At 47.2% G+C, this 113,885-nt stretch overlaps 1 protein-coding gene and 1 pseudogene across 1 annotated transcript; one reads left to right on the forward strand and one right to left on the reverse strand.

Moving 5' to 3' along the window:
* Nucleotides 1-5,547: 5,547 nt before the first annotated feature.
* LOC128400280 (transmembrane protease serine 11A-like) lies at nt 5,548-79,136 on the reverse strand. Its single transcript, XM_053362439.1, has 13 exons — nt 78,756-79,136; nt 53,756-53,975; nt 43,564-43,715; nt 40,168-40,289; nt 38,496-38,614; nt 37,556-37,623; nt 33,796-33,959; nt 28,794-28,832; nt 20,661-20,684; nt 12,254-12,422; nt 11,040-11,305; nt 8,010-8,152; nt 5,548-6,082 (listed from the first exon to the last, which is right to left on the reverse strand). The coding sequence occupies exons 4-13, from the start codon at nt 40,286-40,288 to the stop codon at nt 5,921-5,923; spliced, it is 1,275 nt and encodes a 424-aa protein (XP_053218414.1). The 5' UTR covers nt 40,289; nt 43,564-43,715; nt 53,756-53,975; nt 78,756-79,136; the 3' UTR covers nt 5,548-5,920.
* A 6,491-nt stretch (nt 79,137-85,627) lies between these two features.
* Nucleotides 85,628-85,746, forward strand: LOC128401068 (uncharacterized; annotated as a pseudogene).
* Nucleotides 85,747-113,885: the final 28,139 nt, after the last annotated feature.

Raw genomic sequence — 113,885 nt, forward strand, 5'->3', positions numbered from 1 at the left:
CCGGCCTCTTGAGTGAGATGGGCGCACAACCCTAGAGTCTGGCAAGACTGGCCCGCATGGGCAGGGGTACCTTTACCTTTACCTTTTACTTGGACGTGCTTTCGAACTGCTAGGTTGGCAGGAGCAGGGACCGAGCAACGGGAGCTCACCCCGTCGTGGGGATTCGAACCGCCGACCTTCTGATCAGCAAGCCCTAGGCTCTGTGGTTTAGACCACAGCACCACCTGCGTCCCCAACATGCAACCGGAGACTGTGCCTGCATACAGTCAACCTCTCCTCCACTCTTTTCATGTCTTTTCTGGGGCACAAGGGAGGGCGGGGAGCTTGTCGCAGCTAGAGAGGGAGACGAACATAATGTAATGTAATTTTATACAAAACTAACATAATATAAACATCAAACCATAAATTTACATACCGTTACATTACATTATGTCACACATTAAAAACTTACCTGAGCAGGACTGCCTTCAGATGTCTTCTAAATGTCAGGTAGTTGTTTATCTCTTTGACATCTGATGGGAGGGCGTTCCACAGGGTGAGCGCTACTACCGAGAAGGCCCTCTACCTGGTTCCCTGTAACTTGGCTTCTCGCAGTAAGGGAACCACCAGAAGGCCCTCGGTGCTGGACCTCAGTGTCCGGGCTGAATGATGGGGGTGGAGACGCTCCTTCAGGTATGCTGGACCGAGGCTGTTTAGGGCTTTAAAGGTCAGCACCAACACTTTGAATTGCTCTCAGAAACGTACTGGGAGCCAATGTAGGTCTTTCAAGACTGGTGTTATGTGGTCTCAGCGGCCGCTCCCAGTCACCAGTCTAGCTGCCGCATTCTGTATTAGTTGTAGTTTCCAGGTCACCTTCAAAGGTAGCCCCACATAGAGCACATTGCAGTAGTCCAAGTGGGAGATAACTAGAGCATGCACCACTCTGGCCAGACAGTCTGCGGGCAGGTAGGGTCTCAGCCTGCGTACCAGGTGGAGCTGGTAAACAGCTGCCCTGGACACAGACTTGGCCTGCGCCTCCATGGACAGCTGTGAGTTCAAAACGACTCCTAGGCTGCACACCTGGTCCTTCATAGTTTTCGTTTTCGTTTCAAGTGCAGGAGAAGGTTTTGGCATAGCACAAGTGTGAATAATTTTCTTGCCTGCTAGCCACTCCCCTCCAGGAACTGGCAATGACCAGAGGGATGAGTTACGTTCCTGGCTACTGGGCTTACTGTGTCGTTCTGGAAGACTGGGAACGGATCTACACAGATATTTAAGAAAACACTGTGAAACTGCTTTTGTTAAAAATGTAAAATATATATGGAATTTGCCATTAGCTCATCACCGCCATCTAGTGTCACGTTTGTATAATGCACTTAAAACACACTTAAAACGCTATAGCTGCAACCATATAGCAGTGCCCTCTAGTGGATTGTCAGTGCAATGGGTGTTGGCATCTGTAGGGAAGAATCTGCTGGCCTGGACACTTGTTTATGCATAGTTTGATCCATAATCAGATTAGCTGGGCTGCAGGATGATGTGCCATTCTCTTATTCCTATAGAATAAACTAAAAAATGCAGCGGAACAGCAGGTCCTGATTCTTTATTTGAATCTGCGGTGGGTAATTTGTAGCTAGAAAGCAAACCTATGATTTCAGAGAAGCAAGAAGTAAACACGTATCTGTTTTTCCTTCATTTCCGCTACAGGAGAACCCCTGCAGGAGTCCATAAGCGACACAAGGCTGTATCATCCATCATAGCTGTCAACTGTCCCTTATTTGGCGGGAAAGCCCCTTATCCCAGCTCTGTGTCCTGCTGCTGTCCCTTATTGATGATGTCCCTTAAATTTCCCGGGTTTCAAAGGAAGCAGCTCCTCTCCCTCCCTCCCTCCCTGCCGGCCAGGGAGGAGGGAGGCTCCAACTGTGTTGCTTAGCTGCGTTGCTCACCCAATAAGGAGTCTAAGAACGACTGAGGGTGGAGCTTGCATGCCTTGTGCCAATCAAATCGGCCGCGTTGCCTGGGGACTCGCCTTTGCTCAGCGCTTCCCAGCGGAGAGGTGACGGTGGTTTTCCTTGCTGCAAACCCTTTGCTGGGTTGCTGCGCTGTGGGAACCACTGCTTAAGGCTTCGTTTGGCTGCTGGCTGGGCTTTCTGCCTTTGGCTCGGAGGGGCTCAGAAGTTGAACATACCTGTGCTTGGAAAAATCCTTATTTTGGCTGCTGATCCCTTATTTTCGAGGCTGCTGGTCCCTTATTTTCAAATCTGTAAGTTGACAGCTATGTCATCCATCCATATCTGACAAGCAGGGCCTCTTGCAGTAATCCAGGTCATGAAGGATGATGAGCTGTCAGGTGTGAGGAGAGACTATGGGGATGAAGGAATAATACTGGGGTTTGGGCTGGAATGTCTGCATTCATAGACTCATAGTATTGTAGAGATGGAAGGGCGTCATCAACCCCCTCCAATGCAGGAATCTTTTGCCCAGCGTGGGGCCCGGACCCACAACCCTGAGATCGAGTCTCATGCTCTACCAACTGAGCTATCCCAACGATTAATTAGCCAGCAGGGCAGCATTATTGATTAATTCTTACTCTAACCGCAGACTATTATATTCTTGCTTGCTGGCGAATGACATTTATTGCATTTTCCAAACACAAGGCATAGTTTAAAGGAGGTGGGAAGGAAAACACCATGGACGAGCTATTTAAAAAAAAGAAGAGAGTTAAGCTTGGCTGCTCCCACCTTAATTCTGTTGCATCACGCAAGGATCTCAACATGCGACTTGAATCTTGCGTCAGATTTGCAGAGGAGGTGGCAAGCAAACAACTTAGGTCTCAGGTACACTCTCAGCAAATGACTGCCCATCGAAGGAAGTTAGAATGGGAGCGCAAGGCTTACATTTGCCTTTAAGCCAGGTGTTCTCCTATTTATGTGAACATTGCAGTCGTTGCTATTGCTGAAGAGATGAATTAAAATGCAGATAAACATTGGCTAACAAAACAACAAAGGCAGCCATGTTGGTCCGTAAGAAAAATACTTTGAAATGCATATTTGGGAATATTAGTGTTATGAGTTTGGGGGCAGTAGGCTGTATGTCTGAGCCCACTTCTAATTCCTGGATTCAGCACTGATTCAATTCATTGTTGTTGCTTAGTTGTTTAGTCGTGTCCGACTCTTCGTGACCCCATGGACCAGAGCACACCAGGCACTCCTGTCTTCCACTGCCTCCCTGACAGCTATGATTCAATTCATAGCTGTCAACTTTTCCCTTTTCTTGCGAGGAATCCTATTCGGAATAAGGGAATTTCCCTTTAAAAAAGGGAACAGTTGATAGCCACAATTCAATTTCTGGAAAAGCCAGGCTAGCTTCCTGGTGAGGCAATGGCTCTCTGTGTCCAGGGCAGCTGTTTACCAGCTCCATCTGGTACGTAGGCTGAGACCCTACCTGCCTGCAGACTGTCTCGCCAGAGTGGTGCATGCTCTGGTTATCTCCCGCTTGGACTACTGCAATGCGCTTTACGTGGGGCTACCTTTGAAGGTGATTCGAAACTACAAATAATCCAGAATGCGGCAGCTAGACTGGTGACTGGGGGCGGCCGCCGAGACCATATAACACCGGTCTTGAAAGACCTACATTGGCTCCCAGTACATTTCCAAGCACAATTCAAAGTGTTGGTGCTGACCTTTAAAGCCCTAAATGGCCTCGGTCCAGTATACCTGAAGGAGCGTCTCCACCCCCATCATTCTGCCCGGACGCTGAGGTCCAGTGCTGAGGGCCTTCTGGCGGTTCCCTCATTGCGAGAAGCAAAGCTACAGGGAACCAGGCAGAGGGCCTTCTCGGTAGTGGCACCCGCCCTGTGGAACGCCCTTCCAGCAGATGTCAAAGCGATAAACAACTACCTGACATTCAGAAGACATCTTAAGGCAGCCCTGTTCAGGGAAGTTTTTAACGTGTGATATTTTACTGTATTTTTGGTTTCTATGGAAGCCGCCCAGAGTGGCTGGGGAGGCCCAGCCAGATGGGTGGGGTATAAATAATAAATTATTATTATTATATTATTATCTCTAAGTATGGGCCAGTCAGGTAACAAAGGAAGTGGCTGTGTGCCAGACAGAAAATTGGGGGGTGGGAGCCCTCCACCAACTCTCGTGTAGTTAGAAAGACAAAGGCCAGAGTGGGGAGTCTGAGTTTTGTGAGCTGGAAGCAAGGCTGCAGAACCACGCCTGGTTTTTGCTGGAATCCAAGGCTGTGGCTATTGGAGAAGCAAGTCCCTCTTGGGATGTTAATGCTGCGAGCCCTCTGTGGGGCACCTTGTCAAGGCCCTGATGATGGCAGCAAGAAGTCCAGCAAGCCCCCTCAGGTGCACAGGAAGCAGAGCAAAAACACGATGCTGGTTTGATGCTTGCAGGCGCACCACGCATTGTGAAATACAATGCGCTCATAGAACCTTTTGTTACACTCTTGTGTGTCAGGACAACGGATCTGAGGGGAAACTTGACATCAGGGCAGGGCCGTCTTAAGCATATCTGGTACCCTGGTGCAAAGATCCCTCCGGCACCCCCTCCCTTTCTCAGAATTTAGAACTCGGGGCCCAGCCCGCGGACCACCTCCTAGCCCCAGGAGCCGCTGCCCACAGAAGACGCTGTCAATGTGGTGGATGCGGTGCGGCTGGCCAGACCGCCAGAACCCCATGCTCGCTTGCGGGGCTCCAGGGTGCCTCCTCCTCCTCCGCTGCCTGACAACGACAGCCTGCTGCCAGCGCGCTCTCTGCTGCCCAAGGGCCCAAGGAGCAGGAGGCAGTTGCCACACCGCTGCCTGTGCCCCGGGGAGTGGTGGTGGTGGGGCAGTGGGCACCGGTGACACGGAGGAGGCCCCTGGGGAGCCACTCCCACCACTGCCGCTCCTGCCGCTTCCTCAGACGAAGACAACAGCGGCTGAGGGGATTCCCAAGGCTGAGGAGGAGGCTGAGGAGGAGGAGGCCCGTCCTCAGCCACCGCCTCAGAGTTGAGGAGCGGCTCCTTGTCCACTGCTGCCCATGTGGCCGCCACAGAGCTTTTGTGGGAGTAGCACAAGCAGCAGCACCAGCGCCAATGCGCCTGCCCCCAGAGGGAGGTGGGCCGAGGAGGGTAGGAAGGAAAGATGGTTGGCGGGGCACAGCTGGCAGCGTGCAGGGAAAGGGGAGGCTGCCGGCAAAGCCGCGCAGCTCCCCCACTCTCTGGGGCGCCCCTGAGTGGCCGGTGCCCTGGCGCAACGAGCCACTAAGTCCTATGGGAAAGACGGCTCTGCATCAGGGTACACTCGAGGTAACAGAATACCACAGTGGGCTCTCTGTGCTTTCTCGATCTTCCTGCCTCACCCCTCTCCACCATTCCTGAGTTAAGGAGATCACAGACAGCCTCTTGCCCAAGGACCCGCCTCCCCCAAGATACTGGCTGGGATATCTGCGACTGGGGTATTTAGACTTGAAAGAGGGAGGAAACAAATTGGGCTGTTCCTAGTCCCTATGCGTAGTCATTTCCTTGAGCAAAACAGGATGTGAACCCTTTAAAAAAGCACTGTCAGCCAGGATATCAAAAAAGATATGGCAGTAAGAGATCCACTGTATTAAAACAGTACAACTGTTTCACGGATTGGCGACGTAAAGAACCACACACAAAACATTTCTTGCTGGTTGCAACTGTATTCCTCACTCTATTGCTCTCCTTGTAAAAAAAACAAAAAACAAAACAAAACCAAGAACGTGAAATAAAATGAGGCTGGTGGGCATGGCGTAATTTGGCAAGGAATTGTGTTGGTGCTTCCAGTAAAGGCACCAGGCCTGCTCTGAAACCAGAACGGACCAAAACAATGGAGCTATATGCATCATATGTATATATCTGTATAGTCCAAATGTCTTGGGCTTCCAGGCTCTGACATTGCCTGCGAATCCTCCTTTGCAGCTTCATATCCCAGTGCGGGCAGCAATCCATTCCCGATAGTAAGTTACTCGCGTGTAGACTCCAGGCTTGTTTGGCTTCGCACATTCTTCACCCCAGCTCACTATGCCAACCAGGTACCATATTCCTCTAGAATCAGGAGTAACCAGAGGACCACCGGAGTCGCCCTAGAAGAGGAAACAAGACCATTTTTGATATGCATAATATTTGGTGCAAAGGGGTTTAGAGCAGGGCTCAGCAAACCTTTTGGGGAGGGGGCCGGTTCACACACCCCCGACCTTGTGGAGGGTCGGACCACGTGTGTGCACCAGAGGGGGCTTCTCTCTCCCCCACAGCCCCTGCCTACCTGTCATGGTATTGCCGGAGAACGCAGGGGAGGAGGAGAGACAAGCAGAGGAAGGGGGGCAGGAAGTGCCAGTGCAGGAAAGGAGGGGAAGTCAGGAGGAGGGAAGGCTCTCAGATGCTGGAGCAGAGCCTCAACTCCGCACAGAAAGCTCTGGCACTGACGGCGATGCAGTGCCGGTTCCATCTGCTCAGGAAAGGAGAGGGTTAAAGCGGAGGGGGCAGAGACATCAATTGAGAATGCCTCGCCTCTTCTGCTGGAAAAGGGGCGGACGTAAGTCACTCCGGGAATCTGACTCACAGGATTCGGACGCATAATTATGTGTGCTGCTTGTACATATGTAAAATAGAGACTGTATCTATGTATCTCTGAGTGAGCAGAAGCTTTTCTTGCGGAGAGTATTCCCAAGCCATCACAGCACCTATGCTGCTAATGTCGGCGCTGCGCTCTCCCAACCGCGGCTCCTGTGCCTGCAGTGGTTACCGTATTTTTTGCTCTATAAGACTCACTTTTCCCCTCCTAAAAAGTAAGGGGAAATGTGTGTGTGTGTTATGGAGCGAATGCAGGCTGCGCAGCTATCCCAGAAGCCAGAACAGCAAGAGGGATTGCTGCTTTCGCTGCACAGCAATCCCTCTTGCTGTTCTGGCTTCTGAGATTCAGAATATTTTTTTTTCTTTTTCCTCCTCCAAAAACTAGGTGCGTCTTATAGAGCGAAAAATACGGTACATAACTTTATGACCACTGCTCCATAGCAATTGGTGTTATACAATTCCATTTACCATATAGATGGGGTATGTACTTTTGGTTTCATTTCATATTGAATTGACATTATAGTTCATGCATACAGTTTATAATAATCTGAGTTACCATGCATATGCAGGTCATTGTTTCAATAATTAATTTGCAGTTTATGAAGCATTTCCGTATCCTTCTGCTGTGCAGAAGAAGAATTCCACGAAACAGTGGGTATATCTGGAATCACTGTTCACTACGTCTGTTTGTGGACCACTTCGGCAGTGTTGGACATCATAAAACAAAGCTTTATGGCTTGTTTTCCCCAGATAAGAATCTGACCCATTGCTTCTTTCAGAGACTTGCATAGTCTGCAAAGACTTTCAGAGACTTATAAGACTTATGTTTATTTGGTTCTATGTTTTCAAGAGAATCCATTAGAGTGCACATTTTGTGACTTTCAGAGATTTATAAGATTTATGTTTATTTGGTTTTGCAGAGGGTGCGTATTTCGTATATTTCATATTGTTCAATGTTCTGTATAGATTGTAGAAAGAGTTTATATTGACGTCACATTGTTGTACTTGGTCATCGTGTTGCCTTGGATATTACCGATGATTGTTTGCAACACAGGGGTTTGATTGTTTGGTTACAAAATGGCGCTCAGTCCAGCCCCCTTCCTCCACTACGCAGGGCGGGGAGAAGCCAGGAGGAGGGAGGGTGGAGGCGCCGTGGTGTGTGAGAGGGAGGGGGGAAATGGCACCCCCCCAAAAAATGGTGGCGCCAAAAAAAATATGGAAAAAATTAACAAACAGCATCGCTGATCCACGGAACATCCACGGGCTGGATCCTTAGGGCAATTGGGCCAAATCCAGCCCACGGGCCATAGTTTGCCAACCCCTGGTTTAGAGCCACATGCTGGCTTTGGAGCTGCAAATTACGTAGGTACATTGCATTAAAATGCAAGCTGCATGGATTTCTCTCCCTGCCTCCCTCTACTTTTAAGCTATTGGACTTACTTGGCAGGCATCACTCCCTCCTTCCAGGTACCCAGCACAAAGCATCCCTGCCGAAATGGCACCATTGTACACGTTCCATCTGTTGCAAATCTCATTGCCTATGATTTTCACTTCTGTTTGGCGAAGTTCACCGACACTGGGACCTAGTTCCAAAATAATATGGGTGGCGTGAAATTTCGTAGGAAGGCTGCGGTGTAACACACACAGAAGCACCACATAACCCCACACCCCATGCGACACAGGACCACAGAGTCACCGTTCAGTTACAGAAGCATTGCTACCAATGCACTCTCAGCACTTCACCTCCATTGCAGATGGGGGAATTGTTAAGAGATGCCAAATCTGAAGCAAGGATCTAAGGTCAGATGCTTAGACTTTGCCTGGTGAGTTCCTTAGGCAGTGCGTGCTCAGCCCTGAGAGCCCTAACAAAGCAGGGAGTTTGCAACATGACCCTCTAGGATTGGCAATATGAAACCTCTGGTTCGGCCAGACTTGATACAGATACTCAACCTCTACCTCTCTTTCAAAACAGAACCAGTGAAGGCGGTGAAGATCCTGTGCAAGTGCCTGGAGGCGGTTGGAGGATGGATGGCGGCTAATGGATTGAGGTTGAATCCTGACAAGACAAAAGTACTGTTTTTGGGGGACAGGGGGCGGGCTGGTGTGGAAGACTCCCTGGTCCTGAATGGGGTAACTGTGCCCCTGAAGGACCAGGTGCGGTGCACAGCCTGGGAGTCATTTTGGACTCACAGCTGTCCATGGAGGCGCAGGTCAATTCTGTGTCCAGGGCAGCTGTCTACAAGCTCCATCTGGTACGCAGGCTGAGACCCTATCTGCCCGCGGACTGTCTCACCAGAGTGGTGCATGTTCTAGTTATCTCCCGCTTGGACTACTGCAATGTGCTCTATGTGGGGCTACCTTTGAAGGTGACCTGGAAACTACAACTAACCCAGAATGCGGCAGCTAGACTGGTGACTGGGAGTGGCCACCGGGACCACATAACACCGGTCTTGAAAGACACTGGCTCCCAGTACGTTTCTGAGCGCAATTCAAAGTGTTGGTGTTGACCTTTAAAGCCCTAAACGGCCTCGGTCCAGTATACCTGAAGGAGCGTCTCCACCCCCATCGTTCTGCCTGGACACTGAGGTCCAGCGCTGAAGGCCTTCTGGCAGTTCCCTCACTGGGAGAAGCAAAGCTACAGGGAACCAGGCAGAGGGCCTTCTCGGTAGTGGCGCCCGCTCTGTGGAATGCCCTCCCATCAGATGTCAAAGAGATAAACAACTACCTGACATTTAGAAGACATCTGAAGGCAGCCCTGCTCAGGTAAGTTTTTAATGTGTGACATAATGTAATGTAACGGTATGTAAATTTATGGTTTGATGTTAATGTTATGTTAGTTTTGTATAAAATTACATTACATTATGTTTGTTTATATAATCCAGAGTATGCAAGTTTGAGCAAGCCCGGTTGGGCGAAACAAGGAATTATCCTGGAATCCTTGTCTTATTTTCTGCATGTGCCATTCTTCCAAGTTTTTCATCTGATATCTACTTACAAGGATCTCTAGAATTCTCAAAAGCATCCACACATGGAACACTACAAGAGTGATATAAGTATTCCACATTGTGGTTATTGCTAATATAAGAACTGAATAGATTGTATCTCCTGAGCAATCAGCTGGACTTTAATCTCTCAGAATATGTTCTGCTCATATGATAATTTGGTCTATGGAATTACATATTATGACATGATATGTTGAATTGTTTTTTGAAACAGAAGTTACACTGTTACATACAGCCTGTTACGTCGCGTGTGTCCTTACCAGTGTGTCCTTCTTAGGCTTTGAGATCTCCAGCAAACCTCTCCTACTCATCCCAATCCACAGAGTACATTTGCAACTATTTTATTTTTGTAAGGACACATGTTCCATTCAAAACAATAACAAGTAGACACCTTCCTTTGCTTACAAGGGATGTAGTGGATTGACAGGTAAGTCTTTAATACAAGTTGCACAGCTGGACTCAGGGCCAGAGTTATGGCATTGGCAAGGTAAAAGGTAAAGGTAAAGGACCTCTGGACAGTTAAGTCGAGTCAAAGGCAACTATGGGGTTGCTCATCTCGCTTTCAGGCTGAGGGAGCCAGCATTTGTCCACAGACAGCTTTCCAGGTCATGGGGCTAGCATGACTAAACCGCTTCCGGTGCAGCGGGACACCATGACGGAAACCAGAGCGCACAGAAATGCCGTTTACCTTCCCGCCGGAGTGGTACCTATTTATCTACTTGCACTGGTGTGATTTCGAACTGCTAGGTTGGCAGGAGCTAGGACAGAGCAATGGGAGCTCACCCTGTCATGGGGATTTGAACCGCCGACCTTCTGACTGGCAAGCCCAATAGGCTCAGTGGTTTAGACCGCAGCGCCACCTGCGTCCCCTTTATGGCTTTGGCACCTCAGGACGGTCCACAAAACCCAACTCAGGACGGTCCACAAAACCCACTTCCATGAAGTGAGAGAGGGGGTCCTCTGGAAGGTTTGGGCCCATGCAGGTCTTGTTCCACATACCCCTGTTTCATGCCACTGCTTGTAGTGGCAGGAGCAACACCTTCCCTGTACTCATATCTTTGCTCTCTTTGGATAACTTGGAGAGCCAGTGTGGTGTAGTGGTTAAGAGCAGTGGACTTGTAATCTGGTGAACTGGGTTCGATTCCCTGCTCCTCCACATGCAGCTGCTGGGTGACCTTGGGCCAGTCACACTTCTCTGAAGTCTCTCAGCCTCACCTCACAGAGTGCTTGTTGTGGGGGAGGAAGGGAAAGGAGAATGTTAGCCGCTTTGAGACTCCTTAGGGTAGTGATAAAGCGGGGTATCAAATCCAAACTCTTCTTCTTCTCTAACTGGTGGTTTGGGATTGGACCTGCTATGGGAGAGCCCAGCAGGGGGAATGTCACTCTGTGACTTGGAACTGGCCTTGCCACAGCGACTGCACCTTGAAAGTCAACGTCTGTGTTTAAGCTGAACAGATAGTTTACTGACCTTCATCTCTCAGGGCACCATATCCCGTGACGAAGCAGGTGATGTTTTCTGGAAAGATATACGATGCCTCCGGGAGACAGATGCGGTGCACGGCTGCCGTAAACTGAACTGGGTACGCGAGCTGCACGACAGCAATGTCAAACTCATGTCTCATGACGCTCTCGGCGTATTGCTCATGGACGATGATCTGGCGAAGGTTCCTTCTCAGTAGTGGAGGGTTTAAGCGGGCCCCAAAACTAGCTGTCCAGCTACGGAGATCTCTCACTCTAAAACACATTTGAGAGCGATACAGTAATAATCCATTCTACTCAACATGCATATAGAGTTTTATTGCTCTCTAGCCTTTCTTAACAAGAAGTTAATATTAAGGCAAAAGAGGGGATTGTGTAGGGCAGAATTCTCCCCTTGCCTACTGATTTGGCCCCACAGTTCTCCCCCCCTGAGGTCTCCCTGGCCAGAAATAAGTCCAACTTGGAAGAAAGAAAGCCAGGATGGGAGAACCATGAGCGGGGGCAAAATAACTACAGTAGTTTTTGCTCTATAAGATGCACCGGACCATAGGACGCACCTTGTTTTAGAGGGGGAGAACAAGAAGAAAAAACATCTCCCCCTCTCTGCTCAGCGCCCTTTCAGCGAAGCGACAGGAGAAACAGAGCCCCTTCCATTTTTCCTCCCCCTTGGCTGAAGGGGCGCTGCGCAGCTCTCCCTCTCTGCTGACGCCAGGAGAGTCTTGCTCTCCCGGCTTCAGCAAAAGGAACCCGAAGCCTGCGGAGCGCAGCAGGAACTCGCACTGCACTCCGAAGGCTTCAGGCAGCTATCCCTGAAGCCTCGAGAGCGAGAGGAGTCGGTGCGCACTGACCCCTCTCGCTCTCCAGGATTCAGCGAAAGCAACGTGAAGCCTCCAGAGCGCAGAGGGAGCGCTCCCTCTGCGCTTCGGAGGCTTCGCGTTGCTATCGCTGAAGCCAAGGAGCCTGCATTCGCTCCATAGGATGCACACACATTTCCCCTTAATTTTTGGAGGGGAAAAAGTGTGTCCTATAGAGCGAAAAATACGGTAAGCATCAATTTCATATGTTTTGAACAAATATATAGCTGGGGTAGAGGTTGAACGTGATGTGATAGCTTTTTAAAGATTCTGATTACTCATGTAATGTTGGTGCAGAACCCAGAAACAGTTTTAGCAAGGCTGGGAGATGGGGGAGAGATCTTCTCACCCTCTAAAGCAGTGAGCTGCAGTTAAAAGCCATATATCACCGATCAGTGTTGCGCCACAGCGATGGATGCCGTTCAGCTGAAGACTTGCTTGCCACGGCCACTCCCCTTCCACAGCAATGTTTCCTCCATAGATTCTCTCCACAGATCTTTCCACTCGTGTTCCACAACCTGCCAAAGAACATCTTCTTAGCCCAGTTTCTTTCCCAATAACAAGACTTTTGTCATGATCTGGACATTACATATTCTGAAGAAGTACAGTCATACCTTGTGTTGCGTTAGGTTCATTTTTGCGTCTTTTTGGCTTGCGAACGCGGCAAACCCGGAAGTGTATACAGTCATACCTCAACTTGAAGTTGCTTCAGGTTGAGCGTTTTCCGGTTGCGCTCCACGGTGACCCAGAAGTAACAGAATGCATTACTTCCGGGTTTTGCCGCTCGCGCATGCACAGTCAAAATGACGTCACGCACATGCGCAGAAGCGACAAATCACGACCCGCGCATGCACAGACGCGTGGTTGCATCCGCTTCAGGATGCGAATGGGGCTCCGGAACGGATCCCGTTCATATCCAGAGGTACCACTGTACTTCCGGGTTTCGCCGCACGTGTGTGCTCAGAAGCATTCTGCATGCTTCGCACATGCGCAGAAGAGTTCTGCACACTTCACACATGTGCAGAAGCAGCACTCTAGTTATGGACTTTTCGGGGTGCGAACGGCACCCCGGAATGGATCGAGTCCGTAACTAGAGGTACCACTGTGGAGAGGCTTTTTAAACTTAGAAATTTACTTGCCTTCTAGTTTTAGAAAGATAACATAAAGCAAAGAAATGACCCTGATTCCAACCCACTGCATTTAATATTTCTGCAAAACTCACTTTAGAGGCAGGGAGGAATGAATGGCAATCTAATGGGGGTCAGAAAAATTATCCAGCAACGCCCCCCCCCCAGATCACCAGGAGATCTCACCCCAGACTGTCTCCTTTTGCCATTTAGGAGGTGAAAGAGATAATTCTGCCAGCGATGCCTAAGAAAAAGCAGTTGTGGTGGATGGGGGTGGGGTCTGCTTCAGAACCTGATCCAAATTGGGGCCCCTTGTAATAATTATAATAATAATAATAATAATAATAATAATAATAATATATTATTATTATTATTTATACCCCGCCCATCTGGCTGGGTTTCCCCAGCCACTCTGGGCAGCTTCCAACAGAATATTAAAATACAATAGTCTGTTAAACATTAAAAGCTTCCCTAAACAGGGCTGCCTTCAGATGTCTTCTAAAAGTTTGGTAGTTGTTGTTCTCTTTGACATCTGGTGGGAGGGCGTTCCACAGGGCGGGCGCCACCACCAAGAAGGCCCTCTGCCTGGTTCCCTGTAACTTGGCTTCTCGCAGCGAGGGAACCGCCAGAAGGCCCTTGGAGCTGGACCTCAGAGTCCGGGCAGAACGATGGGGGTGGAGACGCTCCTTCAGGTATACTGGACTGAGTTTTCTGCCTCACCTTCACCCCTTTCCCGGCTGCACTTTGCTCCCAAAGGTGTAATTTGTAATAAAAAAACACCTTGGGGGAGCAATATTTAGCAAGGAAGAGATGTCGGGCCTCATTCTGACTTGGGAGCATTGTCCAGAATGGGATACTGAGACTGCCTTTTCTGCAAAATAAGAAAGCAGCCAGTTTTGGTGTGTGTTTTTTAAGTACAAATAAAAGCCTCAGCGCCTAGGGCTTGCCGATCGAAAGGTCGGCGGTTCGAATCCCTGCGGCGGGGTGCGCTCCCGTTGCTCGGTCTCAGCGCCTGCCAACCTAGCAGTTTGAAAGCACCCCTGGGTGCAAGTAGATAAATAGGGACCGCTTACTGGCGGGAAGGTAAACGGCGTTCCGTGTGCTGCGCTGGCTCGCCAGATGCAGCTTGTCACGCTGGCCACGTGACCCGGAAGTGTCTTCGGACAGCGCTGGCTCCCGGCCTATAGAGTGAGATGAGCGCACAACCCTAGAGTCTGTCAAGACTGGCCCGTACGGGCAGGGGTACCTTTACCTTTACTTAACAGTTAGTTGGGTCCTTACCTGCTTAAGACAAATTGGCTCTATTTAAACCATTATTTTGTTAGCTCTGTGCTTCATAGCAGAGGAGAGTTGAAAGTGGTTTGAGATGTTGTAAGCACACACGCCTGATTAGACATGATTTTGAAACAATATCAAAACCCTGTTTTCCATAAAAACCACGTCCAGCTCTTTGACAAAACTATTCCCTCGCCTCCAGTCTTGATGCAGATTGTACACATACAGCATGCGATAAGGAGGGACGGATCATTAATTAGGTGAACCCAACACTTTTTAAGGCTGCAATCCTACACATACCCAATGAACTAAATGGGACCAATGAAGGCCCAATGAACTAAATTAATTTAAATGGGATTTAATTCTGAGTAAAGCTGCTTAGGATCAGGGGTGGTAGTCAAGTAGGTTTTACACAGAGTAGACCCATTGAAATTGATGGACCCTAACTTAGTCATGCTTATTAATTTCAGCAGATCTGCTCATGCCGCTGGCTTGAACAGCCTCAAGGTCTGCCTTCTACTAGAGATTTAAACTGCTTTAATATCTGCTCCCTCTTCCTGTGCATCCTAGGAAACTACAGCTTTGTGTGGGGTCTACTAAACCCCACACAAATTCCCGGGATTCCTTTCGGGAAATTGGTATAAAAATCAACAGACATGCCTTTCTGTTGCCCTTTTGCAAATACAGGTCTTGACTGCACCAGAGTTTACTGTGTGGTGTTTGCATTCCCATTTAAACGGCACAGTTTGCATGGTATCACTCTCAAACAGCACCAGTTTTGGGGGAAAGCCTGAGAGAAAGCCACTTCCGACTTCGGAAGGAGGTGATGTTGCAGGCTTCACCCTCCCAACATGCGCACGGAGGCTGGCTTCAAGCCCCCGTACGATCTAGGGAATCCTCGGGCCGCGTCATCCCCTGGCCAGCCAATTGGCTGGCTCAGGGGGTGTGGCTTGCCTCACTTAAGGAAAGCACGGCCCCGGGATCTCCCTCTTTGGTCCACTCAGCTGCTGTTGTTTCCCATCCGCCCTCCCTTCAAAGTTCCCCTTCTGACCTTGTTATGGACCTCGGTTGGTCGCCATTAAGGAGCCTGATAGGAATTTTTCCACTTGGCAAATTGGCACCGGCCATTTGGTTTTTCGCCTACCTCGTAGCAAATCGTCACAACTTCTTTGGTTTTGGCCGTTAGGCATTGGTCGGGGTATTGTTATGCAGATGAATGGGGGGGAGGAGCGCCATCACCTCCCCCGGTTAGTCCGGTAAAGGATTCCGAAGCCTATGGAGGCCAGGGCCTAAAGCGCCCCCCCCCGAGCGGTGACCCCGGGGGAGTCCCTAGTTGATGTGCATTAGCAGGGCTCTCCCTGTTGGTGTTAACCCTTCCCGGTCTTCAAGCAAACAGGCTGAAGCCGGATAGTCGGATAGGACCAATGCCTAAGCCAATACCGCTCTTTAAAGGTAAAGGTAAAGGTAAAGGTAAAGGTACTCCTGCCCGTACGGGCCAGTCTTGACAGACTCTAGGGTTGTGCGCTCATCTCACTCTATAGGCCGGGAGCCAGCGCTGTCCGCAGACACTTCCGGGTCACGTGGCCAGCGTGACAAGCTGCATCTGGCGAGCCAGCGCAGCACACGGAACGCCGTTTACCTTCCTGCTGGTAAGCGGTCCCTATTTATCTACTTGCACCCGAAGGTGCTTTCGAACTGCTAGGTTGGCAGGCGCTGGGACCGAGCAACGGGAGCGCACCCTGCCGCGGGGATTCGAACTGCCGACCTTTCAATCGGCAAGTCCTAGGCGCTGAGGCTTTTACCCACAGCACCACCCGCATACCGCTCTTTACCTGTAACCAATAAAGTTGTGGCCAATTTTAGCCCATTAACCTAAAATAATTGTGTCATGTGTCTTTATTCCTACTGGTGGGAGGCGGGAACTCCCCACGCAAATCAGGCTCCAAGCCCCTCCAGCTTGGGTTGCAGATGATTTGCTTCAGTGGTTTGGGGTGGGTGACTGTCCAGCTAGATTTCTCTGAACACCTGGTTGCAGATGCAACAGATCCAGCTTCCGACCAAAGAAACCCTAACGATTGTAATGCAACCATCATGGAAAAGCTTTTCAAGAGAGACACAGCATCTTAAAATCCAGTTAAGTCTTCCCATCATTCCCCTGCCAGCAGTGGCAGCCCAATCAGGCTCCAGGAGGGAAGCAGAATCAGCCAATCAGAGGGGACTCATTGTGTAAATAAAGTACAGTGGTACCTCGGGTTGCATAAGCTTCAGGTTACATACGCTTCAGGTTACAGACTCCGCTAACCCAGAAATAGTACCTTGGGTTAAGAACTTTGCTTCAGGATGAGAACAGAAATCGTGCTCCGGCGGCGCAGCAGCAGCAGGAGGCCCCATTAGCTAAAGTGGTGCTTCAGGTTAAGAACAGTTTCAGGTTAAGAATGGACCTCCAGAATGAATTAAGTACTTAACCCGAGGTACCACTGTATATAAAAGCCTGAGGTTTAGGGGGGAATTCAATCACTGTTTTACAAGCTGCAATAAAGAGCATGAAATCACTGCAGGACTCCAAGTATATTTCACTTAGTTAAGGAGTTAATTGCCCCGATTATTTAATAAGTGGCTCCAGCCGATCTGCGATAATCTTCTATCTAATTGATATCGAGCAGCCAGCGACAGGCGTGGACTTCTGTTTGGCAGCTACATCGGAAAAATGGGCACAAGCCAGTGTTAAGCAACAGCCCATAATCTCCCCTGAACTATACACTACTAGCTGACTCACGTGTCAGGCTGCACTTTCTCAGCTGCAAAGCAGCACCAGGAGGGGACGGTTTGCAGGTGAAAAGCAGGAGCTACGGATTCCAGATCCAGACTATCAGGGCTGGCCCACCCATGGGGTGAGCTGAGGCAGCTGCCTTAGGCAGCAGAACCCCAAGAGGCGGCGCCCCCCGGCCACCCCAAAACCCCAGGAAAAGTGGTGGCTTCTGGCAAGACCAGATCTTGCCAGAACCTGCCATCGCTGCTTCCTGGGCACCACCATATTATCCAGGTAAGGGAGGCTTTGACAGCGGGGCAGAACCGCAAAACAGGACAGGAGGACCCTATAGATATAGACTGTGTAACAGTTCTGTGATTGAGGGTTTGGACAGGTAAACATGCAGGTAAAGGTAAAGGGACCCCTGACCATTAGGGCCAGTCGTGGCCGACTCTGGGGTTGCAGCGCTCATCTCGCTTTATTGGCCAAGGGAGCCAGCGTACAGCTTCCGGGTCATGTGGCCAGCATGACTAAGCCGCTTCTGGCGAATCAGAGCCGCACACGGAATCGCCGTTTACCTTCCCGCCGGAGCGGTACCTATTTATCTACTTGCACTTTGACGTGCTTTCGGACTGCTAGGTTGGCAGGAGCTGGGTCCGAGCAACGGGAGCTCACCCCGTCGCGGGGATTCGAACCGCCGACCTTCTGATCGGCAAGTCCTAGGCTCAGTGGTTTAACCCACAGCACCACCCGCGTCCCCAAACATGCATGACATTGGTTTAAATTCGTAGCATGAAGACATGCCCTCAAACTCCTTTATAGAGTGTGGAGAGAGCCCCCCCAATGGTTGTCAAATGATGTCTTTCTTGCCTGATAAAACTCCAAAAGTAGCATGTATAACTACAGTGGTACCTTGGTTCTCAAACGCCTTGATACTCAAACAACTTGGAACCCAAACGCTGCAAACCCGGAAGTAAGTGTTCTGGTTTGTGAACTTTTTTCAGAAGCCGAACATGCTCTGTTTTGAGTGTTACTCTTCCGTTTTGAGTGTTACTCTTCCGTTTTGAGTGTTACGCTTCCATTTTGAGTGTTACGCTGAGGTGTCTTTTTTTGCTATTTATTTTGCGTTTCTGTTTTTTTTTTGTGTGTGTGTGTGTGTGAATGTACGGAACCCAGTTCAGCTACTGATTAATTGATTGTGTGACTGCAGTACATTGTTTATTGATTTCAGTTTATGGATCAATGGTCTCGTTGGATAGTAAAATTCATGTTAAATTGCTGTTTTAGGGCTGGTTTTTAAAAGTCTGGAACAGATGAATCCATTTTGCATTACTTTCTATGGGAAAACGCACCTTGGTTTTGGAACGCTTTGGTTTTGGAATGGACTTCCGGAACGGATTAAGTTTGAGAACCAAGGTATCACTGTAGTGATGTGAGGTGAGAAGAGAATATTCTCGACAAACTAAATTCTGTGTCGTCTACACAGCTCCTTTAAATGTACACACCTCATTAATCGAGAATATTCTCCAAAAGATTATTCTCGAGAATTTAACATCACTATGTATAACCTCTCCCAAATAGGCTTTACAACAGGCTTTTGCACCGGCCCTGAGAAATAGGTTTGACTGAGAGAAAATGAACACACATAATCTCACGATATTTCGGCAAGGTCTTATGAGAACTCATCAGAGACCATTGTCATCGCCACTGCTTTGCAGGTAGCCCCACAAAGGTCATAGAATTATAGAATCATAGAATCATAGAGTTGGAATAGACCACAAGGGCCATCGAGTCCAACCACCTGCCAAGCAGGAAACACCATCAGAGCACTCCTGACGTATGGTTGTCAAGCCTCTGCTTAAAGACCTCCAAAGAAGGAGACTCCACCACACTCCTTGGCAGCAAATTCCACTGTCCAACAGCTCTTACTGTCAGGAAGTTCTTCCTAATGTTTAGGTGGAATCTTCTTTCTTGTAGTTTGGATCCATTGCTCCGTGTCCGCTTCTCTGGAGCAGCAGAAAACAACCTTTCTCCCTCCTCTATGTGACATCCTTTTATATATTTGAACATGGCTATCATATCACCCCTTAACCTCCTCTTCTCCAGGCTAAACATGCCCAGCTCCCTTAGCCGTTCCTCATAAGGCATCGTTTCCAGGTGATGGGCAGCAACAAGTTTCTGTTTCAGCCCTGGATATGCATAATACCCAGTGTTGTGACTGTGATCACATTCTGGTTCTGATCTCAGATCCACTTCTGCAGGGTCCCTCTTCTTCCAAACATCGCCAATCTGCAGCTAGATTTACCTGCCTCGGATAATATGCCATTTCAAGCAAGTTGGCATAGAAGGGCAACATTTGAAAACAATCACTCTCATTTTTTTTAAAAAAGGATATTTTAGCATGAATGCAGGTGAAACTCGGAAAATTAGAATATTGTGGAAAAGTTCATTTAGTTCAGTAATTCAACTTAAAAGGTGAGATTGCATGTTCACAGCTGTCTGTGAACAGGTTTAACCTCCATCTGAACAAAAACTATTTTCACCAGCATGCAAAGGAAACTATTTATTTCCATTAACTAGGCACAAATCAGATATAACAGAACAATTGCAAAAAGCAACAGATTCAAGCATTCATCGAGGGAATGAAATCAAGAGATATGCAGTTTTAAAATGAATGTATTTGCAAGTGCATTCACTCCAGCTGTACATTTAAATAGCCTGTGTGCATTTTGCCATGTATCCACCAGAGGGTACATGTTTATGAGAAAAAGATTGTGGTGGTTGATTTTATTTCCAGTACCTCCTATTCCCTAGGATTCACAGGCCTGGTTAATTGTGCACAGAAGATATGCAAGGAAATGTGCTCCTCATGGTACTTACCTGTTCTGAAATCTTACTTGGTTATGTTAGATTCTAATTTTTAGAATCTGACCAAAAGCAACACAGGATGGGAACCCCCACGGAATATTTTTAGAGCTGAGGAATAGCAAGTCAGAAGACACTCTTCTGAGAAAAATAAGACCACGTCACAGAAATTTCTCTGAATATTCTCCACCAAATGGTGGCCGCCATTTCCCCACCACCAGCACCACCTCCCCACACAATGCTCAGATGAAGTTCAGAGCATTGTGGGAAACGCAAAATGGCAGCTGGGCTGTCACAACATAGTTGCTGCTGTTGCTTCTTCTTCCAGAAGCAGCCAAAACTAAACAAACAACACTGTAGGAAAGAACGTTGGCTACTCACCGCTAATGGAAAGTCTTACAGCCCCCCCTCCCAACAAAATGTTGGGAAATTTCTCCTCCCCCTGGAGAAATTTGATGAAATGGCTCCTTCCATTTTTCTGCCCACAAAGAAGCGTAGAAAATTTCCAGAAGCCATTTGCATACATCTCTAACATTATTATTATTTTTTAAGGGTTTGTTCTGCTAAGTCGTAGCAAAAAATGTTGCTCCTCTTCAAAATGGCGGGACGGGAAGAGTGTTAGTTTAGGCTGGAGACATTCTGACCCCGATTCCCATGTGGTTTTAATGGAGACACAGCAGAGTAGCTGCAACTTGCATTAGGTTAAGTTAATATTGAAGAGTGATGAATTAGCTGCCTACCTTGAGTTGGAAAGTTTACTGTAGCTATTGGAAAGAAAGAGAAGAGGAAAGCGTAAGATGCATGTGAATAAGTTAGGCTACAATCCTATGCACACTTCCATGGCAGTAAGTCTCACAAAATTCAACGGGCTTAGCTCCGAGTAAGGGTGGAGGGTAGGATTTGATTCAATTTGCACTTTCAAAAGCAATATGAGAACCTTAATACAGCCATGCTTGGATAAACTCTCAGTTATCCAAACTTGACAATGTATTTGTCCAACCAAACATTGTTTACAAAAGGGCAAAATTAGGCAAAAGTGTGCATAAAATGAATATATTAGTGAAAGTAACCCACAAAAATACATCTTATGTACTTATTAGGAGAAGAATTTGCTGAATAATTTTCATGAGGATTTTTTTGGTAAATCATATACTGATGCAGAAATGCAGAGAACTGGATGTAAGAGTGGGGAAAATGAAAACAGAGAGAGCCAAAATGAACACATCCTTCCACCCCTACTTCTGAGTAGTCACATCATGCATGCTTAGAGGGGGAGCTTCAGCGGTGGCAAAACAGCCTGATTTCACAAGCACCCAGGAAACTTAAATACTTTTATAATGCTTCTCTTCCTAGAACCCTAATGAGTCACACATTAGGATTTCAGACACAAAATGCCCAACAGCAACTCCTACTGCACTCAGACAACCAGAGCACCCCATACCCACAAGCAAGGAAAGCAGGCAACTCTTGCATCAAAATCATAGAATTGTAGCGTTGGAAGGGACCCCAAGGATCATCTAGTCCAACCCCCCGCAATGTAGGAATCTCAACTAAAGCACCCATGACAGATGGCCGCCTAACCTCTGCTTAAAAACCTCCAACAAAGGGGAGTCCACTTTCTTCCAAGGGAGTCCGTTCCATTGTTGAACAGCTCGTATCATCATAACATTTCCCCTGGTGTTTAGTTAGATTCTCCTTTCTTGTAACCAGGGCCGTCTTAAGCACATTGGGTGCCCTGGTGCAAAGATCCCTCCGGCGCCCCCCCCCGGCAACTCCAAAACAAGGGAGGGGGCGGTGGAAAATGTCCTCTGCCTCTCCCACTGCCCCGATCGCAGGCATGGTGGCCGCGATCAAGCAGGAAAACGTGCTGGCGGACAAGCTCTCTGGTGTCAGGGCGCCCGAGAAGGCAGCCCAGGAAGGCTGCGCACCGCCTTTTGCCAAGAAGCAGGAGAAGGAAGACTGGGAGCAGGGCCGTCTTTAACAGATACAGAGCCTCTGCAGGGGCTTGGGAAGGAAGCTGCATGCCCACCAGCCATATCCCGTATTTTTCGCTCTATAGGATGCACTTTTTCCCCTCCAAAAATGAAGGGGAAATGTGTGTGCGTCCTATGGAGCGAAAAATACGGGATATGGCTTCAGCGATAGCAACGCGAAGCCTCCGAAGCGCAGAGGGAGCGCTCCCTCTGCGCTCTGGAGGCTTCATGTTGCTTTCGCTGAAGCCAGGAGAGCGAGAGGGGTCGGTGCGCACTGACCCCTCTCGCTCTCAAGGCTTCAGGGATAGCTGCCTGAAGCCTTCGGAGTGCAGCGCGAGTTCCCGCTGCGCTCCGCAGGCTTCGGGTTCCTTTTGCTGAAGCCGGGAGAGCAAGACTCTCCTGGCTTCAGCAGAGAGGGAGAGCTGCGCAGCGCCCCTTCAGCCAAGCGGGAGGAGAAATGGAAGGGGCTCCATTTCTCCTGCCGCTTCGCTGAAGGGGCACTGAGCAGAGAGGGGGAGATTTTTTTTTCTCTTGTTCTCCCCCTCTAAAACAAGGTGCGTCCTATGGTCTGGTGCGTCCTATAGAGCGAAAAATACGTTAGTTGGCAGGGAGCAGCTGGCAGGTGTGCAGGGAAAGGGGAGGCTGCCAGCAAAGCTCCCCCACTTGCTAGGGCGCCCCTGAGAGGCCGGCGCCCTGGCGCAACGAACCACTAACACCAATGGGAAAGACGGCTCTGCTTGTAACTTGAATCCATTAGTTTTAGTCCTACCCCCCCAGAGAAGAAGAAAACAAGCTTGTTCCATCTACCATGTCACAGCCCTTCAGATATTTTAAGACAGCTATCATATCATCTTTCAGTAGCCTCTTTTCCAGGCTAAATATACCCAACTCTCTTAACCACTCCTCATAAGCTTTGGTTTCCAGACCCTTGATCATCTTGGTTGCCCTTCTCTGCTTGTCAATATCTTTCTTCAATTGGGACGCCCAGAACTGGACACAGTATTCCAGGTGTGGTCTGACCAAGGCAGAATACAGCAGGACTATGACTTCCCTTGACCTGGACACAAGACTTCTTCTGTTGAGGTAGCCTGATTCTGTCTTCTGCGGCATTAGCTATCCCGCCCAGTTTGGTGCTGTTAGGTTGCGGGTGAACATATCAGACGACACAGCGATTCTCCAAACAGCTCTTGTTTATTCACAGGCCAGAACAGAACTGAACTGAAGGGTTCAGCCAGCCTGCTTATATAGAGCTCCACTACAACGCAACAGTAAACACTTTCTGTAACTATCCCATCACTGAACGTCACTTTCAATCCCTTATTTGCATATGTGGACCTGAGTGAAAACTATCTACAGTATCCCCCTGCTGGTGCCATCTGCAAATTTGATGAGCATCTCCTCAAGACCTCCATCCAAGTCATTTATGAGGATATCGAACAACAACAGGCCCTCGAAAAATCCCTGCGACACCTCCTTTTTCCAGGATGATGAGGAACCATTAATGAGCACTCTTTGGGTTTGGTCAGCCAACTAGCTACAAATCAATCTAAGTTACCTTGTCCAGCCCACATTTTATCAGCTTCTCCACAGGAATATCACGGGCAACTTTGTCAAAACCCTTACCAAAATCAAGATACATTGCGTCCACAGGATTCCCCTGTTCCACCAAAAAAGGAACTGAGATTCATCTGGCATGTCTTGCTTTTGAGAAATCCATGCTGGGTCTTAGTAATCACGGTATCCTTTTCTAAGTGTTCATAGACCAACTGTTTAATAACCTGGTCTAGGATCTTTCCTGGTATCAATGCCAAGCTTCCTGGTCGGTAGTTACCCGAATCTTCTTTTTCCTCCTTTTTGAAGATGAGGACAACATTTGCTCACCTCCAGTCTGCAGAGACCTTACCTGCTCTCTGCAAATTCTAAATGATTATAGACAGAGGCTCTGAGATTACACCCCAAGTTCCTTTAATATATGAATTCATTTAAAATACCTAGGTGTTCCCTTACCACGTCTTTTCCTGTCTCGGGCCGCAGCTCCCTCTTTTTATCATCCTATCTCTTGAGAGTCCCATGGACTGCAAGAAGATCCAACCTATCCATTCTGAAGGAAATCAGCCCTGAGTGCTCACTGGAAGGACAGATCCTGAAGCTGAGGCTCCAATACTTTGGCCACCTCATGAGAAGAGAAGACTCCCTGGAAAAGACCATGATGTTGGGAAAGATGGAGGGCACAAGGAGAAGGGGACGACAGAGGCGGAGATGGTTGGACAGTGTTCTCGAAGCTACCAGCATGAGTTTAACCAAACTGTGGGAGGCAGTGGAAGACAGGAGTGCCTGGTGTGCTCTGGTCCAGGGGGTCACGAAGAGTCGGACACAACTGAACGACTAAACAACAACAACACCTTTCTTTAACCCAAAAGTCCTTCCTACAGCTTCAAGGAGCCATTTTCCTGGAGACGATGATACTCCGTGGTGATGAGGGGCACCCTTGGGGAGGAAATTTGTCCGCCTTTGTACTATGAAATGTCAAGGTGACAAAGTTGTTCAGAACAGGATGTGGGAGTTCCCAAATACTTTCTGGCGGCTAAGCCCCAGGCACACAGCATTTGCAAGCGACAAGGCTTAGCATTGTGATACTTTCCCCCCCTCCTTTCTGTAATCTGCCTCTTACAACACACAAGAAAGGAATAATGGCCTCCTGAAAACCTGCATGGCGAGTCAGTCCTCACCCACAGCTTGAAGGGGCTTTCTTGCTTTCTTTCTCTAAACAGGACACTTCAAACAAAAGAGTGTGGGAGCTAACATAAATCACAGAAAAGAGTTGGCAGCAGTCCTTTGTGTGTGTATTACAGGCATTTAGATTCTAGCAGGCAGGCAGGCAGGCATTTGCAAAATTTCATACGAACAGTTTATAGCCATGCACAAAAGTGGTGCAGGCAACCATTTATCAGGTTTGTGGGCATGCTGTGATTCTGTGGAAGCAGCAAACAGAGCACAGATGCATATGAATGATACACAACTCCCTTGTCTATAAATCTCATAAAAGAAGCAAGTATTTCGCTCTAATGATTGTAAATATATGCTTGAAAATATCTGGTCAATGAGCTGTGATCTCAGAAGCTAACAGGATGACTGATTGCCAGTAGCTGGTTTTCAGGACCAATAATGCTGGCATTCAAACTTACATGTCTGTTCCAAATTTGCCAACGTTGTATAACCAAGTCTCCAAGTTATTTGGGAGAACTCTGGATGCAGCTTATATTTCCTAGCATATATCACCAATGGTTGAATGACAACTCTCTTGTACGTCGAAGCATGCAAATCCGTATTGTACTCGAGTCGCCAGGAATATATCATACTGGTTACACCCGCTGCCAAAAAGATCATAATCTTCTTTCACTGCAATTAAGGCTAATGATAAGAATATGCCCTGTTGCCATTCTTATCCTAATTCCTAAACTAGTGTCTGGAGGCGTTTCTGGGGTGCAGTAGGGTGAACAATCTGAGGCTGAATCCAGGCAAGACAGAGGTCCTTCGAGAAAGAAGATCACTTGCTCTGGAAGGTTGTTTTCAATGGGATTACACTCTCCCAATAGATCAAATATGTAGTTTGGGAATCTGCCTCATCAGCCACCAAAATTTCGTAGCTGGTGGTGGAGCCTGCTCGCCGTTAAATTTCGGCATAACCCCTATCTACCGCGCTCCGTCCTACTTAACTTCGCTTATGGCCGCGTCTCACCGATATGCCTTCATTAGAGCTAGGTTCAATGTCTTTCCAACAAACGTGCTGAGACATAGATTCACTAAGGGCCAAGTCCCATCTATGTGTGCTTGTGAAATGAAAACATCTGAATCTCTACATCATGTCATGTTTATTTGCCCTTTGTACAATTCAGTCCGTGCTAGTATACTAAACTCCATAATCCAGCCTATGGCTGACAAACCAGTAGACCTACAGCTTGCCTGGGTTCTTCAAGATGTGGATCCTTATATTACCCTACAGGTTGCTAAATTCCTAACAGCCGTCCTCTCGTACAAGAGACGGAATGGAATGTTAGCTGATTATTGATAGTTATAAGAATTTTCTATAATGACATCAGATATTGATTTTAGTGTAGTGCCTAAAATTTTTAATCTTAATCTTAAACTTTTTTTATGAACGGCTAATATCTGTCCTTGTGAGTTGTGAACTGTGTTATATTACTTGTGGTTTGTACGAGTCCGCTGTTTTATTTGATTTGTTTTGTTGTGTTGTGTTTCATGATGGGCGTAAAGCCGAATAAACATTTGATTGATTGCCTCATCAGCCTAGGTGGCGGCAGCGATGGCAGGATTATATTTTATCCCTTTAGGCTGATATGCCAACAGTGGCACTGTCTAGAGAGGTCAGATCTAGTTGCAGTTGTACATGTTCTGGTTAAGTCCACAACGGGTTACTGCAATGCACTCTGCATGAGGCTGCACTTAAAGATGGCTCAGAAAATTCGGGTGCTTCAGAATTTGGCCTACCATATCCTCAGAGCCGTCTTAAGCATATCCGGCACTGTGGTGCAAAGATCCCTCCAGCGCCCCACCACCTGTTTCCCAGAGTTGTTGACCTTTTCCCAAGGCTCTGCAGGGATCGCTCTCCTCCCACGAGGGCTTGGGAAGGAAGCTGCATGCCCCCCAGCCATATGGTTGATGGGGCGCAGCTGGCGAGCATGCAGAGAAAGGGGAGGCTGCCGGCGCCGGCAAAGCCGCGCAGCTCCCCCACTCGCTGGTGCACCCCTGAGAGGCCAGCGCCTTGGCGCAACGCACCAGTAAGCCCAATGGGAAAGACGGCTCTGCATATCCTGTTGAAAATCAGGCAGTCCAACTGCTTTTGCTGGCTTTCCCTTGAAAGGGCTTTATTTGTTGTGCTCATTTGTTGCTGTAGGTCTTGGTTATGTTTATACTTTGGTTCTGGGATGGATGTCTGTCTTATCATTGCTGGTTTATTAATTTTCTGAGTGGTAGATATTGTTGTTTTTATGGAATATACCTTAAGAGAGCTTGGACTCATAATGGTGGGGAAGAAATGTCTTAAATAGAAAACACTTTAACAATTAACGAAAGTATTGAATAGCAGAACAGGAGCTAGCAGCAACTAAAAATGGCATGCCCTGAAATCAGCTTACATTTGGGTCTTGGCAGAGAGGGAAGACTCACCATTATTCTGGCCTCTGTGCTATAGTTTTAGGGCCAGAAAGTGTAAAGGTAAAATTTGGAAGAATATTCTGTTTGCTAATGCTGCTATGGCAGGTCCACGGGAATCTCTTCTCTCTTTGTTTATCCCATATATGTTAAGCAAACTTGTAAAATAGTATCTATACATCCTAGGTTAGACCGAGAAAACTGGAAAACCAGGTCAGTACAGTCATACCTCAGGTTGAATGTGCTTCGGGATGAGCACGTTCGAGTTGTGCTCCGCAGCAACCCGGAAGTAACAGAGTGCGTTACTTCCGGCTTTCACCGCTTGTGCATGTGCACGCGCTCAAAATGACGTCATGCGCATGCGCAGAAGCGGCGAAAAGCGATGTGCGTGTGTGCAGATGTGCCATCGCTGGTTATGTTTGCTTCTAGATGCAAACGGGGCTCCGGAACGGATCCCGTTCACATCTAGAGGTACCACTGTAAAGATAGCAACTGAGTAGCAATCCAGAACCTAGAAATGTGGCCAGAGTTGTTGCTAGCTGTTGTTGCAAGCTTGGCTTACACGAACAGCTTTAAACGTATTTTGGATAGAAGGGGTGTCCAAGTTGGATTGGTGCTTTATGGTATTGCTGCTTTATATGATATTATATTTCCAATGCATTCATGTACCATGTGTTTGTGAGCCACCCAGAGCTACACTGTCCAAGTGCTCACAGTGCCATCTTCCCTGGTTCCAAGGGGTTCAAGAGAAAGGCTGAGGTTCATCATGGTTGTCCCTGAATACCTGCTTGGGCAGTTTAAAATCACTTCCGTTATAATGGCTGGTTGTACTTTCTAAACCAATTCTATGTGTGGATGTCAGGGAATTGGAGGCAGAGAAGGGGGAGAGAATGGGGACTTACAGAGATCAGGCTCCGTTAATTAGCAGCTGTTCTTCCTCGGACGAGGAAGGTGACGAAGGGCTGTCAGGAGGCAATGAATCTGAGAGGGGGGAGCCACTCTCGTAACAGAGGAAGGAAGGGGGTTGGGCTCAGGAAATGGATATGCTGGGGGAAACGGAAAGCCTCTTCAGTTGAGGCAACTGACTCACCATGATGGAGACGGACTTTTTGAACTCTTGTAAATAGCTTGAAGAAACCAATAAATCTTTGTAAATATGGCTGGATTCCCGGACTCTTATCTCTACTAGCACCCACCAATCATTCCTGACAGTGGACCACTGGCAATGTCTTTTCTGCTGGCCCTTGAGCCCTTTTTTTTTTTGAAGAGGGTTCCTAGTTCGTGCCAGCAGTCTAAATTAAAACACTTATTTTCAAGTTGACTTGCCTATCTAATTTTTCACTTTTTGACAGCTGCTGTGGGATGCACTATATTCACGTTTTACAGGGACTAGGGAACACTAAAGACTTTTTGCAGAGCTAAAATGCCATGGATACCCATTTAAAACTCAGCATACTTTGTAGTATCTTGACCGACAAATATCTTAGTGATGCACGGCCCTCAGTAACCTCCGTTCTCCAGCCCACGCACCCAGTACAGCTTCAGAGCTGCAGAGGGAATTGTTAAAGAGAGAGTCTTTAAAATGATGTCCTATCTGCCGCTCAGACTGCAAATACATGGCGGTCGACAAAGAGCCACCCAGAATGCAAGAAGATTCAAGCACAGTGCCGAAGCAATGCCATTTCTATCAACCCCCTTTTGGAACACCGCCCAGTTTTTAGTACTTACAATTGCTGATAAGATGTTCACCGTTGGCTTTATTGATCTCTGGAAAATAAGGCAAAAGAGGCAGTCATGTTAGCACTGTCACTTGGAGGTCTTTCCATGGATGGGAATGGGCTTTCAAGACTCTGCTTGCAAAAAATGAGCTTTTAGTTAAGAACTGGATCATAGCAATGGCTTATCTAGTCCAGGATCTCTCTCTCTCTCTCTTTTATTGATTTAAATTTGTATTTGTACATGCTCTTTTCTTATAATTTCTAACTAAACAAAAGTAAACCCAAGTAAAAAAATCCAATAAACTAAATTATATGAAAACAGACTTCCTGTCATTTCCTGATGTAAGTTACATTTACGACATCAAATGTACTGTATTTTTTGCTCTATAAGACTCACTTTTCCCCTCCTAAAAAGTAAGGGGAAATGTGTGTGCGTCTTATGGAGCGAATGCAGGCTGCGCAGCTATCCCAGAAGCCAGAACAGCAAGAGGGATCACTGCTTTCGCTGCGCAGCGATCCGTCTTGCTGTTCTGGCTTCTGAGATTCAGAATATTTTTTTTCTTGTTTTCCTCCTCCAAAAGCTAGGTGAGTCTTATGGTCTGGTGCGTCTTATAGAGCGAAAAATACGGTACTTATACTTCTTACCTTACTCTTACTATAGTTTCTAGTACTTACTTATAACATATCATACCGTTTTTCCTTGCTTAGCATTATTTAATTTACACAAGGGTCATTCAAACGCTGCCACAGATGTTATGTCGTTATATTTTTGTAGGCATTTCTTGCACATATCCCATTTTTGCGTAAATGATTGTTTTGTATTTCCCCTTAATCTATCTGTCAGTTGAGCCAATTCTGCATAGTCTAATAACTTATTCTGCCATTCCCTTACTGTTGGTACTTTCCCCCCTTTCCAGTTCGATGCAATTAATAACCGGGCAGCGGCTGTTGCATATAAAAACATTTCTCTTATAGTTTTTGGGATATCACTGCCTAAAATTCCAAGTAGAAATGTTTCTGGCTTCTTTGCAAATGTTAATTTAAAGGTCTTTTTCATCTAGTCCAGGATCTCAACTAAATACCTCTGGGAAACCCACAACCAGGACATGACAAAAACAGGTATTCATAGGCATTCTGACTGTATTAGTGGAAGTAAAATAGCCATCAAGACTAGTAGCAACTGATAGCCTCCATAAACTGATCTAATGCACCTTGTAAATTTGTCCAAGTTAGTGACCATCTTGTGGGGACAAATGCCATAGTTTAATGATTCAGCATTGTGAAGAAGCCTCTCATTTTATCTGCCCTGAATCCCACTGTTCAGCGTCCTGGGATAACCCTGGGTTCTGGTATAAGGATAGAGGGAGAAGGGAAAAAAATCTTCCTATCCACTTTTCCCACTGGTTGCCCAGGTGGCTTCTCAGGGGCATTGAGCCTTGCAGATCCCAGACCTGTTGCAACGTGAAACTCCTTGCAAACATTGGGGAACTTCCTCAGGCAAAACATTTAAGGTTATTTCAGCAGGAGCCAAAAGAGGTTGCAGAAGACTTGGTCTCATCTTCGGGGGCCAGAGCAGTAATAGTTTCACACATCCCTCATCCTCGCGTATATAATGCAACAACCACAAGTAGCCTGTGCCAATCATGGTGCGGAACTGTCACCTGCCAATCACGACTGCCTTTTCATTTGTAGGGATAAAGCTATAATCTATTATCGTATTATTCATTCCCAGTGCAGCAATTTGCATAGTGCAACTCATGCATTTTTTTAAAGATGGGCGATGTTTGTCATCGCACATATTTAAATCCAAATCATTTATTAATCAAAGACTCTTATGAAAAGACTATGTTATGGATATTAATAAGTCAACCAGAGTTAATTACCAAATGAATTAGCTAATTATTTGTTACAGAATGACTGGTTGCCGTGCAACTCTTACCTTTACTCTGCTCTTCCCAGGCACAGTCTTTTTTTTTTTTTTTTGCTCCAGAGCTTTCCCCGCAAAAACCAGAAGTGCCATTTGCTGTGCTACAGCTTTAAAGAGCAGTTTTTGCGTGGGGAAAGCTCTGGGGCAGGAAAAAGCGTACTCAGACAGGTGGGCCTGTGCCTCATAAGCGTGGGGCAAAAGTTAAGTGTGGATAAACCCTGACTCTTCCTTTCAAAATATGATTAAGATGTAGCCCAATAAGCACACACAGGAGGACCACCTCACTAATCACCACGCCACTGCTTTTCCATAGATGGGAGGAACTACGTAAGTGTTGAGCCCTGTTGGACTATTTGAGAGACAGGCAGATCTGACCCTCCTGCAGAAGCCCCATGGCAATGGGTGGGAGCAGAGGGCCTTCTTGGTAGCCGCACCCGCCCTGTGGAACGCCCTCCCATCAGATGTCAAGGAAATAAACAACTATCTGACTTTTACAAGACATCTGAAGGCAGCCCTGTTTAGGGAAGTTTTTAATGACTGATGTTTTAATGTATTTTTAATATTTTGTTGGAAGCTGTCCAGAGTGGCTGGGGAAACCCAATCAGATGGGTGGCATATAAATAATATGTTGTTGTTGTTGTTGTTGTTGTTGTTGTTGTTGTTGTTGTTGTTGTTGTTACAATTACTACTACTGCTATTGTGGAAGAGCATGGCCATGTTCTTGGCTATGGCCATGTTTGCAGCTATAACAAAGGCGGCATTTTTCCATCTCCGCCAAGCTAAGCAGTTGGCTCCTTACCTCTCTCGCCCTGACCTAGCCACTGTGATCCACGCGACGGTCACCTCCAGACTGGATTATTGTAACTCGCTCTACGTGGGGCTGCCCTTGAGACTGACCCAGAAACTCCAGGGGGTGCAGAATGCTGCAGCGAGACTCCTTACGGGGTCTTCGCTGCGAGATCACATTCATCCGGTGCTATATCAACTGCACTGGCTCCCGGTGGAGTACAGGATCAGGTTTAAAGTGCTGGTTTTAACCTTTAAAGCCCTATACGGCCTAGGACCCTCGTACCTACGGGACCGCCTCTCCTGGTATGCCCCACAGAGAAACTTACGGTCTTCAAATAAAAACATCTTGAAGGTCCCAGGCCACAGAGAAGTTAGGCTGGCCTCAACTAGAGCCAGGGCTTTCTCGGCTGTGGCTCCGACCTGGTGGAACGCTCTGTCACAAGAGACTAGGGCCCTGCGGGACTTGACATCTTTCCGCAGGGCCTGCAAGACAGAGCTGTTCCGCCAGGCCTTTGGCCAGGACACAGCCTGACTCCCTCCCTCGGCAATCTTCACGGTCCTCTGGCCCAATGGTGGCCAGTGGCTTGAATTTAATTAATTTTATAATGAATGATTTTAGAGTGTTGTTTGTGTTGTACTTTTGTATTGTTTTATTGTTGTTAGCCGCCCTGAGCCCGGCTTCGGCTGGGGAGGGCGGGATATAAATAAAAATTATTATTCTTCTTCTTATTATTATTATTATTATTATTATTAAACAGCTCCAGAGAATTTTGTGGTGGAACCACATGCCCTGTGGGTTAGACCTATCTGTCTCCCACACTGTGTCAGGAAGAAACAGATGGTTATACGTCCCATTAAACTTTATTGCCAAAATGCCTAGAAGGTCCATAAGCTCATTTGGTTAGAAGTATTAACTGCTGCTTGCATTTCTCCAGGATTGCTTTTCTAAGCAGGTCCTTGAAGGCATAGTGCAACCTCATCCATATTTCTGTCACTAGAGCTGGCTCTGAGACCATCTCAACCTCAATAATGGTGTTGCCCTCTATTATGGACCTGATGAGGTTGTGCCAGAAGCACCTTTTCAGCTCCATATTACTCATTTGGGGCATGAGTTAGCCGGACAACCCACTTTTTGATTGGCGGCATTATGCAAGGATCACAGAGGTCCTATAAAGTACCTACATAATCTAATCTATAGGGACGTGGGTGGCACTTTGGGTTAAACCACAGAGCCTAGGACTTGCCGATCAGAAGGTCGGCGGTTCAAATCCCCGTGACGGGGTGAGCTCCCGTTGCTGGGTCCCAGCTCCTGCCAACCTAGCAGTTCGAAAGAACATCAAAGTGCAAGTAGATAAATAGGTACTGCTGTGGCGGGAAGGTAAATGGCGTTTCCATGAGCTGCTCTGGTTCGCCAGAAGCGGCTTAGTCATGCTGGCCACATGACCTGGAAGCTGTATGCCAGCTCCCTCGGCCAATAAAGCAAGATGAGCGCCGCAACCCTAGAGTCGGCCACAACTGGACCTAATGGTCAGGGGTCCCTTTACTTTTACCTTTAATCTAATCTATCAGCTCTGTCTCTCAGTCAAAAATAGATATAATATGACCAAAATGCCCCGGTATGTAACCCCCTCATCCTGTAAGGTAAAGGTAAAGGGACCCCTGACCATTAGGTCCAGTTGTGACCGACTGGGGTTGCAGCGCTCATCTTGCTTTATTGGCCGAGGGAGCTGGCGTACAGCTTCCGGGTCATGTGGCCAGAATGACTAAGCTGCTTCTGACGAACCAGAGCAGCACACGGAAACGCTGTTTACCTTCCCACCACAGCGGTATCTATTTATCTACTTGCACTTTGACGTGCTTTTGAACTGCTAGGTTGGCAGGAGCAGGGACCAAGCAATGGGAGCTCACCCCGTCGCGGGGATTCTAACTGCCAACCTTCTGATCAGCAAGTCCTAGGCTCTGTGGTTTAACCCACAGCGACACCTGTGTCCCCCTCATCCTGTATGATTGTGTAATTCCTGAGCACAGCCAGCTGGGACAGCTGATGAAATACAAGGCATGAGCTGGAAGACAGGGGTAAACTTGGCAGCCTGGAAATTGTGGTTGGGGCAGAGCTTAGCAGATGGCTCCATAGCAAAATCAATGGGGGCAGTTTGTCCACGAGAAGCAAGGAAGGGGAGCAGGTAATAAATTTATGAGGCAACACCATATCCTTCAGGGCACAAAGCAGAGAAAGGAAAACTTGGTGGGAGGAATCCAGTCAAGATTTTCAAAGGTAATAATGTCTGACACTTGCCTCTGAGCTTGTAAGATGAAAGGTCAATTCTCAAGGGCCATGTTGGCAACCTCAGCCTCCTCAGCAAAAGATCGTTCACACTCATCCAGAGGGCCTCTTTCCTATCCGAGGCAATGAACCTAAACACCAGCACCACGTCTGCAAGAATGCCATTGTTGTCTTCACTGCAAAGAAAAACAAAGCCTCAGACAGGTGATCCCACAAGCCGGGGTATCGTCTACTAGAACTTTTCTGCACAGGCGAGGCTGGCCCTGGACATCTGGGCAACTGAGGTGGAAGAAAATGAAAGAGCAACTCCACCTCCTACTAATTGATATGGTACACAGTTTGCCGGGATGCAATGGAGGCTGTCACCCATTCGGACTGATAAGGCAGAAGGCAGGTGAAGCCCAGAGCCAGTAATTCAAGTTTGGTCTCATCCTTCTCCTTCCTGGGTTCCACAAAGGCAACATGTAGGGAATGAGGAGGAGGAGGCTGTATCGGCAGTGCCTAACACCTCCATCAGCCTGGTTGTAAGTAAGGAGGTAGAGGCTTGCTGAGGGCAAGCTAAGCTGGCTGGGGGAGTGCCCACTTGTCCCTAGTGGACTAGCCTCCACTGCCCAGATGTTCTCCCTCCTTGCATAACTCAAGAATGAACGGGGGCTGTGTAAGAAATATTGCTGAGCAATAGCTCTCAAGCACAGTGGTGTAGCATGGGTTGCCAGAGTCCGGGGCTGTGTAGAGGGTGGTGGGAGGGAAACGGATTCAACTGCCTAACGCATTTGACTGCCTAACGGCATCCACGTCACCCAGCAGATCACAGCCACAGAGATAAGAAAAGAAGAGGCGTTCCATTATCTGGAGAGGTCACTTCCTGGTTCTCAGGGAGAAGCCGTTTTCAACAGAGACCAGCAACGGGGGCACGCAGGGAGAACTGGGTGTTGAAATTTTGCACCCCCTGCTGTGGGTTAAACCACTGAGCCTAGGACTTGCCGATCAGAAGGTCGGCGGTTTGAATCCCCTCGACAGGGTGAGCTCCCGTTGCTCGGTCCCGGCTCCTGCCAACCTAGCAGTTCAAAAGCACGTCAAAGTGCAAGTAGATAAATAGGTACCGCTCCGGTGGGAAGGCAAACGATGTTTCCGTGCGCTGCTCTGGTTCGCCAGAAGCGGCTTAGTCATGCTGACCACATGACCCAGAAGCTGTACGCCGGCTCCCTTGGCCAGTAAAGCAAGATGAGCGCCGCAACCCCAGAGTCGTCCACGACTGGACCTAATGGTCAGGGGTCCCTTTACCTTTAACAATTTTGTGCCCAGGGCAACCACCCCATGCCCCCTCCCACTACACCGCTGCTCAAACAAGACGCTTTGGGGTACCCTTTGAAACTTGAGGGTGGGAGTCTCTGAAAAGTTCCTGGGGTCTTACTTTTGGAAGGTGCAGCATCTGTTTTTAGCTCCTCTGGGAGCAAAGCCTCTTTCCCTGGTTGCCAAAATGAGCTGCATTCTGAGAGGAGCTTTGAAAAAGTTGAAAAGGGGTGGGGAGAAAGGAGGGCAATTCAACCATTAAGTGTAAGCCCCACCTAACAATTTTAGCTCCCTGAAAAAGGACTAGAATGGGCCTCCCTTGTGATGAGGGCAGCAATCTGTTCTGAGGGGGGTGGGATTTCCAATCAGTCTACCACCCCAAAACTGTGTCCTTGCAAGCTTCCATTCATTTTAATAGGGCTTGTGCATGATGTATTCCTCAGATCATATCTGTCTCTCTCCCACTTGCTGTCCTTAGTGACACCTTGAACCTGAGAGACAGCCACCTCATCCATCCTATTAGTCATAGATCACATGACGCAGATGTAAAAGCCTGGCTCTGTGGAGCCCTGGCGGAACTGTTTGTGGCGTCTGCCTCTAGACTCCACCATTTCTCACCTTGGATATTGCCATTTTCATTCCCTCAGGTGCACACACACGCAAGCAAGAAGATGGAAATTTATTCCCATTTCTTGCAAGTCATCAGTTCCCAGCACAGCGAGTCAGGCACGGTTATCTTTATGAACATCTAAAAAGTTATTGAGCTACGGAACAATTAATGGTTTTTAAATCATCCCACCTACTTTTAAAATCCGGCAGCTGGATTTATAACTAAGAAGAGGGTGGTATTTGTATTTAAATACGCTGTTGGCAAAGCCCAAGGCAAGGCCATTAAAAAAAATCAGGCATCCAATTTCACTGGAGAGCAATTAAGTTTATGAGCCCGTAACCAACAACCAGTCCGAGGTGTGTGAGAGAAAAGCACAAGACCCATTTGTCCCAGTGCACAGATCATAATGAGCTCTTTGGAAGCAGTGTGGGGTGAAAGGAATAAAATTAATGCTGGCGAAAGTAAGCAGGTCTGGCCCTGTAAGTTGCTACCATGGGGTACTGCGTAGGAACTACCCGCAAGCTTCTCTGATTTTTTGGGTAAATAACAGCGTAAAAGTGGAATGCAGTAGCATATCTCATCATCATTTGAACAGCAGACTCAGAAATGGAATGAGTAATAAACAAAAGGGATGCATCGATATGCTGAGGAGAACATATACACTGTTCCCTGATGGAAGTGGAAATTGCCTCCTCCCCAGGGGCGTAGTGTCAGGAGTGCATACAGGAGCCAGGCCCTGGGACCAGTAGGACTTTGCAGGACTGGGGCCTTCCTAAGTTTGTTCTGGAGAGGCAAGGCGCGGCCACACAGGTGAGGCCGATTGGTAACTCACAGCACCTGCTGGCAAGAGCTGGGAAGGGATATAAGGTCAGCATTTTCCCTTCGGCTCTTTGCCACAGCAACATGTTCCCTGCCTTGCTGTGTTTGACTCCTTGCTCCTTGGACCCTTGACTTCGTGACTCTCATTTTTTGATCCTCAGACCTTTGACTTGATGACTCCTTGCTTCCTAACCCTCGGACCCTTGCCTTCTTGACTCCCGGCTCTCTGACCTATGGAGTCTTGGCTTCCGGACTCCTGGCTTCCGGACTCCTGTTCCTGCTCCCACCCTGCCATCTTGCCCCCGGTCCCGACGTCACCAGCCGGGACTTCGACCGCCTGTGAACCGGACCGTGACACATAGGAAGGGAGGGGTGGGGGGTGCAGTCCGCCCCGGGTGTCATCCCTGAGGGGGTGACAAAATGGCACACCACGGGTGGTGGCACTTACCATGGGGCTTGGCCTACAGCGCGCCTGAGCCACGCGTCTCCCCTGGGAGTGACGCAGTGGGTCGGGGCCCTGCGCTGCCAGAAACGGCACTGTGGGGCTTGCATCTGCCAGGCAGACTCCGTGAGCAACTCGCCACGCCACCCCCCTGGTCATCAGATCAATCTGAGCAGCGATGGGCATGGCCATGTCCACTCCTGGCATGCAAGTGCAGCCCCCAAGAGTGAATTCAGACCTTGGGCTAAAAGGAGAAATGTTCTCCATTGCTACTAGAAGGTAAGGCCAATTCAGTGTCTAAAGTCATCTTGGGCAAACTGATTTACATTTAACTTTACAGTGGTACCTCGGGTTAAGTACTTAATTCATTCTGGAGGTCCGTTCTTAACCTGAAACTGTTCTTAACCTGAAGCACCACTTTAGCTAATGGGGCCTCCTGCTGCCACTGCGCCGCCGCCGCACGATTTCTGTTCTCATCCTGAAGCAAAGTTCTTAACCCGAGGTACTATTTCTGGGTTAGTGGAGTCTGTAACCTGAAGTGTATGTAACCCGAGGTACCACTGTATTCCGAACTTCACTTTTGGCCATAAAACATTTGCTTTACATACCGTAGATTTACGACTTGCGATTTGATCTTCCTTTTCTTCAACGGAGTACCTTCAAATGCCTCATTAATCTGTTGAAAGGAAGAAAGGAAGGAAAATGATATTAGGCAAGTACATCCCAGAATGCCTCAGAGAAATTTCACACACATTTGAAAATCTCTGTGCCACAAAATTAATCAAAATAACTTGCAATCTCTGTAGACTTAGCTATTGTTTATCATCACCATGTGGTGTTTTCATGCTGTACTTCGCAATTTATGAAGAACATTTAGGGTTTGCGTTTGTTTTTTTAAGGATAGTAAACACATGGCTGGTAAATAAAATAAAACAGCCGACAGAAAAAGAATACTTCAGGTTCCCGCTAAAATTATGGCCAGGCTTACAAGAATAGCCCTTGATAACTTTGCTAGATTGCTGTGCCCAGGCTTTGTTGTTGTTGTTGTTTAGTAGTTTAGTCGTGTCCGACTCTTCGTGACCCCATGGACCAGAGCACGCGAGGCACTCCTGTCTTCCACTGCCTCCCACAGTTTGGTCAAACTCATGTTAGTAGCTTCCAGAACACTGTCCAACCATCTCGTCCTCTGTCGTCCCCTTCTCCTTGTGCCCTCCATCTTTCCCAACATCAGGGTCTTTTCCAGGGAGTCTTCTCTTCTCATGAAGTGGCCAAAGTATTGGAGCCTCAGCTTCAGGATCTGTCCTTCCAGTGAGCACTCAGGGCTGATTTCCTTAAGAATGGAGAGATTTGATCTTCTTGCAGTCCATGGGACTCTCAAGAGTCTCCTCCAGCACCATAATTCAAAAGCATCAATTCTTCGGCGATCAGCACAGGCAATCCGGTTTATTCCTCATGTCACCCCAGCTTTCGTCAGTTATTTTTCTTTTTGCACAAAAAGTGGCATTTAGAATGAGGGAGGGAGAAAGAAAGAAAACCATTTTCACTTACTATAGTCTCAATGGTGGAGCTCAGGTCTCTAAATTCTTTCGAGGTCTGTTTTTCCAAACTCGGTTGGTATGGCTCATTACTGATTCTAAAGGAAGCATTGTAAAAGAACAACTTCTGATCTGCAGCAAAGGAAGTGGAGGAAAGGAAGACGTTAAACAATGTTCATCTTCTCTTTACTTCGCCCCAATGTGGCTCAGGCTATCTACAAGATTGTGGCGCAGAGGTGAGCAGTCCCTGACAGAGGCGCTCCGTGTTTTTAACTCTGAAACAGAGCGCTTTCATATCTCTCTCTGCAGAGAAGGGAGAGTAGCAGGCTGCTCCCTGCCTTTCATTTGCCCAGGAATATGTACGGTGCCCCAGGCTGCATCCATACACCATAAATTTAAAGCATATTTATTTGTCCATAGAAATATTTGTTTACTGCTATTCGTAAAACGCTGGACGCGGGTGGCGCTGTGGGTTAAAGTCTCAGCGCCTAGGACTTGCCGATCGAAAGGTCGGTGGTTCGAATCCCCGCGGTGGGGTGCGCTCCCGTTGCTCGGTCCCAGCGCCTGCCAACCTAGCAGTTCGAAAGCACCCCCGGGTGCAAGTAGATAAATAGGGACCGCTTACCAGCGGGAAGGTAAACGGCGTTCCGTGTGCTGCGCTGGCTCGCCAGATGCAGCTTATAGAGTGAGATGGGCGCACAACCCTAGAGTCTGGCAAGACTGGCCCGTACGGGCAGGGGTACCTTTACCTTTACCTTATTCATAAAACGTATCACAGCCGTTTACAGTAATAACCCATACAACCACACAGTAAAAACATAGACAAAAAGTTAAAATCAGAAATCAGCTAACTATTGTGGGAAGTTTATTGCCTGCATATACCTGGTGGAATAAAAAAGTTTTCATCAGGCAATTAAAGTTGGCACAGAAGGCACCTACTTGAATCTCCACTGGCAGAATATTTCATAATATTGAGCTGATGACACTAAAGCACGGGTAGGCAAACTAAAGCCCGGGGGCCGGATCTGGCCCAATCACCTTCTAAATCCGGCCTGCGGGCAGTCCAGGAATCAGTGTGTTTTTACATGAGTAGAATGTGTGCTTTTATTTAAAATGCATCTGTGGGTTATTTGTGGGGCCTGCCTGGTGTTTTTACATGAGTAGAATATGTGCTTTTATTTAAAATGCATCTCTGGGTTATTTTATTTGTGGGGCATTAGTTCCAGCTGCACGTTAGTTAGGTATTATTTGTCATTGTCCTCTCTCCCCCCAAAAAAGCTCAGCAGCTTTGGGGCATCCCCCCCCGAAAAGCAAGACAACTTTTGCAACCCCCCCCAAAAAAAACCTCAACAAAAATCTCAACAACTCTGGGCACTTTGTGATAAGTAAGTGGGTTTTGTTTGCAGTTTGGGCACCCGGTCTCTAAAAGGTTCTCCACCACTGGCATATGGAGACACTGTGCTCCAAAACTCCTCATGTCCACTCCCAATGGCTTCATATGGATGAAAAACAGCACTGGGGAGACAGCTCCCTGCAGAACCTCAAAGCACAAGTTCCAGGGTGCATGCCCTGGGCTAGAGGTTGTCTTGATCACAAAGCCTGGTTGAGACCCTTTTAATGTTTGAAAAGCTTGAAAACAGAGAGCAGTTCAGGCCAGATGGATTGGTAACAATTGATGCACTCACCGTATACCAAAAAATAAACCAGCAGGCCGACAACAAGGGCTACGACTGCAAACACTGCTAGGACAATCAGCGCAATCATCCAAGGCTCCAGGTATCTCGTTCTTGTTTCCATCCTAGCCATTCTGAGAGAAGTGGGCAAAAATGAAAGAATTATAGGTGAAAACAGAGAGGGGAGATTGGCACCTCCCCATGATGAAGTAACCAGAGATTAATAGCATGAGTTTTCAATCACATTTTAAATGCCCACTAGGAAAGTGTGCTCTGTTTTCTTGCAAACCATTATCTTAGAATTCAGTAAGTACCGTATTTTTCGCACCATAGGGCGCACCGGACCATAGGGTGCACCCAGTTTTTAGGGGGGGAAATCAAGAAGAAAGAATTTTTCCCCTCCCAGCCCCAAAGAGCAGCGTACAGGCTGCGCACAACCTCTCCCTGCCGGAGGGGTTGCGCGCGGCTATGGCACAAGCCAAGGCAGCAAGCAGGATGGATCCCGCTCGCTGTTTTGGCTTCTCCTTTAGCCCCCTGCAGCCTCTCCTTGCCAGGAGATGCTGCGCAGGGCTTTCCTGGCTTTCCTGGGAGGTGGGGGGATTCCCTCACCTCTCCCAAAAGCCCGCAGAACCGCGCAACTCCTTTAAAGAGATCGCGGCTTCTCCTGGCTTTTCTGGGAGGTGGGAGAAGGGACTGATGCGGCTAGTCAGTCCCTTTTCCCTCCTGTGGAAAAGCCTGCAAGAGCGCACGGAGCTTGTTTGCAGCTCTTGGGGGCTTTTCCCGCCTGCCTCCCCCCTGCATTCGCTCCATAGGACGCACACACATTTTCCCTTGCTTTTTAGGAGGGGAAAAGTGCGTCCTATGGTGCGAAAAATACGGTACATTAATACATGCAATGAATTATCTGTCCATGAAAACTTAAGTGAAATGGATATCACTTTCACCTGGATCCTATGAGCTTCAAAGCCCTGTTTGGCCATTATCCCTTATGCAAGTCATGATCGCATGAGGCGGAGAGCAGGGTCTCGCCACACGTTGCTGGTCCCAGATATAAATCTTGTCCCTTTGCTGTCCATGGATTGGGGGACGGGAGCATGTACATGAAAGGGGGGCTGCCCTGCATTTCCTACTCAGAACCTCTGTGTTCAGGGTAGGGTCCATATGTTTGCAGAGTAGACTCCCCTCTATAGACATGTCCTCCCCCAGCTGTCAGGATGTGAAAGGCCAGCAGCTAAGCCATGGTATAGGACCAGCAGAGGCAGCCAGGCTCTCTCCCATACGTGACTGTGAATTGTCTGAGCAAACAGGACTCCGCTGTCTCTAGTTACCAGGACGGCCCCGTTGTTTTCTCGCTCTTTTGCCTTTGTGTGAATTTTTTGGGGTGCCTTAAAAATCGTATCTCCCCCACCAGATAGTATAACTAGTACGACGTCTACTGTGAGTTCAATTGTTAAGCATTCTTACATTAAAAGAAAAAGATTCAAATCTCTACTAGGAAACCAAGGATCAGTATAGAAATGCAAATGTGAATCACCGTATTTTTCGCTCCATAAGACGCACTTCTCCCCTCCTAAAAAGGAAGGGGAAATGTGTGTGCGTCTTACGGAGCAAATGCAGGCTGCAAAGCTATCGCTGAAGCCAGGAGAGCGAGAGGGATTGGTGCGCAGTGATCCCTCTCGCTCTCCGGGCTTCAGGGATAGCTGCATGAAGCCTCTTCAGGGCAATGGGAGGAATGCTCCCCCTGCCCTGAAGAGGCTTGGCGCGGCTATCCCAGAAGCCAGAACAGCAAGAAGGATCGCTGCTTTCGCTGCGCAGCAATCCCTCTTGCTCTTCTGACTTCGCTTCGCTGGAGAGGCGCTGCGCAGAGAGGGAGAGAATATTTTTTGTCTTGTTCTCCTCCTCTAAAACTAGGTGCGTCTTATGGTCGGGTGCACCTTCAAGAGTGAAAAATACGGTATGTGGGGTGGGGTTGACTTGGAATTCAAGTGAGTGAGAAGCCTAGTCCTGTGCTTGGTAGTGTGTTGGTGGTTGGAGATTAATCATGAATGGACTAACAAAGGAGAAAGGAGATCAGGCAGCTGTAGGCTGTGAACCCCTCTGGTCCTTCTCTGAGCTTGGGGCTCCCTGATTGCCCTATCAGTTATCCATCTTAGTAGTACTAGTGAATTAACATCAGATTAGTCAATGCTGGTAAACCATGTGACGCCAAGAATTCTGGATGAACATAGTGACCTGGCATGAGTGAGAGGTTTGTCTCGCTCAGTTGTTCCCAACAAGTATTGTGGTACAGTGTTAGCCAAGGCTCTAAGGGCTGAGAGAAGAGTTGTCACAGTCTACCACAATCCCATCTCCTTCACCAGATTTCTGCCCCAAAACCTCTCTGTAGCCAGTGCTGAGCTCTTGAGACAGGATAGACATTCTCTTCGGATGCCATCTGTTGCACTGAGAACAGTTTCTGTGTCTGAGCTGATGGAGAAGGTTTGAGGGTGCTGTTGGAGGAACCTAGACTGGTTGATTTGAGAGAACTTCAACATCTATGACAAGGCTCCCTCTGTCAGGATTTCATGGCCTCCATTGCAACCATGGGTCTGTCTCAGATCAGATCATCTGATCTCACACATTTGGCAGGTCACATCCTTGATTTGGTGCTTTATACCAAATGGGATGTGGGTGGCACTGTGAGTTAAACCACAGAGCCTAGGACTTGCCAATCAGAAGGTCAGCGGTTCGAAACCCCGCAACAGGGTGAGCTCCGGTTGTTCGATCCCAGCTCCTGCCAACCTAGCAGTTTGAAAGCACATCAGTGTGCAAGCAGATAAATAGGTACCGCTCCAGCTGGAAGGTAAACAGCATTCCCGTGCGCTGTTCTGGTTCGCCAGAAGCGGCTTAGTCATGCTGGCCACATGACCTGGAAGCAGTACACCGGCTCCCTCGGACTATAGAGCGAGATGAGCGCCGCAACCCCAGAGTTGGCCACGACTGGACCTAACGGTCAGAGGTCCCTTTACCTTTACCTTTACCTTACTGGATAGGAGGGAGGTGATCTGATATTTTGACTCAGGAACACAGATATGCTTCATTGCCATTTGGCGATGTGTAACCTCAAAGCATCCTCAAAATTCTGCCAGGGATAAGGGACCAATTTCAGTAGTCAACCCTTAGACTGATGGATCCAAATGGTTTTCAGATGACTCTGAGGGATATTTCTACTGGTGTGGTGTGCAGTTCAGCTGATGTCCTAGTTTGGCCACGATCATCCATACTGTAGCAACACCCAGATTGGATGACTATGATGTACCTTGAGAGTGGGAGTGTCTAAGAAAAGTGCTTGGAAATGTCTCTTGGTCCAGAATGCAGGCATCAACCAGAAAATTGAGTAAAACTAGGGCTATGGAGATATTACTTTACCTTCTACTCTTGAAGGGCTATCAGGGGACAGTTCTCTATGTGAAGTAGTCCTCTGTTTGAAGCACTTTCCAGTCTAAGTCTGGTTTAAAGATAAAGAGCTTGAAGACGAGAGAGCAGAAGGGGCCTTGAAATTGTGCATCATGAGTTGGAACCTGGACAACAAACAAAGGAGGTCATCTGGTCACAGTCTTCTCCACTATTATGGGATGCCTTTTACTTCTATTTAAATGACTGCAAGTGTTGTTGTTTTAATTTACATCTAATTTAATTAGCACATATACAATTAATGCAAATCCATGTCCTCTTTTCACCTCCTCTTTGTGACGCATCGCCTAATTTTTAGCTGCCCCACTAATACTGGATGGGCAGAAGAGAACCCAAGCAAGGCAGTGGCGCTAACTCCAAGAATATGCTGTCAGCAATTTCAGTGGTTAGGTCATTTCATTGTATTTGGGATATGAATCTGTAGTTAGGTGAAGAACATCAAGGAATCTGGGCTCTCAGCTTCAACTAGGAAAACAGCCAGGTAGCCTCTTCCCAGAGCACCCCTCATCAGATATTATTTTCCATGGCTTTATGTTCCCCCACCCATGAAACCTTGGTTCCTCCTGACAGTCTTTCTTCCACTTACGGAACCATCTTAATTCACTTCCTTGCTGGTCTGGGGAGAGCAACCAGCCAGGTAAAGTTTTGTACCTGCATGAAGGTGAACAAGCTGCCATCCTTACTTATTGGATTGTAGCCAATGTCACGTCATACTCATGAGCAGACCCCCTGAAATTACTATTACAACAGACAACGGACTCATGGAGGCTTACAGATAAAAGAAAAACAGCTAAAAGAAAAAACAATAATTAAAAAAACAATTAAATATTCTCTCCCAATATTTGGGAGATGAACTGTGAAATATTCTCAGAGTCCTGTAGTGATTTCATGCTCTTTATTGCAGCTTGTAAAACAGTGATTGAATTGCCCCCCAAACCTCAGGCTTTTATATACATTATCTACACAATGAGTCCCGTCTGATTGGCTGATTCTGCTTCCCTCCTGGAGCCTGATTGGTCTTTTCCTGCAGGCCAATCAGTTGTTGCAATCTACAATCCTACCAGCCTAATAGGCTGATTAACGTCCTCCTGGAGCCTAATTGCCCTGGTTTGCTCCTCCTTGGGGGCAGGATGAGGAGGGGGGGGGCGAGGAGGAAAAAAAAGGAAAGAAGCGAGGGGAGAGAGAAAGAGAAAGAGGGAGAAAGCAGCAGCAGCATGGAATTAGGGAAAATACAGGACAAACTGTGTTCTGTACTGAATCAATACAGGACATAGCATTCTTTGCACTGAAAAAAGGGACAATCCTGTATTATACAGGGCGGTTGGCAACCCTAGCAGCAGGCAAAGGCAACACAGCTAAGACCCATGCTTTTTAGGCGCAGAACGAGTGGAAGTGTGGACAATACAACCTGGATACAGCCTATTCTCCTTTGTTTATGTGCCATCTGCAAATGTTCCATAGCCTGAACTTGTTCACAACCTCCTTGACATAGCCATCGTTCTGGCACCTAGAGCTGGCAAGGACCAAATTCTACCATCTTGCATGGTAAGTCACACAGGAGCTCACATCTGATTATTCTTCCAGTTCAGCTCCTAAGATGGAGTGACACTTTCTTCAAGCGTACGCTAAGTACAATTTTTTTTAAAAAACTGATATTCATTAAAACAAAAATGTTATATACTGAAGTTCTCACCCTGGGCCAGCAGGGGGATACTGTAGATAGTTATGCAAATAAGGGATCGAAAGTGACGTTCAGTGATTGGATAGTTTTAGAAAATTGTTACAGTTGCGTTGTACTGGAGCTCTATATAAGCAGGCTGGCTGAACCCTTCAGTTCAGTTCTGTTCTGGCCTGTGAATAAACAAGAGCTGTTTGAAGAATCGCTGTGTTGTCTGATATGTTCACCCACAACTTAACAAAAAATACACCCTAAAACCAATAAAACAATATAAAAGCATATCAAAACAAGCAAAACAAATTCAGGGCGCTCGTGAACATGCAGCCGGGTGCCATGCGATGAGTCAGAAAGCACCTGGGCAAAAAGATAAGGCTTCACAAAACATCTGAAGCAAATGATGGTTGCTCCTTCACGCATGGCAGAGGAAAGGGCACTGCACAAAGCAGGGGCAACAAGAGGGAAATGCCCATTTTAGGCTCACTGACCTATGATCGTCTGTGGGGTGTGGTGCCACGAGCAGATTTTCTCCAGATGATCAAGGTCATGGGTAGCCAAACTAAGGCCCGGGGCCCGGATCCGTCCCAATCGCCTTCTAAACATAGCTGTCAACCGTCCCTTATTTGGCGGGAAACTCCCTTATCCCAGCGCCGTGTCCCGCTGCTGTCCCTTATTGATGATGTCCCTTAAATTTCCCGGGTTTCAAAGGAAGCAGCTCCTCTCCCTCCCTCCCTGCCGGCCAGGGATGAGGGAGGCTCCAACTGTGTTGCTTGGCTGGGTTGCTCACCCAATAAGGAGTCTAAGAACGACTGGGGGGTGGAGCTTGCATGCCTTGTGCCAATCAAATCAGCCGCTGTCAGAGCTGCCCGAGGTCCCAGCTCACAAAGGACCAACGCCGGTTCGTTGTTATGTACGAAAGTCTTTATTGAAGTTCAGTTTCGCTTTCACAGCCGCAGCGTGCAGCTCTACATCTCAAACTCTAGACCGCTGAAGCTCCGTCTGAATCTCCTCCCCCCAGACACCAGTTTAAGACTCTAGCCTTGCTCCACCTCTTCCTTTGCTCTTTCCTCCTCTGGTTCCGCCTGTCCGTCGGGGTCTCGCCCTTCCTAGACTCTTCTGACGCTGAGTCCCCTGAGTCTTCCCCCTGCCTCCGGCGGGCTTTAGGACCTGGTTCCCAATCCGGGTTTTCTGCTGTCCCGCGTGCCTGTACATTCGAACTTGGCACGCGCGCCCAGCCGGCAACCTTCCTCCTGACCGTTACACTGCTCCTGTCACTGCTTCCCCCTTCGGGGAGGCTAGCTGGAACTGACCTCCCCTCCGTTCCCCCACTTTCCGATAGAGGCGTGGTAAGCCCTGACTCATCTTCTCTCCCCGCTGGAGGAGACGCTGGTCCTGACACCCACTACGCTCTGGTGGGGAAGCTGGTCCTGATCTCCCACTGCTGCTTTGGGAGTCCCCGCTGGCCCCTTGTTTCTGGTGCGTCCCCCCTGGGACCCCCCTTGCCCTGACCATCGGCGCCCCCTTCTGGGAATCTTCTGATTCGCTGGAGAAGCTCATGGAATCTCTCGGGTCACTGTCATACTCCCCTACGCTGCCCTCAGATTCTTCCCCTTCGCTCTCCATTTCCTCTCTCCCCTGTGCTTCTGCTCCTGAGCCCCTGACAGCCGCGTTGCCTGGGGACTCGCCTTTGCTCAGCGCTTCCCAGTGTAGAGGGGACAGTGGTTTTCCTTGCTGCATCCCCTTTGCCGGGTTGCTGCGCTGTGGGAACCACCGCTTGAGGCTTCGTTTGGCTGCTGGCTGGGCTTTCTGCCTTTGGCTCGGAGGGGCTCAGAAGTTGAACAAACCTGTGTTCGTAAAATCTCTTATTTTGGCTGCTGATCCCTTATTTTCGAGGCTGCTGGTCCCTTATTTTCAAATCTGTAAGTTGACAGCTGTGCTTCTAAATCCGGCCTATACTGTATACAGTATAGATAGATATGTGACTTAACGCTGTGCAAGTCTTGGAAAAGACTGCCACGAGGTATGGGCAGCCAGTGTTGCCTCCAAACACATTTTTACTGTCCTCAGCTGCTCTAAGCACAACTCTGACCCCATTCGAGAACCTGTTTCTTGCCAGATGCACAGCACGATTCCAAGCATGTTTATTCAGCCATGGGGGGGGGGGCTACTCTTACAGAAGGTGCACATCAGATCTCAGCCTTAAGCCGCCACCTGATAAAAATAACTGCCACCTCTCAAATAATTCCTTTGAGAACTGTAGCCTTTTGAGACAACATTAGTAAAGGGAGGGAAAGTGCCTGGCTTTTTCAAAAGCATGGGTAGGCAAACTAAGGCCCGGGGGCCAGATCCAGTCCAATCGCCTTCTCAATCCGGACCAAGGATGGTCCAGGAATCAGCATGTTTTTACATGAGTAGAATGTGTGCTTTTATTTAAAATGCATCTCTGGGTTATTTGTGGGGCCTGCCTGGTGTTTTTACATGAGTAGAATGTGTGCTTTTATTTAAAATGCATCTCTGGGTTATTTGTGGAGCATAGGAATTCGTTCATTCCCCCCCAAAAAATATAGTCTAGCCCCCCACAAGGTCTGAGGGACAGTGGACCGGCCCCCTGCTGAAAAAGTTTGCTGACCCCTGTTCAAAAGGATCCAATACTTTCCTAGGAAATTCGACTCCAATGTACCACAGCGGCTTATAAGGGAAATTAAACCCCTCTGCTACCTCAAAAGTGAAGTAAGCGCAACAAAATACACCACACATCAACCATGAGAATTCCACTAAAATATCACCTCCGATTTGATAATTTTTAAATGCAGATTCTTTTCTCACTAACTGATGGAGAAATGATGTGAGTAAACAGGGAAAAAATTTTCAGCAGCACATCATGAACTAAGGATGAGTGGTAAGGAATTCTTGGCAGAAAGAAAATTGCTGATGCGCCAGATGTTGCCAGAGAGTATAACACTTTGGGTTTGAAATAGAACAGGGGTCAGCAAACTTTTCCAGCAGAAGGCCGGTCCACTATCCCTCAGACCTTGTGGGGGACCGGACAATATATTTTTTTGCAGTGGGGGGGGTGAACAAATTCCTATGCTCCACAAATAACCCAGAGATGCATTTTAAATAAAAGCACACATTCTACTCATGTAAAAACACGCTGATTCCTGGACTTTCCGTCGGCCAGAATGAGAAGGCAATTGGGCCGGATCCGGCCCCTGGGCCTTAGTTTGCCTACCTGAAATATACTTGGCGTCCTGTAGTGATTTCATGCTCTTTATTGCAGCTTGTAAAACTGTGATTCAATTACCCCCCCAAACCTCAGGCTTTTATATACATTATTTACACAATGAGTCCTGTCTGATTGGCTGATTCTGCTTTCCTCCTGGAGCCTGATTGGTCTTTTCCTGCAGGCCAACCAGTTGTTGCATTCTACGATCCTACCAGCCTAATAGGCTGATTAACTTTTTCCTGGAGCCTGATTGGCCTTCTTCTGCAAGCCAATCAGTTGTTGGATTGTAGGATCCTACTTGCTTATTGATCTAGGATCCAAGGTTAGTATATAACACTACCCATGAAACAGAAGGTCTTCGGTTCCTGGTTTTGATTGAACTTTATTGAGAGCAGAGAACTCCCACTCTGATTCATCCAATGTTTTCTTCAAATTACAAAGCTACCTGGAGACACTAGCTACAGTATTTGTGTTGAGTAATTTCAAGCAAATCCTTGTTATGGGCTTGCCCACATTCTCTCACAATTTACTGGGTTCAATAATGACAACAACGAAACCCCCACATCACACCCAGGTTGTGACAAAGCACAACGGGGGCCTGCATGCTGTCCAGCTGAACTGAAAGAAACTAACATGCTCTTTTGTGAACAAGGAAGAACAGAACAGAGAATCGTGTTATTTTCGCAAGTGTGAACTTTGCATTCGAATTCACCAAGCATTTTGTTGCTTATAAATTAGTCATGACTTTGTAAAGGGCAACTCGTGAATTTGTGATGCAAACTCTTCATTATGCCGAAACAGCTTAAATTGACAGAGTTGTTTACCTGGATTAGCGTGGGCCAAAATGGTAAGTGAACTCATCTCTTTTGACTTTCCATCAAGTGTTGGAGCCAGAGTTCTTTAGAGATATGACGTGTTTTTCCAAGTAAACAAACAATTCAATTTCATATGGAAATTCAAAAACTTGAGATTTGCTTTCAGGGTAGATCTGAGAGGGTTTTTTTTTTAAAGTGTGGCACCTAGCAAACTGGAATGTTATTGTCAAGGACCTGTGCTCAACATCTGCAGCATAAAAATGCAGCAAATTAGCACCAGTTCCTCTTTAATTTATTATACAGTGGTACCTCGGGTTAAGTACTTAATTTGTTCTGGAGGTCCGTTCTTAACCTGAAACTGTTCTTAACCTGAAGCACCACTTTAGCTAATGGGGCCTCCCGCTGCCACCATGCAATTTCTGTTCTCATCCTGAAGCAAAGTTCTTAACCAGAAGCACTATTTCTGGGTTAGCGGAGTCTGTAACCTGAAGCGTATGTAACCTGAAGCGTATGTAACCTGAGGTACCACTGTAGTTGTATGGGAACACACACAACAAGGCATGATAACTGTTACATCTGTGTAATGTCACAGCCCATAATGTCATCCTGCCATCATCACATATTCCTGAACGCCATGGTGCCACCAGGAGCTGCAACCAATAATACCATTTCTGGGTTGAGAAATGGCTACAAGGAAGGTGGGGGTTGGGAAGACAAGATGGGGACAGACTGAAAACAAAACTATCGCAACTCATGCCAGCATTCAGACATTATTTCACTACAACACTGTATCTCCATAATTTTTCTATCAGCCATTATTGGCTAAGGACTATGGAATAGTCATTTCTCAAATATGCCACTTATCAAATATGACTGTTCTTCTCTACAGTCACATTTTATCTCCCAAACACATTGCCTTGACAATGAATTGCTCTTTGAATACCAGCTGATTCAGTTATTCTCCTCCATTTTTGCTCTCCAATGATCTGCTGTCCACAGGAACAATCAAAATATCCAGTGGTATCATCAATAAACTGTTCCTAACCCACTAAGCCTCTCTTTTGCAAAGTCATAAGCCACATTCTGAGCATAGCTCCCCTTGTGATTTAAAAACAGGTTGAAGATCTTGCACGCGCTATTGTATATTGCCCTTTGTACAGTGGTACCTCGGAATGCGAACGGGATCCATTCCGGAGCCCCGTTCGCATTCAGAAGCAAACGTAACTAGCGACGGCACGTGTGCGCATGCGTGCGTCACTTTTCGCCATTTCTGTGCATGTGCGTGACGTCATTTTGAGCATACGCGTGAGCCGCGAAACCCGGAAGTAATGTGCTCCGTTACTTCCGGGTTGCCGCGGTGAGCAACTTGAACGTGCTCAACATGAAGCATATTCAACCCGAGGTATGACTGTATTATATGCTGAGCAACATTACTTGGGACAGATCTTAGCAAGCAACACAAGAAAGTCCAGCCACAAGACTGTAATCTATCTGCTGCACTGACAAGATATATATGTTCACTGCAAAGATCAAATGGCACATGTTCTATCTCCAGGAACATCATCCTCAAGGAGATAATTAAGGGATAATGCTGTGACTTGCTAGGGAGATTCAGAATTTTAAGTTTATGCTTTTAGGGAATTCTGTTTAGGTTTGCATACAATCTCAACACACACACACATCACACATACAGTGGTACCTTGGGTTAAGTACTTACCAGTAATTCATTCCGGAGGTCCGTTCTTAACCTGAAGCACCACTTTAGCTAATGGGGCCTCCTGCTGCTGCCGCGCCACCAGGGCACAATTTCTGTTCTCATCCTGAAGGAAAGTTCTTAACCTGAAGCACTATTTCTGGGTTAGCGGAGTCTGTAACCTGAAGCGTATGTAACCCGAGGTACCACTGTACTTGTTGCTATGGCTGACGCAAATAAAGTTTCATTCACACACACACACACACACACACACACTTTCATTAACTTGATACAAATATGTACCGTAGCTCCCTTTGTCTGTGGAAGGTTTGTTTGTTTTATGGTGGTCTGATGAGTAGGTACAAGAAACCCAGTGTGAAAGCATGGCAAATGAAGGGGTGCAGAAAATGGCACCAGTTGTTGAGGACAAGCCAACAGAGAAAGACCATCAGCCTCGTGCCGGGCCTATTATCAGCTGCATCTGTCTGTCTTAACATTATTGGTGATAGAATAATGGACTAGATTGACCTTTAGTCTGAATAAGTAAGGCAGTTGTACTGCCTCTGCAGTTCAGCTGGTGGTAATCCACTGGGAAGTTGTCCTGAGTCAGCTCCTTTGAGATGAATGGGAGCTACACAACAGCATCTACTTGTTTCAAAGGAGAACTTGGTGGCGGCCTCTGTCTATTCTTAGCAACATTTCACACTTGCCTATGAGAACATTTGTTGCCCCATTTCTAAAAACACTGAGTTTTAGGAAAAGAAGGAGGTATTCTGACGAGGAAGACCAGCAATGGCGAGACTCAAAATACAACCACATGTTAGGCAAGTGGAATTTATGTCAGTAATTTGCAGGTCCACCCCACCCACCCCCGACTTATTGCTCTTTCCTCGCAGTCACAAACCCCTACCTGCCCGCGAACTGTCTTGCCAGAGTGGTGCATGCTCTAGTTATCTCACGCTTGGACTACTGCAACGCGCTCTACGTGGGGCTACCTTTGAAGGTGACCCGGAAACTGCAATTAATCCAGAATGCGGCAGCTAGACTGGTGACTGGGAGTGGCCGCCGGAACCACATAACACCGGTTCTGAGAGATCTGCATTGGCTCCCAGTACGTTTCCGAGCACGATTCAAAGTGTTGGTGCTGACCTTTAAAGCCCTAAACGGCCTCGGTCCTGTATACCTGAAGGAGCGTCTCCACCCCCATCGTTCAGCCCAGACACTGAGATCCAGCGCCGAGGGCCTTCTGGCGGTTCCCTCATTGCGAGAAGTGAGGCTACAGGGAACCAGACAGAGGGCCTTCTCGGTAGTGGTGCCCGCCCTGTGGAACGCCCTCCCATCAGATGTCAAAGAGATAAATAATTACCTGACATTCAGAAGACATCTTAAGGCAGCCCTGTTCAGGGAAGTTTTTAATATGTAACGCTGTACTGTTTTTAACACTGATTGGGAGCCGCCCAGAGTGGCTGGGGAAACTCAGCCAGATGGGCGGGGTATAAATAATAAATTATTATTATTATTATTATTATTATTATTATTATTATTATTATTCGTTGCTGGTGGCAGAAGTCAATGCCATAGTCTGGGGTGGGTCTCCTCCGAATGTAATCAATTGATGCCCAGCTATGATATGACCACAGGACATTGTCCAACGTGGCAGAGTTGCAAAATATGAAGGAGAACAGCAGGGCTCTTTTTCCTCTGTCAGTGGTGTGGGTTACAAACGCTTCAGGTGACAAACACTTCAGGTTACAGACTCCGCTAACCTGGAAGTAGTACCTCGGGTTAAGAACTTTATGTCAGGATGAGAACATAAATCGTGCGGCGGTAGCGGGAGGCCCCATTAGCTAAAGTGGTGCTTCAGGTTAAGAACAGTTCCAGGTTAAGAACAGACCTCTGGAACGAATTAAGTTCTTAACCTGAGGTACCACTGTAGAGGGTTTTAGTAGGTGCTGCTTTCTTCCTCCTCTTGTTAGAAGAACTGTTAGAAGAAAAGGCCCCTTGCTGTCTCCCAGAGGACTCATACAGTGCGACTCTGCCAACTAAGGGAACCTGTGCGGTTCCAGAAGGGCTATGCAAACTCCAGGTTCCATGGTCCAGTTTCCCCATATAACCACTTCACATTTAGAATCATAGCATCTTAGAGTTGGAAGGGATCCATAGCTGTCAACTTTTCCCTTTTCTTGTGAGGAATCCTATTCGGAATAAGGGAATTTCCCTTTAAAAAAGGGAACAGTTGACAGCTATGAAGGGATCTTGAGAGGGTCATCTAGTTCAACCCCCTGCAAGGCAAGAATCTCAGCTAAAGCATCCATGGCAGATGGCCATCTCACCTCTGCTTGTAAACCTCCAAGGAAAGCGTGTCCACCATCTCTCGTGGGTGTCTGTTCCACTGCCAAACAGCTCTAACCGTCTGAAAGTTTTTCTGAATGTTTAGTCAGAATCTCCTTTCTTGCAACTTGAAGCCATTGGTTCAAGTCCTACCCTCCAGAGCCGGAGAAAAGAAGCTTGCTCCCTCCTCCATGTGACAGCCCTTGAGATATTTGAAGATGGCTATCATATCGCCTCTCGTTTTCCTCTCTTCTGGGCTAAACATACCCAGATCCTTCAAGCGCTCCTCATAAGTCTTAGTTTCCAGACCCTTGTTCATCTTGGTTGCCCTCCTCTGCACACTTTCCAGCTTGTAAAAAAATAAATAATTATTAAATTAAAAAAAACCCTGGGTAAAAACCACCTACCAGATCGCATTGGCCACTGCAGCTTGCAAGCCCTCAGTAAGAAGTTGCCTCTAGACCTGACATCACCTCCAGGTTGCTGGTGATATCTGATGCAAAGGACGTGACCCAATATGCTGAGTTATCACTCTCTGTCTTGCTCCTCCCTTCATCCAAGACAAGACAGCCCGCAGCTCAAGATCTCTGTCTGCGGTGACCAGACCGGTTCAGGGAGGTGCCAGATCTGGAGGGACATGATGGGGAAGAAGCGTTTGAGGGATCAAGCATCAAAACATGGCAACTATTCCAACAACACAAACCCCACCCCTCCATTTGTAAACAACAATACAGTGGTACCTTGGTTTACAACCATAATCCGTTCTGGAGGTCCGTTTGTAAACCAAAACAGGTTATATAATAATAATTTATTATTTGTACCCCGCCCATCTGGCTGGGTTTCCCCAGCCACTCTGGGCGGCTTCCAACAAAGACAAAAAATACATTAAAATGTCGCACATTAAAAACTTCCCTGAACAGGGCTGCCTTCAGATGTCTTCTGAATGTCAGGTAAGTGTTTATCTCTTTGACATCTGGTGGGAGGGCGTTCCACAGGGCGGGTGCCACTACCGAGAAGGCCCTCTGCCTGGTTCCCTGTAGCTTTGCTTCTCGCAATGAGGGAACCACCAGAAGGCCCTCGGCACTGGACCTCAGCGTCCGGGTAGAACGATGGGGGAGGAGACGCTCCTTCAGGTATACTGGGTTGAGGCCGTTTAGGGCTTTAAAGGTCAACACCAACACTTTGAATTGTGCTCGGAAATGTACTGGGAGCCAATGTAGGTCTTTCAAGACCGGTGTTATGTGGTCTCGGTGGCCGCCCCCAGTCACCAGTCTAGCTGCCGCATTCTGGATTAGTTGTAGTTTCCGGGTCACCTTCAAAGGTAGCCCCACATAGAGCGCATTGCAGTAGTCCAAGCGGGAGATAACTAGAGCATGTACCACTCTGGTGAGACAGTCTGCAGGCAGGTAGGGTCTCAGCCCGTAGACAGCTGCCCTGGATACAGAATTGACCTGCACCTCCATGGACAGCTGTGAGTCCAAAACAACTCCCAGGCTGTGCACCTGGTCCTTCAGGGGCACAGTTATCCCAGCTCCTGCCAACCTAGCATTTCAAAAGGATGTCAAAGTGCAAGTAGATAAATAGGTACCACTCCGGCAGGAAGGTAAATGGCATTTCTGTGCACTGCTCTGGTTTTGCCAGAAGCGGCTCGGTCATGCTGGCCACATGACCCGGAAGCTGTACGCCGGCTCCCTTGACCAGTAAAGCAAGATGAGCGCCGCAACCCCAGAGTCATTCGTGACTGGACTTAACTTCCAGGGGTCCTTTACCTTTACCTTTTAATCGAAAATAAGGTTGCAAACGCACTTCTGGGTATGACGTTTTTGTAATCCAAAACGTATGCAAACCAAGACGTATGCAAACCAAGGTACCACTGTAATCCTGAATAGTAACAACCCGATGGACAGCATTGACCACAAAAGCCTAGAACTACAAAACTTCCGAAACAGAAAACTGCAGGTAAGATGCAATATGTAGTCCAGTTTAGTGGCCCGGGTGGGTTATGTATCTTCTGAAGTATCAGCCAATGGGATGAATTTTATTTATAATTGACCCATTTGCATGATATTTCTAAGCAGTCCATGAATGATAATATTCAAAAAGCCAAAAGTCCCCTTCTAAAAGCAATTGAATTATGCATGATGCAGCCACAAATGCAGAAATACTTTGAAGTGATTTCCCTGTCGACACTGGTGCAGTAAATGCAGACATTACAGCATGATAGGGCAGGAAAATGACAGGCTGCGGCGTGTTGTAACAAGATGTAGGTGGAACATTCATTCCCAGATTACAAGAAGAACCTATTTGTCTCTTCCAGTTGCCTTCTATACAGAAATTTAGCAGCGGACGTTTTTCCTATTGTGGAGATAAAGTATGAAAAAAACCTTCACCTTACTTAATTTCTGCATGTTAGGGTGCAGGGAAAGTGTTGGCAATCCTGTGTGTTTCTAAGGATTCTCCAGAGATTGCTATCTAAACCATTTCTAAAATTGAACCCTTCTTACTTAATTGTGCAAACATGCAAAACGATATTCACAGAAGAGAGCGACAGCTGTGTTCGGCACTGGCGCCTCAATACAGAATGAGTTCTCAAAAGGAACCTAGAGTGTAATTAGTCTGTGGAACTCATTACAACATGATATTTTAAGGCAATGATTAAGCAAGATTCAGAGAAGGGAAAGAATTGGGAGACTTGACAAATGCCCGCAGGGGAATTATGATTAATGCTACCAAGCCCTTTGGGAAGGGATTACGCTTGACAATAGAAATCAGAGTAATAGCTATGCATTAGGATTACAGATGAGGTTCCTGTTGCGGTCAGACCACATGTATGAACTCGGAAGACTTTGCAACCTGGGAGCCTAGCACAAAAAATGACTGGATTCTGTGAGGAAGCTCATCAATGGATCTCAGAAATAATCCGGAAAAATCAATATTGTCTTTCTTACGGAGAAGAAGAATGAAATCTCTCTACAGCTGCTCCTCTGGAGCTGACCGGTTTTCTGGTGCAGCCATTTCTTTGGCCTTGCCTCTGTGCCTTAAACAGCAGTGACATGTTGTTGTTGTTTAGTCATTTAGTCATGTCCAGCTCTTCGTGACCGCATGGACAAGAGCACGCCAGGCACTCCTGTCTTTTACTGCCTCCCGCAGTTTGGTCAAACTCATGTTAGCAGCTTCAAGAACACTGTCCAACCATCTCGTCCTCTGTTGTCCCCTTCTCCTTGTGCCCTCCATCTTTCCCAACATCAGGGTCTTTTCCAGGGAGTCTTCTCTTCTCATGAGGTGGCCAAAGTATTGGAGCCTCAGCTTCAGGATCTGTCCTTCCAGTGAGCACTCAGGGCTGATTTCCTTCAGAGTGGATGGGTTTGATCTTCTTGCAGTCCATGGGACTCTCCAGAGTCTCCTCCAGCACCTTAATTCAAAAGCATCAATTCTTCGGCGATCAGCCTTCTTAATGGTCCAGCTCTCACTTCCATACATCACTACTGGGAAAACCATACTTTAACTATACGGACCTTTGTTGGCAAGGTGATGTCTCTGCTTTTTGCTTTGCAGTTACGTATAGGAATTTAAATGGTGGTACGAGTGCCCTGTAGCACTTTCACATGATTATGCCATTCTAGATTGACAAACCTCTTTGCTTCTTATTATGTGAACAGATTGCCTTTCACATAATAAATTGTTTCTCACAATTTGGACCAAAGTATTAATTCAACTTATGTGACCTAAGTTAAAGCAGAAAATTATCTCCCTATTTGAGATCCCAGATTTATATGTAGTTGCACTGATATAAAGAACTTCAAACAATACATTTAAAAGGCTCTCGGGAAATTATGGCATATCTGTCTTAGCTCCAAAGTGGTTTGTTTAGAAAGGAAGGAAGGAACGCCGGACCAACCACAGAAAATGTTTAAATAGGCTAATAATATCCATAGCGAAATATACCATTCATCTTAAATCTGGGGAAGCAATTCAGCCTGAGAGTTTTCCAACCACATTTTGAAAAGCTTTTCCCAAGACGCTGTCTTAGCCCCTTATTGGACTATCTCATGGTCAAATTCTTAATTCTATTATTATTCCCATGTCAGGCAAGCCCAAAACGTACAAATATTGTCCAGTCTCTCTATTAATGACCATTCCCCACTTCAAATGGGGGGGGTGCTTTTTGCGTGGTCACACGCAGCCTCCTGGCCCTATACAATCTCTGGCAAGTCAGACTGGCTTTGCCTCCCCAAGCTGAATACCTGGAGGTTCCCGCCTAACCTCAGTCAACCAATCCCAGCTGGGGAGGTGTTGCCAGGGGAGTTGCCCAGGTAGGGTTAGGACTGCCCTGCACACACAATAGAGGGTGGAACTTACCTGGGAGTCCTCAGTCGGCTCCAGAGCTTCTCCCACTCTGCCCTCCCTCAGTTTATGCCTTCCTTTTGCGGCTTAACCTCTTCTTTACAGGTATGCGGGCGCTGCTACGGTCATTGATGGTTGCTGTTGAAGGACCAGTAAGGAATTTCCTGGCATTGGCAGCTTTTGCCTTCCCTGTAGCAATACATCACAACTTTGGCAGTTTCAGGCCTTGGGTGGAAGCCTTTAGTCTATCTTCCCTAAATGGGGGGGGGGGAATGAAGCAGTGACCCAGACCTCCCCTGCGGTGGCAATCCCAGGGTTCCCCGTTAAAGAGGTTCTTTTGAGGGCAGTCATTGGCCATATGCCGAGAGGTTTTCAGTGGTCTCCCCTGCGTTGCGGCAAAATGGGGGGTGGGCTCTCTGCTTAAGCCAGTGTGGTGTAGTGGTTAAGAGCGGTAGTCTCTTAATCTGGGGAACCGGGTTCGCGTCTCAGCTCCTCCACATGCAGCTGCTGGGTGACCTTGGGCTAGTCACACTTCTCTGAAGTCTCTCAGCCTCACTCACCTCACAGAGTGTTTGTTGTGGGGGAGGAAGGGAAAGAAGAATGTTAGCCGCTTCGAGACTCCTTCGGGTAGTGATAAAGCGGGATATCAAATCCAAACTCTTCTTCCTCTTCTTCTTCTTCTTCTTCAACATACATTTTCCAGAGCCAGCCCAATCCCCACACAGTTTGGATAACCCTGATGTACCCTAGACCCCCGGACGGGGGACTGGGAGGGATAAAACGCCCAATGCCTAATCCAAGGTCTCCTACATCTGAAAGTTTAATCAAGTTGTGGAAAATTTTAATCCCATAACACGTTGTCATGAGTCATCATTCCTCCCGGGGGTCGCCGGGGGTCGGGGGTCTCCGCCTGGCCACGCAAATGCCATCCTTAAAAGCCTTACCAAAAATAATCTTTGCCGATAATTCAGAAGGCAGGTTATGTTCACAAAAAAACAGAAGAGAGCCACCCCAGAAAAACAGATAGCAGATATTTGCAGTACGCTTCGTGGTAAAAGGGACACAGGTGGCACTGTGGGTTAAACCACAGAACCCAGGACTTGCTGATCAGAAGGTCGGTGGTTCGAATCCCTGCGACGGGGTGAGCTCCCGTTGCTCATTCCCAGCTCCTGCCAACCTAGCAGTTCAAAAGCGCGGCAAAGTGCACTCTGGTGGGAAGGTAAACGATATTTCCGTGCACTGCTCTGGTTCGCCAGAAGCGGCTTAGTCATGCTGGCCACATGACCCAGAAGCTGTACGCCGGCTCCCTCAGCCAACAAAGCGAGATGAGCGCCGCAACCCCAGAGTCGGCCACGACTGGACCTAACGGTCAGGGGTCCCTTTACCCTTTACCTTTGTGGTAAAAATGATCCTCTTAACAAACGTCCATCAACCATTAGCTGAAGCATTGCGACAATGGACCGGAGGCTATCAAAGCCCTACACACATAGCCAAGAGCTCTAAAGAAGACTTGGCTTCAGCTCCCTTTTGCAACTTTCATGAAACTGGTATCTTCAAGGTGTTTTGGTCTACAAGACCTATTAGCTCCAGCCAACACGGCCAACTGTCAGGGATGATAGGAGGCAGAGTCTAGCAACATCTTGGGGAGTGACAGGTTCACCACCCCTGCCTTAAATCAACATTGTTAATATCAACATTTCCAAATCTTAACCACCCCTTATTCTAACATAGGGAAAGCAGGTCCATGCCATTTCTTTGTAATCAGATTTCTTTTTTCCGCAGCCACTAGCAGATTCCAAATGAACTAATAATGGACCTGTTTAACCTGTCCATCAACAACCTTGGATGCGCCCCATTTTTATAAATGAAGATTATGGCATCATTCCACGCATCATGCAATTCGGAGCACATTAAGCATACATTTAATATGCTCATGAATGACACCAGTAAAGGTCTTAAATCACTCAGCAGGGAAGTTATCAAATGTTGAGATTATGTTCTATTTAAAGTTTATATGATGTGTGCCAATAAGAGCTTTAAAAAGTCCATAACTCTTCCTTCTTCAGGTTGGGCTCACGTCATTGCTTATAAAAAGCAACAAATCCTGCAAAGATGTCATTATTGCTAGTTTCTAAGGGTATACATGGAATTGAACTTCCTCTTTGTTCCCCTGCAAACTTGCAAGTAAACATACCCCCTCTGGTACTGCTTCTGAAGTACTATTCTCATACTCTGTTTGGCCAAGACAGTTCTAGTTTTCCAAGCCTTGTCACAACGAAATCACTGTTTGAGCCATGTCCCAGCCTCTCATTATAATGCCTAAAAATTAAAGTTGCCAGCCACCAATCTCTTCTAACTTCTTATGACAGCCTTCAGTTGTTCAGCAACAACAACCCTGCCATGGAACTCCCAACTCAAAGGAACGTCTCCTGTTGCCTAAAGGTAAAGGTAAAGGGACCCCTGATCATTAGGTCCAGTCATGACCAACTCTGGGGTTGCGGCGCTCATCTCGCTTTATTGGCCGAGCGAGCCGGCGTACAGCTTCCAGGTCATGACGAAGCCGCTTCTGGCGAACCAGAGCAGCGCACGGAAACACCATTTACATTCCCGCTGGAGTGGCACCTATTTATCTACTTGCACTTTGATGTGCTTTCGAACTGCTAGGTTGGCAGGAGCAGGGACCGAGCAACGGGAGCTCACCCCGTTGCGGGGATTCGAACCGCCAACCTTCTGATTGGCAAGTCCTAGGCTCTGTGGTTTAACCCACAGCACCACCTGCGTCCCTCCTGTTGCCTACTTGGTTATTATTTAGTTGACAGGATGAGGCATCCTTAGTCATAGCACACTAATGCCAGCATATAAACTCCGGACCAGTATGTCATTCACCAGAAGGTCCTTAGGGCAGGTTATATCAAGAGAGCATCAAAAATATGTTATGGCATGAGGATATATCTCTCTGGGCTCATGCCGCAAATACTGCGGCAATGGAGGAACTTTGGCAAGGAAGACTATGAGGAAAAGGCCCTTTGCACCATGAGGCTGCGCTTAGCAGAAATATCCTGGCCTCAGAACACATCTATCCTATAGGAAGACCTGAGTGTGCTTCTCTTCAGCGCTTCCGTTGGTGTAAATAGATGCTTCCCCTCTGGAGGGCGGGGAGCAATTCTCAGCAGGAGAGGAAAGAGTTAAGCCCCCTCCCTGCATGCCATGGTCCCAATCCAGCTCATGGCTACTGCTGTTAAAGGGAGGGGGGACATCCTTTAAATGCATCTGTGCATTTCATATTGCAAAGCCAGAGAGCGTTGCTGAAAAAGAAACTCAGGGGTAGAGTTTGGGTGTACTGCATAACTTCCTGCCCCCCCCCCGTTATGTACTGAAGTTCTCACCCTGGGCCAGCAGGGGGATACTGTAGATAGTTTTCACTCAGGTCTGCATATGCAAATAAGGAATTGAAAGTGACGTTCAGTGATTGGATAGTTGCAGAAAGTTGTTACTGTTGCTTTGTAGTTGCGCTCTATATAAGGCTGGCTGAACCCTTCAGTTCAGTTAAGTTCTGTCCTGGCCTAGTGAATAAACAAGAGCTGTCTGAAGAATCGCTGTGTCGTCTGATACGTTCACCCACAACTTAACACCCTCCTCAGAAGCAAATACTAAGTTATGCAAAATAGAGAAAGGTGAAGAATAAATTACGTAAACTTGATTGGTTGGCGCAATTTATGTAGGTCGCAGGGGATGCCTTTTCTGAGCATGAAACGGGAGGCAAAATACTGAAATGCATCACACTGAAGAACGGAAAGGCTGGGCGATGGAAGTAGCATCTCAGATGACCTGCTGTGTTTGAATCCTTGCCCTAATTGACCAGTCAAATACTGTCAGCCATCCCATGAAGCTGACGGGCAGTAGATTTATTTAATTACAAGACCAAGAGGAGAAGCAAGGGCCGCTTAGCGTACATTCTCATCCTGCAGCAATCAGGGAGCTAACCTTGTAGCACAGCAGAGCCTTTTCTGCTGTAACCAGAATAAAAACATCCAGGTTCCAGTGGCAAAGGCCTACCTGCCTAGCAGGTAGGGAGAGCAGGACATATAACACCGGTCTTGAAAGACCTATATATAGAAAAAAGTCTCGTGAGGCCAATTTTTATTTATTTTAATAAATAAAAAGAGTTTTTAGGGGTGTTTGAATGTTTTCTGTAGTTTTTCTGTGGTTTTATGTAGTTTTGTAGTAGTTTTATGTAGTTTTGTAGTAGTTTTATGTAGTTTTGTAGTAGTTTTATGTAGTTTTTCAATTTCATTGTTCTGCATGGGATAATGACAGTAAAGATATCGTATATCATATTTATTATAAAAACACATATTTTTGCCATTTTGTCACCCCCTCAGTGATGACACCCAGGGTGACCCGCACCCACCGCAACCCCCTTCCTACGCCACTGCCCCATCCCTACCCATGCCTTCAAAATGTTCAGATGCACAGGGCACACACCCTCCAACTGCTTTTGGAGCATTTAAAGGAGCAGGACAGGTTTCTAGGTTGTAATCTGGGCATGTTTGCCAGAGTAGAGGCAGGGCTTATCCGCACTTAGCTTTCCAGGCTCAAGTGCAAGTTTTAAAACTCCATGTCAAGGGCGCCTCCCCTTTTCTTTTGCTCTGGAGATTTCCCTACAAAAACACACTCTCTAAAGCATGACCAGAGCAAACAGAAATCTGCGGAAAACCCAAGTTAGCATTTGCTACGATTGAGCGATAAAGAGCGGGTTTTCACAGGGGGAGATCAGGGCAAGGGGAAAAATGCTGAGCTTTTAAAGTATGGAACTGTATCTGGAAAGCGTGGGGCAAAAGTTGAGTGTGGAGAGATTAGTAGGGTTGCCCCCTTTTTTAGTTTTATTGTCTCTCTGCCTTTAACATGAAGCAGCTGAATTCTTCTTGACATGAAAGTGAAGCCCATGGTGAGAAATGGCTTCACTTGCTACATTTCTGTGTGTCAGCCAGGCCATTGTTTCCTTAAGGCTCAGTAGCAGGGGCAGTAAAGAAATAGCACATAGAGATGGGGAATAGATTTGCTACAATTCTCATGTAAGACCAGGTGCGCAGCCTGAGTCATTTTGGACTCACAGCTGTCCATGGAGGCGCAGGTCAAGTCTGTGTCCAGGGCAGCTGTCTACCAGCTCCATCTGGTATGCAGGCTGAGACCCTACCTGCCTGCGGACTGTCTCGCCAGAGTGGTGCATGCTCTGGTTATCTCCCGCTTGGACTACTACAATGCGCTCTACGTGGGGCTACCTTTGAAGGTGACCTGGAAACTGCAGCTAATCCAGAATGCGGCAGCTAGACAGGTGTCTGGGAGCGGCCACCGAGACCACATAACACCGGTCCTGAAAGACCTACATTGGCTCCCAGTACGTTTCCAAGTACAATTCAAAGTGTTGGTGCTGACCTTTAAAGCCCTAAACAGTCTCGGTCCTGTATACCTGAAGGAGTGTCTCCACCCCCATCGTTCAGCCTGGACACTGAGGTCCAGCGCCGAGGGCCTTCTGGCGGTTCCCTCACTGCGAGAAGTGAGATTCAGGGAACCAGGCAGAGGGCCTTCTCGGTAGTGGCGCCTGCCCTGTGGAACGCCCTCCCGTCAGATGTCAAGGAAATAAACAACTATCTGACTTTTAGAAGACATCTGAAGGCAGCCCTGTTTAGGGAAGTTTTTAATGTCTGATGTTTTATCGTGTTTTTAATATTCTGTTGTTAGCCGCCCAGAGTGGCTGGGGAGGCCTGGGCAGATGGCCAGGGTATAATAAATCATCATCATCATCTAAAGAGGACCTGATTTTATAATGAATTGATTTTAGAATGCTGTATTAATTTACTGTTGTTAGCCGCTCAGAGCCTGGCTTCAGCTGGGGAGAGCAGGATATAAATAAAATTTTATTATTATTATTATTAACCTACTAAGTCAATTCACACTTTTGGAAGTGAACTTGTCATGCAATCTTCTGACCAAGGAATGCATACTTAGGCCTATGCCTAAGCATGCAAGATTAGAATGCATTATGTTAGGGGAGATTGCTTTGCAAAAACGTGCAAAGAAATTTGCACTAAAATAGTGATGAATTTTCATGAGGATTTTTTTTTTAATGTGAGCTGATGCAGAAATAGTGAACTCAAGACTAGAAAAATGAGAAGCCAAAGCTGACATATCCCTCCTCCCTTGCACCTTGAGATGACCGTCCCATCTTGGCAGGAGAGCAACATCTGCAGGTACAGGCAAGGTGGTTAGAACTTGCTGAAATGAAATGTGAAGACCCCAGGAAAGGGGTTGGTTAAAAAAAATGGAATCAAAAGCAGTCATCATGATTCTGGGGAAAGAGGCATTAAAACAGATTTAAAATGTGCTTTAAAAAAAAAAAACCAAGACACTGTATTAGAAATTGGAATGGGGAGCTAAAATTCTGGGGGTGCAAGCAAGAGGAAATCAGACAAGGCACTAAATAATAATAATAGCAGCAGCAGCATCTTGTCACCCAATACAAACAGATGTCTCAAAGCAACCGACAACTCCATGGAATACAAAAACCACAAAAAAAATAAAAACAAGAAAACGGAGTACAATAAATAAAGCTTCCTGAATGATCATCATGGGTGCTGTTTTACTAAAGGGGAAATCTTTGTGAATTAACAATAAAATAAGAAAAGTAAACAGCAAGGAAGGGCAGGAGAAAAACAACCACCCAATTAAAGTACAATGGCACCTCGGGTTAAGAACTTAATTTGTTCCGGAGGTCCGTTCTTAACCTGAAACTGTTCTTAACCTGAAGCACCACTTTAGCTAATGGGGCCTCCTGCTGCCGCTGCGCGATTTCTGTTCTCATCCTGAAGCAAAGTTCTTAACCCGAGGTACTATTTCTGGGTTGGCGGAGTCTGTAACCTGAAGCTTATGTAACCTGAGGTACCACTGTACTATGTGCTGAGAAGGAAGGGAACCAGGTGTTGATGCCTTTATTTTTTTATTTATTAATTATTACTCCGTTCTGGAGAAAGGGCAGGAAAATACAGTGGTACCTCGGGTTAAGTACTTAATTCGTTCCGGAGGTCCGTACTTAACCTGAAACTGTTCTTAACCTGAAGCACCACTTTAGCTAATGGGGCCTCCCGCTGCTGCTGCCTGAGCCCAATTTCTGTTCTTATCCTGAAGCAAAGTTCTTAACCTGAAGCACTATTTCTAGGTTAGTGGAATGTGTAACCTGAAGCATATGTAACCCAAGGTACCACTGTAGAGCAACAGCATCCACCAAGGAAGCAATAATAAAAGCAACCATGAGAGGTGGGAGAAAGGAAAAGCGGTGAGGTTCCCACCGACTAGGGGCTCATCTACGTTTACCTTGAAAAACCCAAATTGCTGTTTGTTCCAATTCAGCCGTAACAACTGGGTTTTCCTGGGGAAAGCAACAGGTCAAAAAATGGCACACAGATACGAACCAGGAAGCTTAGCAAGCACAGGACCAAAGGTTAAGTGTGAGTTAGCCCCAGGTTATGCCCATTGAGTGAATGGAACATTATAGAACGCATTTTCCTGCCCGTCAAGAACCCTGCCTGCTCTTTATTTATACAATCCTGCAAAACTGTCTTTAATCTTGTTGCCAATATTTGTGCATAGATCTTGTAATCATTATTTAATAATGATATTGGTCTATAATTGGTTATAAACTCTTTATTTCGTCCTTGTTTTGGGATTACTACTATGTGCGCCTGTTTCCAGGTGTTGGGAATCTTCCCGTCTTCTAGTATTCTATTTAAGAGTGTCTTCATAGGTGATAATAGTGGTTCCTCTAATTTTTTGTAATGTATTGCGGTAAGACCATCTGGACCTGGGGATTTCCCCAGTTTCATCTTAATTATCGCTTGATGAAGCTCTGTCATGGTTATTGGGGAGTTTAGCTCTTGAATCTTTTCTTTCTTAATTTTAGGTATATCCTTTCCACATAAATACTCTTTTATTTCGACCTCTGTCTCATTTCCTGCTTTATATAACTTATTATAATATTTTGTAAAACACTTTTTAATTTCCTCAGGATTATCTAAAGTTCTCCCCTCTTCCACTATTTTATCGATAAGAACAGTGATTGATATGATCGAGTATTTAGACATGAAACCAAGTAAGAAGGAAGATTATAGAACGTACGTGTAATACTTCTCGTGTGCAGAATACTGGGCTTCAGTTCTAGATGTAGCAAGCAAGCAAAATAGCAACCTCCGTCTGGAAGCTGTTGCTTTTAAAAATATATCTAGGGAGAGTTTAAATGCCACTGTGTACCTTGCGTAGTTTGGCACCAAGAGTAGGAAAAATGATCTGCGAGAAAACCAATCAAAATAAAAACTAGGAGAGGCTTCTTTTTTAAAAATAAAATGCATGTGATTTGTCTTTGTTATAATGCTAAGGCACTTCGCTACCCCTTCGTGAGAGATGCAGCTGTCTATGAGGAAGGGAACATTTGCATGCTGAAACCGTGCCATCTTGGTTTCTAAAATAAATAAAATTCAAAGGTTGCCCCCTTTTCCTTCCTCTTTGTCAAACGCGTTTCGGTTTTTTCCCTCCAGAACACTGCAGGAAGTGAGGTTCTTAGCATCCTGTCTTGACAGCACTGGTGTCATTCTTTCACAACAGTTGAACTACTGCCAAGAGAGAGAGAGAAAGACCAGGATCACCTGATACACAATGACATGGCCTTTAGTGGCGGATTAATCCTCTCTGCAAAAGGATTCTGTTTTTCTTCCTCAAAGCGGTGTAATAATAGCACGGGGTAAGTAAGGGAAGGGGCAGCAAAGTGGTGACCTCACCAAACCAGGGGCATAGGCAGGGGGATGCGGTGGGGGTGGTTCGCCCCAGGTGTCATCCCGGGGTGGGGTGACAAAATCCCCCCTCAGGGCAGGTTGCGTCGCTTTGCCGCCATCGACCCCCTGCCAGAAGGATCGAGCCGCCTTGCCGTGATCGGACCCCCGCCGGGAGGATTGCACCGTTGCGCCACAATTGGCCCCCCTCCGCCACTGCACCACACTCCGTTCCTGAGTCCCGAGAGATTTGGGGCGCAGTTCTTAAAATATAATCCGTCTCTCTCAAAGTCTAAACCTAGCCTACCACAATTTCCTTCAGCGTGTATCAGGATCCAAAGGGAGTCTTGAACATATAGTTCAAGGGAAGGATATGGTGTCATGGTTAGAGTTAGACCAGGAACTGGGAGACCAGGTTTCAAATCCCTACTTGGCCACTAAGTTCACTGGCTGACCTTGGGCCAGACACCATCTCTCAGCCTAACCCAACCATGGACACCACCTGCAGCTCCGTGGGGAAAATAGTGGCTTAATAATAAAATAAATAGATTTAGCCAACTCTCAGGGCTGTCTTAAGCATATGTGGCACCGGGGTGCAAATATCCGCCTGGCGCCTGCCCCGCCCCCCCTGTTGCCCAGTCCCAGGCAAGCAGGAAAGCAGAGCTGGCCGGCCATATCAGTGTCTTGATGGCTCGGTCGCCCCCAAACTCGCAGCACAGAGCCGCCCGCAGCAGAAGAGCCCACCACGGTGCTCAGACCGACGAGTGGGCTCTTCCCTGGACTCAACTCTCAGACCCCGGACTCTCGGCCTGGCGCCCCTGAGAGCCCGGTGCCCAGGTGCCCTGCACCCCAGCACCTATGGGTAAGACGGCCCTGCCAACTCTGGAAGGGATTACAGGGACGCCGGACTTCCCTATACAAACAGACAAGAGCAGATCAGGTGCTACTTCACTGACCCTTTGACAGAGATATGCTGAGTTCCAGCTGAATCCAAGGTAGATTCTGAGAATACGGATCAATCCATTGAGAAGGTCTCCTACTTGGGTCACCTTGAAATAAACAGGAGCACGACACCTCTTGATGAATTATTACTGCTCAGGCAGACGAAAAGGTAAAATGCTTTTTAATGTGCCATACATTCTAATTTCCTGAATAAATTTGCCCCCCGCTGAAGTTTATTGAGCGCTGTGGTCTAAACCACTGAGCCTCTTGGTCTTGCCAATCAGAAGGTTGGTGGTTCGAATCCCTGCGATGGGGTGAGCTCCTGTTGCTCAACCCCAGCTCCTGCCAAAGAAGTAGTTTGAAAGCACGCCAGTGCAAATGGATAAATAAGTACCACTGTGGCGGGAAGGTAAATGGGGTTTCCGTGTGCTCTGGCTTCAGTTGCGCCAGAAGCAGTTTAGTACTGCTGGCCACATGACCTGGAAAGCTGTCTGTGGACAAATGCCGGCTCCCTCGGCCTGAAAGCGAGATGAGCGCCACAACCCCATAGTCACCTTTGATTGGACCAGGGGTCCTTTACCTTTACATTCTTATTTCCTGAATAAATTTACCCTCTGTTGAAGTTTATTGGGTTGCTGTCCAAATTATGTGGACGGCAGTAGTAGTGCTCAGTAGAGTGGCAGAGCCACAGCCACATCCATAGCTCTGCTGCTCACACCAAGCAGCATGAAAGGGGCAACAGGAACATATGTCTCTTCACCATGTCATCTCTCAGGCTGACGCAGCAAAAAGCCCTTCCCTCACTGCACTTGGGGGCTTTCAACTGGCTGCTGTGTTTGCTCAAACCTTTCCACACACAATCCCTTCCCTTCCTCGCTGCCAAGAGCAGTTTCCCTTCCATGCCAAATAGTAGCTTGGGATGTGTGTGATTTTGGGGGGGACCACGCACACAGGGGTGATGTCAGTCGCACCTGATTCTGATTAGGTTCTCCCCACAGTTGTTTTATTTTTAAATAAAAAGCATAACAAGTTAAATGCATTTAATGTATATTTAGTTTAATGTATCATTTATGGACACGGGTGGTGCTGTGGGTTAAACCACAAAGCCTAGGACTTGCTGATCAGAAGGATGGCGGTTCGAATCCCTGTGACGGGGTGAGCTCCCGTTGCTCGGTCCCTGCTCCTGCCAACCTAGCAGTTTGAAAGCACGTCAAAGTGCAAGTAGATAAATACGTACCACTCCAGCGGGAAGGTAAACGGCGTTTCCGTGTGCTGCTCTGGTTCGCCAGAAGCGGCTTAGTCCTGCTGGCCACATGACCCGGAAGCTGTACGCCGGCTCCCTCGGCCAGTAAAGCGAGATGAGCGCCGCAACCCCAGAGTCAGCCACAACTGGACCTAATCGTCAAGGGTCCCTTTACCCTTTATCTTTACCTTAGTTTAACCCTTAGGTAAAATAGATTCCTTGACACTTGGATTCCTAGAGAGCAACTGCTCTTCACCAAAGCCAACACCTTTAAGATACATTGCCCGTGAAGATGGAAGGACCAAGAGGTACAATTAACCATTGGTCATGTTTGTCTCAAGACAGAGATAAAGCCCCCTTTTTAAGAGGATAATTACACAGCAGTCCATATGAGCAAAAGCCTTGGGTACAATATTTTACGTCTGGGCTCATGCCTTATGTGGACACTACAGGTTCAGGCAATATGGTTTGGGCCTTCATTTCTGGTCTCGAGGAAATATTTCCATAGTTGCCAGGCGAGATGGGGTAGCTTGTTCAAAGACAAATTACAGGTAGAACAGGTGGAATTACAGGTTGTATGGAGGTACGTGTCAGAGCTGCCCGAGGTCCCAGCTCACAAAGGACCAGCGCCGTTTCGTTGTTAAGTACTAAAGTCTTTATTGAAGTTCAGTTTCACTTTCACAGCCGCAGCGTGCAGCTCTACGTCTCAAACTCTAGACCGCCGAAGCTCCGTCTGAATCTCCTCCCCCCAGACACCAGTTTAAGACTCTAGCCTTGCTCCACCTCTTCCTTTGCTCTCTCCTCCTCTGGTTCCGCCTGTCTGTCGGGGTCTCGCCCCTCCTAGACTCTTCTGACGCTGAGTCCCCTGAATCTTCCCCCTCCCTCCGGCGGGCTTTAGGACCTGGTTCCCAATCCGGGTTTCCTGCTGTCCTGCACGCCTGTACATTTGAACTTGGCGCGCGCGCCCAGCCGGCAACCTTCCTCCTGACCGTTGCACTGCTGCTGTCACTGCTTCCCCCTTCAGGGAGGCTAGCTAGAACTGACCTCCCCTCCGTTCCCCCACTCTCCGATGGAGGCGTGGTCAGCCCTGACTCATCTTCTCTCCCCGCTGGAGGAGAGGCCGGTCCTGACACATGTGACTCTTCCCCCCCACTACGCTCTGGTGGGGAAGCTGGTCCTGATCCCCCGCTGCTGCTTTGGGAGTTCCCGCTGGCCCCTTGTTTCTGGTGCGTCCCCCCCGGGACCCCCCTTGCCCTGACCATCGACGCCCCCTTCTGGGAATCTTCTGATTCGCTGGAGAAGCTCATGGAATCTCTCGGGTCACTGTCATACTCCCCTACGCTGCCCTCGGATTCCTCCCCTTCGCTCTCCATTTCCGCTCTCCCCTGTGCTTCTGCTCCTGAGCCCCTGACAGTACGTATCTCCATATGAACTTGCCTGGGCTTTGAGATCTTCTGGGAGGCCTTTCTCTTGCTCCTGCCACCTTCAGAGGCATGTGAGGACATGAGAGATGGCCTTCTCAGTGGCTGTTCCCAGCTTGGGGAACTCCCTTCCATGGAAAGCAGGATTGACCTCCTCTCTACTTTCATTTTGCTGGCAGACCGATTTTTGTTTTGTCTTGGGCTGTTGTGGCAGGGTCTTCTGAGGATAGGCGTTACACGCACAAAGAGAGAGGGATTGCTGCTTTTAAGTGGTTTTAGTGTTTTAGTGCAGATTTTAGTAGGGTTGTTTATTTAACTTGCTTCTTAATATTTATCTTCATTGTGTGTGTTTTAGTTGCATCTGTTTTCATTTATGCTGTGAGCTGCCTTAGGTTCTATATTAGGAGAAAGGAAGGATATAAATAAATAAGACAGGAGTTATGTAACAGGTGTCAAGCGGTTTGAATGTACAGTCATACCTCGGGTTACAGACGCTTCAGGTTGCGTGTTTTCGGGTTGCACACCGTGCCAAACCCAGAAGTACCGGAATGGGTTACTTCCGGGTTTCAGTGCTCGCGCATGCGCAGAAGCACTAAATCATGCTTTGCGCATTCGCAGAAGCATCAAATCGCGACCCGCGTGTGCGCATATGCAGTGCTGCAGGTTACGAATGTGCCTCCCGCACGGATCACGTTCGCAACCCGAGCATCCAATGTACTGCTCTGGCAACATTTTATTCTAGACAACATTTTATTCTAGACTCAATGGAGATGAAGTACTACCTAGGTAGTCCACACACACTCTAGATCAGGCTTCCTTCACCTCGGCCCTCCAGATGTTTTGAGACTACAATTCCCATCATCCCTGACCACTGGTCCTGCTAGCTAGGGAACATGGGAGTTGTAGGCCAAAAACATCTGGAGGGCCAAGGTTGAGGAAGCCTGCTCTAGATCTATGGCATATTTTGCATCCCTTCAAAGTGTTTCTTGAGAAACCGGCTTCATGCTGAAAAGGAAAGCTCGTTACCGGTTGATTTTGCCTTGCTCAGCAGCATGCCCCTTTGAAATGACATTTTGGGTCACCACTTCCTTCTTCATTCACCTGGAGCTTGTGCAGGAGAGTTTTCACATGGTATCAAGTAACCATATCTGGCACCTTCGCTATACAGTGGTACCTCGGTTTAAGAACAGCCCTGTTTATGAACGATTCGGTTGACGAACTCCGCAAACCGGAAGTAGTGTTCTGGTTTGCGAACTTTACCTCGATCTAACAAGAGAAACCGAATGGTGGAAGGGCACCGGCAGCGGGAGGCCTCATTCGGGAAAGCGTACCTCAGTTTAAGAACGGTTTCGGTTTAAGAACGGACTTCCAGAATGGATTAAGTTCATAAACTGAGGTACCACTGTATAATTTTCCTCCACAGCTGACGATGTACCTCTTTACCTCTGACACTTAAGCTGTATATTTGTTGAACCCACCTTGTTCTTGTGATTGTAATTTGTTCTGAACCATTTTTTAATGTTTTTTAAAAAATGGTTTCAACCTCCCTTTGGGGCATTAGGGGAAAGGGCGAGCAAATATTACTACTACTACTACCACCAGTAGTAAATTTTGCCTCAGGAAGGCTGACCTGAAAGCTCTGCTTTCAGTCCTTCTATAAAATGGCCAATTGAGACCTGGATGTGCTTTGTTGTTGTTTAGTCGTTTAGTTGTGTCCGACTCTTCGTGACCCCATGGACCAGAGCACACCAGGCACCCCTGTCTTCCACTGCCTCCCGCAGTTTGGTCAGACTCATGGTAGTAGCTTTGAGAACACTGTCCCACCATCTCGTCCTCTGTCGTCCCCTTCTCCTTGTGCCCTCCATCTTTCCCAACATCAGGGTCTTTTCCAGGGAGTCTTCTCTTCTCATGAGGTGGCCAAAGTATTGGAGCCTCAGCTTCACGATCTGTCCTTCCAGTGAGCCCTCAGGGCTGATTTCCTTCAGAATGGATAGGGTTGATCTTCTTGCAGTCCATGCAGACTCTCAAGAGTCTTCTCCAGCACCATAATTCAAAAGCATCAATTCTTCGACGATCAGCCTTCTTTATGGTCCAGCTCTCACTTCCATACATCACTACTGGGAAAACCAGTATGCTAGCTATGACTAAACCATTAAATTCCCATTGTTTTTACTGTAACCATCAGCGCAGCAAAAAGGCAGGGCATGGCAGGCAAACCGGGTGCCGAGGTGGCTGCATGTTCATTGCCATTGCGTAACGCAGGGCTGAGGTTCTGATTCATGTAAGCACGATGAGGAGTACCTATCTCAGGGCTGACCCAGCAGACAGAGGTGGAACGAGAGCTGGCTCTGCCTCAAGAAACATCACATCCAGAGTTTCCGGGGTTCACCTGAGGCTGCTCAAGGTGACTGGCTCCAGGAAGATGTAGCAGATAAGATTTGACTTCACACTCAAGTCTGACAGAATTAGCAGGAACGCGTGTGACCTGCCCTCTTTCCTTCCTGTACATATGTACGGGGAAAGCTCCACTCAGCCATCCTGAAACATGTTGCAGTCTCTGTGTGAGGGAGGAGAGCAGGGCCTCGCCTTTTCACCCCACCCTCACAGTTGTGCCCCACAACGGCCTTGCCTCAGGACTAACTGTGCTTGCCAAAGGCCCCATCTTGGAACCCTGAGCTACCCCATAGCCCTCACTCCTACAACATCAGTATAGCAACACTAAACTGCTATGTAAGGATGCGGGCAGCGCTATGGTCTAAACCACTGAGCCTCTTGGGCTTGCTGATCAGAAGGTCGGTAGTTCGAACACCCTGAGGAGGTGAGCTCCCATTGCTCTGTCCTAGCTCCTGCCAACCTAGCAATTTGAAAGCACACCAAAAAATGCAGGTAGATAAATAGGTACCTCTCCAGCGGGAAGGTAAACGGCGTTTCCATGCGCTGCTCTGGTTTTGCCAGAAGCAGCTTAGTCATGCTGGCCACATGACCCGGAAAAACTGTCTGCGGACAAACGCCGGCTCCCTCAGCCTTTAAAGTGAGATGAGCGCCGCAACCCCAGAGTCATCTGCAACTGGACTTAACTGTCAGGGGTCCTTTACCTTTACCTTTACTAGTCTGCTATGTAGGGCTGGCATAGCCCACACTATCTGAAGCAGAATGCCTGCTCACTGCAATATGGATATACAGTGGTAGCTCAGGTTAAGAACTTAATTCGTTCCGGAGGTCCGTTCTTAACCTGAAACTGTTCTTAACCTGAAGCACCACTTTAGATAATGAGGCCTCCTGCTGCCGCTGCACCGCTGGCGTGCAATTTCTGTTCTCATCCTGAAGCAAAGTTCTTAACCCGAGGTACTATTTCTGGGTTAGCGGAGTCTGTAACCTGAAGCATATGTAACCCGAGGTACCACTGTACTAATGGTGGATTGCATTTGCATTCGTATTAGAATAATGTTTACCAAGGTCCGCCTGTCCGATTTTGTCACCTGAGGTGAGAGCTGTAAGAAGAAGAAGAAGAGTTTGGATTTGATATCCCGCCTTTCACTCTCCTTCAGGAGTCCAAAGTCTAGCCCAAAGTCACCCAGCAGCTGCATGTGGAGGAGCAGGGAAGCAAACCCGGTTCACCAGATTACGAGACTACCGCTCTTAACCACTACACCACACCGGCTCACCAGCTGTTGCCTTGTCCCTGCCAAAGTCCTGCTTACAGGGTTCTCACAGTGGCAACTTTCAGATTTCGGTGGTGGGTCCCTGCTACCATGGAAGACGTGGCAGCAGCTTCTCCTCTGGTGGGATTGGGAAGCAGGGGCAGATCTACTAGGAAACTAATGACGCTTAGGCTTCAGGGCCCCAATCCCAGAGCGGCCCCAGAAACAAGTTTTGTCCATATTGCTTAAAAGTGTTGGGTCTAGTGGACCCAATCTGAGCCGTGTAACTCAAATTGATTCATTTCTTGTTGCATATATTTCAACAATCCCAAAGCTCCCATGTGCCAGAAGCAGCTTAGTCATGCTGGCCACATGACCTGGAAGCTGTACGCCGGCTCCCTCGGCCAGTAAAGCGAGATAATAATAATAATAATAATTTTTTATTGATACCCCGCCCTCCCCAGCCAAGGCCGGGCTCATAGCGGCTTACAAGCAATAATAAAAACAAGATGAATGATTACAACTTAAAAACAAAAACAAAATACAACATTAAAATATTGGAACATTAAAATATTAAAATGTAGCCTCATTGCAGGAGGATGAGCGTCGCAACCCCAGAGTCGGCCACGACTGGACCTAATGGTCAGGGGTCCCTTTACCTTTTATTGCTTACAGTGGTGGAAATAGGCTAAATGAGCAGTGACTTTGGAGCAGCCAGACTGACTTTCCATCATATCCTCTCATACTTTATGCGCTCTGCTGCCTGACCTATCTCTGTCCTGCTGGGCCACAGAGCTGCAGGCAGCAATAAAACAAAGGATGGTGATGAACAGGCAACATGGCAAAGCAATTAGAGCTTTCCGCTTCTCCATACCATTAAAAAAATAAAATCGCAATTATAGGTCTTAGCCGAACGGTGTGCATGCCAGATTGGATCCTGAGGACTTAAGCCTGTGGTTAATATGGAAGAGCAACTTTTGTACCCTATGGCTTCGGCTCATTTTCTTGTTTAGGTTTTGAGGTTTGTAGAGTTTGTTAAGCCTTCCCCTCAGGACTAGACTTCAAAGATACTGAGGAAGAAAGGAGAGGAAGAAAGGCACGAGACAGAAGGAAGATGAATGGAAAGGGCTGTAAGAAATTTTTTTTTACCAAGGAAGAAGGAAGGAGGGAAGCTAATAGTACAGCACTGCGAGGATTGCATTGAATTGCTGAAACTCTCTCCAGAGTAAGCTCTCTGATAAAGCCAAATGATTCAATTGAAGTGTGTTAAGGATGTGCGCCATTTTTACTTGACAGTCCTAAAAACAATAAGGACAGTGAAATATACTCAGAGTCGCAAAGTGACTTCATGCTCTTTATTCAGCTCATAGTGGTGAGGAGGAATGAATGAAAGTCCCCTCAAAGTATCTGCTTTATATACATTATTTACACAATGGGCTGCACATGATTGGCTAATTCCGGAATTCTACTGTAAGCCAATCAGGTTGTGGATTCACTTCTATGTGGAGCATGATTGGGTAGTTCCTGCCAACCAATCATACTGCTGCATTGTTCTAGGACCAATCAGACCACTGCATTCTGAATCCTATTGTTCTAGGACCAATCAGACTGCTGCCTTTTGGATCCTATTGTTCTAGGACCAATCAGACTGCTGCAGTTTGGATCCTATTCAACTCAGTACATAACAGACAGCCTGCTAGATCCAGCGTTCTTCTCTCATGGTGGCTGAACAGTTGCTTGGGCGAAACCAGCAAGCAGGTTTTGAACGCAAGACCCCTCTCCCCTCTTGCGGTTTCCAGCAACTGGCATTTAGAAGCATAGGTAAAGGTAAAGGGACCCCTGACCATTAGGTCCAGTCGTGGCCGACTCTGGGGTTGCGGCGCTCATCTCGCTTTACTGGCCGAGGGAGCCAGGGTACAGCTTCTGGGTCATGTGGCCAGCATGACTAAGCCGCTTCTGGCGAACCAGAGCGGCACACAGAATCGCCGTTTACCTTCCCGCCGGAGCGGTACCTATTTATCTACTTGCACTTTGACGTGGTTTTGGCAGGAGCAGGGACCGAGCAACGGGAGCTCACCCCGTCGCGGGGATTCGAACCGCCGACCTTCTGATCGGCAAGCCCTAGGCTCTGTGGTTTAATCCACAGCGCCACCCGCGTCCCATTTAAAAGCATAGCTGATTCCAACTGTGGATACAGAAAATAGCCATCCTGGCTAGTAGCTATTGACAGCCCTCTCTTCCTCGGGAAATCTGTCTAATCCTCTTTTAAGGCCACCCAACTTGGTGGCCATCGCTGCCTCCATTGTTTAATTATGCATTGTGTAAAGAAGCACTTTCTTTTACCCGCCTTGAATCTTCCAACAGCTATCTCTCTCTCGATATTCTTTGATGTTGGACATTGTTTGGAGAAAGTGAGGCATTGGGGGAGGGTGACTAATGAACAATCTACATGTAACTAGTGATCTGCACCTAGTCAGTCGGGCAAACCACACAGGTTAGCTATCTATAAATCGGATGGTTTTGGGCATAGTTTAGAGAGAAACTTGTCACAGACTGAGGGCCGTGCAACTTGAGGCTATCGGGAATAATAATAATAATTTATTATTTATACCCCACCCATCTGGCTGGGCTTCCCCAGACACTCTGGGTGGCTTCCAACAAAATATAAAAATACAGTAATGCATCAAACGTTAAAAGCATCCCTAAACAGGGCTGCCTTCAGATGGGAAGTCACTTTGCTGATTCTTGAGGGCTTCCAAGTAGCAGATTGAGGTGCTGGCTTGGTATGTATATATTGCTTGCTGTTTAGAATAAAATTGCTGCTTAGAATAAAATCTTTAATCTTCTCAAAAAAAAAAGAATCTTCCAACATTCACAAACCAAGTGGAGAAATGCAATTCCTGCAAAGCAGTGGCTTTCAAAACTGCAAAGGTGCAGCCCTCCCTCACGACTTAATTCAACCATGAGGAGGTGTTTGCTTCCCTTCTGTTTAACTCCCAATCCTGGCCAGCTGTGGCCTTGCACTGCTTTCTGTTGTCAATGCACCAAAGCCGTAGCATATAAGCAGCCCGTGGCCGGTCATTGGGTGGCAGGGTAGCAGGACAGTTGGATATTTCTATCGTCCCAAACCTTCATGCAAAGTTTTTTTTGGGGGGAGGTGTCTCTTACCTAAGCTTCCCCACTCCCATTTTGGCTTTCCAGCACACCTGGATTTATGGATGCACTACATAACTAGAAAAGGGAACGATAATAATAATAATAATTTATACCCCGCCCATCTGGCTGGGTTTCCCCAGCCACTCTGGGCGGCTTCCAACAAAACACTAAAATACAATAACCTATTAAACATTAAAAGCTTCCCTAAACAGGGCTGCCTTCAGATGTCTTCTAAAAGTTTGGTAGTTATTTTTCTCTTTGACATCTGGTGGGAGGGCGTTCCACAGGGCGGGTGCCACTACCGAGAAGGCCCTCTGCCTGGTTCCCTGTAACTTGGCTTCTTGCAACGAGGGAACCGCCAGGCGGCCCTCAGCGCTGGACCTCAGTGTCCGAGCAGAACGATGGCGGGCAGAACGATAACCAAACAATAGAAGACTAGCCAATCAACATAAGGCAATGTAAGCTACCAGACAGTCTGAGCATGAGAGTCACAGGAGGTTTATTAAATGCATTAATTTAATAAATTACAATTCAACAGGTGCACAACCATAATGTAAGTGCCATAAGAAATGCCTCTGGATGAACAAGTAGAACAGCATTTTTCCTAGGGGCAAACTATTGTTCTTGGAATTCTGGGAACCAGTTTTATCTGTGCAACGGACAGTTCTTCCTCGAGGAAAGATCTCTGGATCCTACATCCCAAACCCTAAGATCACAAGGGCTGCCTGACTCGATCCGGGCGTCCATCTACTTCAACATTTCCACTCCAGCAACAGTCCTTCAGACTATTTAAAATGTTTAAGGCCCTCTTTTCCACACACTTTCACGACCTCATGGGGAAACATTGCAATATAATAATTCAAAACACACAGAGAGAATCACTGCAATACTGTAATAGTTTCAACAGAACATCATGTCAGCAGCAATCAATCGAGAAAGCAGTTTTAAGGCTATCCAACAACCCAGATGCCTTTTGAAGCTCACAAGCAAAGACTCCTTGTTCTTTTGATAGCCGCTTTGCTGAAGGATCGTATGCCAATATTGTGAAAGAAAGAAAGAAACAAATAAAACAAATGCCAAGGATATAAAACAAACAAATAAATCCTGTGCTTTCCCCGCTCCCAAACACTTGATGCTCAACATATATAGACAGCCTGGACACAGAGAGTTTGCAGAACTGAGTTGTCACAAGCAAGTGTTCATTGATCAGGGGAAAGATAGCAAAGTCCTAAACAGAGGGGGAATTTGTACAGAAAGATAAAGGAATCATTATATCCAGTAGTAAAATGCAGTACAGTGAGGGCATTGACGTGTTCACACAAGAAATCCCAGTGAATTTGGGCTTGAACCCCAGTGTCTGTGCCCCAAACCGCAGCCTCGTTTTCTCCTTTTCTTAACTGCTCCTCTCCCCTGAAATCCCATACAGACAGCAGTCTCCGCAGCAGAGAGAGATGAGGCAATGCATTCTCACATGTCTGTCACACTTCCATATCCCTTGTAAATGTATACAGCAGTCAGAGGGTGGTCAGTCCACTGAATGAGTGCCAGCCAGGGGCAAGGTCTCTTCCTTTTCCTCAGCCGTTTTCGCTGCTTTAATACTTTCTTCCAGTAACAAGAAAGAAAGAAAGAAAGAAAGAAAGAAAGAAAGAAAGAAAGAAAGCACCTACTAGCAAAGTCTACTTTTCATACAAATTATACAACCAGAGAGGCACAGCCAGTTTGAGGGGGGGGGTGGAAACAGCCTCCCAAACTCTGGCAGGGAATCCAAACTGTTGCAATGTCGGCCGCTGCCTCCTTGTCGAAAACCATCCACAGTTTTTAAAAAGTAGAAGAGTTCTTACCTGCAGGTACTGATTGTAGCTGAGGAGCCCTCGCCTCCACTGGGCGACATTCACAGCAGGTTGTGTGGCATGATCACTGTGAACATTTGATGCTTTATGGGCTGGATTAGGATTAAAAAAAACGAAGCCACCAACACGATAGATAAAACAAGTTGGACAAGTCACGGTGACAAGCGATTCACCTCGTTGTAAGATTTCAAGGCAGGACTCATAACCATAACAGTGCCTTATGCTTAATAATAATGCCTTTCCTTCAAGAATCTTGGTGACTTTGACAAGCAATAACTCATTGCGCCTTGCAACACAACCGCAGAGAGGTTGGTAAACAGAAATTCGGGGAGCCGTGGAAAGCTTTACAGGGAGCGGAGAGGGGGGGGGAAACTCCCTTCTGCTGGCCAAGCAAGATCAAATAAAGAAGACATTTGGCAGAACAGAATGAAACAAAGAATTTACAAAGAGTTCCCAGGAAGCTGGCATTAGAAAATGATGGATGTCTATTTAGTGTGGTCACCTGTAAATCAAAGGAACCAGACAGATTTATAACCGCTGGGAATCTGGACCATTGATTCCCATGGAATTCGACTTTACCTCCATGTCAAAACCAGGTTAAGCTGGCTGGGGTCCTGCTGTATTTCCCAAAATGGGGGCCCAGCCCTCACCCCCAGGAATGCATTAAACAAGGTACCATAAAATATGTGTTGTGGTAACTTAAATGCTATGAGGTTTAGAACGATATAAACTTTCAGGAACTACAAAAATATGCCGAGCCCATCAGGTTTCGGAACTTGCAGCGAAACACAAACAAAAAACGTTTTGCCAAACTGGAAATCAGAGTGACGTGCTTTCATTTTAAAAACACCCCCCCTTTTTCCCCCCTACTTTGCTTTCGCAAGTAAAATAGTAAGGAAAAGCATAAGGCCACTATTTTTCCTAATTGCCCAGTAAAAGAATAAAACCTGCTCCCACTTTCCAAAGCTCTGCTCCAAAGATAAAACCAGGGGTTTTTTTCCCCAGCCAGAACTCAGTTCCAGCACCTCTTAGGTGAGCATTATAAGAGAACAAAGGAGGCGTTCATTGTGAGTTCCGGCTCCTGTTTTTCTATAAAAATAGCACTGGATAAATCCTCTGGCAAATACAAAGCCAAGGAGGAGTAGAAAGTTTTGCAGATGGGTGGGACACTTCCTTCTGCTGGCTAAAACCAGAATTCTTTAAATCCCTTTTTTTTAAAAAAAAATATTACTAATAAATGTTGTTAACATTATCCTTTGCAAACCTGTGCACGCTTGCCTGGGAGGAAACCTCAGTGTACACAAAGAAACTTACCATATTTTTCCATCCATAAGACGGCCCCATGTACAAGACATCCCCTATTTTGGAGGACTCAGATTTAAGAAAATGGGGAGATACAGTGTCCGTGTATAAGACGCCCCCTAATTTTTGACATTATTTATTGGGGGGGGGCCTAGACTTATACACGGAAAAATACGGTACTTTCCAGAAAGACATATATACCACTGCACAACTAGACTTCAGTGCCTTTTGCAGCAGTATGCATGCCTAATCCGCTTTGCAAGTTTTCACATTTTGCCTTTGTGATTGGGTGGCGGTGCTCTTTAATTGGATGCCAGTGTGCTTGCCTTGGAAATAGACTGGATGAGAGCCAACAAACTGAAGCTCAATCCAGGTGAGATTGAGACACTGTGAGTGGGTGGTTCCCTAGACTGGAGGGATGGGGTGGCCTGCTCTTGATGGGGTTACACTTCCTCTGAAGGAGCCGATATGCAGCTTTTGGATCCACTGCTGCCACTTGAGGGCCAAGTGGCCTAAGCGGTGCAGAGTGCTTTCCATCAGCTTCGACTGGTGGCCCAGCTGCGCCCTTATCCAGACAGGTATAGCCTAACTTCTGGGGCCTACGCTCTGATAACATCTAGATTAGATTAATCAGATCCTCCCTTAAAGAGGGCATGTGTTGCGGTGGGACCTGGCAACCTGACCCTGTGTTGTGGGTGGGTACGTTTGAATAGCCGCAACACCCGATTGGTAGGTCCTTTGATGCAGGGTGCAATCTGGCCAATGGGACGCAGTCCAAACAGTTCGAGGGACCTATTTAAGCCCATGCACGTGACCCAGAGCTTCCTCTTTCGGCGCGTGCATTTGGAACACCCACCCACCTCTCCCTATTTTTAGGGCTTTGCGCTTGACCTTGCTATGCCGTCGTGTGTCGTCTGTCATTGGGACAGGGGCACGGCAGGAATTTTCCCCACTTGGCTGATTGGCTGTTGCCATTTGGGTTTCACCTGCCGCATAGCAAATCGTCACAACTTGTAAGGTTGCGGATAGGCTCTGGTTCACGTGATAGGGATGGGAGAATGCTCTCACCATCCCTATGTGAAGGGTATTCCGTTAAAGGAATCCAGGGACTTGCTAGTTTCGTCAAACCCTGAGAGGGGGTTATGCCCGTGCCTGAGTCCAGGGGGGCATCTGGGTGGCGGAGATAGCCTGTTCCCGGCTTTCCGCTTATCCAGGTGTTCACCCGTAGCTGACCTATGCTGGAACCCCGGGGTCAGCGCTACCTGCATGGCAGGGAGCTAGTCGAACCAGAGCCTATGCAACCACTCACTTTCTGTAATCAATAAAGTTGTGGCCTAAATTCTGCTAAAAACCAAACCAAAATTTGAGTCTTGTCTGACTTTATTTCGGGGGGGAGGGGGGGTTAAAGGTCTCAACACGCAGCTGCAACACGTTATACGTGTGTCTGAATACAGTTTGGAAACTTCAGCTGGTGAAGAATCCAGAGGCCAGATTGCCCACCAGGGCAAGACGGTTTGAGCATATTACATGGATCCTAGCTGCCAATTCAGCGTGCTGGTTTTGACCTTAAAAGCTTTCATAGAATCATAGAATCATAGAGTTGGAAGAGACCACAAGGGCCATCGAGTCCAACCCCCTGCCAAGCAGGAAACACCATCAGAGCACTCCTGACATATGGTTGTCAAGCCTCTGCTTAAAGACCTCCAAAGAAGGAGACTCCACCACACTCCTTGGCAGCAAATTCCACTGTCAAACAGCTCTTACTGTCAGGAAGTTCTTCCTAATGTTTAGGTGGAATCTTCTTTCTTGTAGTTTGGATCCATTGCTCCGTGTCCGCTTCTCTGGAGCAGCAGAAAACAACCTTTCTCCCTCCTCTATGTGACACCCTTTTATATATTTGAACATGGCTATCATATCACCCCTTAACCTCCTCTTCCCTTAGCTCCCTTAGCCGTTCCTCATAAGGCATCGTTTCCAGGCCTTTGACCATTTTGGTTGCCCTCCTCTGGACACGTTCCAGTTTCTCAGTGTCCTTCTTGAACTGTGGTGCCCAGAACTGGACACAGTACTCCAGGTGAGGTCTGACCAGAGCAGAATACAGTGGCACTATTACTTCCCTTGATCTAGATGCTATACTCCTATTGATGCAGCCCAGAATTGCATTGGCTTTTTTAGCTGCCGCGTCACACTGTTGGCTCATGTCAAGTTTGTGGTCAACCAAGACTCCTAGATCCTTTTCACATGTAGTGCTCTCAAGCCAGGTGTCACCCATCTTGTATTTGTGCCTCTCATTTTTTTTGCCCAAGTGCAATACTTTACATTTCTCCCTGTTAAAGTTCATCTTGTTTGTTTTGGCCCAGTTCTCCAATCTGTCAAGGTCGTTTTGAAGTGTGATCCTGTCCTCTGGGGTGTTAGCCACCCCTCCCAGTTTGGTGTCATCTGCAAATTTGGCTCAGGACTGCAAGACCTCAAGGACCACCTCTCCCCATATGAACAGCCCTGGAACTCGTGGTCATCATCTGAGGCTCTTCTTTGTGTGCCCCATCCATGAGAGGTCTGGAGGGCCTTTTCTGTGGTGGCTCCCCGCTTGTGGAATGTTCTCCCATGAGATGCTCACCTGGCAACTTCATTACTTTAGGCGCCAGGTGAAAACATTTCTCAATAACTAGGCCTTTGGCAGAGTAAGATTCTATGGTCTTTTTAATGTGTTTGTGTGTGGAGAGGGGGTGTTACTGGTTTATTTTTGTTTTATTATGTCTTTTGTGTTTTCATTTTGTACTTTTACATTGTGAACCACCCTGTGATCTTCAGATGAAGGGTGGTACACAAATTTAATAAACAACAACAACACCATCTACTCATTGTGTAGTAGTATTTGCAGAAAATAATATCTAGGACCTGATCTCTCATGAAGCCATCATAAGAAAGATGAAACCTAATTACTAGAGAGGGAGGGAGGGTGATCACACTACAGCAATCCAAAGAAAATAAGAAGTAGGAAATAAAAATGCACTAAAGGGGGGGGGCGGAACGTGACTTCAGTGATTTCTATAGCCTGGTGTCCAAACAAATCATTCATTGATCACAGCTGTCACTTCACTCAATGGCTAAAAATATTGAAAGGCAGGAGCAGTCAGGCTGTCTCAACTTATAGAAGTTGCTTCGTTACCTGCACATTTTGCTTTATAACTTCATTTCCAGGAGGGCTAGAAAAGTACAGTGGTACCTCTGGATCTGAACGGGATCCATTCCGGAGCCCCGTTTGCATCCAGAAGCAAACGCAACTAGTGACGGCACGTCTGCGCACGTACGCGTTGCTTTTCGCCACTTCTGCGCATGCGCGTGACGTCATTTTGAGCGTCTGTGCATGCGCGAGCGGCAAAATCTGGAAGCAACGCGCTCCGTTACTTCCGGGTTGCCACGGAGCGCAACACGAACACGCACAACATGAAGCATATTCAACTCGAGGTATGACTGTACTTTGAAAAGAATAGAGAAAAAGCTCATAATCTTGCAGACATTGTCCCTAGTGCAATTGCTATAATTGCACCATTATAATCCGGTCATGCTCCATGACATGTATCTAAATCTTTGGGATTGCATTTATAGGGGAATTGGGCAGTAGCAATCTTAATAAAGCAATTACTCTTTTCTACGCTGCAAGCATCTAGGAATCTGCAGTATCCTGCATTTGTAACAGTTAAGAAACTGTCACATTTTGCAACACATTTCAAAAATGAGATTGGATGAAAATCCGGCAAATGAGAAATTATACCTGTCTGTGGCAGCAAAGTCCATCCTTAGGTGAAGGCAGACATAAGATAGTCCAAATTAGACAGTATAGGAAACACATAGCTGCCTCCTTCTTAGAAAAAATGTGTACAAAAAATGTATACATTGCAGAAAAGTGCGCACAAAAATCTGTATGATATTAACACATTTTTGCACATTATTTTCACTAAGGGACTATATTAGGAGAAATGTTTGTGAAAGTGCTTATGCTTTTTTTTCATTGGGGAAATGCTGACTGAACTTAAGATTGCAAAAATGAGAAACTGAGGCACACCGAAACTGAGAGATTCATCCAACCTTCCAATTATGTTACATCACACATTTCCTTTTACTAGATGTTGCTGGAAGGATACAGTTCAGCAGAAGTCACACTTCCCCATAATTTCTAGTTTGGGCCATAAATCACAGCGCTTTCTCTGCCAACAACACAAATACAATTTCAGCACAAATTGCCTTACACATTTTCACACCCTCCAACATTTCTCTGATGAAAATAGGGACGTCCTATTCCACAAGGAGAAGGGGGCGACAGAGAACGAGACGGTTGGATAGTGTTTTCGAGGTTACCAGCATGAGTTTGACCAAACTGCGGGAGGCAGTGGAGGACAGAGGTGCCTGGCGTTCTCTGGTCCATGGGGTCACGAAGAGTCAGACACGACTAAACGACTAAACAACAACAATTCCATCACCACCATCCTCATTTTATTATTTATAACCCACCCATCTGCCTGGGTTGCCCCAGCCATTCTGGACAGCTTTCAACACATATAAAAACATAATAAAACATTCAACATTCAACAACTTCCCTATAGAGGGCTGCCTTCAGATGTCTTCCAAAGGTTGTATAGTTACTTATCTCTTTGGCTCAGGGGTTGCATAACTCCAAACCCTCCAACATTTCTCTGATAAAAATAGGGACATGCATGGAAGTGAAAGCTGGACCATAAAGAAGGCTGATCGCCGAAGAATTGATGCTTTTGAATTCTGGTGCTGGACGAGACTCTGGAGAGTCCCATGGACTGCAAGAAGATCAAACCTCTCCATTCTGAAGGAAATCAGCCCTGAGTGCTCACTGGAAGGACAGATCCTGAAGCTGAGGCTCCAAGACTTTGGCCACCTCATGAGAAGAGAAGACTCCCTGGAAAAGACCCTGATGTTGGGAAAGATGGAGGACACAAAGAGAAGGAGACGACAGAGGATGAGATGGTTGGACAGTGTTCTCGAAGCTACCAGCATGAGTTTGACCAAACTGCGGGAGGCAGTAGAAGACAGGAGTGCCTGGTGTGCTCTGGTCCATGGGGTCACGAAGAGTCGGACACGACTAAACAACTAAACAACAACAACAAGGAAATGCAAGACATTCTGGAATCAAATCAGAAACCAGGATGGCTTCTGTAAATCCAGGACTATCCTTGGAAAATAGGGACATTTGGAAGGTCCGCATTTGTGTGAGCAACCATTAAAGTTTGTTTGCCCATCAGACTTTACCTTCTGTATATACTTCAGGCAGCCAGCCAGCCACCCAGCCAGCTTGACTTTTTTCTGACTTAAGATACCGTTCAACTAATGATCTGTCCCTGCAAGCATTAACGTCATAGGTACTAGCCAATCAACAGCTCCCACAGCCAGCTTTCCCCCATTCAGATGAAAAGAGTCAAGCTGTAGGATGGGCTGAGCCTCTGCATGTTTAATGAGAAGAAGGGAGCTTTCCCCACCCAATTCAAATGGTAAACACATGGGCCTCAGTCTGAATTAGGACCACCAAAGGCGTCTACGGCCATACTACGCTGAACACACCCAATCTTGTCTGATCTCAGAAGCTAAGCAGGGTCAGACCTGGTTAGAACTTGGATGGGAGACCGCTTATGAATACCGGGTGCCGTAGGCTAACCCACTTGCCATACTAAGAATCACTTTTACAGAATTACAATTACAATTGATGCCCTCGGCGGTGGTGGATGGTCATTGTGGCAAAGTACAGTACAAGGAGAGACTTTGTCTGTGTGGGCAACCTTGCGTAGAGGACCTGTACCACTATTTATTGGAAAGCCCAAGAGGCCGATTTATAAAACCCCTGCTTATGAATGGAACACACTCGAACAGGGCAGAAAGGGTGAAATGGCTGCTGAGTGATACTGATGACTTCGTAAAAATAGCACTATATGTGTTGGCAGCTAAGAAGATCAGGAGAAAAGAACTAGATAAAATAGTGGTCAATTGCAAAGGTGATTCGGACATTTAAACTGGCACATTCTATCTGAGAATCCCTTGCTATTCTATCGTATGCAACAAATAATTTTTAGGAGAAGTGATCGTGGTTTATTGTATCTGCAGTGCCTGATGTTTTCATGGTTTCTATGCTTATTGTTGCTTTTCTTTTTGTTCCCATTGTGAATGATGCTGTGGCCTTTGGCTAGTGCAATAAAGTTTATGATGCTGCTGATGATGAACACCAAAGGAAGAAAAGGTTAAACCTCTACTCTCTGATACTAATGCCTGGATCAGGAGTTCTGCACTGGAAATTGTGTTAACACAACAAACTTTTGCTTCAAGGCACAGCTACCTAGCTAATGTAGCATGCAGTTTCACCATCAGTCTCTCAAGAAATCCAGTAAGGAGTTGATTTTTTTTTAAAGGCAAACAGTTCACAGAATAGGAAGTTGTGATATTTGGGGAGTTTGGCTCATCCCTAGTGATGTCATTGGAACTGATCCACAGGTATATTTGTGTGACTTGCGCTATCACAATGTACACAGCTTTCCAAAGCGCAAGCTTGCGATACCTTGGAGGAGGAAGGAAGTAGCATTTTCATTGACTGACAAAGGCGAAAACACATAACTTATATGGCATGTCACACTTTCCTGTTTGTTTATTGAATTTATATCCCGCCCTTCCTCCCCAAGGAACCCAGAGGGGCAAACAGATACACAATTTAAAAACAAAAACAAAGCAAAAACAGTTAAAACAATATTCTGAAAGCAAACATCTAAAAGCAGTTACACTTAAACAACAACAACATTCTTCTATCCAATGATCTTGAGGTTGCCAGGAACAGTATTCTTCAGCCATTCCTGGGTAAACATTCCTCCTGAAAGTTTGCAATGATGGAGACAAGTGTGCCTCACTAGGGCAGGGGCACATTCCACAACCGAAGAACTGCCACTGAAAAGGCCCTGTCAACTGGGCAGCCTTGCCTGCCAGTCATACAGTCCAAGATGGTTGGTGCTGGGGAAAACTTTTTAAAGAAATTGGGTTCCAAGCCATAGAATGCTACTAAGCCATAGCATGATCTTCCAACAGTTTAACTTCATGTCCAAAGGCACACTCCTCCATTGTCTCCCAAGACAGATGGATGCCAACCAACCAACCACCATGCTGAACTTCATCTTGTAGCTCACTGGCACCCAGTGGAGTGCTTTCAGAACCAGAGCCACATGGTCCCATTGGGCTGCCCCACTTATCAACATAACAGCCACATTCTTCACTAATTGCAGCCTCTGGACTATCTTCAAGGGCAGCGTATTACAGTAGTGCAAGCAGAAGATCACTAGAGCATGGCCAACTGAGGTCAAGCCAACTCAGTTCAGGAACAACCAAAGCAAGGCTTAAGTTTGTTAGAAGCTGCTTGAGATTCTAGCAACAGGTCCAAATCTAGGAGTAGTACAATCCTGATATTTCAAGGGGGAGGGCAACCTCTCCCAGAAAGATGTCATACACCTCGTTCTTGGACGTAGGAACCACCTGCCCACAACACTTCCAACTTATCAGGATTCAGCCTCAGTTTATTGCCCCCTGCATCCAGTCTTATCAGTGCCTCCAGACAGGTCAACACCTTCACAACCTCTCCTGATTCTGATGGAACGGAGAGATAGAGATGTATCTCATAATGATGACACCATGGTCCAAATCCTCAGGTGGTAGCCCACAATGGTTTCATATCAATGTTTAATAGCACAGGAGACAGAATAGATCCTTGTGGGACCCCCACAGCCCAAAAGCCATGGAGCCAAGCAACAAACTCTTAGCGCTACTTTCTGGTAGTGACCCTGCAGGTAGCAGCAGAACCAACTCCCACTTCCCCTAGTCACTCCGGAAGAACGTCATAGTATCAAAACCTGAAACAGCAAGGAGAACTCTCTCCCAATTCAGGTAATTATCGTTTTTTTTTTTTTGCTCTATAGGACTCACTTTTTTCCTCCTAAAAAGTAAGGGGAAATATGTGTGCGTCTTATGGAGCAAATGCAGGCTGCGCAGCTATCCCAGAAGCCAGAACAGCAAGAAGGATTGCTGCTTTCACTGCGCAGCGATCCCTCTTGCTGTTCTGGTTTCTGAGATTCAGAATATTTTTTTTCTTGTTTTCCTCCTCCAAAAACTAGGTGCATCTTGTGGTCTGGTGCGTCTTATAGAGCGAAAAATACGGTAATGAGTAAGGCTGAAATCAGATCATCTGCTTCCCCCAAGGATACCTGCAGCTGACTGGCCACTACCTTCTCAATCACCTTGCCCAATAAAGGAATATTGGAATCTGGACAGTAGTTTTGCAAAATCTCTGGATCCAGGGAGGAACGCCCACAACACCACATCTGTGCTGGGCCCAGGGGTAACTCGTGAAACGCGGTCCAGGACCGGTCCAGAATCCGAAGGTTCCGCAAGGAGCCAGTCCAACAGGGCCAAGGCAGGACACGAGGTAGGAAACCAGACAAGGGCAGGTACAGGATCTCAGGCAGGATTTGGCATATAGCAGTGTCGCTCCAGCAACCTGGGGTGGGGTCCGACAGCCTTTTATCTTTGTCAGGGTAATGGCCGGTCCTAATCCCCTGCCGACACACCTCCCTGTTTTGCCCAAAGTTGAGCACTCCTCCTGCGAGTACTCAGGTCTCTCCTTCCCTCGGACCTTAGTCTCTGCAGCTCAGGAGATGTCGGTGAGTTACTAGACCCAGAGGCCACCTCAGCCTCCTCTGACCCAACCGGTAGTGGAGCAGCTGTAAGTGATGGCCCAGCTGAAGGCAACGAGGTCATCCCTGCATCTGGAGCCAGGGCAGGCTCAGGCCCCGGACTCGGCCCAGCTGGTGCTTGTTGCAGGGGAACCTGTGCAGGCTGGGGCTCTTCAGGATCAGGCCCCAGACTTGGTTCAGATGATGCCTGAGGCAAAGGATTTGGTGCAGACTGAGACTCCTCTGGTTCTGAGTCCAAGCCCTAGTCCCAGGCCATCACCACGTCTTTCAAAGCAGTGGGTATATGTCAGGCACTGGCTAGACACACAGGAATGGTGGGAGGCACTGGCTGGAGAACCCCCAAAGGGAAGAAGGCTCAGAGCCAGGGAATTGGTGGTGGGACGGTGATGAGTGGCCAGAGGGAGAAAACCGGGGGGAGGGTGTGTCGGAAGCCCAAGAGGTAACAGGGCTTAGTGAGCTGGGAGACTCTGTGGCAGAATGAAGTACAGAATTAGAAGCTGAAGCAGAAGCAGGAGAGGCGGGAGGCCAAGAGGAGTCCAGTTTGTGAAGAGGAACAGGTGTCTCCTCTTGCTGCTGCAACAAGCTCCCCTCCCCACTTGTCTTCCAGAATTAGCATGAAGCGGGAGGAGCAAAGGCTCAGTCTCAGTCTCAGTCTCAGATTGCTTGGGGAAAGCTCTGGAGAGGAAGAGACTTAGGCAGCTGTGAGAAGGTGGGAACCTTCAGTTTCTGCAACTGCTTCATACTGGCAAACCCTACCCAAGAAGAGTTGCTGTGTTCATTGGGCCTGACACTCGTGAGCAGATCCTGTTTCTTCAGATAAAGAGTTAACTCCACTTACTTTGTGTGGTTTACTACTGACTTGCTCCTGATGGTATAACTTCCTCTCACGGTGAGGCACTGAACACCCCCTGGGCCCACACAGTCAATCCACTCCCACTAGACGTTATCAGTCTTACTGAGCAGGGATCTAGAGCAAGCATAGGCCCTCCAGATGTTTGGGACTACAATTCCCATCATCCCTGACCACCGGTCCTGTTAGTTAGGGATGATGGGAGCTGTAGTCCCAAACATCTGGAGGACCAGAGTTTGTCAATGCCTGCTCTAGAGTGTAGTTTTGTTAAGTGTGCTGGGAACCGTAGCTCTGTGAGGGGTAAACTGCAGTTATTTGGGGGGGACTATTAAAGCCATAAGGGACATGGGTGGCGCTGTGGGTTAAACCACAGACAGTGGCGTAGCGTGGGGGTGCAGGGGGGGCCGGCCGCACCGGGCGCAAAATCTGGGGGGGGGGCGCTCGCACTCGCAGCTCTCTGCCCCTACCTGGCTCACTCACTCTCTCTCACTGCAGTGCTGGCTGTGCAAATCCGAGCCGAGCCGCCGGGTCGCTGCCCACTGTGTGGGGGGGTGGCAGGCGTGCGGTGCGGTTAGGGGGCGCAAATTACTTGCCTTGCCCCGGGTGCTGACAACCCACGCTACGCCACTGACCACAGAGCCTAGGACTTGACGATCAGAAGGTCAGCAGTTTGAATCCCCGTGACGGGGTGAGCTCCCATTGCTCGGTCCCTGCTCCTGCCAACCTAGCAGTTCGAAAGCACGTCAAAGTGCAAGTAGATAAATAGGTACCACTCCGGTGGGAAGGTAAATGGCATTTCTGTGCGCTGCTCTGGTTCGCCAGAAGCGGCTTAGTCATGCTGGCCACATGACCCAGAAGCTGTACCCTGGCTCCCTCGGCCAATAAAGCGAGATGAGCGCCGCAACCCCAGAGTCTTCCGCGACTGGACCTAATGGTCAGAGGTCCCTTTACCTTTCCCTTTATTAAAGCCATATGCTTTACACGTATGGTGAGTACACAGCCCAGCTGTAAAACAGCTCCTTATGACCGACTTTGATGCTGAAAAGCAGGAGCTGAAAAACAATATGCAGAACACAATAAATAAAAGAATCAGTGCACCCTGGCGCCACCAGACCTGCCCAAGGATCCAGGTTGAGGCAGGATTAGAAGATGTTGCTGAGTCTGTGGCTGAACCTTCCATTGCTCTGAGTCACTCCTTCCATTGGACTGAACTGGCGCTGGCTTTGTATGCAGAGAACGCGAAGCTTGCTTCTCCCAATTTGTAAGCTGCAGCCGCGGCTGCTGTCCTGGCAGGAGCCTGTCAGCACCCAGCTGACAGGGTGGGTGTTCCCTTTTGTGTCAGCCAGCCTAAGGAGGAACACCCTGCAGCGGAATTCCTTCGCTGAGCTCCCTCAAGGTGGGGCAGTGCTGCCGTTGGAGGCCTGCCTAAAAGCTGGGCAGGGCTCCTGGTGGCAAAATCCAGCCCATGGAGGAAACAAAAGGACCTGGGAGTTGGAACTCTGAGCAACCTGCAAAGCATGGAAGGCACAGCATGGTGCCCCTCCCAGGAACACAACAGCTGTGCACCAGGAGATCACGTACCAAAGCTAACAGCCTCTCCCTCAGCACCTCGTTTGAAACTATGGGATATGTACAGCCCCAGCCCAAAGTGGAATCCCCAAGGGCAAGCCCTCCGTAATTAACATGGGACACAGGTGTTTCATAGAAGGGAGCACAGAATGGCTCGGGTCTCCCAGAGCCAAATCTGTCTCTCATTCTGCCACCCTTAACGGGTGCCCCCCCCCCAAATCATCGCCTCCACCACCCCAGGCTCAAAGTCAAATGACTCCCGAACTGATGGTGAAGGACAGCTGTGTTCTGGGATGTGCATTGTCTGTAGAAACTCAGAAAATGTGCAGAAATGGTTGGAGGAAGTGGGGGTTAGGAAAGGGTTAATTTCCTTCATGGGCACAAATCACCCCATCTATGAGATAAGGCGACAGGTGCAAAAATGAGTCAAGCAAGTTGCTATGGCAATGGACCAGTCCCATCTATATAAGTGACTGAGTTGGAGTTGGTGTTATATCTTGAAGTTTGAGCGACAGAGATACTTTGTGCATGTATATATCTGTATCTGTAAAGCCCACAGACTGTACATATATATATATCAATGTCTGGAACTGTGTTACTGAAGCCTAATCTTCTGCAGCAGTAAACTATTTTGGACCTTAGACTGGAACTGGGGGTAGCTTCCATTGCATGGGTATTTCCCCTGAGAATCGCAACAGGAATTTGGTATCAGGTGGAGATTTAAACTGCCACAATCATTCATGAAAACAAAAGGTTTCTGTAAAATATGGCTGCAAAAAATATGTTTGAAAGTGTGCAGGCAACGCCAGCAAAAATCTCAGAAGTCAGAGAAGAGGCTGAATAGTTGCGGGCATCAATGTCTGTATAGCTTCATGCCCCCCAATTAATAAATCCATAATAAATTATGCAAAGTTGTAAAATTTGCAGAATAAATTATGCAATACAAGAGAAATAGGGCACATTTCCTCAGTCTGTAATTTACAGTAAATTTCAGAATTTGGATTACCTTGACAGAGTTGTTGTTGTTTTAATTTAGCGTGGAGTACACACAGCCCTGTGTGTGTTGTGAAGACAGAGGAAAGCATGGGCAGTGGCCCTATTTGCATATAGCACTAAGCTGAGCCACAGCTTAGTGTGAATGAACAAACATGCAGGCTCCCAGGGAGGAGTTTGAAGATGCTTTGGTCTTCATCCAGTCATTCTGTTGCTGCGCTGCGCTGAGCTAAGTCACAGTTCGTCTTAGCATATCACCTGAAACTAGACTCCTGGTTTCGCTATCCCAGACAAAACACAAGCTGTGTATGATAGGAATAACATTGGATACAGCTCACTGTTTGTCTAGCGAGAGCTAAAACACAAGCCCCAGTTTGGATGATGTGCTAAGCCAAACCACGGCTTAACTCAGCACAGCAGCAGAACAACTAGGGGAGGGGGAAAAACAACCATGATCTCTCCAGGAGCCTGCAAGTTTGCACTAAGCCATCTTTGGCTTACCATTAGGTGTGAACCCAGACAGTATGATTCTAATCACATAGCCACACAATTGGTGTTACACACCCCCTTAACATTTCGTAAATGAAAATGGGCCCATTTCTGTTGGTGTACTTATAATACCCATATTCTCACACCACGGATTACTGTGTGATCACCCCATCAGCACATAACAGTATTATATTAAACTTTTAAGTTCTGCTATGTCCCAGAGGGTCAGATCGCCCACAATCTAGAGATGAGACAAGACACTACAAGGAGAAGGGGGTCATTTTAGTACAAGTCTCAGGAAGAATTTAGGAGCCAGTCCTGTCACCATTGCTATGGGCTCAGAAGACCTGTTCTTAATTCCTTGTCTATTTTGGAACCTGCTGTTGGGTGTTTTACGTGTTGTAGTAGCTCAGTCAAACAGTTACGCTCACCATAGAAAACAGTCACTTAGCAAAGTTGTCTTTACTTGACCAACACCAGCATACACCACCACACACACACTATTTACAAGTAGTCTTCTTTCTCAGAACCCAGAGAGGGCTCTTTGCTTCAAAGTCCTTGCTGTGCTAAAGCCCACAGCCAAGTCCTAAATTCAGTTGCTTGCAAAGTCCTGCAACTGAGAGAGGTCTCTAAGATCTGAAGCCTGGCAATTTTCCACCTTCTTCCCCAGACCATCTCTTCAAAAAGCCTTCAATCAAATCCGCAGTTCCAACAGTTAGCCTCCAGCAATTCCTGCAATCTCCTACCACAACCCACACAGTATGCTGCAACCTGAGCCCTTATATACACAAAGTTACTTGCCAAATATTCCCAGCAACACTGATAAGACATTATGCCTACAGGTGCATTGTGGGGAATGAGTCTTCTCTGCTGACTCATGAAGAATTGACCCATTAATTGCATTTTTATGTGTGGCTGAAACTTGAAATAGATCTTTGGCTTGTAAGTATTCTCCATTTTCATTGCAGTCTCTAAGCCTACATGAAAGTTTGTCAAGGTCTAGTCCAGTTTAAACAACACTGAAACAGAAGAAAATCCACTCTAGTTCTTTCTATCTTTCTATATTCATACTGTATGGGCAAAATTCTCCTGGTATGCCCCGCGGAGAACCTTAACGTCCATAAATAACAACACTTTGGAAGTCCCCAGCCCCAAGGAGATTAGATTAGCCTCAACCAGGGCCAGGGCCTTTTCAGCTCTGGCCCCAGCCTGGTGGAATGCCCTACCGCAGGAGATCAGGGCCCTGCGGGATTTGATACCCTTCCACGGGGCCTGCAAGATGGAGCTGTTCTGCCTGGCCTTTAGGCTGGACGCAGTCTAACACCCCCCCTTTTTTGATGGAAGCCCTTATATGGGATTTGTATATAATTTTTCCCTCGGCTCTTTTTGCTGGCCCATGTAGAACCAGCATGGATAGTTGGCCCCAGTGAATATTTGACGTTTTCTCCCCTTATGGCTTTGATCTATAGGCTACCACTAAAACGAGGCTGGATTTTAAACTGTATTCTAACTTATATTTTAATCAACTGTTTTTTGTTTTGTTTTTAATGTTTTACTGTATTTTTATTCAGTGTTAGCTGCCCTGAGCCCGGTCTTGGCCGGGGAGAGCGGGGTATAATTATTATTATTATTATTATTATTATTATTATTATTATTAAAATAGAGATATACGATGGCTGGGCTCGTACATAATACTAAAACATGGTTTGTATAAACATCCAAACCCACCTTAGAAAGATCGACCTGGTTTATTCTCTGGCAAAAAACAACAATGCAAAGCAATTGTTTGTTGTTGGCTTACAAACAATGGCTTGTTTTGACAGTGGTTTGGTGTGATTCAGTGTGACTAGTTTGACTTCAATCCCAAAGGTGCACTCCTCCATTGTCTTCCAAGACAGATGGATGCCAACCAAGGTGAGTTTCAGTGGGCTTGCTTAACCATGGTTTGTCTGGCCACTCCCACCAAACCACCAATCTGCAGAGGCACAAGGCAAGAGAAGCTGCACAACAAATTGACCTCCGGAGAAACAAGCCTTCATCCCTGAAACAACTTGTGTTTGTTACTTGATTAAGCAAACAATGGTTAAAACAAACCATGGCTTCAGTGGCGTAGCTAGCCGCTCGGATGCCTGGTGCGGCGTGTGCGTCCTGCAGCCGGGGTGAGGCGAGTCACCTATGGGAGCAGGGCGCGCTGCGTGGAGCCTCTCTGCCACCTCCTCCTCGGCTATAGAGTGGCTGAGGGAGAGGTGGAGGGCAGACGCAAGTCCCACACTGCTGTTTCAGGCAGCGCAGAACCTGCAGGTGCCCAAGCCACCATGTCACTCCCAGGAGAGACACTTGGCTCGTGCGCACTGCAGGCCCCGCGGTAAGTGCCAGCCTCCGCGGTGTGGTGCCCAGTGCCAGCCGCATTTCTTTACGTTTCTTGACTGAACTAAAAAGTTTCATGAGCCCAATTTTTTTTAAACTCGTATTTTCGTCACCCCCCTCAGTGGGGACACCTGGGGTGGGCCGCACCCACTGCACCCTCTTTCCTCCCCCACTGCATGGTTTAGCTGTAGCATTATGTGCAAACGATGCCCATATGTTGTTGTTGTTTAGTCATTTAGTCGTGTCCAACTCTTCGTGACCCCATGGACCAGAGCACGCCAGGCACGCCTGTCTTCCACTGCCTCCTGCAGTTTGGTCAAACTCATGTTGGTAGCTTCGAGAACACTATCCAACCATCTCGTCCTCTGTCGTCCCCTTCTCCTTGTGCCCTCCATCTTTCCCAACATCAGGGTCTTTTCCAGGGCGTCTTCTCTTCTCATGAGAAGGCCCAAGTATTGGAGCCTCAGCTTCAGGATCTGTCCTTCCAGTGAGCACTCAGGGCTGATTTCCTTCAGAATGGAGAGGTTTGATCTTCTTGCAGTCCATGGGACTCTCAAGAGTCTCCTCCAGCACCATAATTCAAAAGCATCAATTCTTCGGCGATCAGCCTTCTTTATGGTCCAGCTCTCACTTCCATACATCACTACTGGGAAAACCATAGCTTTACTTATACTGACCTTTGTCGGCAAGCCCATATGTAATTCTTGCTAATTATGAGCTGCGCATCCACACAAAACTAACCTCTGAAAAGGAACAGTATTATTTATAATTTAATAGACCTATAAAAGCCATTAAAAGCTTTCCTTTTAATTTCTAATTTCCTGTGCCTGTCCTGCCTCTTTGATGAGTAGCAAGTGGAAGTTCAAACAGGACAGCAGATGCTTTTGTCCAAATCCCATTTTTTCGGGACAAGGGGCAACCAATGGCAGCCAGGGACCCGTTTTGCCCATTGTACCTCTTTAGAGCAACTCAGCTAACCACTGCCAGAGGTTTCGTTGCTACCTCATCTCTTAGTGCTTTACAATGCAGATAGCAGCTGAGTGGGTGGAGCGGCTTCTGCTGCCATTTAAGTCTGTGGCAGGCAAAGCTGCACCTCTTGAACCTCTCCCTTGTCATGTACAGTGGCGCCTCGCAAGACGAACGCCTCGCAAAACGAAAAACTCGCAAGACGAAAGAGTTTTCCGTTTTTGAGTCGTTCCGCAAGACGAATTTCCCTATGGGCTTGCTTCGCAAGAAGAAAGCCCATAGGGAAATCTCCGGGGACCTCTTTTAAATGCTGGCGGTGGGGAGCAAAGCCTTTCGCCCCCCTCCGGCCTTCAGAAGAGGTCCAGGAAGGCCGGCGGGGGCCGAAAGGCTTTACTCCCCACCGCCAGCATTTTAAAAGCGGTCCGGGATAGCAGGGAAGCGCGCTGCACTTTCCCGCTATCCCGGACTGCTTTTAAAATGCTGGCCGTCGGGAGCAAAGACTTTCACCCACCGCCGGCCTTCAGAAGAGGTCCTGGACCTCTTCTGAAGGCCGGCGGGGGGCAAAAGTCTTTGCTCCCCCCCCCCGCCTGCCTTCCCGGGATAGCGGAGAAGTGCAGCGTGTTTCTCCGCTATCCCGGACGGCTTTTGAAGGCAGGCGGGGGGGGAGCAAAGACTTTCGCCCACCGCCGGCCTTCAGAAGAGGTCCTGGACCTCTTCTGAAGGCCGGCAGGGGGCAAAAGTCTTTGCTCCCCCCTGCCTGCCTTCCCGGGATAGCGGAGAAGCGCAGCGCGTTTCTCCGCTATCCCGGACGGCTTTTGAAGGCAGGCGGGGGGGGAGCAAAGACTTTCGCCCACCGCCTGCCTTCAGAAGACCTCCGCTGTCCCGGGGGCTTTTAAAATGCTGGGGGTCGGCAGCGAAAGCTTCGCTGCCGCCCGCCAGCATTTTAAAATCGCCCCGGGACAGCGGAGAAGTCTCCGCTGTCCCGGGGGCTTTTAAAATGCTGGGGGTCGGCAGCAAAGCCCTCCTGTCCCCGGAGCTTGCGGGGCGGGAGGTGGGGAGAAGGGCTTTTCTTCCCACCGCCAGCCTTCAGAACAGCCTTCTGAAGGCTGGCGGTGGGAAGAAAAGCCCTTGTCCCCCCCCCCCCCAGCCTTCAGAAGAGGTCGGGGGACAGACTGTCCCCGGACCTGGTCTGAAGGCGGTTTCCATAGGAACGCATTGATTGATTTTCAATGCATTCCTATGGGAAACCGTGCTTCGCAAGACGAAAAACTCGCAAGAAGAAAAAACTTGCGGAACGAATTAATTTCGTCTTGCGAGGCACCACTGTAGCTATTAAAGGCACTGGGGAGCCTTTGACTCAAGCAGTGATTACAGCCAGAGTCTTAATTAGGACTGCACCTAGATTTCCAGTTAAAATACTTGGGCAACACGTCTTTGCATTGTGGGATCTGATTCACAGAACGGCACGTCAGCACCGAATAACCGATGGGAGGCAAGAGGAAACCATTCTCAGCAGACTGAAAGCCGCTGCAGATAATATGGAAAGTGCATTGTTGATAAATTAAGGAAACGATGCATAATGAAGACATGATCCGCTGGGAGTTCTCTTGAGCAAGCCCTGATTAAATGAATGAGAGCTGTGCAAAAAATAAAAATTAAAAAATGGGTTTGGGCTAACTCCTGTAAGGGTCTTTTTACTGAGGCTTTTCTGCTTCCTCTTCAGTGCTTTAGCTCCAAACTCAGTGTTTGGGGGCAGTTCCCTTGTTTCACCCCACTCCCCAAATAAGGGGAAGGGGATTGCATAGACAATGGAGTCCATTTGAAGTCCCCTTTTGCTATACAGATGGCCAGAGGACAATTTGAAATATTGAAAAATTATTATTCTGCAGAGAGAATAATTGGGTGCGCTCTTCCCACCTTAGATCAAATCTATGCTGTCAGGTGCCATAAGAAAGCTGCAGAGATAGCACAGGATAGTACGCACCCCAGAAATGATCTCTTTCAGCTCCTGCCTTCTGGAAGAAGGTATAGGGTTATAAAGACCAGGACTAGCCGCCTGAGAGACAGTTTCTACCTAAATGCAATTCTGGTTCTAAACGCAGTATAAGGAGTCTCTATAGAATATTGTATTTTAAAATGGGGTTTCAGAGTTTTTAAATGTCTTATGTAGATTTGTCAATTTCAGTGTTCTGTATGGGACAATGACAATAAAGATAAAAGATAAAGATAAAAGGACCCCTGACCATTAGGTCCAGTCGTGACCGACTCTGGGGTTGTGGCGCTCATCTTGCTTTATCGGCTGAGGGAGCCGGCGTACAGCTTCCGGGTCATGTGGCCAGCGTGACTAAGCTGCTTCTGGCGAACCAGAGCAGCGCATGGAAACGCCGTTTACCTTCCTGCTGGACCGGTACCTATTTATCTACTTGCACTTTGATGTGCTTTTGAACTGCTAGGTTGGCAGGAGCAGGGACCAAGCAATGGGAGCTCACCCCGTTGCGGGGATTCGAACCGCCAACCTTCTGATCAGCAAGTCCTAGGCTTTGTGGTTTAACCCACAGCGCCACCCGCGTCCCAATAAAGATATCGTATCGTAAAAAAGAAATGTGTGTCTCGGCATACCTTTGGAAGTCCCAATATGAGGGAAGATGATGCAGCTCCTTCACTTGCCTGCCCCCCTCCCTCCTCCTCCTAAGGTAAAGGACCCCAGGACGGTTAAGTTCAGTCAAAGGCGACTATGGTGTTGTGGCGCTCATCTCGCTTTCAGGCCAAGGGAGCCAGCATTTGCAGTGGTGGAGCAAGCTGATCGGGCGCCTGGGGCAGCGTGCGTGCCCTGCACCCGGGGGGGTCCAACCACACGCGGGGCCTCCGAGAAGTCTGCCTGACTCCTCCCACTCAGCCGCCCTACAGCTGAGGGGAAGGTGGTGGGCGGACCGTTTGGGGTGGCATGGAGCCTGCGGGCATCCAAGCCACTGAGTCACTCCCAGGAAAGACACATGGCTCGGATGCACTGCAGGCCCCATGGTGAGTGCCGCCTGGCATTTTGTCACCCCCCTCGGTGGGGACACCCAGTACGAACTGCCCCCACCGCACCCCCATTCCTCTGCCCCTGAGCGTTTGTTCACAGACAGCTTTCTGGGTCATGTGGCCAGTATGACTAAACCGCTTCTGGCACAGCAGGACACCATGATGGAAGCCCGAGCGCATGGAAATGCTGTGTACCTTCCCACCGCAGAGGTACCTATTTATCTACTTGCACTGGCGTGCTTTCGAACTGCTAGGTTGGCAGGAGCTGGGACAGAGCAACAGGAGCTCACTCCGTATGCTATGATAGTAAAGAGGGTTTCATTTATTCCACAGCAGAAAAGGGATGGAGGTGGGTGGCTGAAGGAGGCAGAGGAGGAACAGGGCTGGTAGCGCAGTCGCTAGGATGTCAGAATTTTCTGATGGAAATGGAAATTGCCCATGTTCTGACTCATCCCAGGTCCAGAATGGAAATCGTTCCAGCAAAAATATGATCAGTATTTGCTGTTGTTGTTGTTTTCAGTCTGCAAACCACGTGACTGATTACATTTGCCACCCCTATTTACATTCATTTGCATTGAAATGAATGGGGTGGAATAACTTATGGAGTGTATGATTTCCATAATTAATTGTGTAAATCACATAAGGTGTGTTATTTCGCCACACTGGTCAGCAAAACAAACAGCATGGGGTTTTTTTGACAGCGGATGAACTGCAGTGGTTTTTCATTGTTAAGAATTCGAAACTCTAAGGGAGCATGATACCTGAATTGCAGGGGGTTGGACTAGATGACCTTTGGAGTGCCTTCCAACTACAGTTCTATGATTCTATGGTTTGAGTAACAATATGGGCTTATTATTTTCCTTTTCCTTTTTAAGATTTCACTTGAAAATCAAATCAAAACAAATCTGTTGGGGCATCAGGTTCTATCATTTTTTAATCCTTGTGGGGTAAGTCAGGCTGAGGAAGTGTGGTTTGTCCAAAGCCACAGACTGGATTTCATAAGTGAGCAAGGACAAGAACATGTGCCACACTCTGACCACTACACACCACTGTCTTTTCTGTATATAAAAAAAGTTCACACGGAAAGCACACATGAACTGAGCTGCTTCCTTGGCAGCAAAGCATATTGGATCAGCTTTAGCGCATGCATTTTATATCAGGGAAAGGAAGAGACGTGCACTTTCTTCTTTTTGTGGTAGCCACGCATCTTTTCCCAGTAATACCTATACAGTGGTACCTCTGGTTAAGAACTTAATTCGTTCCGGAGCTCCGTTCTTAACCTGAAACTGTTCTTAACCTGAAGCACCACTTTAGCTAATGGGGCCTCCCGCTGCCGCCACGCTGCCACCACGCAATTTCTGTTCTCATCCTGAAGCAAAGTTCTTAACCCGAGGTACTACTTCCAGGTTAGCGGAGTCTGTAACCTGAAGTGTCTGTAACCCAAGGTACCACTGTATATGCCTTCAATTCAGCTGCACTTGCCATGTTAGTATGCATTTCTAAAAACAACAGACTGCACTTGGGTTCAAACAGCTAATCTTTTTATGTCTGCTGCGAGGAACCCATAGCCCTTCAGATGTTGTTGGAACTCAACTCCCATCAGCCCCAGCCAGTTTGGCGAGAGGTCAGAGATGATGGGGCTGGTAGTTCTGCAACATTTAGAAGGCCACAGATTCCTCAGCCTTGATTTTTGTGTACTGCACAGCGATGTAAACCTTGCTCTTCATCTGAACATCATTTGTGATCAGTCTCATGTCAACTCCTTCAGCTCATTTTTGAGTTTTTGGTCATTTCTGCTGCTTGAAGGGCGGGGGGGGGGGTCTTCTCTGATTTTTTTAATCACAATTTTATTCTGCTTCATGCGGTGTGGAGAATTCTTGGAGCAACAGTAATCCTTCAAGTGCCATTATTCACTGGTATCTAGTCTCTTTCATTCAGCAGTTGAGTGGAGGAGTGGATAAAGGCTTGGAATAGGTAAAGGGTAAAGGGACCCCTGACCATTAAGTCCAGTCGTGACCGACTCTGGGGTTGCGGTGTTCATCTCGCTTTATTGGCCGAGGGAGCCGGTGTACAGCTTCCGGGTCATGTGGCCAGCATGACTAAGCCGCTTCTGGCGAACCAGAGCAGCACACGGAAACGCCGTTTACCTTCCCGTCGGAGAAGTACCTATTTATCTACTTGCACTTTGACGTACTTTCGAACTGCTAGGTTGGCAGGAGCAGGGACTGAGCAACGGGAGCTCACCCCTTTGTAGGGATTCGAACCGCCGACCTTCTGATTGGCAAGTCCTAGGCTCTGTGGTTTAACCCACAGTGCCACCCGCGTCCCCCCCCCAAAAAGACTTGGAATACTTGGGTTCAAATTCCCCTCCACCATGAACTTACTTTATGACCTCGGTCCAGTTACCATCTGACAGCCTTCATAAAGTTGTTGTGAAGATACTATGTATGGTGCCATGAGGTTCTAGGAGGAAGAGCAAGATTAGACCGAACAATTGACTTTTGTTGTTCTTCATGTCCGTTTGTTGTTCTTCATGTCTGTTGTGGGGCACTTGCTGTCGTCCAGGTGGACGCCAATTCCCATCAGCCCCCAGGGTGTATGGGTACCTGACACAGGTGAACTGATAGTTTAACGTGGACCACAATTAAACAAGCTTGAACTTGGAAGCTATTGCACCATAATAATTCTCTGCCTAATCTGACTAAGAGTTTGCTCTCTGGCTGCAACATTAACTGCAAGATTCTGCATGTGGAAATCAATCACGACAACCCTTGCTTGGTTAAACAGGTACAACTCTGCACCCTAGACCAGGAAGTACAAGAGAAGAAATGCTGCTGTCCTTAGAAAATAAAAATAAAGTCTGTTGTTTTCTGTTCTGCAAGAGAAGGAGAAATCAGTGAGCAACGTGTACTTAAGAAGCCTCCCATTTCATAGTGGGGGGAGTGATGTTCTTAACAAGTTCCGTCCTGTGTAAATGCTGGCCGTTAACTGTACAAATTGGGCTCCAGCGATGCTCCTCTGTCAACATTTAGAGAGAAATGTGGAAGGTGTGGGGCTGTCCCGACTTGCGAACCAGCAGAGGGAGGAATGCATTTAACAATGCCTATCATTACCATTTTGTGGTGTCATCATAACCACAGCTGTTGCAGTGAACTCTGAAAGACCTAATGACTCACTCGGGTTTATTCTGACACCCTCAGACGTTTAAAACCGCTGGATTAGTGTACTCAATTGACTGCAGTTGAATTGCAGTGCTTTGTACCGCAAACATCTCCCGGCTTCTGAATGAAAGCCTGTTTCGTAATAGCCTGGCCATGATGAATTTGCCGAAACAGAAAATTGCTAGGCTGTTGGTACAATCAGAACAGAAAGTTGGGCAAATGGTACTGAATGCTGGGTAGAAGAGGGGAGAACAAAATGTGAAGATGCAGAAAGCATAACATCAATCACTGGGTCAGTGTCCTCATTGACACTCATAACTGATTCCTGCCTTTGTACATTTAGTCTGATTCACACATCCACACATCGGTAATTTTAAAACTTCAGAGGTTTAGAACCAGGTGATGCAATCAGCAGAATGTACCTTAATGCTTTTCCTGGACTGCACCACTTTAGTCATCTAGACAGAGGAAGTTGCATGCCTGTGAAAAACGGCGGGCAGAAAACTAGTTCTGAGATCTCTCCCTGACATGGTAATTCTCTTTATGAAGGGCATTTCTGTACGGGAGAGCATTCAAACAGGAAAGCTGCACCATGTGAATCAGCCAATTGGATCCATACTTCCCCAATCTTGTGCATGACCAATAGAGATGATGAGATCTGTAATCTCATGACATCTAGAGGGCACCAGGTTGGGGAAGACTTAACCAGTATAGAGTATGAAAGCTGCGCTCAGTCCTGAATGAATCTACCTGGGCAGAGTAATAGTTGTTGTTGTTGTTTAGTCATTTAGTTGTGTCTGACTCTTCGTGACCCCCTGGACCAGAGCACGCCAGGCACTCCTGTCTTCCACTGCCTCCCGCAGTTTGGTCAAACTCATGCTGGTAGCTTCGAGAACACTGTCCAACCATCTTGTCCTCTGTCGTCCCCTTCTCCTTGTGCCCTCCATCTTTCCCATCATCAGGGTCTTTTCCAGGGAGTCTTCTCTTCTCATGAGGTGGCCAAAGTATTGGAGCTTCAGCTTCACGATCTGTCCTTCCCGTGAGCACTCAGGGCTGATTTCCTTCAGAATGGATCGGTTTGATCTTCTTGCAGTCCATGGGATTCTCAAGAGTCTCCTCCAGCACCATAATTCAAAAGCATCAGTTCTTCGGCGATCAGCCTTCTTTATGGTCCAGCTCTCACTTCCATACATCACGACTTGGAAAACCATAGCTTTTACTATATGGACCTTTGTTGGCAAGGTGATGTCTCCACTTTACTTGGGTAATAGTAATAGTACTTGGGTGCAAACACAGAGAATAATCTCTACCATAGAATAGTTGATTGGCATTCTATGGCTTTTTAAATGTGTTTGTTTTTGTTTTATTATGTATAGTAAATGCTGTCATAAAGCTTTGCCCCTTAAAAAAAATAGAAGCAGGGGGGAAAAGAATAAAACCAGATATAGACTTAATGAGGCCAGAAGAAGCTTGATCTATTTCTCTTCCCACCCTTCTTCAGTTGCATTTTTATGCCATCCCTAGTGTGGTGCAGTCACATAAGTGCTTGGCTTTCATTGGGGAGACTTGGGTTCAAATCCTTTATTTGGGTACCAAGCCAGGATCAGAGGAAGGCAGGGCAGCCAGCTGAAACAAGTCAACGATTCCTTCCTATTGTAATAGAACAAAAGCACAAAACAGGCCATCAGAAACCACCTCCATCATAATAAATTACCTTGGCATCACTGGGTCCCCCCCCCCCTTTCTGAAAAGAACTAATAGACCTATAGAATATAGATTGCATTACTGTGGTGAAGAAGTCCTGGGAACACCCTCCGTGTAACTCTTTTTGTCATTTTGTGTTTCGTTAGCTTGTCTTGCTGAAATTTAGGTGTTGTCCTTTGTGGTTTGTTAGTCATCTGCCAGAAGCAGAAATGGACAAAAGAAAATCAACTGGTTTCATTGTTTTCAGGTGACAGGATGAAATAAGAGGGAGTAGCTGCCTTTACATAGAGACACTTTAAAAGACAGAGAGTAAGAAATTTGTCTCCTTCGCAATAGAGGTTCCAACAGGAAGCCTGTTGGAAAAGTCTATTGTTTGTTTGTTTTTAAGGGACAGACAAATCAGTCATTTTGGGCTCCTCTCAGTTTCTTGTTTTTCCACTCTTCAGCTCTCCATATTTCTGCATCAACTTGTTTTTCGTTGTTGTTGTTGTTGTTTTAACTCATGAAAACAGTCATCATTTTAGTGCAAGTTCCTCCTAATCTGCACATCTCCCTGCAAATAAATCAGGACAAATGCTTGACAAATGGGCCACTTAGAGGCTCCCAACGACATGTTGCAGAACACATCTGCGAAACAAAATGGGAAATGGGAAAAAAGTCCTGGCTCTCTACCTACTGCTTTAGAAAACGACAAGCTTACAGAGCTGGACCATAAAGAAGGCTGATCGCCGAAGAATTGATGCTTTTGAATTATGGCGCTGGAGGAGACTCTGGAGAGTCCCATGGACTGCAAGAAGATCAAACCTCTCCATTCTGAAGGAAATCAGCCCTGAGTGCTCACTGGAAGGACAGATCCTGAAGCTGAGGCTCCAATACTTTGGCCACCTCGTGAGAAGAGAAGACTCCCTGGAAAAGACCCTGATGTTGGGAAAGATGGAGGGCACAAGGAGAAGGGGACGACAGAGGACGAGATGGTTGGACAGTGTTCTCGAAGCTACCAGCATGAGTTTGTCCAAACTGCGGGAGGCAGTGGAAGACAGGAGTGCCTGGCGTGCTCTGGTCCATGGGGTCATGAAGAGCCGGACACGACTAAACGACTAAACAACAACAACATAATGGAAGCCAACCATTGTTACTCCAAAGATATACATTTTCCTAGGTTATTAATAAGTTCTTGTTCCTGTGTGCATAGGCTTGTGTTGCCAGTAAGGACCTACCTTGACTATTCGTAGGTCTTGTCTGTTTGCATTGGCAAATCTCTTACGTTAACTGGCTTTTTGTTTTGCGCGGACAGGCAGAGACCCCTCCCCCTAACCCCAGATTGGCTCCCACATGGAATAAAGACACACGACACTGTGTTATGGGATTAAAATTGGCCACAACTTTCTTTAAGATTCAGATGTAGGGAGACCTTGTGGTGTAGTGGTTAAGAGCGGTAGACTCGTAATCAGGTGAACTGGGTTTGATTCCCTGCTCTTCCACATGCAGCAGCTGGGTGACCTTGGGCTAGTCACACTTCTCTGAAGTCTCTCAGCCCCACTCACCTCACAGAGTGTTTGTTGTGGGGAAGGAAGGGAAAGGAGATTGTGAGCCGCTTTGAGACTCCTTCGGGTAGCGATAAAGCAGGATATCAAAGCCAAACTCTTCTTCTTCTTCTTGGCTTAGGCCTTGGGCATTTATTCTTCCCAGTCCCCAGCCGGGGATCTGGGGAACATCAAGGTTATCCAGATTGAGTGGGGATTGGGCCGACTCTGGAGAACATCTGTTCAAGCAGAGAATCAGCCCCTCAGTTCACCACAACACGGGGGAGACCAATGACAACCTCTCAGCGTATGGCCAATGCCTCCCCCCAGAACAACCCCTTTAACAGGGAACCCTGGGATCACCACCGCAAGGGGGGGGCATGGATCACCGCTTCACCCCCCCCCATTTTAGGGAAGAAAGACTAAAAGATTCCGCCCAAGGCCTGAAACCGCCAAAGTTGTGACGTTTTGCTACGGGGAAGGCAAAACCTGCGAATGCAAGCAAATTCCTTTCCGGCCCTTCAACAGCGACCAATACGTAGCAGCGCCAGCATACCTGTGAAGAAGTAGTTAACCTGCAAAAGAAAGCTTAACTGAGGGGGGGGGAGAAGCTCTGGAGCCGACTGTGATCTCCCAGGTAAGTTCCACCCTCTGTTGTGTGAATAGGGAAGTCCCATCCCCTACCTGGCCAACTCCCCTGGCAACGCCTCCCCCACCGGGATTGGTTGACTGTCCAAGGTTGGGCGGGAACCTCCAGGTATCCAGCCTGGGAGGGGGGGCGATGCCAGGCAATACTGCTAGGAGCCGTGTAGTATCAGGGTTGCTGCGTGCGACCACGCAAAGTACGCCCCCTATTTGATGTGAGAAGCGGTCATTACTGAATGTGCTCATCCCTGAGGTTAACGATTGTTGTTGATCTTGTTCTTTCACCTCCACCAGGTTGTTGTTTTTCCTGCCTTGCAAAAAGAGAGACCTAGAAGTTAGGTATACTTTGAATTTTTCAGTTTTGACATAGCGACAGATTCATCAACCTAAATTTAGTATGTGACCTGCATTCTGGAGTAAATTCAGCCCTCTGATCAAGCAGGATTCCTGATCACAGGGAGGATTCTAGACAGGCTCATTCAAGCATGCTTAGAATCTCTCAACGTAGGAAGGTCTCACCTGTGCGGGAAGGGATATAAGGTCAGCATTTCCCTTTGTCTCTTTGCCACAGTATCATGCTTCCTCCCTTGCTATGTTTGGCTTCTTGGCTCCTTGCTTCCTGATCCTCGGACACTTGGCTTCTTGGCTCCCAGCTCTCTGACCCTTGGCTTCCGGACTCTCGTTCCTGCTCCTACCCCACCGCCTTGCCCGTGGTCCCAATGTCCTTGCCAGGACTTCGACTGCCCGTAAACCAGACCGTGACATGGAGTTTCTTGATAAATACAGCTCTTTGGTGCGTTTTCCTTCAAACCAGCTTCCATCCAGTTTTAAAATGTAAGCCACATTCACTTCACAGTTACCATACACTGAAGTGTGTACTTTTGATTTAGCCATTGCACATGCCAGTCAGTGAGTCAAGCTTATTGCTTATAGCCAAAGGCTGCTGTATACAATATCATTCAATAAAATACATACTAGTTTGATACAAAAACTTAAAACATTGTCAAAACATGACCTAATCTGCACAAAACTATAGAAACCCCTTAATATACAAATTGAAACATTAGACAATAAAATTTATAAGCTAAAATTACTGCGGGGCCACTAATATATTAAAAGTAATATTAAATAATACAATAGACAATTATGTACAAAGTTTAGTAAGAAAGATACAGCTTGGTCTAGATGGGGTCAAATAAATTCATCTCCTTTACAGTTGATAGCTATCTCAGCTATATATTTTTTTTCTAATTTTCCTGGTGGCAGTTGCAAAAAGTGCTACACACCAGGTCACATACTTATCAATGTCTGCAAGGAGATATAGAATCATGTCAGAAGGACAGAATCATGTGAGAAGCAGAGGACAGCTTCATATATAAAGGTTTTGGGGTGCTTGCAGGGGCAGGGAAACCAAGCAGGTAGTGAGCATCGGATGAAGAAAACACACACACCAGTGTGTAAAGGAGTGTGCAAATGCAACATGAAACACAAAAGGGGGGAGCTACTCTGCTGTGTGTGTGTGTGTGTGTGTGTGTGTGTGTATATATATATATAATATTTTGATTAAATTTCCTGTTTTACAATTTAAAATACTCATCCTTATAATATCCGTGACTTCCCTTCTTCTCTTTCCATGGTTCATTTTATATATCATGAATCCCTGCATATTTTATAAATACTATATATACCATTCAGTACAGTGGTACCTTGGTTCTCAAACTTAATCCATTCCAGAAGTCCGTTCCAAAACCGAAGCTTTCCAAAACCAAGGCATGTTTTCCCATAGAAAGTAATGTAACCACTACACCACACTGTGGCTAGTTAGCTGAGCTTATAGGTCTCTGTGTGCATCACTGGGGGAAAACAACTTCTGCTCTGAGCATATTGTGAAGGACAGAGTGCGGTGTCCTGTAGGAAGAATACACCAGAATTTCACTGGGAGTCAGAGGTTGAGCCAGGAGAAGTAGGAGCTGGAAAGGAACAGCCTACTTGGGACTCAAATCTAGTCTGGAGGGGAAAGATTCTTCCAAGCAAAAGAAAAAACTCCCAAAACCCAGTGAAGGGAGGGGGTGTGGAGAGCCCTTAGATCTATTACTTAAAGTACCTCAGGAGCAGGATTGTTAAAGGGGGTGGATAACTGAAAGTACCCCTGTACAAAGGAACCAAACCTATAATGCCAAAAACAACTGAGAGCAAATTAAAGTGAAATCGCACTGCATTCCTGAAGTAACCTAAGTTTAATCCATTTGTGTTATTTACTACAGTGGTACCTCAGGTTACATACGCTTCAGGTTACATACGCTTCAGGTTACAGGCTCCGCTAACCCAGAAATAGTGCTTCAGGTTAAGAACTTTGCTTCAAGATGAGAACAGAAATTGTGCTTCGGGCAGCAGCGGGAGGCCCCATTAGCCAAAGTGGTGCTTCAGGTTAAGTACAGTTTCAGGTTAAGTACGGACCTCCAGAACGAATTAAGTACTTAACCCGAGGTACCACTGTATCTTGCCTTAAATAAATCTTTATTGTTAATTTAAAGAAAGCCTGTCAGAGACTCCAACTTACTAGTTACTCCCTCACAAAGGTCCCCTGCAGGGCATTCTGGGCTAAAATTTAAGGGGAAAGGTAGAGAGACCTTCAGTTAAAGGGTTGTTCAGTGGGGTGGGGGCAATTTGCCTAAGTGAGAGCGGGCCCAACGATGTGAGAGGAAAAAGTGACGCCACGCCTGTCGCCGCAGTCCACAACGCTGTTGGAGTTTAGTAAATATACCACAGCTATGTGCAGAGAGACATAATTAGGTGAGGCTGCTGGTTGAAAGGATGGAGAAAACTCAAAGTTTATTTCTCATGGCAAACAAAGCCATTCTAAGGATAGATTTTAGATGCAGCAAAGATGGATCCAAGATGTGAATGCTAACAGATGCCAGCTCATACTGAATGCTGGCTGAAACTGGAGAAGAAGAAGGAAGGAAGTAAAGGCTGAAAGGAAGTAATCGCCTTCACCAACAAGATGTTACTAAAAGATAATGAATCGGTGAGAAGGGAGAACTGGTTGTCTTTCTGTCTGTCACCTCCCACTGATTCAGATACCGAATTGCACTGTTGGATTATTCCCCCAGTGGATGGATGTATACCAAGATCTCAGTCACCATGTCTTCATTCACCTGGGGCACACGCAGGGAGGAAAAGGCAGAGATAACCTGATCAAGGGAAGGATTTTCAATCATGTGTCAAGTAACCACATCTAGAATCAATCTCGGTGGAATCTACACACACATTTAAAAAAGGCTGTGAAAATGCTTTTCTAAAAAAACGTTTTGAAAAACACATTGAATTTTGCACAGCTCACTTTCGCCATCTAGTGTCACACTTGTATTTTGCACTTTACAATGCATTTAAAACGTTTTATTTGCAGCTGTGTAGCCGAGTCCCTAGACTGAAAGCAGCATGAAGAGGAAGAGCCTGAACGAATCCACATTGAGAAACTACATTTCTGCACCACAAAGGAGATTAGGAATTAAGTAGCCTACAATTCAGTTCTCCACATTTCTGAAGCAATTTGCATTAAGAAAAAAAAATCATTGTCAGCATTGTAGTACTGATTTCTCCAAATAAACATGTTTTGTGTGCAGTTTTGCTTAACAGAGTTTGCAAGTGAATGCATTTCAGTATGCTGTTTTCACCAATATACCTACTTTCTGCACCCTCTCCTCTAATGTATGCATTGTTGTACAGTTGTACCTCAGGTCAGGTACTTAATTCGTTCCAGAGGTCCGTTCTTAACCTGAAACTGTTCTTAACCTGAGGTACCACTTCAGGTAATGGGGCCTCCCGCTGCCGCCGTGCGATTTCTGTTCTCTTCGTGAGGTAAAGTTCTTAACCCGAGGTACTATTTCTGAGTTAGCGGAGTCTGTAACCTGAAGCATATGTAACCTGAAGCGTATGTAACCCAAGGTACCACTGTACAGTGATTTGGTTAGAGGGCTGCATGACAAAATCTTAAAATGTGCACATTTTGAAGGAAAACTATTGGTTCAAGGAGTGAACATTGAAATAGTTTCCCACCAAAATGCAAACAAAGAAGCATTTCTCCCCTATTCCTTCACAGAAGTCCTAATCAAGCCAAAAGATTCACCTTACAAATCTCATCGAAATGAATGGGCGTGCATAGAAGAATATGACTATCTTTTACAGATCCTTCACACCTCTATTGGCTTATACAAGAGAGCTTGCAACAATTGTGGCCAAAGGCTCTCACTCTCTTCCCCTCTTAAACTTCCAGCTTGGTAACTCGTACCTGAAGATGAATGGTGTTGATGGGGCTAAGCAAGGTCAATTCTTGGATGTGTGACAGTGGAATTGCACAAGAGACGAAGGAACAAAACTTCTGCAAATTATCAAGGCAGACTATGGCTAATTATCACCTGCCTGTCGTACACATTTTAACTAGCTACTCCCTGGTGTACATATGTAAGGAGACTGAGAAGCCATATTTTGGTCCTGTCAGGGACTGGTCCGAAGAGGGGGGCTGCGAAATGCCCTTTCCCACTTTCGGAGGGGGAGGGGAAAGTCCACACACACACACACGCCCCCGTTCTCCAGTAGCTGCAAGAAGCAACAGAGACAGGACTGATTTACGACAGGACAGAGAACTGCCAAGTTTCGAGGTATTGAGAGAAGGAGGGGGAGATGGAGAACAGATAGAAGACACATCCTTAGAGAGCCTGGGGAACCCCCCCCCACATTTCTCCAAGGACACGCCGGTTCATCAGGAGTCAAGAGCAAAGAATGCAGAGACATGTGAGATTTTCCAAAGGGCACAGGATGTTGTTGGGGAAGGAAAAGGAGGGGCTCAGAGTGAGCAACGTCATGTTGTTGTTGTTGTTGTTTAGTCATTCAGTCATGTCCAACTCTTCATGACCCCATGGACCAGAGCACGCCAGGCATGCCTGTCTTCCACTGCCTCCTGCAGTTTGGTCAAACTCATGTTCGTAGCTTCGAGAACACTGTCCAACCATCTCATCCTCTGTCATTCTCTTCTCCTTGCGCCCTCCATCTTTCCCAACATCAGGGTCTTTTCCAGGGAGTCTTCTCTTCTCATGAGGTGGCCAAAGTATTGGAGCCTCAGCTTCAGGATTTGTCCTTCCAGTGAGCCCTCAGGACTGATTTCCTTCAGAATGGATAGGTTTGATCTTCTTGCAGTCCATGGGACTCTCAAGAGTCTCCTCCAGCACCATAATTCAAAAGCATCAATTCTTCGGCGATCAGCCTTCTTTATTGTCCAGCTTTCACTTCCATAAATCACTACTGAGGAAACCATAGCTTTAACTATACGGACCTTTGTTGGCAAGGTGATGTCTCGTCATAATGGCATCCAAGTCTAGATTTGTTGTTCTGCTCCTCGACTGCTGAATAAAATCATTAAAAAACGAACTTCCTTGTGTCTTCTTTGATCCTGGACGCTACCCGGGGAGAAGAGAATCCCTTGAGTCTGACACGTCTCTGAATGCCCCCTGCCCCCTTCCATGGGTCTGTCTCTCGTTGGATGCAAGCGAAGCACCCCCAAAGGAATGAGGCAGGCCTAGCCTGCTTGCAGCCAGCTTGCCTATCAGAACACAATCCAGGCATGAAAGCGACAGGATAGAATCACTGGTATAGTCTAGTTTGGGTTCCAGTAATTCAAAGCGTTTGCTGCAGATGCCTATGGCTCTTGTTTATTGTTCCGCTTGAGAATTTGGGCAGGATTCTTGAAGAGGTGCAGCGGACCAGGTGCCTGCTCAACCTTCCCCCCCCCCCTCATCCTGGCTGATTAAATCTGCTAAACTGGGACTGTCTGGACAACAGATGTAATTGCTACCTTGGTGACAGAGGGTCATGTTCCAGCTGTACTAAGGGAGGCAGTAATGTGTTCTGTATTCAAGACACACCCACCCACCCATGTAATTACCATTCATTCTCAAATGAAGGCTGGTAGAGCATGAAACTCTTAATCTCAGGGTCATGTGTTGAACATTGGGAAAAAATATTTTTGCATTGTAGGGGGTTGGACTAGATGACCCTCGTGGCCCCTTGCGGCTCGACAATTATATTATTCCACCCTCACTCTGCCCATAGCCAGACCCTGCCTGCCTGGCTATCGTCCTTCTTAGATTGTCTCAGCGTTGCCCTTGTAGTTCTTAGTAAAGAGGTCTACGGGCACAGAAGCAGGGGCGGACAAAGGCATCGTGTGCCGCACATAGCGGTTTGCTGGCAGCACCGCTCCAGCGCGGTACAGACAGTGGCGGGATCCTCTGCTCACAGCTGCAGCCGCAAACGGAGTATCCTCCGTTTTTGGCTGTAGCGGTGATGGAGGGATCCCATAACCGTTTGTACAGCGCTCGAGCAGCGCCGGTGGCAAACCGCTATGTACAGCGCATGTGCGGCGGCATTACATACAGCGAACGGAGGATCCTCCACATGTGGTGGCAGTGGTGCGAAGTACAGAATCAGAGGCAGAAGTTGAAGCAGGAGGGTAGGAGGAGAGAGGACAAGGGGCAGAGATGAGTCAGGCTGCTGAAGAGTCACGGGTGTCTCTCCTCCCAGTTTGTCCCCCAGAACCAGAAGAGGCGTGAAATGGGAGGAGCAAAAGAGGCATCCGGGGACAGTCTCCAGTTGTTTGGGGGGGGACACCCTGATGAGGAGGTGGCTGTGCTCCTTAGGCCTGACACTCCTGTGCAGACTGCATTTTTGCTATGTTATGGGAAAGAGCACATGGAGATTTTGTGTGAGAGCAAACACCGTACAACCGCCCACAGCCAGCTCTCCCAATCCTTTTCATCCAACCAGGGAGTATTAAATCTAGCGCTTGCTGGGTGCTTGCTAGCTACTTAAAGCACTCAGGGCACTGCTCTGGGACAGGAACTTGCATAAAGTTTGCATATGCTCATTTATGTGGATAGCTTCCTCTGGGCAAAGCAAGATGGCGGGCAGCTGGGATCACAGTGGTACTGCATTTTTTTAGTGTGTCAAACTGCCTTATAAGCAAGCAAAGTAAAAAAAAAAATTTACTGAAAGGTAGCGAAAGGGGCAGGATATCTGGACAATGGTAGTGCTGTATATGTAGTTGCTTTCAGATGTAGACAAAGCATGGATAGACTTTGCAAGGGGCGAGATATTGCAAGGGTTAAGTAGGGACAGAGCAGCCAAAGTTGCCTTTTCCTGCATTCCTCATTTCTGTTGCTTCTCATTCACTCTTAGGTTAACCTCCCGGAGCGGCAGCACCTGTGGCTGTAGCACCACCTAGCGCCGAATTCTGCACTGTGCGAATTTCCTAGGCTCTTGGGTGTAGCTAAATTTTATAAGGACAGCAGCACTATGATAAAAGGGCAACGCAGCACGGTACCCTAAACAGAGCACAACTTGGATTTAGGGTAGAAACCTCATCTCTGCCCTGGAGAAAGATCAGGGAGAGGAAGCTGAAGGCAGTATCGCTGCTGAAATATACTCAGAGTCGAGAGTGGATTTCATGCTCTTTATTCAGCTCATAGTGGTGAGGAGGAGGAATGGAAGTTCCTCCAGAATGTCCGCTTTATATACATTATTTACACAATGGGCCCCACGTGATTGGCTAATTCCAGGATTCTCCTGCAGGCCAATCAGGTTGCGGATTCACTTCCACCTGGAGCTGGATTGGGTGGCTCCTGTGGACCAATCAGACTGCTGCATTCTGGATCCTATTGTTCTAGGACCAAGCAGACTGCTGCATTCTGAATCCTATTGTTCTAGGACCACTCAGACTGCTGCATTCT

Source organism: Podarcis raffonei, chromosome 13, assembly GCF_027172205.1.
Source record: "Podarcis raffonei isolate rPodRaf1 chromosome 13, rPodRaf1.pri, whole genome shotgun sequence".
In the NCBI taxonomy this organism is placed as follows: Eukaryota; Metazoa; Chordata; class Lepidosauria; order Squamata; family Lacertidae; genus Podarcis; species Podarcis raffonei.

Excerpts from the sequence above, each read along its gene's own strand:
- LOC128400280 (XM_053362439.1), bottom strand. The coding sequence starts at position 40,288 with ATGGCTAGGATGGAAACAAGAACGAGATACCTGGAGCCTTGGATGATT. Across the intron at positions 37,624-38,495 it reads GCTCCACCATTGAGACTATA|ATTAATGAGGCATTTGAAGG; the intron begins GTAAGTGAAAAT and ends TCCTTTCAACAG. Across the intron at positions 33,960-37,555 it reads TCGCAAGTCGTAAATCTACG|TGAAGACAACAATGGCATTC; the intron begins GTATGTAAAGCA and ends TTTTCTTTGCAG.